The 144,179-nt window shown below is 43.1% G+C and overlaps 1 protein-coding gene across 6 annotated transcripts; it reads left to right on the top strand.

The window, feature by feature from the left end:
- Positions 1-45,603: 45,603 nt before the first annotated feature.
- On the top strand, positions 45,604-137,108 carry FLRT2 (fibronectin leucine rich transmembrane protein 2). 6 transcript variants are annotated; one of them, XM_080974243.1, is made up of 3 exons: positions 45,604-46,235; positions 68,653-68,722; positions 132,526-137,108. In XM_080974243.1, the coding sequence occupies exon 3, from the start codon at positions 132,921-132,923 to the stop codon at positions 134,904-134,906; it is 1,986 nt and encodes a 661-aa protein (XP_080830369.1). In that variant the 5' UTR covers positions 45,604-46,235; positions 68,653-68,722; positions 132,526-132,920; the 3' UTR covers positions 134,907-137,108. The 6 variants fall into 6 exon arrangements, with proteins under 6 accessions (XP_080830369.1, XP_080830367.1, XP_080830368.1 ...); XM_080974241.1 differs by lacking the exon at positions 68,653-68,722; XM_080974242.1 differs by lacking the exons at positions 45,604-46,235; positions 68,653-68,722 and adding an exon at positions 50,471-50,620.
- Positions 137,109-144,179: the final 7,071 nt, after the last annotated feature.

Below are 144,179 nucleotides of genomic sequence, written 5' to 3'. Positions count from 1 at the left end.
AATCTTAATTTCTTAATTTCCAGTCTCTCCAAATATGCAGGTAACGTCAGAAGATAACCACCCCAATATATAGGATGATCAGGGCACAAGAAAAAAACCACACAACAACAACATTAATCTATGAACAAGATTCGTATATAACTAATATGCTATTAATATTTCTGAAATAGGAAAAATCACCATTCTGTCCTATAGCCAAATTATTCTGTCCAAATGCATATACAGTAGTACCTTGGTTTGCATACGTCTTGGTTTGCATACGTTTTGGATTACAAACATGTCAAACCCGGAAGTGTGTGTTCCAGTTTGTGAACTTTTTTGGGATTACAATCCTTTTTCTTTCTTTTTCTTTTTTTGGAATTATGAACAAAAAAAAAAATTTGAGGCCCCATTAGCGAAAGCGTGCCTTGGGTTATAACCTGTTTTGGTTTACAAACGCACCTCCAGAACGCATTATGGTTGTAAACCAAGGTACCACTGCACTTAACCTCTCTGTTGGTCTGCCTGCCTCTCTGTCTGTCTCTCTCTCTCTCTCTCTCTCTCTCTCACACACACACACATACACGTCTTCCTAGGAGTTTTAACTGAGCCACAGCTTCCTGACATAGAGCCACTCTCACTGTAAATATGACGCTGATTTTATATGATGTTGGAGACAATGGCTATTCAAAAGAGAAGACCTTGAGACATCTTAGTCCATTTGACCTTTCCCTCTGTTTGCATTTGATTGCCATGGCCACCATGCCTCTCTTTTGCACAAAAAGCCGAGCTCATGCCCTTTCATGCCATTCGGGGGGGGGGGGAATATGTTGATTTCCAGCTCAAGGAACAGAAAGCTTAAACGCAAATGTTCCCACAGGTCATCCCTCTAAAGCCCAATTTATTTAAACAGCTGTACATCAAAGCTGAAAAAAAAAAGCATTACCAGGATCTTGTCTTGTTAGCAATGAGGCATCTGAAAGAACACACTCTAAAATGTCATAACATTTCACATTTAATCTGCACGAGGACTTGTAAGCTGGCAAAAGTGCCATGTCTTGCAAGGTCTACACTCTACATAAAGAGAAGAAGGACATGACATGAATTGGTGGGTTTTTTTCCTCTAAAAAAAAGGAATGCTAATGCAACAGTGAGCTGGTTCGCAACTAATGCTAAGCCATTACTGGTTTCATGCCAGTTTAACTGTTACTGCTGGTGCTGAGGTGCAAGGCAAGACCCCAGGCAGGTGGGTGGGCAGGCAGGCAGGCCCCTCTCCCTCCTTGCCTCCCACCCTCTCTCCTCTTCTTTTTTTCCCCTTCTTCCTCCTTCGTTGCCACCACCACTACAGCCGCCGCCACTGCTTCCCCTCCTCCTCCCTCACCGAAAATGACCAGTGTCATGGTGAGTACCAGCACCATTTTCCCTAGGGAAAAAAGCACTGCTCCTTGGGATTGTAATTTGCTGAAATGGGAGATGTTGTGATTTATCTCTGGAAAGATCCCTGGCTTTTCCTAATGGTACTACAGATTTCCTGGAAAAGGAATGACTCTTCACCCAGTTTATGTTAAATCTGTAGCTTTTCGAATAGGTAGGCCTGAACTCCGTTAAAGTTTAGCCTTAGACTGAAACAAAAGGTTACCATTTCAATTGTACCCCCTTACTACATATTGGATTATTGGTATCCAAACATGAAGTACTATCTGAAGTCTGTATCAAGATCACTCTCCCCCCCCCACTCACCTCTCTTTACACACACATACTTAATTTTATGTGGTGATATCAAATATTAGTCATAATCAGTGAACTTAAGTAACTTAAAATCTTTTTTTTTTATTTCCACATGTCTACACTGAGTATAACTTTCTTGGATATCACTCATGGTTTCCCAAATCTTCATTAGCCAATATTTTCCTGAAGGATCTAATTTATCTTTCTGGCATTTCTGAAACGGCGCCATGATACTGTTTTGATACATCTTATTTTACATAACTTAGAAGAAATATTGTTGGATCCACTGGCAAGCAAAAGCGTAACATTTCAAAATGGCATTTACAACAGCACAGCAGAAAGGTTTAAGATCAAAATCTGTAGCATGATTATTATCGAAGATATTCTACGTGACCTCAGGGCTAAGCAAATAAATGGTTTCTTAAGCAAAAACTGCTCTGTCCTTTGCTTTTACCCCATATGAATCATGCAGATTAATGGAGGATAATGCTATCAATGGCTGCTAGCCACAATGGCTGTGCTCTACCTCCACTATACAGAGTCAGTGTATACTAGTTGCTGGAAATCACAGGCGGAGGAGTGTAGTTGAATTCAGGTGCCATTTGCAGGTTATCCATGGGCATCTGTTTGGCCAATGCAATAACAGAAAGATGGATTATGATGGGCCATTGGCCTGATCCAGCACGACTCTTCTTATTTTCTTACCACAATGCAATGATGGCAGAAGACACCTAGGGGTTGTGCATGTGTTACTGCTGCTTTCAAGAACCTTATTTTTACTTCAGAGAGTTTACACCCAGTAAATTGCACTGGATATACTATTCACTTTTAAGACCAGTCACTCTCCTACGTTGATTCAAAGGCTGAACTCCTGACTGTGTTTTTACCTGGTCAGTTTTCACCTTTTCTAATGCTGCAAGAGAAATAATGTTCTCAGGTAAGGTCAACTTCCCAAGCCTTAACAAGCAAATACAGGGTTTCTACAAAGTCATTTAAGGTGAGCTTCACAAAACCTGACCTGTTACTACAACTACTACTACTACTACTGCTGCTGCTACTACTAATTTATTATTTGTGCTCTGCCCATCTGACTAGGTTGCCCAGGCACTCTGATCAGCTTCCAACATATATAAAAAACATAATAAAAGATTAAACGTTAAAAACTTCCCTATACAGGGCTGCCTTCAGATGACTTCAGATTATATCGTAACTCATCTCCTTGACATCTGATGGGAGGGCATTCCACAGGGGAGGTGCCACTCCCAAGAAGACCCTCTGCCTGGTTTCCTGTGGCTTCACTTCCACTGTCTATAAAGTTTTAACTCCCCTTGCACACAAATTGAGGAGGCAATGTCTAGATGAGGCTTCCTCAACAGAGCAGAATAGAAAGGAACTATATCTTAACTAATAATGTTAAGTCATGGCAAAGTCCCTGCGTGGCTTTGCTTTCAGGAAACTGCTAGAAAGACATGTCCCTGGTCCTGTGAGGAGCAACCATATGAATAATAAAATCTTCATTCGTGAATCTATTGCTGGTGAATCAGCTGATGAGGTTTTTATCCATATGGTAAAGGATGCATGGAGGGAAGCCAAGTTACTAGCCAACATGAAAAGATGACAAATTGCACTGAAATGGTGGTGCTAAATGTAGGTTGGGGCAAAGGGAGAAGGCTCATTGTGGAAGAGCAAAAAAATACACAGCAGGAGGAGAACGGGCTTTTATAATGAATGCAACTAAACTGAAAACCCTGATCCTGCAGTAAATGGGAAAATGAACAATGATCTCCACGACTTTCCCCATCTTATTCTACACACAGCACACATGCCAATCTCGAGAGGTGGTAAACTTGTTTTATTGCCCTTCTGAGGTGCTACTGTGTCCAATTAGTTTGGTGCTACACTATTCTCTAATTAGCTGTGAAAAACACATCATAGTTAATTATGCTGTATAGCTCGGAAAAGGCTGGAAATAATTAAGAGCATTTTCTTTATTCCGCTGGTGTAGGGAAAAAAGAACATGGATTTCAAGCAGTGTTCCTGAGAGTTTTACAGACCACAAATCAGCTGGATATGAACCATTCTGAAATCCCAGAGCTCTGACATTCCAGGCCTCAGTGTGTTGTGCATTATGTACAGTAATGTTAATCACTTTTGGCTTTCAGATTTATATGTACTTTACAGAGATTCTGTAGAGTCTCCTTCTCATATATATATGTGTGTGTGTGTGTGTGTGTGTGTGTGTGTGTTTTCCAATCCTTCTTCCAAAAGAGCACATGGCAACATACAGGGAGCTTTCCCATTTTATCCTTGCAGCAACTCCAAGGGAAAGGATCTCTTGCCCAAGTCTCAGTTGAGGGGTCCATTCAACATCCTGGTCTAAGTCCAACACTCTCTGTACTACTAGGGCTGAACTGAAAGGGCTGTATTAGAACATGGGCATAGCCAGAGCTTTTTTGCGGGGGGCAGGACTTTTGTTAGGCGAGGCAGAACCAATGTGATCGGTCAGTTAGTTAAGTATTTCCATTGTTTTACTTGATGGGGGGGCAACATCCCCTCCCCCCCTTGGCTACCCCCATGTATCAGAAGGAGGGCATTCCCACCCTCACCCCCCTCCAGAGCACAGCAATCAGTCGTTTGATTGGCTGAGGTCAAATTCACCAATCCAGAAAGCATTATCCTAATACACATTTGGTTTGGTTTGCCCTTAAATGAAATTGTAATGTAGCAAAAACCAATAGGTTATATAGCATCATTGTATTACCATGTTGCTATGTGATCCCTGATTGGCCAGGATGACTCTAGGAAAGTTTTAACTAGGGGGGAAATGGCACAGGAGAGGAAGGAGCAAACAGAGGGGGGTAAACATAGCTTCAGGGGAAATGTTTTCATTTCAAAAGCAATTCTTTCAAAATGAAAAATTGAAATGGGCAAAAATTCATGGTAGCTGTAACCAGGCATTTTAAAGAAATAAGCTGCCATAAATCAGTGATGTCATAAATCAGGGAACCAGGCAGAGGGCCTTCTTGGTGGTGGCGCCCACCCTGTGGAACACCCTCCCATCAGATGTTAAGGAAATAAACAACTATCTGACTTTTGGAAGACATCTGAAGGCAGCCCTGTTTAGGGAAGTTTTTAATGTTTGGTGTTTTATTCTGTTTTAATATTCTGTTGGGAGCCACCCAGAGTGGCTGGAGAAACCCAGCCAGATGGGTGGGGTATAAATAAATTGTTGTTGTTGTTGTTGTTGTTGTTGTTGTTGTTATCCCTCCAGATGATGTTGGACTGCCAATCTCAAAATCCCTGACCATAGACCATTTTGGCTGGGGTTTATGGGTGATGTGGTCCAACATCATCTGGAAGTTCATATTTTCCTCATCCCTTCTGTAAACAGGCCATAATCCACAATGGGTTTCATTAAGAACTCAGGTTTGTCCATGAGTCCATTTGGAATGGAAAGAATATACCTCAGTGGCAGAGCATCTGCTTTGCACACAGAAAATCCCAGGTCCATTCCCTCATATCTCCAAGAAGGACTGGGAGAGACCTGAAAAAGAGCTGCTGCTGACCCTTGGAAAGCTGCTGCTGTTTCCAGTCAGCATAGACAATGCTGAGATAGATGGACCAATCTTCTGACTCAGTATAAGGCAGCTTCCTCCTCTGCACATCCATGTGGATTTCTTAACAGGGGAAATCCTTTGAAAACTGCACACACTGAAAATGCTTAAATTGAGTTAGGAGATGGTCCAAGGGGTTCCTTGGACTGCTTTCTTTTTTTCTTGCTTTAAAATAATTTCTAGCTGCTTGAAGCAGCTGGGAAGGAATATCACTTGTCATGTTTGTTCAAAACATCACATGAAAAAGCCCCTGGAAGCAGTGGTACCTCTTGCTGTGCAGCTGTAAACATGCCCAGGGAACTGAAGAAATGGGTATCTACCAGATTTCTCCAGATTGCTCATATTTTCTGAATTTGTCTTATCATATTGAAGATCTTCTACCATATCTAAGTATAGAATCATAGCATTATAGAGTTGGAAAGGACCCCAAGGTTCATTTAGTCCAATCCCTTGCAAAGGAATATATCCTTTCTACCATTCAATTCCCTCTTGAGTCTTTTTTATGGATGTGAGGGGAAAGCCAGGTTCGCAAAAGCTGCCCACATCAGGACTGGTGAGCAGTCATTCTCCCACATTTCTGGGTTGCTTCAACCTGAATGAAGTTTTGTGAGGTGTCTTTGAATGGTGATGACTGGACATCACCCTTGACATCACAAACACACCTCTGCATACACAGCAGTTTGGGATTTTTTTAAGTGTTTTTTAAAAATAACTAAGGTGAAGGATGAACACATAAACAAATCAAAGTACATGTCAAGGAGAAAGAAGGCCTCTTCAGCTCACTTGCAAAAGAACTACATGGTATTGGGTTGCTGGTGACTTAGAGCATTTCAAATTATCTGTCTTCCTTTGGAGAAATGACAGGCAAGATTTATCAACTAACTTTTTTTCCTATTTAAAACATTCATTTGTTATTTAATCTCATATTTTTTTATTTCATGCTTTGTCAACAGTATTAAACAAAAAGCGAAAACTAAACCTGAAACAAATTGTACATCTGCTTGTGATTCAGACTCCCCCCATGTCATCTGTGATTCAGACTCCACCCCCCCATGTCATCTGTAGCGCTCCCCTCGCTGTCTTGAATTCCATTGTATTCATTCTGTCAACTTCTCTCTCCGCCCCCCTTCAGTGGCTGAAAGACCAATGGAAAGGGTGGGTGCAAGGTTGCTGAGTTATAAGCACACACAAGATGTGAAACTGCAGAATGTTTATAGTGGGGTAAGAGAGCTGAAAATGATGCCAATATAGTTCACATCCAACAACCAATGCGCCCCTTTGGTTTTAGATAGTACATGAGTCAACAAGTCTAAAAAGCCCAGGACACATTTTCACAGCCCTCTAGCGGCTGTGGTGGCTCATTTACCAGAAGTAGTGTATTTAGTGTTAACTCTGGAAGAGTATACAGTGGTACCTCAGGTTACATACACTTCAGGTTACATGCGCTTCAGGTTACAGACTCTGCTAACCCAGAAATAGTGCTTCAGGTTAAGAACTTTGCTTCAGGATGAGAACAGAAATCGTGCTCCGGCGGCGCGGCGGCAGCAGGAGGCCCCATTAGCTAAAGTGGTGCTTCAGGTTAAGAACAGTTTCAGGTTAAGTACGGACCTCCAGAACGAATTAAGTACTTAACCTGAGGTACCACTGTACTCAATTCTGACAAAAATAAGCCTCCTGTGTATATTTTGCTCTAGGAAGCTTATTTTGATCAGAATCGAGTACCCATGAACCTGGAGATGCTTTTCACGCAAAGCAAATTCTCTACCATTTAGCTACAGCCTATCCCTCAGACTCACCTCAAATCTGGAAGCAAAGTGAAACACATCTGACCAAAAATCCATGCAAAGTCAAAAGAGAAAATGGCTGCAATGATAAAGGTCAATATTTGGTTAGACATTTCTAAAGCAGACACGTTATGATCTCTTTGCTTCAACCAATCCAGAAATGTACTATTTTTCAGCTGTTGCATCAGGAACAGATGCCCAAAGAAAATGCTACATTCAATATTTCTCTGGGCATTTCCTGAGTTGTCTCCACATTTCAGGACATGTTGGTAGCATGCTAATTTCTCCTCCTTGCAAATTAATATTAAAATGCATTCTGACCTGTATGGGCACAGGAAAATAAAAAGCCTTAAAACATGAATCCGTTCATTCTAGCAAGATTGTTTTCTACAGTTTTTGCAGCCTTGTTTTTTTGCTGCAAAAACCAGGTGTCTGGTTTCTCAAGGGATTGTTAAAGAGAGATTCATGGTTTTTCCTTATCTAAAACCTAAAGTAAACTCAGACGGACCCAGACATCATCTGTATTGCAAAAGGCCCCACTTGACTAATCACCGCTGTAGACCATTCCCATAAAATTCTGTGTTTTTCTTGCATGCTGCATAGCAAAAGATAGCATGCGTCTAACCTCTGATCCCCCAGCTGTCCGGAGCAAGCTGGACCTACGCTGACCTGCCAATATCATCACTTCCTTTCCAGAGCTGTTACGGAAGGGTATCTCTTCCTAAGCAAATAGTGGAAGATCTGAGCCCTTTCTGAGTCACCCTGCGGTCTCAGGATGCTTCCATCTCTATTTTTACAGCTTGCCAAGGTCCCTTGAATTAAAGGTGATGAAGGTGACATGTGACACATTAATGCTAGCAGGCATGTCATCTGCTAAATTCAGCCCTGTTTATATCATTATCTCAGGCAAGATGCATCCACATTTCGTGAGATGGTTTTGAAAATGTTTACATGCAGGCCAGTGTGAAGGATCTCCCTTGATCCCAGTGGGGGGAAAAGGACTGGGGCCATTAGCATAATGGAACAGGTGCATTCCCAGCTAGCACAAATGGGTACCGCTCTGTTGCAAACAACAAAACCTGGCTGATTTATCTCACCTGTGGATCTGGCAAGAATTTAATCACAATGGGCTGTGGTAGGTAGTCACTGAGATGCTAATGTTCCATCTGGTCATTATTTTTCCCCAAGCAGTGCAAGATGCAGAGAGCAGAGATTTCATGCATTCGTAAGCTGCAGTAAGCTCCTCTCAGCACCCTGCAAGCCCATTGTGCGGTTCTTTCAAGGAAATTTGCCAGAGGCCCAGTATCCAATCCCTTATGCAATGCAAGCATAGGGAGACCCATGCTAGGCAGCCAAGGCATTGGTCCTGATCTCTTCTTTAAATATTGGCAAAAAAAGTGGCATGATCACACAGAGGAAATTGAATGTAATATACCAGTAGGGCATGCAGCCAAATGATCCGCTGTCTAGTTTGATATTAAATCAATGTATGCAAGTTTTACACATACATCTCTTTTACATCTCTTAAGAACTTCATTTCAACACCTAAGATCTATGTCCCCTGATTCATTAAACTTAGAATGATAGCTGTCTGTCTGCTTATGAAATTGCCTTTGAGTCAAGTCCATTTTGCACTCAAAACTGATGTCTACATGATAAAGCCCTACATACTGGTGCAGAATGCCAGAGCATGGCTGGCGCATGGTGCTCCCTATCAGATACATATCATCCCAGTGCTGAGGAGTCTGCACTGGCTGCCTTTTAGCCACCAAGCCAGTTTTAATGTTCTTATGTACCAATCTCAAATACCCCTGGATCAGGTTACCTGAAAAACAACAACCTGTTTTCTCCTCCACTGTCCAGTAGGGCACTATGATCAGCAAATGGAATACTCTTAGTTTTGACTTGACCTGATGATTATTGGCTCATAGGAATACAGAGACGGGCTTTTCTACTGGTGGCACCAGTGTTATGGAATGAATTCCCTGCTGAAATATGAGAGGCCCCATCAGTACTGGCATTCTGCCAGCTTCTGAAGACACACCTGCTTAGGCAAGCTTTCCCCTGAATTTGAACTTCTGATTTTATTGTTTAATTGCCATGCATTTTAACTGGCTTACTTTATTGCATATTTTAATTGAGGATGATTTCAAACTCTGATTGAATTATTGTTGTGTTGAAATACACAGCAATAATTTTGTATGGATTTTATCATGGATTTTGTGGCTGTAAACTGCTTAAAATCTATTTTTGCATAAAAGTGGCATAAATTAAAATATTACTAATAATAGGTTTGGTGGTGGCAGCTTGCAGCAAGGGGTCAAATGCAGCTATCTAGGTCTCTCTATCTGGTCATTATTAGACCATAACCTTCAGCTACCCTGTTTTGTACTCTCCTTAGGTACTTTGCCTGGATGGAAGATATCCTTGAACTCTTACCAATACCTCCTGCTTGCCTGAATGGAAGATGCAGATATATGGGTGGTAATAGAAACCTCTGACTTCTGCATGGCTCAAATGTAGCCTACTGCACAAAGATCACCAGTGTCAAAGCAATGATTTTTCAAGATCAACTTCGTTGGACTGGTCATGTTGTGCTGATGCCTGATTATTGTCTTCCAAATCAACTACTCTATTCCAAACTAAAAAATGGAAAGCATAATGCTGGTGGTCAACAAAAAAGGTTAGAAGACTCTCTCAAGGCAAATCTTAAAAAATGAAGTTAAAACACTGACAACTGGGAAACACTAGCCTGCAAGTGCTCCAGTTGGAGAACAGCCTTTACCAAAGGTGTCATGGGTTTTGAAGATGCTTGAAATCAGGACAAAAGGGAGAAACATGCTAAGAGGAAGTCACACTTGGCAAACCCTCATCATGATCAACTCCTACCCAGAAACCTATGTCCCCACAATGGACGGATGTGTGGATCCAGGACTGGCCTTCACAGTCACAGACTCACTGTTAAAACTGTGTTTGTAGAATCTTACTTGGCTACAAGTAATTGCCAAAGAGACAGACAGACAGACAGACAGACAGACAGACAGACAGACAGGCTGTGCAAATATCCATTCATCTGCCCACTTTCCTCTGGCACCACCAACTAAAAAGTCATCCAAGGGCAATGAAGCCCTTAGTTTGAAAATGGTTCCCCAGTCCCACCCTACTCTCTGGAGGCACACATTTTAATGGAGTGTCTGTCATAGGAATTTCCGCAATTGTTTCAGTTCACTATATTCTTACGTTTCCACATGTCTTCCTTCCCCATGGAAGACCCAGGTAACACATTCTGTTATCCACATAAGAAAAGTCTTCCTGGATCAGGCCAGGGGCCAATCTAGTCCAGCATCCTGTTCTCCCAGTGGCTAACAGGGTGCCAGCTCCTGGGGATCGAGCTGTTTTGAGATTCCTCAATATCTTTGGGGCCCCCCTACGTTGAGAAGTGGAGGAGGCTAAGCACGGATCTGAGCATAGCGCAGCTCCAGTGGCCTGCTCCTCTTCCTGCTGCTGCTGCAGAGGAAGAGGAGGGTGGAAGCAGCTTCCCACTGGTGGAGGCACCAGGAGGAGAAAGTGGAGGAGCCACTGACCATTGAAGCCAGGCAGCCACCACGTTTGGCTCCGCCCCCAACTGCTCCCAATATCCTGACATCACATATGCAGTGTTGCTCCCCACATCACTGTCACAAGCTGCAGCCTCTGGTGGCCAACCAGATGTCTATGGGAAACCCACAAGCAGGATTTGAGCACAGGAGCTTTCTCCCCTGCTGTAGTTTTCAGCAACTGGCATTCAAAAGAATTTCTGCCACTGGTTATGGCGGCAGAGCATAGTCATTGTGGCTAGTAGACTTTATGGCCCCATATATATATACACACACACATTTCAATTAAATAAAATAAAGTGAAGAAGAAAAAGTAGCCTTGATAGCCATATTTGTATCATCAACACAAAATGGTATCTGGTTCTAGCATGATTCTGCACCAAAAGCCACCTACCCTCTCTTTAGCTGGAAAATGACAGATGCATCAGCATTCCTGTTCATCTGAATTGTGTCTGAAGGTAATTATAAATGGCCTTTCTGATTTCGTTTGAGTTATATAGTGGGATGTGGAAAAGAAATCATTCTTTACTTTAAAAAGAAATTGAAATCTGGTTCAGGTGACACTTCAATGTCTCATCAGGCCCCATGATGATCTGTCGAAACTGCAATATTTGTTTTGGGGAAAGAAAAAAAAAGCAAATTCCAAAGCATGTTCATCATTATTATTCTTTATTGCTGCAAAAGAGGTCTGGAGCAAGAGACCGACTGCAGAAGCCCTGGGCTATTGGCATGTGCAGAAAAGCAGCCCCACCCTCCATACATATCATAGACCCCATTTGAAGGAATGCTTTGTAAACCCCATACTGAATATTGAAGAGCTTTTTGTAAGTCAGTGACACAGACCTGGCTTTATTTTTTGTGGGCCCTTAAAGAAAGGCCTTTTGGTACACCCTCTCTCCCCAACAGTGAAAACCTCTTTCCTCATCGGATACATACAGTAAAACTCTATTGAAAGGGCTGCAGCTCAGTGATATAACATCTGATTTGCAGGCAGAAGGTATCAGTTTTGTTCCCAGGCATCTCCAAGTAGGTCTGTGGAAAAACCCCAGTCTGAAAACCTGCAGAACCACTGCCAAGCTGTGCAGTCAATAACAAGCTAGATGGATCAAGAGTGTGGCTCATTATAAGGCAGCTTCATATATTCCTAGCTGCTATGGAAGTGGACTAGCCTGCCCAAGATTCAACCTTCTGTAAAGGGACCCCTGACCATTAGGTCCAGTCGTGACCAACTCTGGGGTTGCGGCGCTCATCTCACTTTATTGGCCGAGGAAGCCGGCGTACAGCTTCTGGGACATGTGGACAGCATGACTAAGCCACTTCTAGTGAACCAGAGCAGTGCACAGAAATGCTGTCTACCTTCCCGCCAGAGCGGTACCTATTTATCTACTTGCACTTTGATTGGCTTTCGAACTGCTAGGTTGGCAGGAGCTGGGACAGAGCAATGGGAGCTCACCCCGTCGTGAAGATTCGAACTGCCGACCTTCTGATCGGCAAGTCCTAGGCTTTGTGGTTTAACCCACAGCACCACCCGTATCTGTATTTATAAGGAGATGGGACAGTGGTTCCTCCTTTCTGCCAATGTCTGCCCAGAAGAAAGGATCGTGTCCCTTCCTGGTGAGACAATGTGCAAAAAAAGGAAAGAACTGGAATGAAGGCTCTTGGACCTCCCTCCCTCATTCTTACATTGTGTGTATTTGTGTGTGTGTGTGTGTTGCCAAGGATGTGTGGGTCTGAACTATCCAACTGATAGAAACTACAGGAATTCAGAATGGCTTCATACAATCATTATTGAGCACGAAATCACCATTAGAAGTTCACACAAACCCACACACATCAGCAAAGGAACTTGTGACATCTTAAAGGTTAACCAACTTATTATGGTACAAGTCTCCATAGATTAATTTCTGCTTCCTCAGATGTATCTATTTGTCCACCCACACAATATTGGCATTGTATAACTATTTATCATTTCCTACAGATTTAAGATAAATAAATAGAGGAAGTTCATGTGATCATTTCTTACATGGTTGTGCGATTATGGGGAGCGGGTGGCACTGTGGTCTAAACCACTGAGCCTCTTGAGCTTGCTGATCGGAAAGTCAGAGGTTCAAATCTGCACAACGGGGTGATCTCCCATTGCTCTGTCCCAGCTCCTGCCAACCTAGCAGTTCGAAAGCACGCCAGTACAAGTAGATAAATAGGTACCGCTGTGGCGGGAAGATAAACAGCATTTCCATGCACAGAAACAGTTTAGTCATGCTGGCCACATGACCCGGAAAGCTGTCTGTGGACAAAAGCTGGCTCCCTCGACCTGAAAAGCAAAATGAGCGCTGCACCCCATAGATGCCTTTACTGGACTTAACTGTCCGGGGGTCCTTTACCTTTCTTACTTATGGCTGTGTAGTTGTTGCAAAGATGTTTGCTGAGGAAAAGCCACAATGTGGAGAAATATACATATGGGGACAGCTTCTGATAACCTCTTGTCCCATACAGTACTGTCTTTGTCAGCCAAACTCTGTGAAGTGTCCTTATCAGGGGTGCCAACTTGAATAAACTATTGTGGGGGTCCAGGTAAACCCTGCCCGGCATAATCACACACAATTTGAATGGGAATGTCCATCAACTTTGTGGGGGTCCCACCCCCTCTAATATTTTATTGTGGGGGTTGAAGCCCCCACGGCCCCTAGGAGTGGGCTCCTATGGTCCTTGGAGCCTAAGTGGAGAAAAGCAATATATTAATGAACTTTTGGGTCGCAGCTGAAGGTTGCATCAGTCCATTTTCTGCTCAGTTGTGCCTGGAAAATTTGGCTAGACTCACTTTGCACTTCAGTCCTGTGGGTTGACAAGACTATCGACACTGTTATCCATGTTAATCCCCTTCCTAACATCATGAAGCCTGCCAGGAAGGGAGGGTTGTTCCCATGAGAGGGTCACTACTCGTAGCTTATCAAGCATGTTGCCACTCTACAGGTATCTGAAGTGTATATGCTCTAAGGAAGAACAGATGTCCATAACAGGGGGAAGGGAATAGAGAGCAAGATTAAGGGTCACACTGGATACTTGCTGGATACATAGGCTGTATCTATTTTTCTAGTTCTGGTCTAAATATTGAAAGTGGGGGTTTTTTTGGTGGGTGGGGAGGTTGTTGTTAGGCATTAAGGTCACAGTCTTGGGGCTACTCTGGGATGTGAATGCATTGAAATTTCTTAACGTACCTATTGGTAAGTATAATGCTCACTTTTTGGTGTGTTTTAAATGATTTGTTAATTGCTGAGTTGTTAGTGTTTTGTTACTGCAATGTTATTATTGTGCAGTCATATGAGAACTTTTATTATGCAGCAAGGGCACGCATTAGTATAACAAGCTGTTAATTTTCTTTGCGCATAAACGTATTTGGGGGAAATGTGGGGTAGGAATAAACTGACTATGACTATATTAAAATAGTGTGATATTACTTCTAACCTGCTTGCTAGAAGAAGAAGAAGAAATCCCCTGATCTATATAATTTGATTTTCTTCACAGGAAAGGAGCTTGATTTGTAGTTCTGGAAAAACCTGTAAATCTGAAAGATGGGAACAGGAAGTGAGGCTAACTGGAACAACACGGTGGAATGTGCCATACTTTCTGTTTAACTAAACTTATTTTACATTACTTAACAGACAATATATGGCACCCAGTTGGTCGCATGGCTGTACATTTGTTTGAAAGGCTATACAGAAAAAAACCGCATAAAGGGATAGCTTAGCATTTTAGACTGCTGCTAGGGTCTGGGGAATGGGGGCTCTTTTAATATTTGAACTATATTCAGCTATGTATTCTCGTTAATAATCAATGGGCCTTCTTGTTTCAATTTCAGAGGTGGCCAACGCATCAAGCACAGTCCATTTAACTTGTTTTTACCTACCTAGTTTCCCTTATAATTTGTTCATTTTATGCAGTTAGATTTATCACTTTGCCCAGCCCCTAAGGGCTCACTATGTGCTACAGCTTCGAAAAAAACAAATTTCACTGCAATAAAATATGGTAGATTAAAAGATAAAAATATATGAAAATGTGCATTTAAATGCTGCTAAAAGTGACTGTTGCACTGGTCCCCATTTAACAAACACAGTTGCTGTGTCTTGACGTTTCCTTAAGGGGAGATCCTGGGGGGACTTTATACATACTTCAGGCTATTCTAATGACTGTGTTGGTTGGAACAATAAATACTGTTCATTAGAAATGCCAGTGAAGCTGCTGAGCTCAAGCTTGGCTAGGAACATAAGAGCTTCATCCAGCTTAGTTGAAAGAAGTGAGGTTTATAAACCCCAAAATTATTCTCACATTCAGATCAAAACAGAGAGCACTGGAGTCCAGAGCACTGTCTAGCCCTGTTGTGTTGGATGAGTTTCCATTAGTAAAGCTCGAGGAAATGGCCTAGGTTTTGGCCCAATTTGGGCAATCATTTGTGCTCTTGTCTCTTCTCCATTATGGTTGAACAAGGAAGGGATAGCCAGAGAGGTTATTAATGCTTTCAAGTAAGAGGGAGTGGTCCCCACCTGCCTGGATTCTGGGAATCCCTCCAGAATTCAGAAAACCAACATGATTTGTTGAGTTACTAATGTTCCCGTCTTGAGTGCATAGTTGTGGGGCCATATCCAGGCTCTCTTTGGTGAAACCAATTTTCTAGATTCATTTCGACTGGGATTTAGACTGGTTTTGGAATGGAAGCTGCCTTGCTCATCTGTACAGTGACCTCTGCTGGAAGAGAGACAGTCAGAGTGTCCCTCCTTGATCTCTCAGTGGCTTTTGATACAGTGGTGCCTCGCAAGACGAAATTAATCCGTTCCGCGAGTCTCTTCGTCTAGCGTTTTTTTCGTCTTGCGAAGCAACCCTATTAGCGGCTTAGCGGATTAGCGCTATTAGCGGTTTAGCGGCTATTAAAGGCTTAGCGGCTTAGCTGCTAAAAGGCTATTAGCGGCTTAGCGGCTTAGAAAAAGGGGGGGGCGAAAAAAAATCTCAAGACTCGCAAGACATTTTCGTCTTGCGAAGCAAGCCCATAGGGAAATTCGTCCTGCGAAGCGCATCGAAAAAAGGAAAACCCTTTCGTCTAGTGGGTTTTCCGTCTTGCGAGGCATTCGTCTTGCGGGGCACCACTGTACCTTCAACCATGGCATTCTTCTTCAGAGTCTGTCTGAATTGGGAGTGGGTGGCACTGATTCATGGTGGTTCCCATTCTACTTGGATGACAATATTTAGAGGCTGGTGCTTGGGGAGTTCTGTTCAGCCCATGCAGCCTTAAGTGTGGAGTTCTACTTTTACACACCCACACCCAATTGCTTAACATCAACATGAAACCTTGGTACTGGTCATCCAAAGTTCTGGAGTGTGTTGTCAGCAATATATTGGTGATACACAGCTCTGTTTCTCCTTTACATCTGCAGCTGCAGCAGTGGATGAGAACCAATAAACTGAAGCTTAACCCAATTAAGACTGTGGCGTTGTTAGTAAGTAGTTCCCTAGACCAAATGGGCAAGAAAGGACCTGAAGGAAGCCATATCAGTCACCTGAACTGATGGTTATTTCTTCAATGTACAATCGTGAAGAAGAAAAATGTTTGTTTATAATCTCCCAATTCATCACTTTGTCTTTTCTACCACTGAGTTTCAAGTCATGTCTGATAAATGTGTACCACTAACACAGATGGCAATTTGAAGGGTGTCACCCATCCAATGTTTTTATTTCTTTATTCTACTGTTTGTGTGAGAAAACTAAAAATCAGTAATAAAAATAATTCTCTGCACAGAACTGGAATAACAGAAACTGTGCCGAAAGCTGACATTGTATTTTATTGTGGACAAAGCAGTAATTTTTCCTGATCATTCCAACGGTGAGCTTTATGGCTGCATGTTCAGTGCAGTCGTTTTTGTTTTACCATAGCACATACAGTAGTAGACTTGATTGACATCTCTCATTCATGCATCTCATTGCAAGTTGCTTTGGAGGTTTGTTTGTTTTCCAATGCATCAGATATTTTAATGACTATATTGGAAGAACATCTATGGCGGGCTTCCTCAACCTCGGCCCTCCAAACGTTTTGAGACTACAATTCCCATCATCCCTGACCACTGGTCCTGGTAGCTAGGGATCATGGGAGTTGTAGGCCAAAAACATCTGGAGGGCCAAGGTTGAGGAAGCCTGATCTGTGGAATACTTTGGAAAAATGAAAGCAATTGACAACTATTCAAAACTGAAATATAGTTTCCAAATCAAGCGGAGTAATAGTACCACTCTATTCTGCCTTGGTCAGACCACACCTGGAATACTGTGTCCAGTTCTGGGTGCCACTCATATGATTCTATGAGTCACACAGGCCAAATTATTTAGGCAATTCTAGAAAGCAGCTGTTGAGTCAAATCTTATACAATCTAAATGAAGACTCTTTCTCTGCAGACATCAGAGAGAGAGAGAGAGAGAGAGAAGATCTGACTCATCCGATGTCAATAATTTTTGACAGTGCACACTCATTTTAATGGCATCATAAATACCAAGCAATAACTGTGTTTAATGCAGAGATTAAGAGGAGATAAACTATTCATGATTCAGAGTAGCTGACTGATGTATCCATGCACCATTTATATCTGATTTTACTCTACATTAAATACCTCTGCATTCTATTTTTAATTCCCGTTTGCTGTCAGAGCTGCTCTCCCAAATGTCAGACTTTCCATATTTGCATGTTGAGATTTATATAACAGAAAATGCAGGCATGCGGATGTCTTAGACAAATATGTGGTGTTAAGATGAAAAGCGACACGGGCAAGTGAAAGTTTACATTCTTCTCATAACATTATAAACCCAAAACAAGATTATTTGGTTCAGGCAGTGGTGTGTTATGTACCATCCTTGTCAGGGATGTAACCTTGTGCCTTATGAAGTACCATTTGCCCTACATTCAGATCTTCAGAGCATAAGCAGAGTCTGCTGGAGCAGGCCAATGACCCACCTGGTCCAGCTTCCTGCTTTCACTGTGGCCAACCAGATGTCTGTGGAAGTCCGCAGGAAGGAGCTAAGTGCAACAGCACTCTCCTGATTTGTGATCAACTGGCATTCAAATGCATGCTGCCTCTGACAGTGGAGGTAGAACACAGTCATTGTGTCTAGCAGTCATTGACAGCCTCTGTGAATTTCTCTAGTCCTCTTTTAAAGGCATCCAAGTTGGTGGCCATCACTATTTCTTGAGCATGAAATGTGCTTTTGCTGTTATTTTAATCAGCTTTGAACAGTGGATTTATTCCTGATCCCTGTGCACAAAGCCATGTGACAAATGAGTGTGATAGAGAAGGTGAGTAGAAGAGGGCATGGAGAAGGGAGCAGCTTGGTCCCACTTTCTTCTTCTTCTTCTTCTTCTTCTTCTTCTTCTTCTTCTTCTTCGTCATAATAAACTATTCCAATTACCATAAGATCCTATGGTAAGTTACAGCAAATGAAAAATAAAATATTAAAATGTGTTTAAAACAAATTATATTCAAGAAAATAGGCGAGAGAGGGGTGGGGAGAGAGAGAGACTAGGTAACTGTTGCTAAGCAGAATGTGAAGGGAGGAGAGGTGGCCCATTACACCACCTCCTAGAGTAAACAAGCACACACACCCCAAGAGGCACACACCATCAGTGACAGTGCCAAAGAGGATACACAGTCACATAAAATGTACTTACAGTAGATTAAACATATTGATGCAAATTTAGAAAGTATCACTCTAATTTATCTAGAAAGACAATACATCTTGCCATAAGGAGGAATGCTGTGACCAGATTATCACCAGATTATGCTAAATTCAGCTGCTAATGGTTGACCTTCCTACTTTCCCATTTTAGGGTTGTTTATCTTTAAACTGGATTAGGACAAGACCTCCAAACAGTGGACTGTTCTTGGTATAGTAGGGCACATGGCCAGCCTAGCTCCCTCTTACTCTCAGTCTACTAACTGCTGGAGGGCCAGTTCCTGGCCCCTTCTTTTTCTCTCAAGTCTGGTTCAAGCAGACTCATCCCATGGTAGTCCCACGACAGGTCCTGAAGAGGAGAAGGCTATATGTGTTGGGTGGGAATGAGTGCCTGGATGGCCTAATGGGTGGAGCAGAAGTCTTGAGTAGGTTTGTCATGGCCCAATGTATTGCTGCATCCAAGGACTGAAAGAGTCTCCATTCCTTGTGCTTTGTATAGCAAGAGCAGGATAATGTCCTGTTATTTTAAATTCCCTTTGGGGTTGACTTTGGGCTGGCATTCCTCTCCAGCAGAGAATCGTGATTAGGACAGCCTTTAGCCATTTGATTCAGAGCCTCAAAGTGTTAGTTATGCCTCCAAGGAGAAGATGGATGCTCTAGCACTAGATTCCTCACCTGGCTGGAACCTTTGTAGATGTTAAGGAATGAACTGCTAAATCCTCTGAAGGTCAAGAGTATCTATGACCAAAGTCCCTTCAGCTTCAGACTCTTCTGCCTAGAGGGAGTCAACAGCTGTGTCAAAGAAGACTGGGCCTTTAACTGGTATGTTGCAGGACTCAGAAGGTGGACCTCTCTTGGTCCTCCAGGCTAGACTGTAATGTCCTGCAAGTTGCAGCAAGACAGCATTATGGCAGCTTGTGCTTTTTGCTCTCAACTGGTAAACTGTTGTCTGTGGGGCTGTCCAGGGTCCTGACCTCACACCAGAACAAAGATGGCTTAAGGAGACCTGAGTCTTCCTCCCACCATCTTGTTTGAGCCATCACCTCTTCTGGAGTATGGAAATTGCATAAAAAATGAGAAGGGGGACACTTTCATAAAATTCAGGCTCCATGCTGAGATCATTTACCTTGGTGAGCCCCAGGATATTGGTTGCAGACTGAAGAAATCATTCCATTTGCAGAACGGTGTTTGATCTAGTAAAAGGCTCTACAGATGGGAGATAAGGCAATGTCCTTATATCCCCCCCCCCCTTTTTCCATGTTGTTCTGGAGTATCCCCAAAACCTCTGGAACAGATTTTTAAGAGGCATAAGAGGGCAGCAGAAGAGTTGGGAATTGATCAACATCTCCCTCCCGCAACAGATTAAAAGCCCTTCAGTTCATGGAATGGCCTTGGGCTTTCAAAGACATGCATTTATGCACTAAATATGCTCTTACAGGGAATATACTTTATGTTAGCAAAATTCTGTATGGTGGATTTAGGAAAACAGTCACCCTGTGCTCTTCATACTTGAGAGCATACAATTTCCCAAGTGCTGTGAGTCCCTGAGCACAGCTGGCACATGAGCTCCTAGGGGAAGAGGGCCTGGATCATCTGCTGTACTTTGTCCAGATTCTTTAATGCCACATTGCTTTGTATAGCACTGTATCCTAAGTGCACTTGGCTAATCATTCAGAAAAAAGGAGAATGTTAATCCATGTGGATTGGACTTCAGCACTTTTCCCTGTTGCGATCAGATTATTTTGGAAAGTTTAGTTGGCGATTTGTGGTGGGAGGCAAGCAGTTAGTAGTATCATGCCAGACCTCTTGGTAAAATTATCTCTTAAATTTTCTGCTGTTTCTCTCCCCTCACCTCTATGATGCCTCCGGGTAAAGACTCATTCACCAGTCCTGTCCACAACCAGTTTAAAATAGCTAGTGGTCTCATTGATTGGGATTCTTCTGGAGCTCTTGAAAGAAGCAACAAAGGTCTTTTGTAATCACCAGTCAACTCTTTGAGGCTTAGTATGCTGCTAGATCTAGTGCAGTTCTACCTTTCTTCCTACTCCATAGAGGGGAGAAGGAGCAAAGGGAACACAGTGGGAAATAAATGTCATTTTTCAGTCTTGTCTGGGATATACAATCAGAAAGCCCATTTCCTAAATAGTTCACCAAGTACAGGTGTTGTTGGATTACAACTTCCATTATTGCTGGCCACTGGCCATGCTGGCTGGGTCTGATGGGAGATGGATTCCTACAAGCTTCTCCTACTGGTCCACTTCTAGGGCATACATTCTGCCAGTACTGTCCCTAAAGGGTGTTGTTTCATGGCCCCAGTCAAACTCAGAGGCAGGGAGGTCTGCCACACACCCAGGTAAACTGATAGGCCCACAGTACTAATATATGCCTCCTACTGCTCTAGGTGTCAACCTGATATCTTGGCTGGGATGGTTGATCAGCCAGAAGTCAGGCTACCTAAGAGCTAGATCCTTGCTATATGCTCTGCCATATGCTGTGGGCTGTAACCCATAAATTGTGATTCTGTGACCCTAGCCTACATGTACCCACCCCCACTTCATGCTGCTGACACAATGTTATGAAGTGGGATAGGCAACATGCTGCCCTCCAGATGTTGCTGGGCTCCATGATCCACAGACAGCATGGTCAATGGTCGAGGAAGATGGGAGCTGTTCTGCAGTCTAACATCTGGAAGGCACCATGTTGGCTACCTCTGCTATGCTTTCCTGAGCAATTAGAAAAATGGGACAGACTGCAAAAAAAGTAAAAAGGTGCACATTTTCACAAATTTCTCTATCAGTTATCTGTTTGTCACACCAAAGTGTTTCTATTTTAATATAATTTATTACTTTCCAATAGCAGGAATAGAGGCATGAACATAAACATTATCAACATTATCCAAACAACTGGTTTCCCCCCTCCCATCCCTTCCCCCAGAACAGAAGATTAATGTGTCAGATTTGACCAGAACCCTTATACGCATAGTTGGTGGGTGCCATCAGGGTGTTCATTTGAGTATTTTATAAAAGAGTGTCATATTTCAACAAAATCACCCAGATCATGTACTCTCTTAGTTTCACAGCACTTGTCCATACATTCTGTTTCTATTGTGTGATGTGTAGATGATCAAATTATTTCCTGTTTTTTTCTATAAGTAATCATGCTGCCACCAGGAAAAAAAGTGGTAAGTTGCTTGTGTAATAATTTAAGATGGGTTTCTTAAAAATTGTTAATAGACGTATGCATGGGTTGCATTGAACATCCTGGTTCATACCAAAGCATTTCTAAACAGCAACCATCATTTTCTGATTTGGGAGCTATGTAGAAAGCTCCTTGTCTAAATGATGGTCATCAATTACACAATGGGCTTTGTATGCTGTTAAGCAAGTTGTTGATGGGGTTAATGGTATAAGGCCTCCAGATTATGAATAGATCTTTGAAGCAAGTAAACAGCAGCTCCCAAACAATAGAATCCACTTTACTGCCAGGTGACTTACTCCTAAGGTCAATTATTCTCATTAAATAGCTGTGTAAATTTGATGAACTCCATAAAAAACAAAAGTTCCTTTCACACACCAAAATGATGAAAAAACAAACATGTTTCAATGCCCATTTAGCTGAAATAATCACAGAGGCTTTGGACTACAATTCCACCAACCCCAACCATCATGCTGTGTTGATGGAAATCATAATTCAAAATATCAAGAGGGCACCAGGTTGGTGAGGCAGCTGTAATGTTTCCTTTTGCAACCCCTAGATGATGTGTCAGATAAAATACTGAGGAATCAAATCCACCACATTGACTGCAGCACAGATTACAGCCCTTAATTCTAATTGGTCAAACAGCACTGAAATGTTCAAAGCTGCTGTGCAAGGTTACCTTGGATAACTTTGTTAAGACATGGAGTAAACTACCAGCATCTTAGTTCCTAATTCCTACCTGTAGCCTATTACTATGGGATAGGAGTGTCTTGTGGCCTTGAGTTTGTTTATTTACTTAGCTCTCTTGCGAGATAGAAAGGTGCTATTACCAACATTAAACAGATGGGAAAATGAGGCACACAAAGACTCAAGTACTTGCCCAAGGTCACACAACAGCAAAGCAGTCCATGTTGATTTTGTTTATTTATTTCTGCAGCTTAGTCTTCTGATAACTAGAGAATGCTCAGTGCTCATGGTGTCATCTGACAATAAAGACTGGATGCCACAGTGACAGAGATGAGCCGTACTTCAATCAAATGATAAAAGGAAAAGAGAGAAAGCCACCTGACTCCACCCCAAATTGTACTATTTGTTTTTATTAATTATTATTTATAAAATAATTTTATTTATTAAAATTGGGACACGGGTGGCACTTTGGTCTAAACTACTGAGTCTCTTGGGCTTGCTGATCAGAAGATCAGTGGTTCGAATCCCCATGACGGGGTGAGCTCCCATTGTTCTGTCCCAGCTCCTGCCAACCTAGCAGTTTGAAAGCATGCCAGTTGTTGTTGTTGTTGTTTAGTCGTTTAGTCGTGTCCGACTCTTCGTGACCCCATGGACCAGAGCACGCCAGGCACTTCTGTCTTCCACTGCCTCCCGCAGTTTGGTCAGACTCATGTTTGTAGCTTCGAAGACACTATCCAACCATCTCGTCCTCTGTCGTCCCCTTCTCCTTGTGCCCTCCATCTTTCCCAACATCAGGGTCTTTTCCAGGGAGTCTTCTCTTCTCATGAGGTGGCCAAAGTATTGGAGCCTCAGCTTCATGATCTGTCCTTCCATTGAGCACTCAGGGCTGATTTCCTTCAGAATTGATAGGTTTGATCTTCTTGCAGTCCATGGGACTCTCAAAAGTCTCCTCCAGCACCATAATTCATAGAATCATAGAATCATAGAATCATAGAGTTGGAAGAGACCACAAGGGCCATCGAGTCCAACCCCCTGCCAAGCAGGAAACACCATCAGAGCACTCCTGACATATGGATAGAATCATAGAATTCAAAAGCATCAATTCTTTGGCGATCAGCCTTATTTATGGTCCGGCTCTCACTTCCATACATCACTACTGGGAAAACCATAGCTTTTACTATACGGACCTTTGTTGGCAAGGTGATGTCTCTACTTTTTAAGATGCTGCCTAGGTTGGTCATTGCTTTCCTCCCAAGAAGCAGGCGCCTGTTAATTTCGTGGCTGCTGTCACCATCTGCAGTGATCATGGAGCCCAAGAAAGTAAAATCTCTCACTGCCTCCATTTCTTCTCCTTCTATTTCCCAGGAGGTGATGGGACCAGTGGCCATGATCTTCGTTTTTTTGATGTTGAGCTTCAGACCATATTTTGTGCTCTCCTCTTTCACCCTCAATAAAAGGTTATTTAATTCCTCCTCACTTTCTGCCATCAAGGTTGTGTCATCTGCATATCTGAGGTTGTTGATATTTCTTCCAGCAATCTTAATTCTGGCTAGGGATTCATCCAGCCCAGCCTTTCGCATGTTGAATTCTGCATATAAGTTAAATAACCAGGGAGACAATATACAGCCTTGTCGTACTCCTTTCCCAATTTTGAACCAATCAGTTGTTCCATATCCAGTTCTAACAGTAGCTTCTTGTCCCACATAGAGATTTCTCAGGAGACAGATGAGGTGATCAGGCACTCCCATTTCTTTAAGAACTTGCCATAGTTTGCTGTGGTCGACACAGTCAAAGGCTTTTGCATAGTCAATGAAGCAGAAGTAGATGTCTTTCTGGAACTCTCTAGCTTTCTCCGTAATCCAGCGTATGTTTGCAATTTGGTCTCTGGTTCCTCTGCCTCTTCTAAATCCAGCTTGCACTTCTGGGAGTTCTCGGTCCACATACTGCTTGAGCCTTCCTTTGTAGAATTTTAAGCATAACCTTGCTAGCGTGTGAAATGATTGCAATTGTGCGGTAGTTGGAGCATTCTTTAGCACTGACCTTCTTTGGGATTGGGATGTAGACTGATCTTCTCCAATCCTCTGGCCACTGCTGAGTTTTCCAAACTTGCTGGCATATTGAGTGTAGCACCTTAACAGCATCATCTTTTAAAATTTTAAATAGTTCAGCTGGAACACCATCACTTCCACTGGCCTTGTTATTTGCAGTGCTTTCTAAGGCCCATTTGACTTCACTCTCCAGGATGTCTGGCTCAAGGTCAGCAACCCCACTACCTGGGGTGTACGAGACATCCATATCTTTCTGGTATAATTCCTCTGTGTATTATTGCCACCTCTTCTTGATGTCTTCTGCTTCTGTTAGGTCCTTACCACTTTTGTCCTTTATTATGGCAATCTTTGAACGAAATGTTCCTTTCATATCTCCAGTTTTCTTGAACAGATCTCTGGTTCTTCCCATTTTGTTGTTTTCCTCTATTTCTTTGCATTGCTCGTTTAAGAAGGCCTTCTTATCTCTCCTTGCTATTTTTTGGAAATCTGCATTCAATTTCCTGTATCTTTCTCTATCTCCCCCACATTTTGCTTGCCTTCTCTCCCCCGCTATTTGTAAGGCCTCATTGGACAGCCACTTTGCTTTCTTGCATTTCCTTTTCATTGGGATGGTTTTCGTTGCTGCCTCCTGTATAATGTTGTGAGCCTCCATCCATAGTTCTTCAGGCACTCTGTCTAGCAAATCTAAATCCTTAAACCTGTTCCTCACTTCCACTGTGTATTCATAAGGGATTTGATTTAGATTGTATCTTACCAGCCCAGTGGTTTTTCCTACTTTCTTCAGTTTAAGCTTGAATTTTGCTATAAGAAGCTGATGATCTGAGCCACAGTCAGCTCCAGGTCTTGTTTTTGCTGACTGTATTGAGCTTCTCCATCTTTGGCTGCAGAGAATATAATCAATCTGATTTCGATGCTGCCCATCTGGTGATGTCCATGTGTAGAGTCATCTCTTGTGTTGTTGGGAAAGCGTGTTTGTGATGACCAGCTTGTTCTCTTGACAGAACTCTATTAGCCTTTGCCCTGCTTCATTTTGCTCTCCAAGGCCAAACTTGCCAGTTGTTCCTTTTATCTCTTGATTCCCTACTTTAGCATTCCAATCCCCTATAATGAGAAGAACATCCTTCTTTGGTGTCACTTCTATAAGGTGTTGTAAGTCTTCATAGAATTGGTCAATTTCAGTTTCTTCAGCACCAGTAGTTGGTGCATAAACTTGGATTACTGTGATGTTAAAAGGTCTGCCTTGGATTCGTATCGAGATCATTCTATCATTTTTGAGATTGCATCCCAGTACTGCTTTCGCCACTCTTTTGTTGACTATGAGGGCCACTCCATTTCTTTTGTGGGTTTCTTGCCCACAGTAGTAGTTATGATGGTCATCCAAACTGAATTCGCCCATTCCCGTCCATTTTAGTTCACTGATGCCCAGGATGTCAATATTTATTCTTGCCATCTCATTTTTGACCACATCCAACTTACCCAGGTTCATGGTTCTTACATTCCAGGTTCCTATGCAATATTTTTCTTTACAGCTTTGGACTTTCCTTTCGCTTCCAGGCATATCCGCAACTGAGCGTCCTTTCGGCTTTGGCCCAGCCGCTTCATCAGCTCTGGATCTACTTGTACTTGTCCTCCGCTCTTCCCCAGTAGCATGTTGGACGCCTTCCGACCTGAGGGGCTCATCTTCCAGCGTCATAACTTTTTTATGCCAGTACATATGCCAGTACATTTTATATAAGCATGCCAGTACAAGTAGATAAATAGGTACTGTTGTGGCAGGAAAGGAAACGGCATTTCCGTGCGATCTGGTTTCTGTCACAGTGTTCCATTGTGCCAGAAGTGGTTTAGTCATGCTGGCCACATGACCCAGAAAGCTGTCTGTGGGCAAGCACAAGCTCCCTTGGCCTGAAAGCAAGATGAACCCCACAACCCCATAGTTGCCTTTGACTGGACTCCAGGGGTCCTTTAACTTTACCTGTAATTAATTTGATTCATTTATATCCCACCTTTCCTCCAGAGAGTTCAAGGTGGGTTATATAGTTCTTCCCCCACTTCTTCCTTTTCTCCTTATAGCAACCGTGTGAGGTAAATTAGGCTGAGAGATTATGACAGGTCCAAGGTCACTCAATGAGCTTCATGGTCAAGTTGGGGCTAGAACTCTGGTCCCTTATGTCCTAGTCTGGCACTGTACAAAAGCACATTGTAATAGACTCTGGGAACCTAACTAGAGATATGTGACATTGTCATTATGCTGACTGTGGTCCCATTCTGAGCCAAGTTTAAAGTGTTGGTTTTAACTTTTCAAGGTTTGGGCCCAAGTTACCTGAAGGACTACCTGAATCCATCCTACTTGCTCATTAAGACCCTGCTCATCTGCCTGCTACCTAGGTAAGTGCAACTGGCAGGCCTTTTCTGTGACAGTCGCACAAAGGGAAAGGGGCTTTTCTGTGGTGGTCCCACAGCTCTGGAACTCATTGCTAGATAATCTCTGGGAGTTCAGCACAGTCCAGTCCTTAAGAAAGGCTTTAAAGGTTCATTTGCTTCAGGTGGCCTACATTTATTTATTTATTTTTAAAAATGGGGTACTGCTCTCTGTAATGGATAGATTGGGATATTGTGTTTTTATATTGGGAGTTGTGTGGATGCTTTATGATTATATCTCATTTAGCATTGGATTTTCATAGAAACTTTTTTTGTATTTACAGGCATCCCGTCTCCCCCACACTTAGGCAGGGGTTAAGTTCCGGGGCCTCACACGCATAAGAGAAACTTCTAAAAGCCTCTCAATGCCAATTTTTTCCTGCTCTCCAGGATTATTTGGGGGAAGTCATGAGCTTCAAAAGTTCCTTGGTGCATGCACAGCTGATAATGAGAATGAGGATACCTCTCAAGAAAGCCTATCAGTCAGTGTATCTGCTTCCCTTTTTCTGGTGTCTTTCCCAGTGAAGAACTTAATCAACAGTGGAAGGAAGCACGTCTCTCTCGATCTCCCTGGATTCAGACCAGGTTACGAGGCTGCTGGGGAATGCAGAATAGGTGGAGCTGAGTTCCCTCAGAGTGGAGCATCCTCTCACAGCCTATCATGAGGCAAGCCAACCTGGATTGTGACATGGGGTGAGTACTTAGCCTGCTCCCACCCATCACCACAAACACAATTCCCCCAGAAGATATAGGCTGCTCTCAGCAAAGCCAAGCTGTGAAAGTTTGACCCTGCTGCCCTGGGACGCTCATCTCAGGATTTCTTATAGTCCAAAAGAGTTGCCTGTGTCCCCTTCTCCTTGGACTTCTTGGAACACACCATCTGATGGTGAGTGAAAACTATATTAATTTATCTTTAATTAAATAAACTAATGAACAGAAGGCAAATGGGCTCATCATTGTTTATGGCTTCCTGACCCTTCTGTGTCTTCCTCATGTTATTTGAAGATGACCCTGTTTTAACAGATCAGACCGCAATCACTCTGAAGTCCTGAAGAATTGAGTGACTGGGTCAAGTGAAAATGCACAGGAAATGTATTTCAGCAATCTTTGTCATAAATATCTACTTGCTCTTGAGCTGTAGAGAGAAATTGTTTAATTTTAGAAAAATCATCTCAGATGAGGAAGACAAGCTTCCTTGTTGCTATTTCTGTTTTGACTCTGTCAGGTTCTCTGTTAGCCTCTTAAAACTATTTCTCATTTGATTTATTTAAATCCCATTCATTTTCTAATATGGGCAAGATGTGTCCACTAGCAAAAAGAAACATGTATGATGCTGACATAGCAATGTGTGTCAAGAGTGGCAGAACTAATGCAATTGAACAGATGAGGAGACAAAATTTGTACTTCAGTGATTTTTACGACACGAAACACCAACATTTGTGCTTTGTTTTATTTTTCTGGTCTGTCTGCTTGGCATAATAACTGGGATAAGAAAAACAACGTCATTGCAAATATATTGCCCTGTTCTTGGACAACAAGGATATATTCTCTTTACTTTATGTGTTACTTTTACTGGACTGGTTACATTCCTGAAACTCAAGTTGTCCACTGTAAGTTATTTCACATATTACGCAAAGGTAAACACAAGTTTGCCAGCGAGTACACTCTCAACAGGGAGCTATAGATAAGCATGACTCCATGGTGAATGTAACTGTGCAATATATGTGTTTTAAAATACTTGCCAAAGTTAAGCATGCAAAATCCCATTGATTTCAGTGGAGGTGCTAAGCACATGCTTAGATCTCTGTCACTGAAATCAATAGGATTGAAAAATATTTAACCTTGCCTCAGTTGTGCCTTTGGTTGACACATTCTCACTTTGCAATTCTAACTGTCAGCCCAAAAGTACAGTATAATGTATGAAATGGCCCCAGAGGTGGTTGATGTAAGAACAAGCATTGTGGCTCAGAAGATGGGTAAAATCTTTTTGGCTATGTTGGGAAATGAAATGAAGGAGTTTATTGTATGTAGGCTGCACCGCATCCATTGCACTAGGGGTGAGACAGAACAGATTTTCAGAACAGTCATGAGTCATAATGAAATTTAAAAGGGAAGTAGGAGGTTGGTGAGGGAGGGTTTGGTGGGTGGGAGAGTTTGGTAAGTAGGTGGATAGATGAGCCAGGAATTATTCTGTGCTTCAGATTTAAATACCCATCTCTGCTTTAAGAAATGCATTATGAAGCCCCAACCCTCATACCTGGGCTTGAGTCCAGCAGACTTTCCTGGCATCTCTGAAAATGATCAACTCTTTGAGATTTGACAAGCTTTATCATACATTCTGTAGCTTCCAAAGTGATTGAACATCGCTAATCATTACGATGCTGCCTGTCTGAGCAATTTGTAGTGTGCGGACCAAATAGAAGGAGAAAAGACAAGCCAGTTATCACACAGTGATGTCATTTTATGATCTGGTGTCTCAGAAGAGCCTAGGAGAGTGGGGATTTTTTGAGGTTTCAACAGGCTAAGACATTTATTACAGGATCTTTAGATAACATATCTTGATGGGGTGTTCCAACAGAGGAAGCTCAAGAGATCATGAGTTTTTATTGGTGGAGTTATCAAAAAATCGTTCCATGGTAGGGTTTGTCAGTTTGCTTTTTTTATTGAGTGGGTGATAACTTCTGATTATGGAACTCCTAGATTTCCTACATTTGACAAAGGGCAGAAACAAGTGCCCTTGGGCCTTGGCCATTAGAGGTGGAGTGTACAAGGGTCCGAAGAACATGTCTCAGTCTTTGCTGAGTTTTGTGGGGGGTGGAATGACAAAGGTACAATTCATTCCACCATGAGGGCAGCTCTTAAGTAGAAGGAAGCTGCCTCCCCTTCGATGCACATGGATTGGTTTCATAGACCACAATTTTCTTTATGGGTCTGTGTTCATGGTTTTAAAGGTGTCTTTGAGTTGAACTAGTCTACCACCACCACCATCCGGCTCAATGGCATTGTTCAAAATGAAAAACTAGCACATGCCTCCCATACTTTGAATTATTTTGTATAAGTTTGTGTTGAACTTCATTAATTGTTTACCCCCTTTCTTTCTTTCTTGATTTGTTTCTGCATATTGTTACATTGATGGAAATGTTATTTAAATGTTATCTTCTAATGTTTTCTTATTGTCATGTCATGAGCCACTGTAAGCTCATCTGCATTGTTGGAGAAGTTACATACAAATATTAAATCACAACAGCGTCAACTATGGCCATTCACACATCCTCAGAGCCTGTCCTGCTAAGCTACTTGTACTCCACACAAGGGACGTGGGTGGAGCTGTGGTCTAAACCACTGAGCCTCTTGGGCTTGCCGATCAAGTGGTTAGCAGTTCAAATCCCCATGACAGGGTGAGTTCCCACTGCTCTGTCCCAGCTTCTGCCAACCTAGCAGTTCAAAAGCACCCCAGTGCAAGTAGATAAAAAGGTACCACTGCCATGGGAAGGTAAATGGCATTTCCGTGCACTCTGGTTTCCGTCATGGTATCCCGTTGCTCCAGAAGCAGTTTAGTCATGCTGGCCACATGACCCGGAACGCTGTCTGTGGACAAACGCCAGCTCCCTCGGCCTAAAAAGCAAGATGAGTGCCACAACCTCATAGTCGCCTTTGACTGGACTTAACCGTCCTTCGGACAATGTGTAGGAGAGGAATGGACAGGTCTGCTCTGATTCTCACACCCCACAGAGGGATATGGAGTTAAGGAAGCCAAATTGAGTAATGTGCCTCTTCCATCCTAAAGGCAGAGCTACATTCTGGGGTATCTCGCAGGTTGTACACTAGCAGGACAATCCAAATGTTCAGTGCTACCTGCTGGTCCTCTCCTGCATCCCATCCCATGTCCCCCAAGTGTGCCTGTAAGGGTGGCAGGACCAAGAGAAAGGCCTCTCTTGAAGATCTCAAAACCCAAACCCAACTACTGTCTTTCAGATAGCTTGGCCTAAGCTGTGCAGGGCTTTATAGGTCATAACCAGCACCTAACAATGCCACCAGAGTTCATAATTTTAAGCAGGTATTCCTAATTCCTGGATGTGTAATTGTGCCTATTCCTGGATCTTGATTATAGCCCTGGTGAATGGCTACACTGCACAGCTGTATAGCCAGAGCCATTTACAGCTTGGCTTTAAAAATCACAGAACCGCAAAGCATTTAAATATAAGAACTTTATGGCACCACAGTCATATGTTGGGTGGGTTGCCCATTTCAATACGTTCTTTCATTTGGCTGGTTTGCAAGGGAAATGAGACGACAACAGCATTTAAATCCCTCCGTTTGTTCTTCTTTGGGTAGGTGGCTGGGTACTAGGCAGCAGCTGAATTGTGTGTGGGTGTTTGAAATAGTAGTTGACAATTTATTGGTAGCCAACAGGGTTTTTCAAAAGTTGCAGTGGGGGGAGCAATCACATACCATAGCATGGAATTAAATATATGTTAGTATTATCTAAAACTCAGCCAGTGTTAAATAGCCTCGCCTACTTTTCTTATCGAAAATCAGACTGGGTGGCCTTGATCATGGGCTTCAGGCACCTACAGAAGAGAAAGGTGTTTGCATTCAGAAGCACCTTAGAATATAGCAAGTAAAGGCATAATGAGATTCCGTGGTTAGAATATTAAACTAAGCATAATTTGGGCTCCAACACAATGTAGGTCTTCTTACAGTTGCCATTATTTACCTTAGACATCTCCTCGAGTGTTATTGGTTGCACTTCCTCTGCCCGTTAGTCCTATAGTGCTGGATCCAGGCTGAATGTCACATCTTGTCTGAATGTTTCCGTATTTGTGGCTGGAGAGTTTAATGCTTATCAGGCAATTCTGTGATATATGAAGAGGAAGCTTTGAAGTTAGGGCTTTATAGGGTGTGGTAAGCTAAGTGGCTTTGGGATCAGCTGGCTGGCTGGATAGGCAGCAGGGGTGCCAATTTGAATAAAATATTGGGGTTGCCCAGGTAAGTCCTGCCCTGCATAATCGATTGCATAATCGATGTGCACATACCACTTGAATGGCAATGGCCATCAGTTTTGGGGGCCCTGGCTTCCTCGGATATTTTATTGGGAGAGCCGAAGGGACTTTGGCCCCTGATAATTGGCTCCTATGATAGGCAGGTAGGTATTGCAGCCTAAGTGGCACCCTTGCCACCCAGAGATCAGTCTACCAGTAGAAATAGAACACTGGTGGAGTTGGAGATAAAGTATCAAACTTCTACTGAGGACTTTAGCTTGAGACAGACGTGCCCCTTGGCACTTTATGAATATAAGGTTCTTGTTGTTTATGTTAGGTGGCAGGGTCCCATGAGAGGCCAGTGACTATCCACAAAGTTTGGATTTGAAGAAAGGAGCTAAATTTCAAAGTCAGGAGGGCTCTGACTTCCCCATCAAGCTTGAGCTGTAGTCCGTCTTACATTTCAAAACTAAGCACCAACTCAGTAGAACACCATTACTGTTGCATAAAACCCCTTAGTTCCCCAATCCCATTCTTGTGGCTTAACCAAACTTCCTCCTGTGTTTTGGCAGGCTGTGCAAGCAGATTGGTTGTGCAGATAAACATTCTCGTTCCTTGTGTAAACAAGGGCATTTTTATAAATTTGCAGAATGAAAATGTTAATAAGCGCCATCAACATTTCTTGCCTGGAACGGCTTGAAGGTTACGAGCAATGTTGATACAAGGCCAGAAAACCAGCGGCAGAGAGGCACGAAAGCAGTTAGCAATCAGTAATGGATGATCGAGGAGGGGTAAATAATTAAAGCGAATTCCGACAAATGCAGAAAGATGTACAGAGAGCATTCAAAATGCTAACAGATGACAGACAGCTGAATGCCGACAAATGAATTGTAATTACGACTTTGACAAGCTTTTATGGCATAAGACTACTCTTTGTTCCTGATAAAATATGATAAGTAAAGAAATTGGGTCCCACCCCCCGAAAAGTCAGGAGGCAAGCCATTCTGTACCATTAATGAATGATGTGAATAGCAGGGGGAAGAATTTGTTTTTAACAAGAAGACTAATGAGTGCATTTAACTTTTTCTCTCTATTTTAAAGGCAAATCAGTACATTTAACAATAGGTCAGTTGTACTGGGTTGTATGCTTCACAAAATATGGGTGTTGAGACTTCGGTATGAAAGAAAAGAGAGTTCTTAAGCTGGAGATTTATTTTGCTTTTTAAACTCATGTTTGCCTAGCTGTTAGCCACAACCAGAAATTGCAGAGTTCAGTTTTGTATGTTATTGCTTGGTTTCTGTAGTAAAAGCATCCTTACACAAAACAGAGCTTCTGCTTTTCATTCTTTGCATTTTTGTATGTTTGAGAAATGATGGTATGTACTTTCCGTTCAAACCAGACCAATTTTATTCAGATTTTACCATACCTTGTAAGTCATTAACTCTGAATAACTATGTTTCAGAAAGGAAACCCCCCCCCCGACTTTTGTGTTCTTTTTCCATTTTATAAACCTCATCAACAGAAAGACCATCGAAAGAGAACCTTCTACCCCTTTTTTTTTAAAAGTGCTTAGTGCCAAGAGTCACATTAGGAAGGGCATGTATAAGAAATGGAAGAAAGGGAAAATCACAGAGAAAGAGTATACACAAGTAACTAACAGTTGCAGGGAGAAGGTTAGGGAGGCCAAAGCTTGGAATGAGCTCAGGCTTGCAAGGGAGGTTAAAAATAATAATAATGGTTTCTTTGCTATGTTTGAAACGAGAAGAACAAGAAAATAGTAGGTCCTCTATATGGCGAAGTGTGATTGGGTGACAAGGAGAGTAAGCTACTTTAAATGAATTCAAATATCCAGAGCATGAGGCACTCTAAGGGTTCTAAAGGATTCTAAAAAACCTAAGGGTTCTAAAGGAGCTTTTGGATTTAATCTCAGAGCCTATGCCTAGAATCTTTAAGAATTACTGGAGAAGAAGTGTGGTCCATGCAGACTGAAGGCAGGCAAATGCTGCCCCCCATCTTCAAAAAAGGGGGGGAGAAGACCCCGGTAATGATTGGCTAGTCAGCTTGATGTTGGTACCAGGAAAAGTCATAGAACAGGCAGCCTGTGAGTAATTAGAAAAGGTTGTCATGATAACAAAGACCCATCATGGGTTTCTCAAAAACAAGTCATGTCTGTCGAATCTTATCCCCCCCCCCTTTTTTGATAGAGTTACAAGCTTGGTGCATCAGGGGAATGCTGTGGATGTAGTGTATCTCAATTTCTGTAAGGCTTTTGACAAAGTCCCCCATGTTGGGAGGGTTAGCTAATGTAGCAGAAGACAGAATCAGGATTGAAGATAATGTTAACAGATTGGAGAACTGTGCCCAAGCTAACAAAATGAATTTCAGTAGGGTTCTACACTTAGGACGAAAGAACCTGTTGCACAAATATAAGATGGAGGACACCTGGCTTACAAGTGAAAAGGGTCTAGGGTTTAACAGCGTGTCAGTGAGTCAACAGTGTGATGCAGCAGCAAAAAAAAAATATCTAGTGCTATTCTAGTCTGAATCAACTGAAGTATTGTATCCAGAACAAGGGAAGTAACAATCCTGCTCTATTCTGCGTTGGTCAGACCATATCTGGAGTACTGTGTCCACTTCTGGGCACCACAATTTAAGAAGAATATTGACAAGCTGAAATGTGTGCAGAGGAGGGTGACCAAGACTTATGAATAATGGTTGAAAGAGGTGGGTATGTTTAGCCTGGAAAAGAAGAATCTGAGAGGAGATATGATAGACATTTTCAAATATCTAAGAGCTGTCACATGGAAGATGGAGCAAGCTTGTTTTCTCCTGCTCTGGAGGGTAGGACTCGAACCAATGGATTCAAGTTACAAAAAAGATTTGACAAAGTCATATCAATGACAATATCTTCAATCCAATTTGGATTCTTAATGCCAAATTGAGCAAAGTCATGCCAAAGTCATGCTTTGGTCCACCATTTTGATTCAGAATGGCAACCAGCATCCATACAAAGAAAAAGATTGATGTCTGCCCTTTGGGAATGCTCATGTCATGTTGGGCAATGGAATCTTCAGAGGCATCTAAATTGGCACAGGTTGGAACTATAACATGAAAAATCAGGCAAAGTCACACTGAAGTCATGTTTCAGTCCACCATCTTGATTCAAAATGGCAGCTGGCATCCCACCATTGATGCAAACTGCTTCCCCCACCTCAGAAACTCTCGTGCCAAGTTTGTAATCCACACAATTTGTACCCATCATGCCAAATATTGGGCAAAGTCACACCAAAGTCACGTTTGGGACTGCCAAATGACATCCAGCTTCCCAACAGCAATGAAAACAGACACCTGCACCTCATGAACCCTCATGCCAAGTTTGATGATGATAACTCAAGTGGTGACTGAACCTGTTGAGTACAAATGAACAACTCATTTCCCAAAATATATAGTAGATTTGGAGTGAGTTGCAGATGGATGTGAGATATCAACACACAGGATATATCACATCAGGGTTTGGGAGAATAATGATATCCAAGAATAGCAGTTTGTGGATTTGCAAATTGCCTGGCTCTTGAAAGCCATCATGCATCAAACACATTGCAGACGTACCCATTAGAGTTATCAGGGATACAGAGCTAATCCTGCTGGTTACGAATAAATTGACAGTGTTTGAAAAAAGCAAAGGTCCTGACTTCCTTTGTCTCCTCAGCCTGGTCCTCGGACCCTTGTTGGCATAAAAGAGTCCACAAGAAGAGTGTCCTTGCAGAGTATTTTCTGCTTTTATTCTTAAAAAGTCTTTATCTGCAAAACGACCGACCAACTGTACACACATCAACACTACCAGCTTTCACCAGCCAACCCACACACACGCACAACACTAACATTGACCACTCTATATATACAGGTACAATTAGGTGAAAGGTTGCATGAGTAATTGTAGGCCGCTGACTCATGCTGACTTAGTTCTTTTAGCATTAAAGAAACAGCGGCCAATTTTTAGCCGTGACATAAATCCTGTGCGGCTACAGACAAAAGTGCAAAGTCCAAACCTAGACTACAGTGACATCAAACAACAAGCACAACATCACCCAAGAGGACTGAGGGACGGAAGACGTTCATGAGTCAGTTGAGTTGGACAGCAGTGCACATCCCTCTGTGCCTGAAGGAAGCGTGAAATGAACTCCATGCGGGTTTTGTAGCTGAAAAGCCTATTTTGCAACAGGCCTAGCTAACAGCCCATCCCTGAGTTGAATAAGTGTTGCCACCATCCACATGATTCAAACTGTTAAATGTGTGAGTCAATTCTAAAGGAAAAAGGGGGGGGGGGCTTCCTTTCTCTCTCATGATTGTAGCCTGACTCAAAGACACATATTAAATGCTCTGAATCCTTGTATCTCTTCAGGGAGGACTTGACAGAATCTTTCAAACCCCCAAAGAAAAAGTGCAGTTAAAACCTCTTCACTGTCTTTCTGCCTGAGGCATAAGAAGGAAAGAGGCATTCGTGGTTTATACAAAAAGGTGCAACTGTCCTAGGGATATGTGACAGATCTTGATGGCCAATCGGCTTGGGACTACAGTGTGTGTGTGTATCCTTCTAAATAAATCCACAGCTAAGAGCTTCAAGGGTTCCCAGCTGGAAGACAGGTACTACAAATTGAAAACAAATAGGAACTTAAGTGATCAGCAAACCCTGGAGATATTGATCTGAAATAGATCCCGGCAAAGGCACCAGCTTCGGAAAAAGATTAAGGGGGCCCAACGCGGCATCCTGATGTCACATGTGTGATGTAGCAATGAACCAGGGGGTGGAGCCAAACACAGTGACAGCATGGTCCCATTGGCCAGTGGCCCCCATCCTCCCCCTGTCATGCAAGGGAAAGACGGGGAAAGCTGCCCCTAGCCAGTCACTGCAGCAGCAGCAGCAGGAGAAGGAGGAGCTACCAACCATTGAGTCATGCCATGCCCCACTCAGCTCCAGTATTGCCTGCTTCTCCTATTCCTCACCCTTGTAGCGGGATGAGAAGCAGCTGCTGGCAACCAAAAGCCATTCTGCGCCCAGCTTCGCATTCACCCTCTCCACCCTCTGAACATTGGGCGGGCAGCTCCTAGGAGTTGGTGCCTATTGATCCTGCCTTTCATTGGTTCAGGTGATTCAGGAAGGGGTGTGGCCTTGGAAAACTTAGATTGACAGCACTGTTCTGAACAAACCATTTAACGCAGCTATCCAGAACAGCAGAAAAGTATAGAATGAATCTTTCTGTTGCAATGAGCTGCTTACCTGACACACATTCTTGAGCCGAGAACGGCAAAGTCTGGACGAAAGGGGGAAAAACTGAAATCTCATTTGCTCTCATCTATCCTAACCTTGCTGAAGCTCGCTCTTAAGATTGCACATCCTTTGGGAAGATTTTTGCAAGTGGGCTTATATACACATCAGATGGGTCTTCTCACTATGCTGAAAGACTAATAAAAATCCAGAGTCTTTCACAATGCTTGTAAAGAATGAGTACAATGATATGAAAAAGGTGACTCCTATCAATGTCAATGTAATCTCTATACAACATCAACATGAAAACTAGCCTCATACCTTTCAAATGTTTTTTTAGAGCTCACACTTCATTAAACTAACTCTTCCCCATCTTTCTGCCATCAGAGATAAGTTTCTTGAATGGATGATGAATGTTTCAGTGACTCAGCATATCTGGACATAGTTTTCCAACACCAAAAGCTCTCCCTGGAGAGAAAGAAATCACAGGCTCTGCTTTATACGAATTAAACCTACAGGAAAATTAAAACAATGGACTAGCTGAGCCCATTTTTCTTCAACTAATTAGAAAAGTTTTATCTGTGTTAATCTCTTCAGTCTACCTTTCATTGCACACAATTCTTACAAAACTAGGTTTACCAACTAACCAGGAAAAATGACTTCTCTCCTAACTTTCAGCAATTAGCAAATGAACCTTTTTGTGGCATTGGGATAAGAAGATTAACACCTGAGCATGTCAGGGCAACAGGATCATGTTTAGGGAAGCTTTTAATGTTTGATGGATTACTGTATTTTAATATTTTGTTGGAAGCTGCCCAGAGTGGCTTGGGGAAGCCCAGCCAGATGGGCGTGGTATAAATAAATAATAACAATTATTATTATTATTTTAAAAGTTGGTGATATTATATACAATCTCCACTTAGGTAAAGGTAAAGGGACCCTTGACCATTAGGTCCAGTCATGACTGACTCTGGGGTTGCGGCGCTCATCTCGCTTTATTGGCCGAGGGAGCCGGTGTTTGTCCGCAGACAGCTTCTGGGTCATGTGGCCAACATGACTAAGCTGTTTCTGGCGAACCAGAGCAGTGCACAGAAATGCCATTTACCTTCCTGTCGGGGCGGTACCTATTTGTTACTTGCACTTGACGTGCTTTTGAACTGCTAGGTTGGCAGGAGCAGGGACCGAGCAACAGGAGCTCACCCCGTCGTGGGGATTCGAACCGCCGACCTTCTGATCGGTAAGTCCTAGGCTCTGTGGTTTAACCCACAGTGCCACCCGCATCCCTTATGTGACACTTATCTCCACTTAAGGTAAAGGTAAAGGGACCCCTGACCATTAGGTCCAGTCGTGGCCGACTCTGGGGTTGCGGAGCTCATCTCACTTTACTGGCCAAGGGAGCCGGCATACAGCTTCCGGGTCATGTGGCCAGCATGACTAAGCCGCTTCTGGCCAACCAGAGCAGCGCACGGAAACACTGTTTACCTTCCCGCCAGAGCGGTACCTATTTATCTACTTGCACTTTGATGTGATTTTGAACACTAAATAATGTGATACGGGTCTGGAACTGAAATCTCAGTTCTCACATTTGCAAAGTTACGATAAAGGTAAGCTTATAACACAAACTTTATTTATGATACTTATATCCCACCTTCCCCTCAAAGAACTCAATGTGGTGTGCATAGTTCTCTGCCACTCAATTTTATCCTCGCAACAAACCTGTGAGGTAGGTTAGACTGAGAGACAGGGACAGGCCCCAGGTCACCTGGTGAGCTTCATAACCAAGTGGGAACTGGAATCCTAGTCTTCCGGTTCTCAGTCCAACACACTAACTGCTACACCACATTGGCTTTGTAGTTTTCATCTAAAATGAAGACTTCCTCTCTTAATTTTTTCTGCTTTCAAAAATTAATTGCTAAGCCCACAGACTATGTTTTCTTACATGTAAACTGGATTTGGTAGAATTGAAGCCAGGGTTTTTTTGTGAATTCGTAGGCAAAACTGAAATAGTTCCAAATGTTTCATAAGCACAAAATTCTCCTGATGTCCCAAAATTGTTGCAGCAATTTATCCATATGCAACATAGGTACCATCTGTTGAGACAACGTTGCTTGTTTTTATTTATTTTTTTACATTTCATTGACCTTTCAAGAAAAGATTTGCGTTGCGCATAATGATACAGCAGAAGTTTAGCAGCACAATCCTGTGACTGTTTCATGAAAGAAGCAAGTTCCACTGTGTCCAGTGGATACACAGTGTTCCCTGACAAGTGTGTTTAGGGTTTTAGCCTAAAAGAATCATAGAACTGCAGAGTTGGAAGGGACCCTGAGGATCATCTAGTCCAGGCACAGGCAAACTCGGCCCTCCAGATGTTTTGGGACTGCAACTCCCATCATCCCTGAGCACTGGTCCTGTTAGCTAGGGATGATGGGAGTTGTAGTCCCAAAACATCTGGAGGGCCAAATTTGCCTATGCCTGATCTAGTCCAACCCCCTGCAATGCAGGAATATGTAGCTATCCCATATAAGGATCAAACCTGCGACCTTGGTGTTATCAGCACCATGCTCTTGCCAACTGAGCTATGCAAATATACACTGGATCTCTCTCCCTTCCATTTGTGGAAGAGACACTCTAGATCCAACTCTTAACTGTCAAAATCTTAGTCTGGATTAATAGGTATCAATGTGTGAGACCCACAGAAATCAATAGACTTAAGTTAAAACTATTGATTTCAGTGTGTCTGAATAATTTGATACATCCACTCAAAAGTAAACTCAGAAATAATTCAATGGGACTTATTCCCAGGTAAATGAATATAGGATTGCAGCCTTCCTTTCCTTTACATCTCCTTTAAGAAACAGCAGCTTGGCTTGATTTTCTTGTTTGCCCATCTGCCTTAGAAGAACCGTTATTTCTATTTTAAAGCCTTTCAAAAATAAAGGCGTTTTCGCACATGACATGCAAAATGCCTTTGAGCCTTTCTTGTGCTATTTGTGTGCATGTGTGAATATTGTTAATACAGGATAGAAAGTGGGAGAGATTCGGGTGTTGTTGTTTTTTTAAATTAAATGTACTGGAACCATTATAGGTTTTGTGTTAATGTTGCAGCTGGTGAAAAGAACTTTTGGTGTCATGTGAAAAAATATCCTTAAAAACAAATAAAAATTAACATTGCCATGCTGAACTCTGTGGATTAAAACCCCTCCACCTTAAAACTGCTTAGCTGGATCAAGCATATTCTACATAGATACAAATGCATCAAATAATCAGTTACTCCAAAGAAGTACTGAGAATTTGAGAGTCTTTTGCATTTGCCTTCCTTTGGTCACCCTGCTCCTCACCAGAGGGATGTGGGGGGGGGGGGGGATTAAATTCTGTTTGCATTTAAAGGTGGAGTTACCTAATTGACTCTTTTCAAAACAATAGATGATCTGAAACACAGTCATTGTTCAAAATTTGCACTTCTCCAAATTTTGCAATGCAGTTCTCCAGCCATGTAGTATCACATGTACAAATATGCATATGCTAGGGTAAAGCGTGCCTAAAAATGCATATATTTGTGAAAAATCATACTGTCCCATAAAGCTTTATAGTAGGAAAACTGCTTTGCGAAAATGTTAGTATTAGAAGTTCACACAAAAATGTTGATGAATGTTCATGCAGACCTTTTTTAAAAAAATCAACAACAATAAATTGCAAACTGATGTGGAAGCATAGAAAACGAAAGTTAAGATTGGCAAAAAGAGAAATGGAGAGAAACGGAAATGGACAGATTTGCTGATCCCTCTGCGCTAGCCAGCATTGAAACCTCCCTTTGTTGCCGCTCACTCCAACTGCTATTGACATGCCTCCAGTAACTTGGTTTCGATACACTCTGACACAGTGTCCCCCAGGTGGTGCATAGGAGCAAACACACCTACACATCTGCAGGACATGTTGACCTCAAAGTTGCTCTCCCCATTTCATGTCATCATTTTATTGGAAGGGCCCAGCTTGCAAAAAACAACAAGGGACAAGTGAAAGCTGGAAGCTGAAAAATCATTGGCACGCATTTGAGGTTTTAAAGATGAAAGGAAATTGGTGAGACTCCCACGATGTCTGCATCCCCTGGGAACAGACACTGAGAAATTGCCAAACATATGACTGGCCATAATTCTATCAAAAGCTATTTATAAAAAATAAAAATAAAAATGAAGGAAAGAAGGAAGAGCCTGTCAAGTGAAATAAATTGCAGCACCTGAAGGCATGGAGTGGACTGTTATTGGGTGATATCTTGGTAACTCTCCAGTTAAAAACATACCAGGCAATAAAAAACAGAAAAGCAAAAAGAAAGGTCTTTCAAGGAAAATCGATATGAGATATCCCATATATTGCAAGGACTGTCTGGTGGCTGCTAGGTGTGCCGTGCACTATACCACTTGATTTTATTTTTTTTAATCCCATAGGAGAAAAATCACTTTCTGGAAAAAGAGGTATACTTTAGAGGATGTAAGATAAACAAGGAGGATGTTTGAAATGCAACTAGAAATATAAAGAAAAAATATTGTATGTACTGGCTCTTTTTCTTCTTTTGCTGTGACACACACGCACACACACACACACACACACACTTTATGCTCTCTCGACAGTTTTTTCTCCTTTAATTCCAGCACCAGTAATTTATAAATATGTACTTTTTCTGCAATGCACACACATTTTATTTCATTTACCAAAATGGCATGAGGAATCTGCCTAATGAAGAATCCATCTAACAAAACGGAATGGGGAAACTTTGCTTCTCTGAAGTTTAACCAGAGCAAAGCACTTAATTTATGACCTAGTCCTATGCATGTTTCTTTAATAGCAAGTACATCTCACAGGTCCACAATCCAAAAGCCTAAAGGCCAGTCCCATTTTGCCCAGTGGACCTTACTCCCAGGTAAAACTGCATAGGACTGACTGCAGTGTATGAGTAATAATGACGATGATGACAATAGTAGCAAAAGTGTGGTGAGGAATATGAGACCTAAATGTTACAGTGTTCTTGTGCAGCATGCTTAAAAACTCTGCATGAATTATTACTATTGTTATAATTAATTTGACATCCATTCAAGTAAGTGCAAAGACTCATTGACTTCATGATATCATTATTTGCAGCCTCAAGAGAAATCCCATTATTTCTTCTTACACTTTGCTGCTTGTTAAGGCAAAAATATTACTACTGCATTTGGTCCAGTTTGGGTGGCAGGCCTCTCTGTTCTCCACTCATGTTATCTCTCCATTTTAGTGCAATAGAAATGCAGCCCTTATCCATTTGTGATTCACGGGCCACTGTTTTCCCTCCTGATCCTTCCATTTATTTACCAAGTTTATATCCTGCCCTTGCTCCACAAAGAGCCCAGGACAGCAAGTGTGTGTGTGTGTGTGTGTGTGTACAATTCAAAAACAACAATAAAGCAAAAACGTTCTAAAGATTAAAGCATTCTAAAAACAATAACAATTAAAAACATTTAAAAGTCAGTTTAAAAAATATTCTAAATGCAATTGCAATTAAAAATCTACTTCCATCCAATGATCCCAGGAACAGTGTTCTTCAGCCACCAAATGCCTGGGTGAACAGGCATGTTTTCAAATTGCTCCTGAAATAATGAGGGAGAAAGACACACCACACTAGGGAGAGCATTCCACAACCAAGGAACCACCAACAGGGCAGCCCCCGGTGTTGGACGACCAACAAGGTCTCACCATAGAGTCTGAGACGGTTGGCACTGGCAAAGTTGCTCAGTTAGGCCCTATAAGCTATGCATCTATTTATTTCTTATTTTGCCTTCTGTGTTTCCTTGGATAGAATTAGGGAGCCACTTACTGCAGTGCTGCGATAGGGAGGGAAAATACGATAGGGAGGGAACAAACACTCCAACACCAGCACTGTAATAGGAACGAAACAGAGAAGTACCGTACTTCTTCCTGCTTTTCTGATCCTCGCTCAGACCTTCTAGCAATGCTGTCTATGTCAGAGGGAGAAGCGGCACTTTTGAAATGTAGGATGCAACATGTGATTTTGGAAGGGGGTGGCAGGCCATTAAAAATGGCTTCATGGGCCAGCATTGGCTGAGTTCACCACCTCTGGTATAGATATAGACTGTTTCCCCCCCCATATACACAGTTGCTTTCTGAATGGTTCTCAATCATATACTAGAAGATCCACCTCAGAGCTACAGTTCCCAGCTCCCAGAATAAACTACAGTTCCCAGAATTCCTCAGGGGAAAGTCATATAAGGGGGCTTTAAATGCATGGTGGTTGATGTGACCTTTGTTCCAGTCCAATGAGACTTTTGAAACTTTTTGGTGGGTCATAACATCCTAAGGCAGCCTTGGCATTTGTTTAAAATAAAAATGGCAGTCTAACTCAGCCATGCCTGCTACTGCAACCTACCTCATTCTCTGCTTTGCTTATTTTTCCAGGGTTGTTTTTTTTTAAGGGGGGGGTGTTGCTTGTTTATTTGGCTGGCAAATAACACCCTAAGAAAAGGCATCATCATTCCCGCTCCACTACACCACAGACTGCCTGCGTTTCTGTGTTCCCCATTCATGCTTGCAATAGAAAAATAAGAATAAAAATATTATGAAAACATTCTACGCTGCTCTCTCTCTCTCTTTTAAAGGCAGCGTTTAAGGGCTAAGCAATCAAACGATACCCAAGATTAATATTTCAGAGGAGGGGGAAATAAATCAACCTAAACGAAAGGAGGAGAGGGGCGGGGCGGGAGTTTGGGGTAGGTGGTTAAACGCTGGCGAGTCCAGACTTGCCGGCTTTCCGGCTCGGCGCTGCAAGATGCGCCGAGCTCCGCCTGTGCTATACTGCCACCTTGTCTAAACGCGGGGATTTGCACGGCAACTGTACAAAGCACGTTACGGGCGCCGCTCGCCTCCTGCACTTCTTCTCGCATAGCGATAGGTAGTTAAATAGAAAATTTTCACAGCCCTTACAACTATGATCCGAATATTCTCAGGCGATCTGCCCGAGATCTCTGCTTTGAAATCAAGGAAGCAGAGATGAGAGCATGTCAGGGACGGGCAACACCTCTCCGCTCCGTCCCAACAGGGTTTGATTATGGAGCTCTTTAGCAGGTCGCTTTGTGCAATCTGAATTGAAATGGGCCGAGGCGCACCAGGTCGTAGCAGCACGCCATCCAACAAAGCGTTTTACTTCGGCGCAGCTTCACTGTAGCTCCTGGTGCTTCCACGGAAGAAAGTGAGTTATTTGCACGCCTCAGTGCCCCCCTCCCCAATATATCTCTGCCATAGTTTTTGAGATACGCGGGGGAGAGAGAAAAGCGACCCCTCCCTCTCCTGCCTTTCCTTCGAGTTAACGCTCTGCGCGCGTCACTTCGGAAAGGCTGGAGGAAGAAATCGGGAGCTGCAGCCTGCGCGGAGGAGCTTACCGCTTGGATCTCTCGTTCTCCCTTTCTCTCTCACACAGTACCTTTTATCTCTTTTTTTTTATTCGGCGTTTGAGAGCAGGGAAGCTTTTAGGCACGAGTTCACGTATCTCTTTAGTGATGTAGCTATCAGTGTGCTGATGTTCCCTATGAACTCTCCGTTGCTCCACCGTAGCAGAGCCAGTACAAACATTAAAAGCGCATTTCCCTTGCCTCCAACAATCCCGGGAACTGTAGTTTGATAAAGGGTGCTGGGAATTGTGTAGCCCCGAGAGGTAAACTACCGTTACCATGGTTCTTGGGGGTGTGTGTGCTTTAAATATATGGTGCGTATGCAGCTCTGATAAATTAATTCTGCATTTTAGGGAGTTGGACTAGATGACCCTTGGGGTGCCTTCCAACTCTACACTTCTATGATTCTATGAACTATTGTGCCAGGAAGAGAGGGAGACCCAAGGCCTAATCCGCATTCAGAGTACATCCGGAGCAGAACTGGTTCTCTCTTCGACTTATTCACCAAAGCCCCAACGCCAGATGAAAGAGGAAGGAGGCTCGTGGGGAGGGAGGAGGTTATCTTTGTATGCCTTCCCCACCCCCGTGCCTCAACAGAATACCTTTCCACAGTTGTAGAAGCGTACACACGTGCACGCTGTTAACGCGCATTCTGCTTCTGCTCGCGGAGCCCCGAAGGCGAGGAAGTTGGAAAGGCTGGTGCCGGTTTGAGGTGTACCGGGGGTTGGGGAAGAACTAAATAACTACAGGTTAAAGTCATGCCACACGCACGAAATCCAAGGATCAGAGGCGAAATCCCTCCGAAGTGGCTCCTAAATCCACGTATTGTTCACGAGAAATATTTTTTTAAAAGGTCTGTAAGTGCAGAGAATAAAGATCCCAAGTAGAAACACTCCCCACCCGCCCCTTTCCTCTCGAGTCCAATGGTGGCTTATGCCTGTTCTTGCTTTTCCAAACCCACTCCTTGAGACTAGAGGAGGCGGCACGTTTGCAAAAGAGGCACGCAGCTGATCTCCCGAAGGATATCTCTCGTGTGTGTGTGTGTGTGTGTGTGTGTGTGTGTAAGTTTCCCCAGGCATGCAAGCCTCTCACTTTCTCGCTCCAGACACTCTGTGCTGGGCCAGCCACAACAGAGCGACCTCTCTCTCTCTCTCTCTCTCTCTCTCTCTCTCTCTCTCTCTCTCCCTCTCGCTCTCACAGGCTCGGCTCTTCTTTCAGCGTCCCGCCCTCAAAGGGTTAAGCGGCCGCTGCCTGCCGCTCTTTGCTAGACGGCTGAGTTTCGAGGAAGGCGCTGTTTGAGGCAGGCGTCGCTGCGCGCTGCTGTTGCCGCTGCTCTTGCAGCCACCCGCTTGTGAAACCCGCCAGGCAGGCTCGCTTTGGGAAGACGGAGGGGCACCCATCTGGTGCATCGAGGATCTGCTTTGGGGAAAGAGGGGAGAAAGAAAGAGAGAGGGAGAGAGATTTGCGGGCCGGAGGCGGAGAAGTACGAGGCATTTGGTTATGCTCGGCTGTCTTTTGCATCTTGGCGCTCTGGGTTGAATGACCGGCTGGACAGCGGCTCCAGAAGATCCCTCCGCTGGGCGCTCTTCGGCGAGAGAAGCCTCTTCGGCGGCGGCGGTGGAAGCCGGAGATTATGAGGACGGCGAGCGTGGCTCTTGCCAGCTATGGAACAAAGCCAGACCTTGGCGGTGATCCTTAAATCAGTACAATGCAGGAATCGAGCGGCTGCCCTCGCCACCTTCCTGACCCAGTGGGGTTTGGGTGAGCTCCAGCGAGAGGAGAAACGCGGCGCACTCTCGTCAGGTAAAGCGAATTCTTTTTCCTCGCTGCCTTCGTGCTGCAGGCGCCACCATCTGAGATGGATGGATGGATGGATGGATGGGGAGAAAGAACTCGGGCCATTTCCTTCGCCCAAGGTTCCAAGTTTCATTGGGGGGGGGGACCAGAGAGGCGTGCAAGGTTAGATTCGGTGTGACTCCGGAGCGAGTGAGGGAGAGAGAGGTGGAGGCTGTGGATTCTCTCTCCATAGGCAGGAGGAGTTGTGTATGCATTGGGTAGGGGCATAATAATGATAATGATAATATATTTGCGATCCTGAAAGTACCTACTCCAGAGTAGTCCCCTTCAAACCAATGACAGTTCGCTTTCTGCATGGCAGATTAAGTTTGGTGGTGCTAGTTCAAGTACACACACGAACACATTTTCTGGGTGAATTAGTGACGGTGTCTCCTTTCCATTGCCCACCACTCTCGCGCAAAAGGTCCACGTGGGTGGATTCTGATGGCTTCTGTAAATCAGGCCGTTCCGTGCCTTCAAGTTCAAGTTCTCAAGCCTTGAGGTAGTGACAATCGTGTGTGTGTGTGTGTGTGTATGTGTGTGTGTGTGAAACGTTTCAAAAAGGTGCCTCTGCTCCGCCGGTTCGTCTTTTGCGTCCGGAACCTGTGCGCCTTTACGCGCAAGGAAGCTCCGGCGAGTTCAACGGGACTTTACGTCCCTGACAAATCTGCACCAGATCGGGCTGCAAGAGGGAGGCGCAAGGGTTTGAGAAGAGCAGCGTCCTCCCTTCTCTCTCTCCCTCCCCGTGCAAAATAAGGATCCAGAATCAATCGATTGGAGAGCTCTGAGTGGCTTATTCCCCCCAGCCCCCGCTGCCTGCACTCCTTCCTTTTAGCGCCCCTCCCCATTTTAATCCAGATCTACTGCTGACGGAAACAAACCTCCTTTCTTCCCCCATCAGTCAATCACTGTCTGGCAAATGTCTTTCCTCCACCACCCCCTTTTCGCCTCCGCAGAAGAGGGGTGCGGGAGCGTTAGGGCTGGGTTAACTCCTTCGAGTCCGGACCCTCATTCATGCCGAGTTACCGGGATACCCTCCCGCACCGTCTTGATTTCGCGGAGACTCCCCCCGCTTTCCTCTCCAGCGGCGATTCTGCTTTTGTGATAACAGTGCCAGCAGCACTGCGTGCCAGGCTCTCGTCAGCGCTTCCGTTTCAGAGCCTGGCTGGATGCTCCCTCTGGCTTTCTTCTCCGGGGTCTGCGCACCAGCATTTTCATTTTTCGAAGGCATGGGGGGGGGGGCTGGACCCCTTCAGCGGGTTTAGGAGTTCCTCTGTCTTGGAAAAGTACATAGATTGCAGGCTGTGAACCCCGCGAGAGCCATGCCAGGAATGAACCATGCCATGATCCCCAAGCTCACAGACGGGCTGCGAGAGAGAGGGACATATTTTTGGTCTGTGCCCAGGCTTTGATAACAGCGTGTCTCGTCAGGAACATGGGAAGTTGCCTTAGTCCAGTAGCGTCTACAGGGACTGGCATCAACTCTCCAGGGTTTTAGGGTTTCAGTCTCCTACAGCCTTGCCTGGAGATGCCGGGGATTGAACTCGAGATCTTCTGCGCGCAAAGCAGGCGCTCTGCCACTGAGCTACAGCCCTTCCCTCCTTGCGCTGATTCCATTTCTCCGTGTAATCTGGGCAATATCAGAGCCCTCTGCTTTGGAACAGCCATGCGTGCTGCCTTCCCTTGCCATATATGTACCCCTTTTCCTGCGTTTGGGGATGTGCCTTCGGAGGTAGCTTAGGCCCGTGTCCAAAATGCCCAATGCGTCTGTATGCCCCGCCAACACATTGCTGGGGATGGGTGGCTGAGGCAAGGAGAGCGAGCGTGTGGCTTGTACGTGTGATCGAAGGGAGAAGGGGGAAACGGAAATACCTCTAACCGGCTCTTAGCGTCAATAGGACGTTTCGCTTAAGGAAATTCTCATTAGTTTGAGTCCAGGCCTTCTTCACTCCAGCGTCTGCACTTGGGTTTATTTAGCTTACACTTGATTGCTGTACACTTGATGGCTCTCTGCGGAGGGTGTGAACTGGCTCCGTGGAAAAGCCTCGCGCTTGAGGCCATGTGGGCTTTCTCTTCGTGGCGTTGGGTCTGTGGTGGCCCACGCACACTTTCAAGGCATCCTTTTGCGTGGCAGTCATCAGATGATGAGAAGGCAGGTGTGAAACCCTCCCTTTCCCTGCAGATGAACCAGGAACGAGTTCGCGACACTAGTGTCAATCCACTGGGCTCTTTAGCTCAGAACCTCGAGTCCAGATGCTCGGAGGAGGGAAAACAAGTCAGCAGGGGGGGAAACAAAATCAGGAGTGGTTTCAAACGCTTCTTAAAAAACTACCCCCTCCTCCAAAAGAAGAATTTGTAGGATCCCTGAAATTGACAAATTTCACCGAGTTCCCTCCCTCCCTGGTGCTAAAAATTAATATCAGAGACATGCAACCCGATAATGTATATTCATTTTTTACCAGCAAAGTATTGCAGGTACAGCCGCCTTTTTTTCTCCCTCCGCTCCATTTGTATCTAGCAAAGCTCTCAAAGAGTATAAAAACGATCAATTTCATTTTAGTCTGGTGAAAATGTGCCCTCCGTGCAGTAGCCGAAAATTTAAATAAAAGGGGTTTACTGGCTGCCCCCCTCGCAAATGTAGCATTTGGGGTTGAAGGTTATTTATTCAGTTATGAGGCAGAGACGTCTAGATTTCTTCTGTCCTTTAGAAAAGTCAAGATAACACAAATACATGGCTGATGTATTTATTGATTTGATTTTGCCAGGTAAAAGTTCAAAGGTGGTGGTGGTAATGGGGATCTCACCGTAGGATGCAGACATGTGAAATAACACCGCTATGGTGAATATTCTGCCTCTTTCCTCCCTTCCCCTTTCCTAATGACTACAATTAATTCATTTTATCCCAGCGAAGGGAGTTCCTTTCCCTGCAAGCGGGGCGCCTGCTCAGCGCAGGATAAAACCAAGTGGCTTTTTATTCTTAATGGTCGGGATCCTTGGGGGGGGGGCAGAAAAACTCAAATCCTGCCTGCCATGGAAGCCCTGCTGATGTTTTTGTCGGGGAGCCTCTATTGGGGCAATTAAAGCAGCTAATGACACGCGCGCCCGCCCGCACGTCCAGAGCAGAGCCGAGAAGTAGATCGGGCTGAGCGCCTAAGATGCCGCTTGGTGCTGTTTCCCGTATTCTATCTGATAGCTGCGCGTAGAGGGGAGGAGGGGGAGAGACTACTAATAAGAATCGAGGCAGAAGCTCCTCTTTGGCTAAAGAACTTGACGGTGAAGGGTGGGTTAAATAATTAAGGGGGGGGAGAACCCGAGCCCGACTTTGCCTTTTGGAAAGCTTTCAGGCTGCAGCCCTGCCTTCCAAGCATTCTTTAAACTCGCCATGTGGGAGGAACTCCAGGAGAGAGAGAGAGAGATGGCTATCAACCCGAATTCATTACTGTAAACATCTCCCTGGGGTGTCAGGCGAGCAAAAGGGAGAGAGAGGAGAGAGGGGTGGGGGAGACAGAAAGGCTCGCCTGCCATTAGAGTCCGATCGGAGATCTCCTGACGCCCAGGAGCAACCTGCCAACGCGGCTGGACTTTCCGAGCCCAGAGGGGAAAGAGGCGCTCGAGCGCACACGCGCTCACGCATGCACGTCTGCATGCGCCCGGCGCCCCCGGAGGCTTCTGGGGTGCTGCTCGCCTGCGCTTCCTCCTCGTGGAATCCTCATTCTCCTGAGCTCTGAGGACCAAGGGGAGAAAGAAAAAAACAAAAAAAAAACCCAACCCCAGGCCAGGGGAAAACACCACCACCAAACTGTTCTCTGCAGGCTGATTAGAGCTCGCTCCTCTCCCGGACGTCTCTGTTGATTTCGAGTTGTTGGCGTCGCTCTCTGCCTGGTGTATCCTCTCTCTCTCTCTCTCCTCGAGAGGTGGGGACCGAGGAGAGAGAGGAAGAGGTGTGCGCCTTTGCGCTTGCCTTCTCGGGGATGCTGGAGCCCCGGGCTGCGCGTTGGAGGCGAAAGGAGGAGGATGTTGCCGCTGCCTCGTAAGCGGGGAAGGCGGAAGAAAGTGCCGCGCTCGCTCCGCAGAGCAGAAGCAGCAGCAGGCGGCGGCCCCGGAGGCGAGCGCCGCCCGCAGCCTGCGGGCGAGGGCAGCAGCAGGAGGCGGAGGACAACGACGGCGAGCCCACCGCGGCGAGGGAGCGATCCCACCGTTGCTGCTCCCTCAGCGCATCGGAGACCAACGTTACTGCTGCTGCTGCTGTGGCGGCGGCCGCCAAAGTTTGGGGGTCTTCGCTGGAGGGGGGGCAGAGACTCCCCGGGGATTATGCGCACCCGAGGACGACGCTTCAGGATCGGAGCCTGCAGGTACCGTCGGGCTCGCGTCCCTCTCTCAGGATTCCGCCCTACCCCGATTCAACGATTCTAATATTCCCCCCTTCCCAGAAGGAGGGAAGCCCCCCTGCCATTACAACCATCGCCCCCATAGTGCCAGATGCAAAAAGTTCGTGGCCTGGGATCCAGGTGTGGACGGGATGAGGGGCAAATGGCCAGTCGCCTGCTTAGACTAGAGGGGTGGTGCGCGAATGACAGGGACACACGCGCAGGCATCCCCACTGGGAAATTTATCAATGGCTGTATGTGACAAGTGGAAAGGGAAAGATGCGATCGCTGTGTAGCAGCTTGTGTATTTCAGCCTGTGTGTGTGAGAGAGAGGATGAGAATCCAGATGAACGTAGAGGGCAGCTTTTTACTTTCTCTCCTTCATCCCCCACCTGACTCTTGACTGTTCCAAATGTGCCCTCTGGCCATTTCCTAGCCTTGAAAGGGACGACCCGCCTCTGTCCCCTCCTCCCATCAGTATCCTCACACCATCGAGCAAAGAGCTACTACTTGGCATTCTGGAAGCAAGTGAGGTTTATATTTTGGAAGAAAGAAGGGAAGAGATTTCCTTTTGTGTGTGTGTTATGGAATGGAGAAGTTGAGCAGATGAAAGACAAGCTGGCAAAGAGAAGATCAGGTTAAGTCAGTGCTGACAAGCATTATGAAATTCAAATGGAGGGGTGCGGGGAGGCAGCGGTAAATTGCATCAGTATTCATCAGATTCCCATCAATAGCTACATAAAGGCGGATCTGATGGCTTGGGGGAGGGAGGAGGAGGCAGAGATGGCATTTCAAGTCCATCAAGTGGACAGCAGCCTTATTTCATGAAGCTGGTCTGAGGGTTACTGACAAGCCAGAGAGAAAAGAGAGGAGGGGGTTGAAGCAAGCAGCTGGGGGGGGGGGGGAGGAAAGCAGCCTGAAAACTGAGGGAGAAGCCATCAACCTTCCTCTCTGGAATGGAGAATCAGTCAACAGGAGCTTTTAATTAATTTTAATGGAGGAAATCTGTTTTAAGGCTTACAATAAGCTAATAAAGTCCAAGGCAGAAATCCATGCAGAAGCCTGGACTTGTGTATAGAAAGTGCTGATTAGATTTTTGCCTTTGTGGGATTTTTCATTTTTTATCTTTGGTTTAGGAGAGAAAAAGAGAGAGATAGAAGGAGAGAGCATTTGCTTAGCATAGGCAAAGCCTATCCTTTAACACCCAAGCTTATTTACCTTCTCTTAGTGCTTACAAACCAATCATGCCAATTGGGATCTGGAAAGTAATCTTCTCCAGGCAGCTTAATCCTGCAGTCCTCATTGAGACAAAACTCCCATGGAGTTCATTCATGGATTTATTTACGTAGCATGTACTAGAGAATTCCTGCTCCAGTGGGACTGGCAAATCCATTCTGGATTCAAGAGGGACAAAAGGACAGTCAGGTCATCCCATCATGGTCTGTGTCACTGAAATGCACTGAAAATGGCATTTTTTTACCATCTTTATATTAACAGAAAGAGTACTATGCTGGCATGCTTTTTTGTTTCTTTGTTTTGCTATCCTAGGAGGCAGGGACTCCTGCAAGCACAGGAGGGGCAAAGCTGGGCAGTAGGCCTTCTGAGATAACGGTGATTCATTTTCCTTCAGAACTGCAGTAACCTATCTGATCTATTGAAAAGAACACAGAATAAAGGCAGGAAAATGTTTTGCAAGCCTTGTGCAACTAGCCTTTTCTGTTTAGATATGATAGGACTGTTTCTTCTGATTCTTTTTGCCTAAATTACTTTTAAGATGGGCATAATCCACACACCCCACTATGCTTATATTTCAGCAAACAAAGACCACCATCACCCGCACCTACTCAGTATCTTTCAAAAATAATTTTCACCCATCACACTTAGAGAATCTCCATTCCCTTCTCCTCCTGCCAGTTTCCCCTGCATTAAGTTGACCCATCAAAATATTGCACTTGGAACACTAGGCAGCCTCAGTACTTTTGACACTGCTCTGAGCTCACAAATGCCTTACCCAAAACTTCCCATGAGTCTCAATAAGTGGTAAAGTACCTCACTTTTTGAGAGGATGTTCTGCTCCTATATAACTGGGATTTCACCTTGGTTTTAAAACAGGCTCAGTTAGTTGCAGGTGGCATTGCAATGGTTAAAAAGAAAACAAAAGAGGATGGTTGTGCTAGACGATGGGGCTGTTGGTTCTTCCAACTTTACAATTCTATTATTCTATGAGATGCCAGCCAAGCACCACTGAAAATTGGACCTCCTTGGCATGGTGATAATGTTCTGTTTGCAAACTGGCCTCTGATCAGAATGTTGGACACGGTGTGCAGAAGTCTAGGACTTGGACAAAAGATAAATTGATGGAATGCAAACAAGCTAAGCTAAGGATTGACTAGTTCATATGTATATGTGATTTTTATCTGCATATGATTTTCAGTCTCTGGATTTAATTTGAGCCATTGCTATAAGTCATGATTATATCCTGGTCTGCTGGAGAGCCTGATACAGAGTTAGGCTTATCTGCTGAAAACAACCCCATCTCCACCCATTTCAAAAAAATGCCTTACATGGGCTGTGGTTTCAGGCGAGAATCGGCAATGCAAACATGTCTGTAAGTGGTTAGAAAGGCAACTCTCAAGTATGTAGAGCCCTGATGATTTGATTTTCCTCTCCATTCCCTGGCATCAGAAAACGTAGGCTTCCTTGTTTGAAAACAAGTAGGAGATCAAGCACATTAAGGGCTGTGGCTTTTATTCTGCTGTGCTTTATAGGTGAGGGAATAGCCCCTCTTAAGAGAAAACTGTTTGTTTCCCAGAAGGACAGCTTCTTAGTCACCCCTACACCCTCTGCTCTTAATCTAAAAGTGAGTTCATTTTTCACTAGATTACTTTCATATAACTTTGTGGTTTCTGCCACAGTGATTCAAATTCAGTCCATTAGTGACCTCTATCTGTGAGAAGTATGCAATCAATGCATGCATGGTCTCTCTCCACTCTCACTCTCTATCTTGCTCCTTTTCTTCTGCAAAGTATATTGTGGCAGCGGGGAAGGGGGGAATGCAACATCTGACTTGCTTGGGTTTTGGATATCTTAAATTACTCAATTTGCTCGTTGGATTAAAAGACGGTGTTCACTCCTAGCTCTTCTCATGTCTGTTGTTCTATAGCAGAACAACATTCAAATGAATATAAGGTAACTCATACCCATTTGCCACTAATGTGAAGAACACCAGGCATTTGGACAGTGTTCTCTTAGTTTGCTGGTGATCATAGGTCGGCTCACTTAACAAAATCAAGAGTCCAAACGCAATTTGGTATGTCCAATAGTTCATGTTTGCTCCAGAATTTCTGTTGATTGCGTGACTTTTATCACCCCATAGTTGTAACTAAAAAAATGCATACTTAGCAAAGATGTATAGTGACGAGCATTTAAGTATAGTAGCAAGATTATCTTTGTAATAAAAAAGGAAATAAAATTCCATCTGTGTCTGTATTTTGAATACCCATCAGAGATCAAGGGAAAAGATTGTTATTAACAGATGGTCCCTTTTTGGGGATTATTAAACCCAGCTTTCAAATATCAATTTGTCTCTTGCTTGTATCCAGATCCATATTTCATGTTTTAGTTAATTATTGTGAATTGTGAATCGAGGGCTCCAACAACAGCATTGCTTTGATGAGGGGGATAGTTTAGTTTGACATTTTCCAGATGATATTTGATGCATTTAGTGCTGGGGTAATATGGTGGCTTTAGATGCTTAATGATTCCTTATTTCCTTTTGGCAAGTCTTTGCCCAGAAGTAATTGTTTGGAGATGTTATTGCTGTTGTTCAGTGACATAATCCAAGAACTGATAGGTGCCCGGGACTAAAACTTTTCTTCTTCTTTTTCTTTTGGAAGCAAATTGTGCTATTTCAAGAAAAAGGAAAAAGGAAACCTCACAAAGCGACTATTCTTATTTTATTTAAAAAACTTACAACCTGCCCAATTTTCCAAGGAAATCAAGATGACTAACCACCAAAACCCACGAATTACACCCAATTACAAAATCCAGATATCAACATAAAAGCAAGAGCCAATTTAACGATTCCAAAAAAAGCCACCAACACAAACCATGTGAAGGAAGAGTGTCAGCTTCAAGCTGATGGCATCAAGCTGAATTCCCTAAAGCCGTGTATGACCTATAGATGCATCTGTCGGCTTGCTTTTAAAGAACAAATAAAGAAATACGTGACCCAAATAATTATTACATCTTTGGAGTTCTTTTAGAAACAACAGTTAAAAAGAAACCCATAAAAAAACTGACGGCTTACCAAAGGCAAATACTTTTGTGGGAGCCAGAGTCCAGTCTTTTCTGAATCTCTTCCAGTTTAGTCCTCTATGAAAATGCTTAGCTAGTACAATGAACTTAGTTATATTCAGCCAGTGGCCCAGACTGTTGCGATCTTCCTGTTCTTTGGTGCTTTACTGGTGATTTACTCAACCAGCAGCCTTTATTTCTCTTTGATTCCTTCTCCTGACATGGCCCTTTGAATTGAATAGGAACTCAGTCTAGTGAGGTCTTAAAACAAATCTGTCATGTTACATTCAGGATTCCAGAAAACTTAATGATCCGTAAAGAAATCTGTAAAACATCTTTAATCTTTTTTTAAAAAAACATTCTGTGCTTTCTGATCTGCTTCTTAAAGGTCCCTTGTCTACTTTGTAACAGGCCTGATACATGTGGCTTGTTTATTTTAAAAAATGGCTCCTTCTGATCCGGTTTAATGGGAATATTTCTTCTTCTCCTGTATATAAATAGGTGAAGGTAGAGTTATAGAAAAACGGATCATACAATTAGGTAAACCAGCCACTGAGATTTAGGTGTCAGCCCCCAAATTGTTAATTCATAGGTAGCCTTAATGAGATTATTCCACAATGTGTGGACTGCAGCATTTGAACGACAGAATTTCGAAAACTTTTGCTGTGCTCATGTCTTCAGGGATTGCAGAACCCATCACCTTTCCTATCAAATCCAATGGGATTTCATGATGGGGATGATCCTATGGATCCCAGTCTTGCAAGTTGCCAGAAAAATGCCATTGGCCAAGGCCTGTACTTGCATCGTTCCTGAGTCCCTATCAGCACATTTTGATCATGCTTTGAAAGGGGTGGGAGATACTCAGCACCTCATAGGATCAGTCCTCCCCTTAGATCAACCCCCCAAAGGTCACAACAAAAATTCCGACATGGCTTTTTGAGTCCTTCATAATTATTAATCACTGGGCAGCTAGTCAACTGATAAATTAACAGAGTAATTCCCTGTGACAGTTTATGGGCTAAGGACCACGGTCATAGAAATTAACATAAAGGAAAATGATTTGCAAACTTATTGGGGGTGATAACCTTTAAATAGTCATGATAATCAATGCGTCAGATCCCAATAAGCTCTCATTCACGTGGAACCAGAGTCTGTGAAAAATGGTTTTCAGTGTTGGGATGTTTCATTTTTGATCCCTTCAAAGTTCTGCCCGTGCAAATTTAAATAGGCTGTATCTGATTTCCCCTCTTATATCTTATCAGTTTGGAAGGAGTGAAATTTAATGTTTATTATTTGTATTTGTTTATCATTCTTTCCTGAATCTGAAAGCTGAAACAATCCTTTAAATTTAATGACAAATGACCCAGTTTATTTGGAAGTTCTTGTGTGTGAGTCTTGCTGAACCATGAAAGCACATTTTTCAGTGGGGCACAGAAATTTTTTCCCCTGTTGCATTGGGCCATATACTCCTCCTGACTTCCAAAGGCTCAGAATTCTAGCCTTGCAGGAATTGCATCAAAGGCCTCTTTAAATCCTTTTGTGCTTGCCTGAAAGACTTATTTCAGACCCCTCGATTTCTGTTGCCCTCTGTCCCCATGGTCAGAGCCGCCCTTGTCATTAGTTAAAGTAAGGCAACCATGTCAAAAAGCCCATGGTTGTGGCCCAAATAGCAGGAGCCCCTTGACTCTTTGTCCTAAACTCCCTCACCATTTGCCTCCATTGTGTGCCACACAGCAAGCCCTGGCCCTCCTAAGCTAGCCAGCTGCCTCAAGCGCCCTGGATCCCAGAATCAGCTGCCATTCCAGTTGGTTTCTGTACATGGAATGCATGGAATGGGGAGAGCATGTTTATTTTTCCCTTTCGCCATGGGCAGCAAAACGTTGTGGGTTGACCCTGCCCTTGGTAAGGAGCCTCCCCTCTTTGGTAGACCTTTCATAAGGAATTATCACTAGCCACCATTTCAGAATGTGAACTTGAGGCTAATACCCACAGTTCAGACAAGGCTCCTGGAACAAAGCATAATGCCAACATAGGAGCTTGCTGGATCAGGCCAGTGGCCCACCTAGTCCAGTATCCTGTTCCCATAGTGGCCAACCAGGTGCCTGTGGGAAGTTTCGGGCCCAATTCAAAGTGCTGGTTTTGACCTATAGAGCCTTAAATGACTCAGGACCACAATACAATACAATACAATACAATACAATACAATACAATACAATACGACTGCCTCTTTCCATATGAACCTACCTGGACCCTGAGATCATCTTCTGAGACCCTTCTTCATGTGCCTCCTTCATGAGAAGTCCAGAGGGTGGCAATACAAGAACGGGCCTTTTCTGCAGTGGCTCCCTCTTTGTGAATTGTTCTCTCTCGAGAGGTTTGTACGCCTGGCACCTTCATTATACACCCTTAGGCGCCAGGCAAAAATGTTCCTCTTTAACCAGTCCTTTGGCCAAGTGACACCCAAAGTCCTTTTAAAATGTGTTGGGCGGGGGGGGGGGGCTATTGGGTTGTTTTTGTATTATGATTGTATGTTGTAACTGCCCTGAGACCTGTGGTATAGGGCGGTATACAGTGGTACCTTGGGTTACATGCGCTTCAGGTTACAGACTCCGCTAACCCAGAAATAGTACCTCGGGTTAAGAACTTTGCTTCAGGGTGAGAACAAAAGTTGCGCAGTGGCAGCGGGAGGCCCTGTTAGCTAAAGTGGTGCTTCAGGTTAAGAACAGTTTCAGGTTAAGAATGGACCTCCAGAACTAATTAAGTTCTTAACCTGAGGTACCACGGTACAAATTTAATAGGTAGAAAGATGATAGATAGATATAGATAGATATAGATAGATAGAGATAGATAGCTAGATAGCTAGATGATAGATAGATAGATAGATAGATAGATAGATAGATAGATGATAGATAAAATAAAGCCCACCAGCAGGACCTGAGTACAACTATGCTGTCCTCCCTTGTGCTATCCAGCAACATATTCCCAGCAAACTGTCTCCAACAGTGGAGGTAGAGCATAGCCAGGAGGAGGAGGGTTTTTGTTGTTGTTGGGTTATTTTTTACAATTTAGCCAGTTTTCTTTTACAAAAAGAAGCTCAAAGTGACTGTTAATGGTTAGTAGCCATTTACAGCTACAGATTTCTCTAATCGCCTTTTAAAGCCATCCAAGATGGTGGCCGTCACAGCCTCTTGTAGAAGGAATGTGGCTGGAAGAGATGAGGTCCACAGACGATGTTCTTTCTTCTTGACAGGGAAGTTTAGGACTAGCACCAGGAGTGGCTGCTAATAGACATATCACGCCTGTGTCCCTGGAGATTTTTGCCCTTCGAATATTTCTGTAACAGTGGGATCCTAGGCATGCCTCTGAAAGTAGCTGCAAACTGTCCACTGGCTATTACATGATACACTGATGAAAAAGGTCAGAGCCCAGAATGGAAACTAAATCCAGGACCTTATTGGGAGAGAAATGGGTTAACGCTGCCAGGAGTTACACTCCCAACAGCAGCTGGTGGTGCATGTCATTCTCATAAGCAGAAACAAATGGGCAATGGTAGTTTGCAGGGAAGGAAATGTTCCATTCCTTAACTGTAGCATTAAAAGGGTTTGTACGCACTGTGTATTTTTGACATAAATGGGATGGGAAAGCATTTCCATTAACAGGACAGCGGCCAATAGTACACATATTGACGATATCTCTCTCAGTATAGCACAGATGCTGCAGAACTCTTGATTCCATCTTCTTAATTGTAGATGTTTACAGTGTGCTACAGTTACAGTTCTCTAATTAAAAGCTAAAGTGTTTGCATTTTTGTTTTGCATTAGAAAGTAACCCAGCACAGTGGCCTGGTTCACCCACATATAAACATTGATGCAGACCCTCTAAGTGTCTCTATTTTCCAGGGACAGTCCTGGATTTATAGAAGTCATCCTGGTTTCTGATTTGATCCTGGAATGTCCTGCTTTTCGTTATGATGTCCCTATTTTCATCAGAGAAATGCTGGAGGGTACGGAGTTATGTGACCCCCGACCCAAGGAGATAAGTAACTATATAACCTTTAGAAGACATCTGAAGGCACCTCTGTATAGGGATTTTTTAAAAACAATATCAATGTTTTACTAGGTTTCTGTATATGTTGGAAGCCACCCAGAGTGACTGGGGCAACCAAGTCAGATGGGCGAGGTATATAATAATAATAACAATAATAAAAAAGAATAGGACATCACTATTTTCATTGGAGAAATGTTGGAGGACATGTTGATGAGGAATCCTCTGTGTAATGGGGCACGTTCATTTGTGCTGCTCCTCTGCTACACACACTATAGGGAAAAAGTTTCTGTGAATTGGGTGTAGTACCCACACCACAAAGTGTGTGAAGCATGCACTGGGAAGGGCACTTGTGTCTGTTGTGTCATGGTGCCTACGGGATTCCTGGTCACTGGGTATGTGCATTGGCACTCGGTGCATTTTTGCCAACTAAGTCCTACTCAAATAGAAGCAGACCCATTGAAATTAATGAGCCTAAGTTAGTCATATCCATTAGTTTCCATAAGTCTACTCTTAAGTTTGGATACAACCCAGTATATACAATTATGTGTAATTGTAGAGCATGCGATATGAATCTATTTCAAGACATTGAATTAAAAAAAACAGAGGCTGGCAACCTAAAGCTCATTCTGTTTTGCATAATGGCATCTGGGAAGTGTAGGCTGCTGGCTCTTTTCTTCCAGCCAAGACATTAAAATACATTTAATTGGAATGCAGTTTAATAATGGAATGATACTCACCAAGGTTGGATTCTTCTTTTCCAATGGCAGGGCCTTCTTCTTACCAGGCTTTCAGGGATCTGTCTCTGAAATTCAGATGAGAGTTAACACAAACAGAAAGGAGATATTTGCAGAGTAAATATATCCAAAAGACTGAAGGAATCAAGTCAGTCCACATGCTTCAGTGAAGGTAACTCCTTTTCCCCAAGTCCCAAGTTATCTGAAATGCAAGCTATTTTGACTTGGTGTATATGATGCATGTGAAGAAAACCCATGATGATCTGAGTCAAATTCCCTTGATGCTCCTGAGGAAACTGAGAACATTTAACAACTGGGAGATGTGGTTGATGGTCCACAATTTCATCAAACAATAATATTTAAAAATTATGTGGAAAGAGATGACATACTTTGATGTCTCATTTCCTTTTAAAGTTAGAAGCAGAGAAAGTTGGTGGCTCTTCTTTTTTAAAAGCTGTTTCAATTGTTTTTTCACTACTTCCCATATATTTTCCAGAATAATCAGAGGTCTGTGGAGAGGTCTTTCCTGCCTAGAACAAAAGGAATACAGTCATGTAAAAACAAAAAGCAACAACAAAAATTCTTCCAATTTTCTGTAATAACATCTCTCTGTTTGGCAGGCTCTTGGGAAGTGAAGCGGCAAACTCCAGAACTGGAAGTGCAAGGTTTTTTTTGTAGTCTTAGCCTGAGCAGCTGAAATCTGAGCATTTCTGGGCATTATAAGGAAAGAGTAAGAACACTGCAAGAGAGAGAGAGAGATGTGCACCCTCTTTTCACACTTCTGGTGTAAATATCTGTGACAGTGACTGGCGCATCTTTTTGGCAGTGAAATGCACTGAGCCGCTATAGATGCACAGGCAAGATGTGCGAGTCACTTCCACGTTCTCTTTGCGAGTTTCTTTGTAACATATGAACTTAGCTACTCTCTTTTAGGGATATAATGCAAAGATGGACATTGACTTTGGCCTGAGGGTGGTAGTGGAACTGTGAGGGGGTTCCTGGAAAAGCTCAGCTTTCCAGAACATGTTTCCACTCTGTTGGAGGCATGACAATCTCTCTCTCTCTCTCTCTCTCTCTCTCTCTCTCTCTCTCACACACCCCCCCCCACTGAATTGCAAATTGTGTGTCCCTGCACAAAGGCAGAGATGTTAACATCACAAGAAAGCTATCAAATCACAAGACTCCACTGTTTGCAATAAGGGTGTGACGAATACATGGATCCTTGACAAATTGACTACATGGAACTGGCCTTTGTAGCACTTTTGTTTCACTCCCTTGAAAAGTAATGCCTGATGATCAGTATCCACCCTATGATAAACATTGGACATATCCCCTTATCTTGGTCTTTTAATGCCTCCCAGTTTATAAGCTCTTATCAGCCTGAATGCCTTTCCTGGGATGCAATCCACGTTGGAGTTAATGTCTGATTTCTATTAAATGATTAGGGTGATGATGAATGAAAAAAGCATATAAAGCATTGCTGTTTGGCCATCTGAAATGACTTTTCTTGATCACACACTTGCAAAGAGCCAAGCACATATATTAATGCTCCAATTTAGTAGTGCAATTTAGTAGTGCTCCAATTTAGTAGAGCCTCCCAATGAAAGCTGCAAAGGGTATCTTGAAACAGATTGTTTTCTAGTGCAGATAACAGGATAGATATGCACAGTGAATTGCTAAATTGTTTGCATCAGATCAGCCTGTGCCCACTGGTACTTCTTGCCGTATCTGTTGCCAGAGTGCTCACTGCAAGTCTGCCCTCTTCTTTTCAATTCACTCCTTTCACTTTCTTTAGGCTGATCTGCAGGTCACCAGTAAACTGTTAAGACATCTCTTTGCTCGTAATAGTCTGTTTTTATTTGAGAAATTACTTTCGCCATTTGATGAAATTAATTTCAGTAACTTCCCCTCGCAGAAGTCGCGTATAACACAATCACAGTCTTTGCTCAGGGTGAAAAGTGTCTACTATTACTGCTTGGAAAATAGCTAAGCAATAAAAGGACACAGAGGACATCTCTCTTCTTAAAAATAACACCCTAGATGCCTTGGAGCAGGCTTGCAAGGATAGATCCCCCACACCATTTGCAGATACTTTTCTCAGCTAGCATTTGCAGTGAAGCCTCAGACAACACTGTTGATTTTAATTGCCACATCCCTGCAACCCTCTAACCAAAATAATTCTGTGTATACAATAGCATCTCTAGAGAAGGAATATATAAATGTCAAAAGCTAAGCTCTACACTCTGCACAGAGGACCTTTATAAATCCGGAATAAATGAGGTGTTTAGAATTGCTGCCAGCAGCCCTGGCAAGGGGGATGGGAAGAGGAAAAAAGAGAGAGAGAAAAGTCTGTTGATCTGCCCAGATTCTGTTTTTCTTGCAGAAATTTCTTATCAGCAGATGCACACGCATCCTACATGATGCAATTGTGGATCTACCGATAAGGGAATAGTTTGACTAAATGTAGATGGATTGGACCAGTTATTTGGCCGAGTGTTACGATGTGAAACAGCTGAGTCCAGAGCGTCTGTGCATTTTCGGCAGCCAGCCGAAGGATAAGTAAGGAGTTGTCTTGCTGGAATTGTTTGGCATGGATTCTTTGCCCTTCATTTGTCCAGCGTTGTAAGTGTATAAATCAGTTTGTATGGGCCATGATGACTCCAAGATTCACAGCCACTCATCTCTCTGTGACATTGATGGAATCTTTATTGGATCAAATGCATTGGAATTCTAATTATGACTCTCTGCTCTTTAGTGTTCCCCTCCAGCCATCAATATCTTGTAAACAATCATATTTTACAAGCTTCAGGAAGATAGTTTAGGCAGATGTGTGCTGACTAGGACAAGGCGCTAACCAAATCACAGCAGAGGGATCATATTCCTCACGTTCAGTGATTGAAGTGAAATCAGAAGGAATTGGAAATGGTACAGTCATCGTCCTCTTTAACAGGGAGGGGGAGATGGAAAGGAAATAAGTAGCCCTTTGGAAACATTTCTGAATTGTCACAAAGTTACATGAACATTGACGTATATTCAATATACATTCAATATACAGCAATTTAAAAAAATGATAACGTTATTCCTTCCAAGGAAAGAACTCCGCATAAATTTATGCAACATTATGGAAGTTGTTGTTCAAAAATTTCTGGAGATCTGTGAGTTAGCCATTCCTGATGTACAGCCATCACAAGGTTGAAGTAAAAGGTAAAGGTACCCCTGCCCATACGGGCCAGTCTTGACAGACTCTAGGGTTGTGTGCTCATCTCACTCTAGAGGCCGGGAGCCAGCGCTGTCCGCAGACACTTCCGGGTCACGTGGCTAGCGTGACGAAGCTGCTCTGGCGAACCAGCACCAGAGCAGCACACGGAAACGCCGTTTACCTTCCCGCTATAAAGCGGTACCTATTTATCTACTTGCACTTAAGAGTGCTTTCGAACTGCTAGGTGGGCAGGAGCTGGGACCGAACGACGGGAGCTCACCCCGCCGCGGGGATTCGAACCGCCGACCATGCGATCGGCAAGTCCTAGGTGCTGAGGTTTTACCCACAGCGCCACCCGCGTTCCATAAGGTTACCTACTGCTAAAAAAACCCCTTTGTTCAGAATCCCATGTACATCTGTCATCATGGTGGCCTGGTGTATTTCAGCATAGTAGGCTATTATGAAGTAAAGCACAGGAGCATTAGAAGCTGCCTGATATCGAGAGTATCAGACCACTGACTAGAACTGGCTCTCTAGGGTTTTGGAACTCCCTTGCCCTACCTGGAGATATCAAGGATTGAACTAGGAACTTTGCATGCAAAGTATCTGCTCTACCACTGAGGTATACCTGTGGCCAAGGGCCAAATAAACCTAGAGCATCCTGAGAGGTGAAGGTAGGAAGACTCAACTCCTGGTAGTCGCCACTGGTCCATCTAGAGAGGGAACTAGTTAATGAGGCTCTGGCCAAGAATATATAACAACAACAACAGCAATTTATTATTTATACCCTGCCCATCTGGCTGGGTTTCCTCAGTTACGACCCAACAGAATATTAAAAACATGATAAAATATCAAACTTTAAAAGTTTCTCTAAACAGGGTAGCCTTCAGATGTCTTCTAAAAGTCAGATAGTTGTTTATTTCCTTGACATCCAATGGGAAGGTGTTTCACAGGTCGGGTGCCACTACCAAGAAGGCCCTCTACCTGGTTCCCTGTAGCTTGACTTCTCGCAGTGAGGGAACTGCCAGAAAGCCCTCGGAGCTGGATCTCAGTGTCTGGGCTGAACGCTGGGGGTGGAGATGCTCCTTCAGGTATACATCTAACTTCTTTTGTCCTATCAGACCGATGCACAATTCTGATGGTATTGGGATTTATTTATTTTTTAGCCAGGGTGTTAATAAAAGGGCCTGACTTACCATAAGAATGTAAGAAAAGCCTGCTGGATCAGGCCACTTATGTAGTCCAGCTGTGGAGACAGAGCACAGCCATTGTGGCTAGTAGTCATTCATAGCCTCTCTTCCACGAATTTGTCCACTGCTCTTTTAAAGAAGGTGAAAAGTGTGAAACCAGATACTTTGTGTGGGCCACTGGAATCTGCTGCCAAAGAATTTTTGAAACATTCACTTCCAAAGCATTTTTCCTGTCAGCCCATAAAAAGAATTATGTTCATGTGTAGATGTCATAAATTTACACATTTTTGTTGTCCCACAACATCTTACTCTGGCAGCCCAAAATATTCTAGGTCCTGATATTTAATACAGACAACAGAAATGTTAAGATCTGAAGTCAATCAGAGTATGGCAGGCTACTTTGATATCAAAACTGATACCAGTTAAGCAAGCAAGCCTAAATATGGGGTGCACGTTCTGTACCTATTAACCACAGGTACATACAGTGAGAAAATATATCCTGTAGCTATTAAAGAGATGCAGTTCCTACATCTTCACGCAGACCATTACCGAGTCGACGTAGCCAATCTGGTACCCTCCAGATGTTCATAGAATCGTGGAATTGTAGGCTTAGAAGGGACCCTGTGAGTCATCTGGTCCAACCCCCTACAATACAGAAACCAGCAACTATGTTGTTGGACTCCAACTCCAATCTGTCCAAGCCAGCATAGCCAATGACCAGGGATGAATGGGGATTGCAGCCCAGCAACATGTGGGATGGACTACCGCTTGGTCTGGGTGTTTTTGCTCTAAGAATCTGAGAATATGTTTTGTACAAGTTTCTGTGTATCCAGGATGGGCATCTGCAGCCCTTGCGGTCTTTTCATAGCGTTGTGTCTTTTACGTGACGTCATGGAGATTTCCACCAAGACAGGAAGAGATTTCGCAAGGGGGACTCATAATGGAAATAACTTGTAATGCGTAATGATTGCTTTCACTTTGTAAGTGATTTTTTTAAAAGGAAGTTAATCATCCTGGTGATGGTGCTGTTAAACACTTCTCTAGAATTCTCTAGTATTCATGAGCATATCTGTGCTGTCATGGTAGATCTAACCTTTTGGCTGGTCTTATGGCATTCTCATTCTGTACGATCCACTTGATTCCTTGGTATGGGGGGATATTCAGTATATTGTATTCTTACATGGCATGCAAGGAAATGATGGTTTTGAGGTTGACAGGGAATGAATCTGAAACGTCTGCAACAATCAATTTTATCCATTGCATTACACAACTTTTTCAGTCCTTTTCTTTTTGTAGAACATAGATTTCATGGGGAATAATAGAAAATTTTCATCTGAAATTGCTGTGAATCACTCAAGGCGGTGCTGTGGTTCTCCCCTCATTCCATCGATCCTTACAAGAATCTTGTAGGTTAGACTAGGCTTTCTCAACCTTGTAGTTCAAGAACATCTGGGAACCCAACTCCCATCATCCCTGACCACTGGGCATGCTGGCCAGGTATGATGGGAGTTGTTGTCTAACAACATCTAGGAACCCAAGGTTGAGACAGGTTGGGTTAGACAAAAATAGCAATGGTCAAAAGCCATCCAGTAAGCTTTGTTGCTGAGTGGAGATTTAAATCGGTGCTTATCCAGTCATAGTCCAACATGCTAAGAATTAAACAACACTATACTATTCTTGTGGCAGTGGGAGGAGAAGCATTATTTTGCTGTACTGCTTGTGTTCTACATGATTTTACAAATATTTTTTGGTGATTGAAACTCACTGTGAGAGAAATGAATTCATTTGAAATATTTGCATATCCCTTTATGGAATTAATCTACAGTCTGTCTGTGTCTTGGAAACAGGGGTGTGTTGTGTAGTTTCACAGGAAATGCTGTAATTCAATGAGAAAGGGTGAGAAAGTGACAGTTCTCAAAAATCTTTACTTGAAAGTTGTTGTAAGTGACTACCTCAGTGTCAGTTTCCAGTCTGATATGTGGAGACTATTATATAGGCTTGGGGGAGCAATTAGATTCAATTCAAATTCAAATTATTATCTTAATAATTTGCAATTTCTGAAACACTGTGCAAACCAAATCACACTCACCCTTAGAAATGTACACCTCTCTGAATTTTGCAGTGCATGTCTCCAACCAAGTAGCACATATAAAATGCATTGCAAAATGCATATACTAGTGAAAATAATTCACCTAAAGGATTGCATTAGGAACATATAAATATTAGGGAAAACATGCTTTGTAAAAACTGCCTACTAAGTGTGTATGTTAGAAGACATTTGCACTAAAACGCTGGTGAATCTTCATGAGGACTTTTTGAAAAATAAAAAATCACAAACTGGTGTGGAAATGTAGAGAGCAGAATTTAAAATTGGGTTAAAAAACGAGAAAGTGGGAGAAACCAAAATCGACAGATTTGCCCATAGAAATTGATGGATTTGCCCATCCCTACTTCTCCCCTGGCTTATAAGAACGTTTTGCAGACTAGTTGTAACTGCCTTTTGCCCCTCTTAACCTGCAACATGGGGAAACTTAACATTGCAGGATGGTTTTCTTAAGCCACTCAGAGATGTAGCTCTCCTTCCTGCATCATGGACATAATATACATACAGTGGTACCGCAGGTTACATACGCTTCAGGTTACAGACTCCACTAACCCAGAAATAGTGCTTCAGGTTAAGAACTTTGCTTCAGGATGAGAACAGAAATCATGCTCCGGCGGCGCGGCGGCAGCAGGAGGCCCCATTAGCTAAAGTGGTGCTTCAAGTTAAGAACAATTTCAGGTTAAGTACAGACCTCCGGAACGAATTAAGTACTTAACCCGAGGTACCACTGTATTTGATATTGTCATATAAAGAGCTTTTTTCTCTGCACACAAAAATAGGAACTGCTTGCGTCACCTGCCATCCCCAAACACAATAAGACCTGTGTTTGAACTTGTGCCAACTCCTGTTTTTGCCTCTACTTTTTTCCCCTTGGTGGCAGGAAGGTGGGGAAGTGGAATGATGACACTCTGCTCCAGAAGCACAGCTATGCTCATGTCTTGCCTTTCCCCACCGCCTCTTACGAGCAGCTGCCACTTTCACTTCTCTGATTGGAATGCAACATGATGTCAAAAGGAACTAGGAAGTCCCATCTCAGACAAAAGAATTGTAAGACTAGAACTTGTTTATGTCTGTGGTTGTGCCATGATGAGTAATGCATTTTCCCCAACCTCAACACTCCGAACATATTTGGAATTTTTATAAAAAAATCAGTGCATGCAGATATGGATATATTTATCCGTTTATTTCCACACACAACACAAAAAGGAGAGGGGCAAAAATGCTCAAGGTCACCTCTGTTGCTTGGCAATGCTCTGTCATGCAACAACTTCCTTTGTATTTGTTTTTAATCTTCTTTCTACACCCTTAGGAGCTAATGCCACTCTAGCAGAAAGAGAGAGATTTCTTAGAGAGCTTCTTGGTGAAATAATTGTACATAAATCAAGGTGCCATTTTTCCTTCATCTGGGGAAAGGGTGGCCGGGAGATGCGCACAAGCTGACCCAGCCATTTCAGGCAACCTTTTCCATTTTAGAGATCAAAAGCAGGTATCACAACAATGGCGGACTTTCAAATTCTCAAATTTCAGTGGAGCCCTCATGCTGAATTTAAGCACCCCTTGCTTCTGGCACTGCACATTATTGTGCTCCCCCACTCACCGCAGTGTGGTGCCCAGTGTGGCCAAACAGGTCACACTGCCCTAAATCTGCTTCTGCTCACAAATGTGAAGGAACTCCTGAAGAAATGAAACAAAGCACAGAACAGTTTTCTGGAGTAGCTCTCCAAATTCCATATATGGTGTTGCTTATTTTGCATATGATTTGATTCAGTTTCCAGGTAAGGATTGACAAGTTCCCCATGTTAGAGAGCCATGTCAGCTTTTGAAGTCGATGACAGGGAGAAGGCAGAGATGATTCGTAATCCACATAGCACATTTGATGCACTAAAAGGGGGGCTTTTTCTGGGCACTTGCAGTTGCTGGCTGTTCCCTCAGGAGACAGTATAGCCTTCTACTGGGGAGGCCAGGGCTGAAATCGTTGCTCATCCATGGATGGGCTTGAGGCCTTGTTATGAGCATTAGGGGAAACATACCTGCCACCTTGATCTTCCTCGTGGAAGGACAGGATTTCTTTAATCTTTTTTGTTTAAAGGGTGCTTGTGGTGAGCAAAACAGAGGAGAAGGAGGAGGAGGAGGAGGAGGAGGAGGAGGAGGAGGAGGAGGAGGAGAAGACAGGGGTGTTGCTTGTTCTCATCAAAGATCCAGCAAAGGAGTCTCTGTCAAATCTCACAAGTTGAGATGGGAATTCTTGGCAGCCAGAGGCCCATGTTCTAACAAGACTCGCTTGCATGGGTACACTTTGCTACTGAAACGCTTAGCTGAGAGCATCTGCTTTGCTGGAGCCGCATGACGACATGTTCAAATATTTGCTTGTGGTTGCCAGCCCATGCTTTTCTAAGCAATCCCACAAAAGATGAAAAGATTTTGTTTTGTTTTCATTTTGTCATTAGGGAATCAGATCTAGACTCTGCGGCAGCATCACACACCCAAGATAATGCAGTGCCTCTGTGGCAGACCCAGGTAATGATGGATTCAAATCTCCTCGATTCCACTTGCGTGCTCTAACCTGAAGACTGTCTGTCATTACAAATTACATTTAATTGTGCAGGTGTGGGAGCATTAAATATCCTGCTGTTTTTACGATGGCCTTGTTCACTGATACTAGTTACTAATCCAGATTTGTTTGAGTTAGTCCATCCAAGTTTATAGGCCAGACAAAGAGCGGTATGGAGTGAAGAACAAGTTTGCTTCTATCCTGTGTGAAGGATGATATTTAAAACTCTACAGTGTCTTGACCTTTGTCCAGACCTTTGTATGGGGTGGAAGCTGTATGGAGTGGAGACTGAAGGCATGTAGTGATTTTCTTAAAGTGTTAGGAAACTGCCTTATACGGAGTCATACAAATACACCATCTAGTTCAGTATTGTCTACACTGACTAGCAGCAGCTCTCTGGAGTTTACAGGCAATATTTTCCCCCAAGCCCTAACTGGAGATGCTGGGCACTGAACTTGAGACCTTCTGCATGCAAAGCAGATGCTCTACCATTTCCCTTCCCTTCCCTTCCAACCTAATCTCCAGCGTAGAATTGTCATTCTGTTTGCCAGTTGCTTTCAAAATAGATTGATTATGCTTGCAATGGTGCCCACCTGTTGGTCACTGTTGCCTGTAGCAAGGGGAAGAAGTGTATGAAGACAAGGCAAACATGTTTGAAAGGAGAAAAGGCTTAAAATGTCCCCACTCTTGAGATTTAACACTTTCCCCTAGAGACCACCCTGAGAAAGAGGCTGAAGCCCTGAGATTCCAGTTCCTGGCAGCCTGGCACGACCCTGGCAGCAGTAAACTGTCCTGTCCACAAAGCTGTCACTCAGAGCATCACTCATATTGCCACTCTGTCCACAGATTGTTCAAGACACTTTGGTTACTGAGGCATATATGATGCCCCTCAGATGCTACAGTTCATGATTATCTGCTGCCCTTTTAGGGTCACCCCAAACCTGCTGACTGAGCAGATCTTTCCCAATGATAAGGCTGGCTCTGCAGTTGTATTGTTCTTTGCTTAGCTGTCCTTTTTAACTTTATTTTATTCAGTTTTGTTGATTTGCTGTTGAAATAATTTTTACTCTTCTGCATCTGTACCTAAAATGGCTTTGAGGCGGTTTACAACATATTTTAAACTATGTGTTAAAAAACCCTGTAAAATGTCAATAAAGCTCAAGCAACCATATGCTGTAGGCAGAGGTATAAACAAATCAATCACCCAATGCCTAGGGGAAGAAAATGGTCTTTTGAAGCCTAAAAGGTAATAAACCAAGTTCCAGTGGAATGTCTCTGGGCAGGAAATTCAATACCTGAGGACTATTGCAGAGAGAGTTTTAGCCTGGCCCAGTCAACACCTGCCTAACTTCCAAATATTTGGTCACCTGGAGCATACTCTCCAACATTTCTCCGGTGTAAATAGGGACATCCCATTCCATAATGATTATACCCCACACATCTTACCGGGTTGCCACATCTACTCTGGGCAGCTTCCAACATATCTAAAAACATAATAAAACATTAAACATTAAAAAACTTCCCTATACAGGATATGCCTTCAGATGGCTCAGGGGTCAGATAACTCCATACCCTCCAACATTTCTCCAATGAAAATAGGGACATCCTAAGGAAAGGTGGGACATTCTAGGATCAAATCAGAAACTGGGTCAGCTTCTCTAGATCAGGGATATCACTGGAAAATAGGGACACTTGGAGGGTCTGCTAGAGCAGGGCATTTGAAGATGATCTTAGCAGCCAGGCAGGCTCAAATGGATTCTTCAGTTATATTGGTCTCAAGTCATTCAGGCTTTATTGGTCAAAACCAGCAATTTGAACTGTGCCTGGAACAAATTTTGCCTGTGAAGAACTTTGATGATGGGTAAGTCCCAGTTAACAGCCTGGATACAATATACTGAATTCATCAAAGTTTCCAGGCAGTCTTCTAGGGCAGCCTTATATCCAACACATTGCAGTAGTCCAACCAGCATTTTGCCAGAGCACAGATACACATGGCAAGGCAATGTCACTTGCTATGTGTTTTTCATAGCATTCTTTTGTGTTGTGTGTTCACTGTCTGAAGGCACATGATGCAGCTGCTTTGCTGGAGCTAAGTAAAACCTGAGCATTGCCAGGGCGTGGATTGTAGAGTGCCTGGATATGCTCTCTTGAATTCCATAGATATAAGCGAAATAAATAAATGTGCTATCAGTAGCTGAATTATTCAACAAAGAGGGGTGTCTATTTAACTCAAGTGTCTCTTGTGATCCTCCCCTTCCTAATCAACCTCAAGAAACTTGGCAACCAAGGTACATTCTGTGACCTTTTCCAGCTGCTCCTCAGATGCATTTGATCATCATGGACATGTAATAAGGCTCTGAAAAAATTACCAGGCTAACCTTCATCTGTGTGTGTCAGAAGATTGCAGGTGTAATGGCTTTTATGGATGCTGCTGTAGACATTTGGCACTCTGCATTAAATTTCAAGTGATGGGTTTTACCGATTTAAATGCTTTCTCCTGCAAGAGGCACATGCCACAGTGCTCAGAAGGTGAAACAGTAGCTGGATCTTCTGTGCGATTCCATTGTAGTCCTTTGGAGGTGTTTGCCTAATGCAGCAGCAGGACTAAGCAATTTGCTTTTGTTGGGGTAGAGAGAATTCAGTAATGCAGAGCAAGTATGCTGTAGTAGCTCTGTTATCAGAGTATATTAAACCTTCACACATAAACAAAGTCTTTATGGAGCTATCATATCAGAAGCTGTAATTCTCAGGATGGTTTAACAATCAATTCCTCTTCTGAAGCAGCTCTGGGAATTGTAGCTCTGTGAGAGAAACAGGAGTCTACCAGCAACTCACAGCAACTTTATCAAACTGGAGCTCCCAGAATTCTTTGGGGGAAGCCATAATTGTTAAAAGTGATATCACAGAGCTTTAAATGTTTGGTGTGAATGTGGCCATAGTGTAGTGGGACTCAAAATCTCACATCTAAGAACTCAAGATGGATTGTTGCGAACTCCCTCTAGTAAAGTTATCTAAGGAGTCATCTTATACTGAGTCTTAACCTGATCCAATAAGCTTTTTACTCTCTATGTTGATAGTAACTAGGCAGAGGGCCTTCTTGGTAGTGGCACCCACCCTGTGGAATGCTCTACTATCAGATGTCTAGGTGATAAAGTATTTATATACCTCCCTCTCACAAAATGCCAGGGAGGTTTACAGCAACTTATAAAAAAATAACATTAAAAAGCAATATAGAACAATCATTGAAACAAGTGGCTGCTCAATGCCAATGTAGTCTTTGGGATGCATTTTGCTGATCTGTATTAGCAGGTATCATAATTCTATAGAGTGATCATAGTTTGCTCTCCTCATAGTAAGTCCACAGAACTGGGCATCCCTTATTTCTTTTGCTGAATACTACAAACAAATATGGGATGTGGCTGGAGCTGTGGTCTAAACCACTGAGCCTTGGGCTTGCCCAGGGCTCTGCAACCTTTAAGACAAAAAGAGCCACTTGGACCCGTTTCTGAAGAAAAAAAAACTGGGAGCCGCAAAACTCGTCATTATAAAAATAACTTTTTTGTCACTTTTTAAAATTATTTCTTTGTTTGACTCCTCAGAATTACTCCTCCTCATAGAAATAAACGTTAAATTAACAAGTTACCTATTTTTGTGTGTGTGTTCTTCACTCCCCTTCAAAACAGTGACCAGCGTACATGCCCCCTTTCAATGCAGTGACCAGCGTACATGCCCCTTACAATGTAGCGGGCGGGCGGGAAGGTGACGTCGGGACGGTGCGTGACTAACACACGCACCGCCCCCATGCGACGTCTCAGCCAGTACAGCGCCCGCCACAGTGGGGAGTGTCGGGACGCACAATGCGCCTCCTCCCCTCGCTAGTATCCGCCCAGGAGCCGCGGCAAAGGTGTAAAAGAGCCACATGTGGCTCCAGACCCTGGGCTTGCAGACCCCTGGGCTTGCTGATCAAAAGGTTGGTGGTTCGAATCCCTGCAACAGGGTGAGTTCCCGTTGCTCGGTCCCAGCTCCTGCCAACCTAGCAGTTTGAAAGCACACCAAAAAGTGCAAGTATATTAATAGGTACCACTCTGGCGGGAAGGTAAATTGTGTTTCCGTGGGCTGCTCTGGTGTCAGTGTTCCATTGCACCAGAAGCGGCTTAGTCATGCTGGCCTCATGACCCGGAAAAACTGTCTGCAGAGTAGACAAACGCCGGCTCCCTCGGCCTGTAAAGCAAGATGAGTGCCGCAACCCCAGAGTCATTCATGACTGGGCTTAACTGTCAGGGGTCCCTTTACCTTTACAAACAAATTACCCAGCCTGTTGATTTCTGTGTCTCTCTCTGCCCCAGGATTTGGCTAACACAGAGAGTTGCACAGAATGTAAATTGCTTTTATATGTGTACTTTCCTTTACAGCTAAATTCTTTGTACTTTCAGAGACCAGGAGTGCATTTCACTGTGCAGGCATGTGGGTTTTTGCATGCGTATATGTGAATGATTATGCGTCACACAGTGGTTTGCTGCAACGGCAAAGTGCTTTTTTTTTTGTATATGCACTTGAAATACACTCTACGCAGTGATGTGGATTAAGCACCTTGCTCATTATCTAATAATGCCTGCCTGACACAGATGGGAATCATTCTTGCGGTATAATTGAAATCCAGAGAGACTTCAGGTCCCAGTGCAGGCAGAGGGGTCACTGAGGACAGCTGCTAAGGTGTAGGAATGAAAATAGATTCATGTGGCTCCCTTGGGACTAACACCCAGAACAACCTTCACTCAGCAGCAGCTTTTCAAACTGCTGGGAGTATCTTGGAGCATATAAATGGAGCACTAGAACTTTAAAGCTTCATGTTATATATGCTTAGATGCAATAGGGGAAGTGCCATAGGTTGCCAAGGGGTGAAAAGCTAGCATTCTCACATAAATCTTCCTTAATAGACTGAATCAGGCCTTGGTTCATTAGCCACACCCACACCAAGCATTTAAAGCACATGAATCCTGGGGTGTGTGGTTAAGCCCTCACAGAGCTACGATTCTCAGCACGCTTCACAAACTACAGTTCCCAGGATCCTTTGGGGGCCTTTTGACAAAGAATGGAATGGGTGAAAGTCACTGTATGAAATTTGAAAGGCAAAACACTCATCTCCCACCATCTCTAAAGGAATGTGGCCTTGAGAGACAAGCAAAATATTTGTCATGAGAATGGTCAACCACGCCTTTTATTTGGAGTGGCGTTGCTGTCACCGCTCACAGATTCACAGTGCCTTATAATAAAAAGTCATAGGAATGGACAAGAGGCTTGCGGGTGTACAATAAGAATCCAGGCACAGGCTGATCTCTCCGGATAAATGTCAATATGCATTATTAAATGAAACAGTGGTTAAAATATGGACTGCTAGATGCGTTTTCCTTCTGAGGACATGGAAGGAATCGAAATGCCTTTTCAAAGCAGATGTCGATGTCTTTGCTTTTTTTGATCAATTCTTTATTGTGTGTGCATATAGTTGTAGATATCTAGTTTGAAGCATTAATTACAACACTGCTCTCTCCCCCCCACCCTCTGCCCCAACTAGCAGAGTGGAGGCAGATCACAGGATTAGAGGAGGACTTAAGACAATTTCCTGAAGTGTTCATCGGAAGGTTTTGGGCCACCTGATATCCTTTTAAATCAGGGATATGTTTCATCTTCTTTAGTGATCCTTGCAGCATCTGACGTGCTGGGTCGCCTTAAGAAATACTTTCAAAGGAGATGGGATTGCAAGATCAGTAGTCACCTTCAAAGTCAGTATTTTTTTTACCTCTGGCATGGAAATATTGCAATCTTTTGAGACCTTTGTGGACTCACAACAGAGGATCCCTGTTATTTCTGTTGTGGATGTACCTATCATTCCTTTTGAAAAGAGAGGTGGAATGTGGACATGAGAATGAAAAACAGTCTAAGTTGCAGCTCAGCTTATTCTGAAATGTAATTTCAAACAAATGTGTAGTGGCATGAGCTGCTTCATAGCTAATGCCATCCCCTGGTTTGAAATTCTGCACACGTACAGATCCAGTCATTAGGCACATATATATCTCCTCCCCTTCTGCATTGAGTTTAATCTTGGTTTGTATGAGAAGGATGGTTTGAACAAATCATAGTTTTCCTGGTTCTAACAAAATTGCAAACCATGGTTTGCTACGAACTCCAAAGTAAGTTAAGAAATTACTGGGGGTTGGGGGAGGATTGAGGGATACATAACCATAGTTTGGTGTACTGCTCGCATAGGCAGTGGTCTGAGACGATGAGAGGTGCACTTTGGAACATCTGGAGGGCATCAGGTTGGGTTGGGGAAGACTGGTGTAATATGTATCTAAACTGGCACTATAAGTGGTTTTTGTGTGTGTAAGAGAGAGAGATTAAATCAAGATAACACAGGAAGCTAGGAAAGTCATTTTTGGTTTTGAAAGAAACTTCGGGGTCATCTATAGTGCTGTTTAATGTGCACAGTAAGTTTCCTGCACTTCTATTAATTCTTCCTTATCCATATGAGATTCTTCTCCAAATCACTACCTTACTACATTTCCCCTTCTTTTTGGAGAATCCCTGGTGTGAGAAAATCTGGAGTGAGGGAGGGGTGAGTATGGAATGCAGTGATTTGGAGGAGAACATCCTATGGGCAGTGAAGCTTACTATCTGCGTGAAACGACAGTATGGCTGAGCCCTCAGGCCTGAGGGTAGTCATGTTTTCAGGAAATCAGAGTTGTGTGGCAGATATTGAGAAGACTCTCCACCTTCTGTTGAGGCTCGCTGGGGCAGATGGGAGTCAAACAACATCTGGGAAGCCACCATTCCCTGCCTGATCCCGGGGCCTTAATGCATCTTATCTTGCAGTGCCCAAGTGATCTCTGTTCTTGTCCTTTCTTTAAAACAGAAAGAGTACAGAACAGCTTAGAGTGCCACTCACGATCTCATTCCTAGTGTTCTGGCTCAGGTGGCCTCAAATGCCACCACAGGGCTGCTCAAGAAGCACGTGCCCCCACGGAGGAGCAGAGGTTTTCAAAATGTCTTCCCTCTCCATAAATTGCCTTTGCTGTTTCATTACACAGTTTTAATTTATGCTTATTGTTTTCAGCAGCATTATGTAACCTGCTCCGTGAGGCTCGCTTGAAAAGCAGTACATAAATACCTTTAAAATAAATAAATAAATAATTGTGGAACAGACGGCAGCTAAAGGGGAAACTTGGCCTAGCTGAGGTGGTAGCATCTTTCTGTTTTAACATCACTTTACACGATCTTGTGCATATACTGGTATTTGCAAGAGTAAGTACATAAAGTTTGAAGGAGCTAGACATGTCCGTAAACATCCACCCTCCCTTCTGAGGGCCTGTATGTAACCTTCAGTGAAGTAAGAATCTCACACTGAACATCACTTGAGGTTATATTTTCTCATCCCAGGCAGGTTAGCTACAGAACAGAGTGATAGTAAGGACATCTTTTCTCTCTGCTGTGTCATTGCTGTCAGCCCTGCGCATGTCTCCTTAGGAACAGAGTTTCTAAGGCAGGGATAATAGCTCCTAGTTAGGTATGTGGTCTGCAGCTCTGAGTTTTGTTTTGTGTGGGCTTTTGGTAGGATATGGTTATATGTCTGGTCACTTTGAAGAGGTGAAATGTTCATCCATGCAGATGCCTAATGCATTCCTACTCTGCAGTTTCTGCTAAGCTAGAGAAAACAACATAACCTGTTATTCTTGTGTGTGTGTGTTTAAAATACTGATTATCTTTTATTCTGATCTCCTGGGAATGGTATGCTTGGCAATGGCTTCTATGGAGAACTATAAACCAAGAAGCATATCCCCCTCCAACTCCTCTCAGCTGTGAAAATTGTACAACTCCAATTACTCTATTACTTTAATTATTCATCCGATTTTAACCATAATCTTGTCACTCTTTGCATAACTCAAGTAATGCACTAAAAAACCAACTATCCAAAGATAGCAACATTTAATAATATTGGCAATCCATTATCAAGGTGAAGCCACTTATTAATGTATCTTTTAGGTTTATCGCTGTCTGCAAAACAGTGCTCCTCTTACAGAAATATAAACCGTAGGGGTCACAGAGAGTTTGAGTGCAGGTCTTAATGGATCTGGTCCCTGGGGGAAAGGTAGCATTCAAACTTCATGCACCTTTGCTTATGTAAAATTGCTACCATGGAGGGTGTCTTGTGAGGAACATAGAGATGGACCGAGACATTCTGAGTCCTGAGATGGAAAAGACAAATAGTACCTACCTACCCACCCATAGTAAAAAAAAAAAACCCACAGCCATCAACTATAGAATATGCTGCTTTTTTTAAAAAACGGGGATCAGTATTGGTAACCTAAGGCAGGTTACCTCATTCCTAATGATGTAGCCAACATTCCACAAATTCTCAAAAGTTTCCTTCAACCCATAATACAGTGGTACCTCAGGTTAAGTACTTAATTCGTTCCAGAGGTCCGTTCTTAACCTGAAACTGTTCTTAACCTGAAGAACCACTTTAGCTAATGGGGCCCCCACTGCTGCCGCGCCGCCGGAGCACGATTTCTGTTCTCATCCTGAAGCAAAGTTCTTAACCTGAAGCACTATTTCTGGGTTAGCAGAGTCTGTAACCTGAAGCGTATGCTCTACTGACTCCATCACCCCATATTACTTAAGTCCTTCTTCACGCAGCACATAGTTAAATTATGGAATTTGCTTCCACCAGAGGCCATGACAGCCAGTGACTTGGATGACTTTAAAACTGGGATTAGATAGATTCATGGAGGATAAGACTATCAATAGTTACTAACCCTGATCGCTATGTTCTGCCTCCATGAAGAGATGGTATTCTTCTGAATGCCAGTTGCTGGAAATTGCAGGAGCAAACTTACTAGGGAGTGGGTCCCATTGAACTCATTGGGACTTCTGAGTAAAGATGCTGTTAAAAAAAAACAGTTTAAAGAACGTTTCCTTGATGCCTCGAAGAAGATTTATATTTCCTGATGATCTCAGTTTATGGGGATTGAACAGAACTCTGCCGACTTCATAGTGTCTCTTGTTTGTTTTACAATTTGCTGGAATGTAGGGCAGAATATGTTAGCATCGTATATTAGTGTGAATCCCTTACAAAGCAAACAAAAAGTTGTCGAAGCTGCTTCTGGGTCACGTATGCCAATGCGGTACATTATCTCTGTGCTATTTGGTGCAAAAAAAGAGGAAAGTGTTTTGGCTTGGCATGCACATTTTTTTATTTATAGCTGTCTTTGATCCTCTTTTGTTTTTTGGCTGTTATGTGTTGCATTCCCTTCATTAAGCTAAAATGAAGCTGAAAACCATCTGAAGGATTATGATCCTCTGGCAAAATGTTAAATTGTGCTGCTGACCAAAGTTAATGTTGCAGTAATGGGGGATGAGCGTCTCTGAGAAATCGCAACAGAATACATAAAAATCTACAGCAGTATCATGAAGAATTTTTAAGTGCCAGATTCCAAAGGCTCTAATTAAAGGGATTGTGCTCCCACAGGCAGAGGAGGAGGAGGAGGAGGAAAACAGAGGGTTAGCATGAAATGCTAAACTGAAGTTCAGCATCAGGAGGTCAAGCCACAGCAAGTTTCAGGCCACTGTACCTCCCTTCCTTTTCCAGTGGTGTTGGGAAGCGGTCATCTTTGGATTAAGCAAAGCACATAGTCTGTTCTTAAACAAGAAAGCAGATTCACTTAAAGGAAATTGATTCAGGCCTTAACTACTAATACAGTGGTACCTTTAGTTGAGTTCCGCTCTTGTTATGGACTTTCAGCTTACAAACGTGGCAAACCCGGAAATGTTTACTTCCGGGTTTGCCACACGGGCATGCACAAAAGCGATCTGCGCACTTCGCCCATGCGCAGAAGTGCTCGATTGCGCCATGCACGTGCACAGAAGAGGCACTCTAGTTGCGGACTTTTCGGGGTGCAAATGGCACCCCGAAATGGGTTAAATCCGCAACTAGAGGCACCACTATATAAACTTTGCACATGCAATCTTGCTTTATAAATTTGAAACTTTTAAGTGAACCACAGGGTTTCTGTAGACCATGCCCACTCCCAAACTGGAGCCCTTTCCAAATTCTTTCCCCGTTTGGACCTTTGTCTGCTACTTAAGCCCCCAAATAATAGATGATTGATAAACCGGTCTCTTGACTATACTATTTCACACTGCAGGTGGGAGCCCTTGTTGGTTCAGTGGAGACACAGGTTTGCCACATCACCTTTTAATTGTGAGAACTAGTCCTAAGCTTAATAAGCATGACATTTGTTCATGCACATTCAAGTTAGAAATGAAGCGAATGTCGAAAATAAAAATGCACCTTTGATTTTCACAGCATACAAATTTAAAATAATTGGTTTATGGATATAAGAAAGAGTGCATTTCACTGGTGAGATTCAAAGTTTTTGTTTTGCATTTTCAGAGATGGAGTTTTGTGCTTTAAAGTAGACATTTGCAGTTATTTCTGAGTAGCTTGAATCTAGATGACAACAAAAGTGGTGACACAAACACACTTCCTGCCAAATAGGCCTGTGCATTTCAAGATTAATCTGAGTTGCACTGAGCTCTTCAGTCCGATTTCCCACAATGAATTTACTTGGGCTAAATTATTTATTATTATCATTATCATCTATTTATGACCTGTCCTTGACCCTAAGGCCCCAGGGCAATCAATGTTGCCTGAACTGTGGACAATGATCTACTTATTTTATTTTTTGAGATGTTTGAGATGTTTGCTCAAATAGCACTTGGCCAGTCCCACTTGTGTGAAATTCACTTCAGCTGGCTGAGGCTGATCCAACATTCTTGACATCTTTGTACCAATGAAACCGTGCAAGGAAGCCTGTTGGGTGCCACTCAAACCTGTAGAAAATACATAATATTTGAGTCACTGAGCAAATAACGTCACCAAAGTCTGTGTTGGCAGCCATCTTACATTTATCAAGTAGCACTTGGGTATCTTATCCATTGGTTATGGAAGCCTTATAATAATCAAGTGTGATGTTAACAGTTCACACCCTTGTGTGCTAGAGGTGCAGCCCAACCACACCAATAAGCAGAATGGACTTTGGTTCGACTTATCTTTTTAAGTTATTTTTAATTATTACACATATAGCCTATTCTTCTTCAAGGGAGCTCAAACCTTCAGTTTGCAAAAGGGTTTCTAGTTGGTTTCCCTTCCTGGCAGTTTATGTCCCTTATCTGTTTAGTTTCAGCAGTAGAACCGCATCAAGGGCCTTCAGACTATTTGGGGTGGGGGTAGATGTGCACATGGATCATTATGATTTCTGTTTTAGGAACTGAGCTGTCACAGGGCATCCAGTATGTAATTCAAACCTCCCAAGCCCCCAGCGAAAAAAGCCACCCACCAGATCATATGTAAATAGTACGTTCCATTTAAGTTCTTTCCATAATCCAGAAGCAAGCCATGCCTTCAAAATTACCAAAATAGAACATAGTTTTAAGTGAGGAAATTTCCAGCCCATGGAAATTTAATATGAGGGCAATCACGAGAGGTTCCCCAACTCCTCCTCTGCACCTCAGATTAATAGAATTGAGTTCAAGAAGGTGATCTGCATCAGGATTGCATCTGGGGGAAATAAGGTTAAACCTCCTTTCCGGAAGTTCTGAGATCATGATGAAAATTAGGACTCCCCACCCCTCATATTAAGATTGTTGTTGTGGTTTTAAATGCAGTCATTGTTGCTTGCTAGCTAATAATACACACACACACACAGAGTGGAACCTCGGTTTTCAAATGCTTCCGTAGTCAAACGTTTCGGCTTTCGAATGTTGAAAACCTGGAAGTAACAGCTCCAGTTTCCGAATGATTTTCAGAAGCCAAATGTGCTACGCAGCTTCCATTTTGAGTTTCCCTATTGTATTGAGGCTTCTGCTTTCGGTTTTCAGTTTTCAAACGTTTCAAACGGATTACGTTCGAAAACCGAGGTTCCACTGTAGCACCATTTCCCCTGATGGGACTCAAGGCAGATTACAGATAAAAACAAGAATCACTAAAAACATGGGGGGGGGGACCCCAATCTTTAAAAACAATTAAACATAAATAAAATTGAAGCTATAAACACATATAAAATCTGCTTAAAACATACAAATAATTACAATAAAAACAGCACAGCTGCGCAACTAATGAAAAATGTACCGTAGTTTGACCCTAATAGAATACCTACAGCTGCCAGTCTATATTTGCACTGAAGCTGTTTTTAGATGTTTTAATTGTCTTATTGTGCTATGCCAACCTGGGCTTCTTGGGGGTAAGAGTGGGATAGAAATTTAACAAATGAATAAACACAAAGTTATAAGAAATGTAGGAAGCTGACATACTGTGTCATACCATTGGCCCAGTTCCATCTACTTTGATTGGCAGTAGCTGGGATGGGGGGAGAAATTTGTTTTAGTTCACATTTTAATGCAATCTTACCTACTTCACAGTTCCTGAAATAATACGCCAAGCGAAGCACAACTGCCCTTTGAAATTCGCATGTCTACGAATTTTGCAATGCAGTTCTCCCACCAAGGGATGTGTACAACAGTGCTTATACCCAGGTAAAGTGGACATGTAAATGCATCTATCACTGAAAATTACATGCAAAATCACATCTAATTAGGCAACATTGCACACAAAAATGTAAATATTAGGTAAAATTGGCACGAGAATGCCGACGAATTTTTAAGACATTGACAGAAAACCGCAAGCTGCTATGGAAAGGTTTGGAAGTAAATTTAAGATCCGAAAAAAATGATAAAAAGAGAGAAACTGAAATGAACATATTCATTCCATTTTTAGATGGAATGAAACTTTCCAAGCTTTTCGGACAGAGGGATTTTCCAGACTTACCTAGAAACTCAAAGGATTGAATTTGGGACCTTTGGCATGCTTGTGCCATGTCCCTTTCTCAAGTTTTTAGATGGTTGCCCAGGGCATACACTTAAGAAGAGATTTCCCCAGTGTGCATTTCTTATATAATACCAGCTCAGTTGCAGCTTGGTGGCCAAATTCATAAAAGCATCTCTCGTGAGCCTCCACTACTCTCAGAACATCGGCACGCCTGGGACAGAATTGTTCCTCTGCACTTATAACAACATTGGAATCTCGGTAAACATTGCACAGTTGAAACTTGTAGGGTGCAGCTGCAGGCTTTTAAACTTTTTATATTAACTTCCTCTGTTATTTTTAGCGCTAATCCTCTCCTTTTGGTCTAGTATCATGGAGCCCCCCCCCCCCGCATCTACTTAACCAGGTTTAGTGCTGATTAAAGCTCCTTTATTTGAGCTGCTTCTTTGTATTACGCACAGTTGCCTCGGGCAAAGATGTTTGTGGAATGCGATGCAAATTAGGCTTCTTCTGTTCCACGCTGGACTGCACCTAGGCCATAATTTCCTAGCGTACACATTTCCTCCTGCTGCCACTGTCAGTCATGAAAGCCGGACAGCAAAACCGGATCTTGCTTTGACTCCCTGCTTGTCGGTAGAAAGTCAAAGCTGCTGCAGTTACAGTACGATCATTTCTTACTTGTGCAGTTTCAACCTTGAAGTCTGGCCCGTTAAATTAAATGCATGGCAAGTTTTCCCTGGTGTGAAGAGAGTTTTTAAGCTTGTTGCCTTGCTTCCTGGGCAAAGCCCTCTTGGCACGCTGGAGAGGATTGCTTGAGATCTTGTGGGAACTTGGATGGCCCTGTGAGATCTTGCGAGTGGATCCCAGAGCTGGTGTGCTGAGCAGGCCTTGCCTCAAAAACAAGGCAGAGAGGCTAACCTTACCAGGCAAGGTCCAGTCAGCACTCCACTTCTGGAAGGCTAGGGATGCATCGGTGGTTCCCAGGATTTGAATATACACGTTTCTGTGTATACACAGAACCCTTGGAACTGAACTCCCACATAAAGTGCATTGCAGTTCCTTTGGAGTGGGACCTGCCTTAGGACTTATGCTTCATGGCCTCTGAGTTCCAGTACTTCCTGTACCTGTTGCAGTGAAGATGGGCAGGGGAATTATGGTCCATTAGCAGTCGCATTAGCAGCGACCATGTAACAGTGGGAAAAACATCCCTTTCCTAAACTGGGCATCTCGCCTTTGTACATTAGCAAGGCTCAAGAACAGAAGGTGACAGGCTTTCACAGAGAATCACGCTGTTATAATAACACTCTCCCCTGTGCCATCGCTTCTGGCATTAGAAGCTGCCGTGGTTTTGAAAATTGCTGTCATAAACAGGCTGTGATGTTAATATTATTTCCTTAACCCCTTTGAAAAGTTGCCTATGTGTCAAATTCTCAGGCAAAGATGGGGTGTAATGTTCCTCCCCCCCCCCCCACTTTCTTTTCAGGAATTGGTGGACAGGCCTTGGATATAATGGTGGTGTAAAGCAATGGGGGGGGGGGTGTTTTACCATAGAAGCCAAGGCTGAATGTTGTACTTAGAAAGGGGCCTCCCTTGCATCCCAGGGACATAAGCTCCCTCCTGTGGAAGCCAAACAGTTATGAATGCAATTTGGCTTCCAAAGAAGGATTGGTACATTTCTGAGTCAATCTCCACAGCCTCTAAAACGCTTTCCACACCTCCATGGGGGATGCTGCACAGCACTTTCTATTCTCAAAAGCCTGAGGTGACTGTTCTTGTGTGTGTTGTGTGTGTGTTCATAGAGCAGGAGTCAGGTCCACTGTCCCTCAGAGCTTGTGGTGGGCCGTCCTATATATATATATATTTGGGGGGGGGGGGAATGAACAAATTCCTCTGCCCCACAAATAACCCAGAGATGCATTTTAAATAAAAGCACACATTCTACTCATGTAAAAACACACTGATTCCCAGACCGCCCACAGGCCGGATTTAGAAGACCAGATCCGGCCCCCAGGCCTTAGTTTGCCTAACCATGTCGCAGAGGATGAACAAACATTCTCCTCTTTACAACCCTCGTCTCAGAATAGCTACATGGATAACACTGGAAACTTGCAACCTTTGGTACCTCCTTTCCTTGAACTAATTGCAACTAAGGACTTGAACCTGAGTTTGCTTATTTCCTCCTCCCTCTCAGTTTATGTTCCTTGAGAATGCTGAAGGGGAGTGAAAGGCGGGATATCAAATCCAAACTCTTCTTCTTCTTCTTTCCTGCTGTATGTTTTTAGAGCGTAAGCAAGGAGGGAGCTTTTCTTTTGGTTGATGAGCAAGCATTAAAAAATACTCTAAAAAAATAAAGTAAAGTAAAATAGGTTTTGGCAGATGCCTTCAAGGTGACATATACAAAAATACAATGCTGGTTTGGAATCCAAAATAAAGGCACAGGAACTGCAAAGAGTACTTCTGGTGTCACATGTGCACCTGCTTTAAAATGTAGATCCCCACTAGGCTCCAATTGATAAATTTCTTCTCTCAGCAATCTGAGCTGAGAAACGCCTAACAACATATACAGGCTAATGTAGTGTTAGCTCTCCTTTCCCCCATAGAAAATCCCTCTAACCCTGACTACTGCAGCTGCCTTTGCTGCCATAATGCTCTTAGAGGGTCACTAAGCAGCTTGACCTCATTGCCCTCTTCGCCAGACAGCTCTCCTGGATCTCCATTCACAAAGTCGCTGCAACTTCATTCATAAACTAGAAAGGTCCACCTGTCTTCAATAAGCTCCAATGCTTAGTTACTGGATTGGGAGACTTGTAATGACCATAAATAAATACTGACAGCATGTGATCACTAATCCTTACAGCAACTATTAAAGCATCAGGAGACTTCAATCCTTAGTAGCAGACTTCTAGACAAGATGTAAGATAGTTTTGAGATGGGGAAAAAAAACATTAATACATACTAAGGGGTGGGGAAAATTCCTTTGTGGTGGTGCCTTTAATATTCATGCTGAAGTGTTGACAATTGCACTACATTTTTGAATACTTCAGCTCTGTGAAAGAGGAGCTAGGATTTAACATTAAACATTTTAATGCCATGAAATTAGAATCCCATCCCTGAAATAAATGGAAACTATGTAGTAATTAGGGGCGCGGGTGGCGCTGTGGTCTAAACCACAGAGCCTACCTTTACCTTTCTTTATGTAGTAATTAGGGACGTCAACAGTTTAGATAACTTTCGATTGTGTTTTAGCTCATTAAGAAATTAAAATGTACATCATAATAGGTAAGAAGGGGGGGAGCGCTGCAGTTAAAGGGATGGGTTAGGAGAGAGATACCCCAGATTCAACCACAACTCAGCTGTGAACCTCATTGGGTCACCATTCAACAGTTACTTGCTTGCAGCCTAGCCTACTTCACAGGGTTGTTTTGGGGATAAAATTGGGGTGAAGAGAGCACCTTGGAGGAATATTTTTTAAAAAATAAAAAATACAATTACGCAAAAATAAAAGCTACTACTCATTCTACCTAACCAAGTTGCACAAATATCTGGTTTCATGCTATACTATGAGGTTCAGGAACTGGGAGAAATGACCCATGGGGAAGGGCAGGGACACACTCAATGCCTGTGCGTTGGAAGGCGCTGTCCCAAGTAAGGAAGCTGCCTACATTCATGGAGAATTTCACATGGTATAGATGCCTGGAAAACCAGGGTTCTACATCAAATGGGGAGCCTACGAAAGTGGAAGGAGACCAGCCCCCCTTCAAACAGTCACTGTCCAACTTATGGAGAGCCATGGAAATGAGACTGGGAATACAGGGTGGAACAAGCTTATCCACGCAGTTCTACCCTAATGTATTGCTTTTCCTAGTTCTTGAATGCCTGAAGAGGGTTTTCGGTGCAGCCCTGCTGTGCTATGCATCCTCCAGTCAATTGCTATTCTTTTATTTGTTTCAATGCTTCCTTCCTTCCTTCCTTTCCTTCCTTGTGTGTAAGCAGGCTATAGAAATGACCCAGGAAAAAATAGGTATGCTTAACTCTTGCTGAAATAGGCATCAGATCAAAGCAGTGCTTTTTGTTTAACAAGCCAGGATTTCAGTGCCGAAGCTGGGCACTCAAAGGGCAGACCCACACAATATCTTTAAGACACATTTAAACCATATTATCACTCCCAAACAATCCCGGGAACTCTAGTTTGCTAAGGGTGCTGGAAATTGTAGCTCTGAGAAGGGTAGCTCTTCTCAGGTTTATTTGAGCAAAGAAATGTGCAGTGAATGTGCTGGAATTGTATGGTGTGAATCTGCCCCATAAATTCCATGTTTACCTCAATCTGTGATTTTTTTAAAGAAAAAATATCTTCTCACATACATATTTTAGCATGTACTTTCTCTCAGGATACATATTTAAATACATATTTTGATACATGCTGAGAAATGTGCTACAACATTCAGAGCAGTGTAAACTCCCACTGGATAGCTGAGTTCTGATCCACACATTAGAGTGAGAGGTTCAGATCAGGTCACATTGCATATGAATTTGCAAAGATTGCTCTCCTTAAGCATCCCTAACTGGGGTTCTGAAAAAGCAGCCTTCCAGATGGTGTGTAGAGTGTCCCCCACGTCTGCAGTTGTGCATCTGGGGGCTCTTTCAAGTCTCATAATAAATGTTTGGAGGATGGAGGCACATGATCTTTCCATGCACATGTTCAAGTGACTTTCATGGCTGAAAAGGATGTCAGACTGTCTATCCCACCAAACTTACAGCACCAAGGCCCATATTGTAGCTGGCAAAGATCTCCACTCTTGAAGCTGCCGGGCAAATCCCAGCAGTTTGCTGTATCCCTCCTTGAAAATAATCTCCTGCTGCCTTGTCAAACTTGTCTGGCTACAGCCAGTCAGGCCGTTTTGACACAGAGAACATGAAGCTGTTGAATTAAGGTGGCAGGGTTCAGAAGGAAATCTTAAATGGCTCAGGCTGCCAAAGAGCTGCTTTGCTGCTGAATTGGTTCCATTTTCTTTTTAACAGCCCATTTACCGAAGGGAAAGGAATTCAGCAGGTAAAATAAAGGAGATGTTAAAAAAAACAAAAAACCTGAGCCATGATTGCTCAGTCAAATCCCACTTAATGTACAGCAAGCTGCAATCCAGCTTTGTCGTTTCCATACCGGTTGTGCTGCTTCTTATCTTGTTTGTCAGAAATGAAAACAGGTGTACGAGGTTCTCCCTCCCCTGATATTCAAGATAGTCATAAAAATGCATACATTTATATAGTTAATGTGTCCTTTTTCTTTTCCTCGGTAAGAGGCAGTTAAGGATAAAGTCAGTGCTGCGATTCACGAAGCCTTTTGTTATTCAGACATGCGGGGACGTGACGTAGCAGTGCTTTGTCACCGGACTATGCTATCACACCATCTTCATTTCAGGGTGATATTTACACGGTGCTTGATCTGAACCTATTCTACAAATCAGCATCAAGGATTTCTGAGGGCAAATGGAGTTTTGCTTTATTTCATTGACGCTATCCCCTTTTAACTCATTTTGGCAGCCAAATGCGCTGCTCTGTATTAAGTTCCACCTTAGCACAGATGCCTATAGAGTCACATATTGGTGGGCCAGCACTGGTCTGCATCAGAAATAGCAATTATCTCCCCCTCTGCTGTATCAATGAATAGTCAAGCAGATGAAGTGACATCATCACTGGAGTCAGAAATGAGGAAGCTCCAAGCCTGATGATGTGACATCATACACTGACTGTCCCTTGATTTTATGTGTTCATTCGTTTATTTCTACATTTATATTCCACCTTTCCTCAAAGAAACTTGGTATCAAAAAGGATATTGCAGAGGTTGGAAAAGGTTCAGGAAATGATCAAGAGAATGGAGCAACTCCTCCGTGTGGAAAGCTTGCAGCATTTGGGGACTTTTTAGTTAGAAATGTATGAAATTAGGATTGACATGAAGAAAGGGAATAGAGAAAAGCTTTCCTCCCTCTCGCAGAACACAAAATGTCATGGACATCCAGTGAAGCTGAATGCTAGAAAATTTGGGGCAGATAAAAGATAAAAGTACTTCTTCATGCAGTGCATAAACTATGGAACTCACTTCTGCAGGGGATGGTGATGGCTACCAATGTAGATAGCTTTGAAAGAGGATTAGACAAGTTCATGGATGAGGTTATCGATGGCTAATAGCCCTGATGACTGTGCTCTGCCTCCATAGAGAGCCAGTGTGGTGTAGTGGTTAAGAGAGGTAGACTCGTAATCTGGTGAACTGGGTTCGCGTCTCCGCTCCTCCACATGCAGCTGCTGGGTGACCTTGGGCTAGTCACACTTCTATGAAGTCTCTCAGCCCCACTCACCTCACAGAGTGTTTGTTGTGGGGGAGGAAGGGAAAGAAGATTGTTAGCCGCTTTGAGACTCCTTTGGGCAGTGATAAAGTGGGATATCAAATCCAAACTCTTCTTCTTCTTCTTCTTCTTCCATAGTAATGGTTTTGAATGACAGTTGCTAGAAGCCACAGGAGGGGAGAGTGTTTATGTGCTCAGATCCTTCCTGCAGGTTTCCCACAGGCATCTGATTTTCTGAAAACAGGTTGCTGCACTCGATGATCCAGAAGACTCTTCTTATCAACTTATATTGTATACATTTCTCATGCTCCCCCTTTTTAATCCTGACCATAACCACATGGTGCAGGTTAGCCTGAGAGACTGTAGCTGGACACAGGTCACATAGAGGGCTTTATGTCAATAGAGATCTGAACCCTAGTCTTCTTCCAGGTCCTAGTGCAACACTTTAGCCTCTACAGTGGTACCTCGGGTTACATATGCTTCAGGTTACATACGCTTCAGGTTACAGACTCCGCTAACCCAGAAATAGTACCTCGGGTTAAGAACTTTGCTTCAGGATGAGAACAGAAATCGTGTTCCGGCGGCGCAGCAGCAGTGGGAGACCTCATTAGCTAAAGTGGTGCTTCAGGTTAAGAACAGTTTCAGGTTAAGTACGGACCTCCGGAATGAATTAAGTACTTAACCCGAGGTACCACTGTACACTGCACTGGCTGATACCATCCCATTGTTGTTACGAGGGAGGGAACAGAAGCAGAGATGAGGCTTGTGGCCAGAGCTGATGTCATGGGTTGGCATAAGTAGGCAACTGCTAAAGCAGAGCCCTCTGGAAAGGCAAAGAATTCCTGCCCTTCTCCCTCACCCTTGACACCTGCTCACACAACACATGCTTTACTTTTTTTGGGGGGGGGGGCAGACAGACGGATGTGCCATCACGTGCTCACCCGCTCAGCCAAAAGTTCTTCCTGGCAAGTGATTAGGCAGTGGTGGGACAGAGGAACAACTACAGCACCTGCAAAGAGGGAAGGATGCTCTAGCGAAGGTGTCTCATCCAAGGGCATCTTATCCAAAACCTAGAGCCAGCATTCTTTCTGTGTTGGTGGCTGCAGTCCTTAGGGGGGACATCCAACTTTCCTCCACCTCTTTGTTCTTTGAGAGAGTGTTTCATTGAAGCTAATCACCCAGGATTTTCTTCTCATGTTGCAATATTGTAGTCATTGTTTAACAAAACTCAGGTATTGTGGGAAGAGGAATGGAAGATGGATGTAGTTTCAGCTGCAGTTGTTAGTGTTCACAAACTTTATCATCACCTTAGAATTATCCCCACTTTGCTAACATCTTTGATTACATCTTTCATTTACAATAGGTGATTGTCTTCTTCTGTTACTCAACCAATGGTGAAAGAACTGCAATGAGATTTCACACCTACTCATCTCACAGAAGGCATTGAGCTGTTGTCAAAACATCACAATGTCTAGATGGTGATTATAAACCTAAACTAGATTACAGGCAGTACTTGAATCTGAAGGTTCCATAAGCCTTTTTACCAGTCATTTGAGCCATCCAATCACTTAATGTTTTCTTATTCTAACATCCTGGTAGTATACATGATATTGCTGCCCTGGACTTCTTTGGGAGGAAGGGTGGGATATAAATTAATTTTAAAAATAAAAATGGGTGGGGTCAATCAATCAATAGATTTTATTGCATTAGCCGTGTGGCCATAGCATGATATACATTGAAATAACAACATGAAATGGGGGTGGGGAGGTAAAGGTAGATATCTTCCTGGGCGAATACTTAAAGAAAGAGGAGGGGGAAAGGGGGGGTTACTAAAGCGACAGGGGATTTAAAACATTGAGCGACAGATAGTACAGAAACAAACAAACAAAAAAAAACTGCTGAAGCTGGAGGAGGACCGTTAAAGGGTCCTTCAGCTCCTCAGATTTATCCTAACTCCATTATCCTTGTACAATAAGACTACTTGGAACTTCGTTCGATTGTGCGGCGTATCGACTGCAGCTGTGGTGTTAAGGAAGAAGTTAGTGCCGCTTTCCTCTTCATCACACTAAGCAGGAAGTTAGCTGTCATCTCGGTAATCCAACAATCAGAATCCTGCAAAAGGAGGGACACTATCCAAGGCTGGATTGGGAGATGAAGCTTATTCACGAGGGGAGTTAAAAACCGAGATCTTTCATCTGTCCAGTTAGGACAGAAGAGCATTACATGTTCCATAGTCTCCAGGGCCGTGTCGTTACAGGTGCATGTTCTATTTGCGATGGGAACTCTGGAATAACGACCCGACAGAACTGCTGTAGGAAAACAGTTGAGACGGGCACAGGTAAAGGCCCTTCGCTTAGCCTCCGAAGAAATTGTGAAGCAGTATAGAGGAATCCCTTCAGGGGGTGGAATAGCTAGGGCTAGGCCTGAACACGGCCCTCTTGCATAGGAAGCTGTGTTAGAGAAGTCAAGTTGCTGTAGTTTCTTTTTAATTGGAGGTAGGGCCGCCGGGCTGATACACTCTAAGTTAAGAACAGTTTTACAATTCAAATTGAGAAGAGAGCGGAATTTGAGGTTAATTGTAGTTTTCCAAGGGGAATTATGAATATCTCTTAGGATCAGATTGGAAAAACCACCTCTAATTCGAGCATCCGATGCTAATAGGTGGAAGCTGGGTGGGGTCTACCTAACGAGCCCCATCAGTTGAAGTCCTGTGCAAGATCTTCCACTTGTGCAATGAGGCATTCCCCTCCCCTCTATGTGCCCATGTGCACCCCAATATTTGCTGGGGGGGGTGGAGGACCCCCCCCCCAAACAGCTTGTGGGAGGAGGAGAGCAGGGATTGTTCTTTCTGGAAAGCTAAAATTCTTGCCTAGGCAGAATGATTGGATGAACTCAGTGTTGAATTTCACACATTGTTCCCAGGTCAGAAATTCAGTTTTAGACAGTGATGTGGAAGCCAATGTGAGGCTTGGTAGAAAAGGCTGGTATTAGATCATTTTGATGTATAATCATTGAGAAGTTGAATGCTTTTCATTCATTGTCCCTCACTTTTCACTCAGTATGATAACAACTGGAAATGGTGGATGCAGATAAGGTGACTCCCGCAGCACTGAAGCCAGTTCATATTTGAAGTTTTTGGAAGTTAAAGGACATGCCCAAGTGGGAGTAGAAGCAGTGGAGAAGCAGGAGCCGCCATATCTTATAAGATGTTGGCTGGCTGGCTGGCTGCAGAATGTTTGTTTCAGGCCCAAGAAATGCAAAAGAGTAAAATGCTGTTCATGTCCATGTGGTAGAATTTTTTCTGTGGCAGGTATGCTTATTCAGCACATCTGAGGCTTCTAAACTACACGGAGGACAGCAGAAATGGAAGGAACAAGGGGGCTCCAGCAGCTATAAAATGTATCAAAGAACAGCACCCACCCCCCAACGCAATAGCTGATCAGAAAGAAGCTGTTTTATTTTTGTATAAGAACTAATATGAAAGAGGCCTCCCAGCATTCTCACAGGCCCATATAAGAACACCGTAAACAGTTGGGCCTGATGAGCATTGACTGTTCCCAACCCTAATCCTGTGGAAAGCCATCTAATTAGATTTTAATTTGACCCTGACTTGTTTTTAGGAGGTAATTTAATTATTGCTTGATTTTATACCAATGTTATATATTTGATGTTAGCCGCCCTGAGCCCGGTTTCAGCCGGGGAGGGCGGGATACAAATTAAAGTTCATTATTATTATTATTATTATTATTATTATTATTATTCCCAGTGTATTAAAATGAACCCAAGAACAGACTCCTAGCTGGCAGCTGCTTTTTAAAAGGTTGCATTAAAAATCCCCAATGAATACAAAGGTCAATAGGTTTTGAACAAATGCAAACTTTACAATCAAATCTAGGCAATTGCATTATTTCATTCATGACTTGAAAGTGGATTTTTCCATCTGAGGGCTTTTTCACATCTCGGGGCACACACACAAACACACACAAAAGGAAGTATTTCACACAGCACAGAGTTAAGCTGTTGAATTTGCTCCCATGAGGATAGTGATAGTCACCAACCTGGACAACTTTACAAGGGGGGGGGGTGAAACAATTTCATGCAGGATAAGCCTATCAGTGATGAGTAGTTGTGATGGGAAAGGCACATGGCTTAGTGGCAAAGCATTGCTTTGCATGCAGAAGGTCCCAGGTCCAACCCCAGGCATCTCCAGGAACAGATGCAAAAAAACCCCCTTCCTGATTAACCATGTCAGCACAAGCCCTGCTCAAGGGCTTCCGTATCTGGCCTTTTCTTCCTCTGCATCCCCCCCCCCCACTGCACATCTGCTCCCCTGCAATTGGTGCAGGGTGTATGTGCCAGGAGAACCCCCAGAATAGTGTACAGAGGGAGGGGCAGAGGATTGTGTTTTTGGACAGCCTGATATGCCTGAGCAGATGGAACGTCTAATAGTGGGACATTGAATTCCACCCAGGGTCTGGAATCCTGGAGATGCGCTGGCAGTCATTGCTGACAGTTCTGTGCTAGATGGCCCTATGACAACACACACCACAATTGCCTCATTACGTAAATCGTGTTTAGAACACCACAACACACACGTATCTGGCTATAAAGTAACATAGCATTATATGCAATGAAACTGTAATTTAATCGTCATATCAAAAAATTGCAAAGCACAGTTCCTGATGGCAGTAACATATCATATTACTATTAACCTTCTGTATGTGTTATTGTCGTAAAGTCCAAGGATTGTCAAATCCAAAGATTACAACATACAGTTTCTGTTGGCAATGCCATTTCATACTGATATTTTCCTTCTGCATCATCCTGTGTCTTAAAAGTGTAACAAACGAAACTTCATTCTGCATCGTCCTATGTCTGGAGAGTGTAACAAATGGAACTACTTAGTAACAACAAGGCAGCTGATGATAGACCAGTTCTCAGGATACACCCTATGAAACAGTTTCCTATGTTCCTATAACTGTGTACTTGAGGCAGTATTGCACTGAATGCCAGTTGCTGGAGAGCACGAGTGAGAAGAGTGCTGATGTGCTCAGGTTCTGCTTAAGGGCTTCCCACGGGCATCAGGTTTGCCACTGTGGGAACAGGATGCTGGACTAAATTGAACTTTTGGTCTGAACCAGCAGGACTCTTCTTACATTGTTATGTTTATTAGGTTTTGAGGTGCATACCTAAACACTTCAGGAATGAGTGTGACCAACAAGTTGGCTGGAAGGCTTTGACTAGATGTCCTCATCAAAGAGATGGACTTGACAGAACCTCCCCATTGGGTGTACTCCCAGTGGGAAACATGGACTTCTTTCTGTGTAGCATATGAACTGGCTCTTGATAAAGAGTAAAACTCAAAAATGTGGTGTCAATTATTTCTAGTCAGAATGGTAGGCTCTGGGTGGTTGGGCAGCAGAATCTACTTGGTCACCCAGTCCAAGGCTGCATTCAAATAGCAGTTTATTCTGTTTTCCTGACATTTCCCTAACTGTTAATTTCCACATTGTATATGCCCTTTTGAACAGCATAGCCAACTTCTAGAAATATGGAGGAATATATCATAAGCTTAGCGTCTGTTTCTGTATCATTTGCTTCTAGAAAATACTTTGCTTACAAATAACAGGGAATGAGCACTAAACCTGTGCTATATTCCACTATATGTCTGGATGAGGCTTATATGTCATGCAAAAGCTCAAATATAATGCAAAAATTGACTGGAAGATGGCAAAAAACCAGAATAAGCTGACATGTGAATGCAGCCTAAATGATAGAGAAATGTTATAGAAATGTTGGGCTCAGTGTTCTGCAAATTCTTTGCTGTTTTTGTTCATGAAGGGTTTCACCACACTTTCATTTTAAGGATTAATTTTGTAAGTAGCTAGACCAGCCTTTTCCAATCTGAAGCCCTCCAGATGTGTTAGACTACAACTTGCACCAGTCCCAGCCAGCATGGCCAATGGTCTGGGTTTATGAGAGTTGTAGTCAAAAATAGCTGGAAGGTTCCAGGTTAGAGAATGTGAGCTTTCCATGGTGGTACTAGAAATCACACTGCTGATCTTCTTCATTTTTAGGTGATGTGTAGAACTTAACTTTTGGCTTAAGATATATATATATATATGAATAAGCAATATTTTACAACTCTTACTGCATGACTGGACTATTTCATAGCTAGACTACTGAGAAAGAGGTATATGTAGAGCTGTAAATACTTTGCATTTATAGAAGTAAGACTTGACTTTCCTGTTTCGGTTTGCTAATTTTCAGAAGGCAGCATAGATACTTTGGCATTCACTCAAATACTCGGTAACATTTCATTCCCTTAGTCACAGATATAGTTATTTGACCTTTTATAAAGCTCTTATTACAATTTTTCAACGGCAAAAGTGGGGGGGGGGGGACTTGTCCTTTGAAACCATATTTCAACATTATTCTGATTCAGAACTTTACCAGGGATAAAGAAACTCTGAACCTCCAGGTGATGTTCTGCATCAATTCTCATCACCCCCAAACATCATGGTCAGTGGTAGCCACTGTAGTCTATCTGCATCCCAAGGGCCACAGATTCCCCCATTTTACCACAATAATGCCCTTTGTCTATTTCCACTATTTCGTTACATAACCTAACAATAGGATTCTGCACCATTCATTATCAAAGTCATAAGATTCCTTGTTGTAGAGTGGTCTTGTGTTGATGTGATAGTTCTGAAGAAATTGGTTTAAGGATTACAGTCATAAGACCATGCCTTCCCCCCTTGCTTCATTTTGTGACTCCAAGGTTCATTCAGCTGTCAAGTTTGCCACCAGGAAAAGAGTCATTATCAATTTGTTGCTAGTCTCTCATTATCAATTTGTTGCTAGTGGATAGGGTATAGCGGAGAACCAGTACATGTGTAGGGAAGTTATTATTTTATATCTGTCCCTCCATTAACCTCAGTATAATTTTGAGGACGCCAGGAATAGGAAACCTTTGGCCAGAGGTGCCCACTTGGGCCCCTGACTGTGAGTGCCCAGTGACATCATGTCATTCACACACTGCTTGGCCGCCACCCTCTGCCGCCATGGCAGGACAGAGTCTCCACCTCCACTGTCTCTGTTGGGGCCTGACATAGTTGCAGATGCAACCCAGAAGCATAGCCACAGCCACAGCGGGCCCCAATAGAGGACTTGTGGTGTATGCAAAGGCCCCGGCCCAGCTGCTGCGGTGGCACCAGAGAGTCAAAGGTAAGGCAGCAGGCAGTGGAGGCCAGGCACCCACAGCAGCGGCGTAGCGTGGGTTGTCAGCACCCGGGGCAAGGCAAGTAATTTGCGCCCCCTAACCCGGGGCAAGGCAAGTAATTTGTGCCCCCTAACCCGGGGCAAGGCAAGTAATTTGTGCCCCCTAACCCCTAACCTGCCGCCGCTGCCAGCTTCTTCTTGCTGCTGCCTGGTCTGGTCTGGTGTGGTTCTCTCCCGCGCTCACCGCTGCGCTGGGCAGCCGCTGCACTGTCCCTCCCCCAGATAGTCCCTCGCTCTCTCTCCGCACCGCACGCCTGGCACCCACCCCCTCCACAGTGGGTGGCGACCCAGCGGCTCGGATCGGATTTGCACAGCCAGCACTGCAGTGAGAGAGAGTGAGTGAGCCAGGTAGGGGCAGAGAGCTGCGAGGGCGATGTTGCGCCCAGATGTTGTGCCCGGTGCGGCCGGCCCCCCCTGCACCCCCCACGCTACGCCACTGACCCACAGTGAACATTTTGTGGGTGCCCAGGCACTTAGAGACCCCTGGAGTTGGCAACTGTGCCTGGTGGGCCTTTCACAATAACATGAAGGGCCAACTCTCATCAGGTCCTGGTAAGATGGCCAAAGGTCAGGAACGATCAGAGTTGTAACCACTGCCATTTTTCTAGAAAAAGAGGTGCTAGAACTTACCTCTTGCATTCTCCTAGAATGGCAATGGTGCCCACCTGACAGGTGCCAGTACCAGTGGCATCGCAACAGGGGTGGTGGTGCACCCCAGGTGCCGTGTCTGGGGGGGTGACAAGAAGGCACTCTGCAGGGGCTCCCGGGGGCGCAAGCATCCATCGCGCCGGTGCAGCCGCATGTGGAGGATCCTCCATTCGCGGCTACAGCTGTGAGCAGAGGATCCCGGTGCCAGAAGCAGACAGCTATGTACAGTGCATGTGCGGCGTCGCACGCATATGCTGTACGTAACAACGCCACACATGTGATGTACATAGTGGTTTGCCACTCGAGCGCCATACGGATGGTGGTGGGATCCCTCCGTCGCAGCTACAGCTGCAAAGCGAGGATCCCGGCACTGTCCGTATGGCGCTGGAGCAGCGCTGCCGGCAAACCACTATGTACAGTGCAGGTGCGGCGTTGCTATGTATGGCGTATGTGCTGTACATAGCTGTTTGCTGCCCCGAGTGTCATGATGACTTCATTTGCCCCTGGCCAGTACAGTGGTACCTTGGTTTAAGAGCAGCTTAGTTTATGAACAACTTGGATTAAGAACGCTGCAAAGCCGGAAGTAGGTGTTTTGGTTTGTGAACTTTGCCTTGGAAGCAGAACATGTTCCGCTTCCTGTTGAGTGTGTTCCATTTGTAAATTGAGTCCCCCACTGCTATGGGAAAGCACACCTTGGTTAAGAACGCTTTGGTTTAAGAAAGGACTTCCAGAATGGATTAAGTTCGTAAACCAAGGTACCACTGTACTGCGTTTCGGTGAGTTCTGGCAGGAAAAAAAGGTCTGGGTTGTAACCACAACTGGAAGGCCATAGGTTCCCTATCCCTGCATTGAGCCAAACTCATTATGGGAATTGCTCTATGTGCTATAGTCCTGACAGCCAAATATAACATATAATTCCCACTGGACTCCACACGCTAATCTCTACTGCTGTCTCAAGCTACTGGTGTCAGGCGACACAAATCCTAAATATTTCAGTGGAGGAGCATCCAAGATGAATGTCAGCCTACAGCTGTTTTTATGTATTTTCTTAGTTTTGCTCTTGTTTTAATTATCCATTGCTTGTTTCCCTACTGGGCTATCAACTCCATGGCTAATGTTTGCAAAGATGCCCGATGTACCGTGGGTGATAAATGCTACTATTATCTTAAGCAGGGAGAGGCTGGCTGCCCTTTTAATTCAGAGGATCTTCTGGAGGGATGGGGTGGAAAAGGATGGGTGGGCGACTGTTTTCTCAGTGCTGTTCCTTTGATACCATCTTGGCAAAATAGCCATATATTAAAGACAACACAAAACGTTGGCTCAGTTCCGAAATCTAAGGGGACCCGACTAAAGTTGCTTGCTTTAATGTTCAAGGGAAAGAAAAATACTTGGAAGTGCTGTTCTGAACCATTATGAATCAAAGGGATACTCTATTTCCAGATGACACATCATGAATGTGTTTCTCTCAGAGACGCAGGGTGCGACTTTGATTTGTGCTAGTCACAGGCGAGGAAAGCACAGTGGCTTTGAGCACAATTCATCTCAAACCAAAGGCTTTTTCTAGTTTTGCACTGTACTACTGCACTGTAAATTGGGGGAAAGGACCACAAGCCAGAGGTTCCAACTTAACACAGGACCATTGCTTAACAGTTTTGAGCAGTGTTGCTTCCTCATACTTTAGTGCATCATATGAACTAGTAAATGTCCAGATACTTGGAGCATCCAAGCCCCATATCTACAGCCAAGAGGAGAGAACAGCAGTTGAGCAATTGACGGGAACCCATTCAAAAGACTGTTTATCTTAAGGGTTTACCATCCTGCTTTCATTACTGCCTGGATCCTCCTGGTTTTCTGGGTCATCAGCAGGAACAAGACTTTCAACACCTCCTAATCTCATAACATATTTTGCAATTCTCATGGATGTTTTAAGTCGACACTGCTCATGTCTTGCAGGTAATAAATTGAAAAACTTAGCAATTCTATAGTTTGTCCAAGTTAAAGCGGGGTCTTTTAAAAACTCAGACTGAGGACCTTGTCTCTAAGGACATCTTAGAACCATTTTTTTTTTCTCCCCTGAGGAGAAAAAGCAATAAAACTTCTCTGAGGCATGGTGCAGATGATTATTTAAATAGATAAATAAATAAATAAACCACTGACTTTCTAAAACAATGAAAGGACAGAAGAAATGTCAGGCAGAGATTTCTGCCAACCAGCCTTGTGAGAAGCTTCTTCCCCACATATAGTCATATTTTATCCTTTCATCAAATTGAAATCAAAAGAGGGCTGTTAGATTTTATAGTGTGTTTGATGGTGCATTGCATCACTAGCTGAATCTTCAGCCTAAATGTTCATTTTGAACAGCGAATTAACTACTTAAGCATCCTTTAGAAGAGGCTGAACCCATTACCTTTGTTTTGTTTTTCAGGTCTTTAAAGAATACCTTGGTGCAGTCATAATTGCCTTCCAGAATTATCTGGGTTTTGGAAGCAAGTTTTAGATGTTTTCATCAAAATATGTTTTCGAGCCTATTACACACAGTGTTCAAAATGGTCCCAAGAAAGGAAGAGGTGATTGTTTCATTCCTTTGCTCTCCAATGTTTAATATGGGTTTTGTTGCAGTTTCATATTTCTTTTATTGTACTGACGGAGAAAATTTATGAACCAAGCCATTTTTAACCATCAAGATCATCATAATCATTGTTGAGTTATATGATATGAATTGCAGAATGGACTCAGGAGATAACGAGATGTGATTGGCTACACTGGCATTGATGCAATTTAACACTAATGAGGGCTGTTGGGTTTTGATGTGAACAGAGGCAAGAGAAATAAAGTGAAGCAAAAGCTTGAATGCAAAGTGAGAATCTAGATGCATAGTCTAGAAGACCGTGGTGACTAGCCTGCACAAAAATGTATCAGATTACAGATTTTGGGGTGGCAAATTATTATGGTAAGAGATCAGTTGGTATCTTGAAAAGAATCACTGTATTTTTCGCTCGATAAGACGCACCAGACCGGAAGATGCACCTAGTTTTTGGAGGAGGAAAACAAGAAAAAAAATATTCTGAATCTCAGAAGCCAGAACAGCAAGAGGGATCGCTGCGCAGTGAAAGCAGCAATCCCTCTTGCTGTTCTGGCTTCTGTGATAGCTGCGCAGCCTGCATTCGCGCCATAAGACGCACACACATTTCCCCTTACTTTTTAGGAGGGAAAAAGTGAGTCTTATAGAGCAAAAAATACGATACCTGATCGTGACTCAGCAAGTCTATGAAATGAATGGCTGTGTTGAGAGTGTTGTGTTTGCGGTTCCTGCCTTTGTCAGATTTAACCTCTGTGTGATAGGGGAATAGAGGAAGGTAACAAAAGTGATGAGGAGCTGTGTACATTTCCAGGACAGGAAAAAGTTGCTAGAAGGTGCTAACCCTGAAGCTTGCTTACAAAAGGAAGGAATATATATATATGCAATGTACAAGATGAGAAACAATGTAGACCGCGGGCATAGGGAACTTTTCTTTGTCAAGAAGAGAGTTGTGCATTGAAAGGAATAAAAGAAATATTTTCTGATGTGTTCTTCCCCTGCTGTGGAAATCTGTGTATGCCATACCCCTGTGTGGCTGATGGGTAAATCAACGGCTATTTGGTGCAGGGGAAAGAGGAAATATGATGCTTTTGTTTTTTCATAACCTTGGAGTTAGCACTGCACTAATCACCCTACTGTGTTGGTCTACAGTATTTCAGATCCCTCTCTGTAAAATTACTTGAATACACACCCTGTGTTAGATTCTCCTTGCACAAGCAAAGCAAACTGAAGATGTGAGCTAGAAGCTCTTGTTTAGTTGGGTGGCTCATTTAATAAGTTCCCGGCTGTTGTACCTTCTCTGTATGCTAGCCATCACACAGGGGAAATTATAAGGGTAAATTACCAGAAGCTTATTAGCAGACTCAAGGTTGCCATTTTAGGATGGTAATGATGAGATAATAATGATGATGATAATACCGAGGAATTATGTTGCACTTTCAGTTATTCAAAGCGCTTCACGTACATTATCTCAATAATCCTTACAACAATCATGTAAAGGTAGATCAGGATTACTATCACCACGTTTCAGATCAGGTGTTGGCATGGGACACATTCCGCTTATGACTACCAAGCAACTTTGAGGGAAAGGTGAGATCTGAATGGGGAACTTAACTGGCTTATAGCTCAGGATCTCAGGCACAATGCTTTGCCAGCTCTCAAAGTCTGCTTGCATTAGCGAGGAACTCCAAAGTATTGTGGCCCTGCTCCTTTGATGGTTATTTTAGATCCATGGAATTCTATACTGTGTAAGCCATGGGAATCAAGAAACCATTTATTATGCTTATGATCGCTATTCCCAGGATTCAAAAAAGGTGAGCTGTGATTCACTGAACTTGTCAGGCTTTACTGACTGCCTTTCATCTCATTTCAAATTCTGATTCATCCATTGAATGAGAAAACAAATCAGAAGTTCTAGTGGAGAGGGAGCCAATGTGATGCTCTCTAGGGGTTGTTGGACTACAACTTCCATCATCCCTGACCACTGGCCATGCTGGCTAGGGCTGATGGGAGTTGGAGTCCAACAACATCTGGGAGAAATCTCATTGGATACCATGGTTCTTGTTCATTCAGTGATTTCTATCTTGTGATAGTGAGAAAAACAGGTCCTATAGAAACAATTTAGCTTTTATTTGTAATTATACAGCAAATACCTCCTGGAGCCCAAGGCATACACTTTAAAAGTTACTTAAAAGTTCCTTTGATTCAGGAGGCACTTTGGAACAGATTTTGATCTGAATTATTCTGTTGTTACTGTACACCTCTGCAACTGAGATCTGAATCTGTTCTTTACATTTCATCCTCATTCCTTAGAAATGGAAAGGTTATAACTTATAAGTGCTTTGGAAATGATAAACAATCCTCCCCTTTGCATAAAATCTGAAACCAATTATCCTTTTGTGGGGAGGGGGGGACTTTGAAAAGCATATGGTTACCCCCACCCACAAACACCCTTGTTTCCCAAGCCAGGATATAGTAAAACACACACACACACACGTCATCTAAGCTCTGCTTCTTAAATTCTGGAGCACAGCCATAAATTTTAATTGGTAATGCCAACCTTTGTAATTCAGACTCTCTGAGTCAATTGCACAGAGCATTCCTTCAAGGAATTTGGCCCTCAGAGTAGAAATTGCAAGGTGCTGTAAAGGAACTGTGGCAAATATTCATTGAATTCCGTACATAAACCCTACATAAAATCCCTTCAGATGTATCCAAACCCCTTTTATCTTTACTGCCCAGACACATTTGCATGACTGGCTTCTGAAGAAGCTTGCAAGATGCACATTTCAGGCTCTCTCAGATAGTTAAATGGCATTTTCTTGAACTTTTGGGATATATACTCAAGACTAGAAATGCTTCTAATCTGTTGGTGGTGGTAGTCTAATCGGTGGTAGCAGCAGCAGCAGCAGCAGTACTACATAGCTATTACTGAATATGGTGCTTTAAAGTGTTTTCAAAAGCAAAAAAGGAGAGGTTCATATCCCATGAAGCTTACAATAAACAATCAACAATAGGTCAAACAACAGATGGATGGGAGGAAAAGGCAAGGACAGCAAAAACTTTCCCCCAAGACTGGCTGTTAAAGGAAATAGAAAAATTCCTTCCTGTAGCACCTTAAAGACCAACTAAGTTAGTTCTTGGTATAAGCTTTCGTGTGCAAGCACACTTCTTCAGATACATCTGTATCTGAAGAAGTGTGCTTGCACACGAAAGCTTATACCAAGAACTAACTTAGTTGGTCTTTAAGGTGCTACAGGAAGGAATTTTTCAATTTCGACTATGGCAGACCAACACGGCTACCCATCTGTAACTGTTAAAGGAAAGTTTCCCTTTCTCTTTCTGAGACCTTAGCTCTGATTTGAAGAGCTACAGCAGTTGTTCTTTGCAGAGCTGACAAGTAAATCAGCTGGATGTGGACGCATTTGGCCCCCAGGTTTAATAATATTGCCATCCCATGATCTAATACATTGTAGAAAATATGAAAAAAAAGACAGGAGAGGAAGAAAAGGGGGAATGGGCGAGTTTGTTTGTTACTCAGCCTTTACGGCCAGAGAACTTGGCACATTTATGGGAATTAACAATAGTTTAATATAATTATAATTATTCATAATTTAATGTTTTGTCTGCAATTTCCGGAAACGGTTGAAGACATTCTTGTTACGACAGGCTTTCCCAGTTGGATGAATGGGTCTTTACCACAAGTGCCCACTTGCAGTGGTTTTAGTCTTGTTTTAAAGGCTCTCACTGTATGTGTCATTTTTGTGTTTTTAATTATCTTGTGCAGATCACCTTAAGATGGTGGTTTAGAAGGCAATTAATAAATCAATTGTAATAGTAGTTGTAATAATTAGGGAGGTGCCAGAAACTGCCCTATAAGGAAATGGCTCCTCTTGTTGCAAGACCTCCCGCCAAGTACAGAGCAAGCTTACCTAAATATTGGAGCAGGCTAAGCTGAATATCGGGTAATTATATGAACAGAACCCAAATTCTTGCCTGCAGGCACTAGCTTAGCAATACCTGTAAATTCACCATCTACCTGAGGCATGTTCTTACTGGAATAAAAATGCATGTCTCAGTGTGTATCTTGCAGTTGTTCATGGCAACTCCAGCTACTCCCAACATTTCTTTTAGCTTTACAGTGATGCAAGCTCAGGCACCACATGAGATTCATTATATGCTGAGAACAGGACTGTGTGTGGACGGTTTCTCGAAATTCTTCATGCTATTTTTGAGCAGGGAAAGAACACGTGCACTAGTTCACTGATTTTCTCTGTCTTCTCCCTGTTAGCTGTGACAATCCCACAGTTTCTTTCTCTCCCCCCCCACCTTCCTTTTCGTTTTTATGCTGCCACTGCAGCGGGTTACAGAAGCAACTATGTCGACAACCCAGACACCATTTTGTTTCATCTGCTTTGCCTCATCATCTGTAGCATCATTTTTATTTTATTTTATTTTATTTTATTTTATTTTATTTTATTTTATTTATACATCACCTGATTTTAGAAACAACCCTCAAAGTGGTTTACAAAAAGGAGAAAGCAATAAAGTTATCAATAAGGAAAATCGACAACAACAGCTTAAGACTTTCAAAAGGTTACAATAAGAATGAACTAAAAACAGATTAAAACTTGCATCAACTTTCCAAACATTTGGGTAGGCTTGCCTAAACAAAAATGTTTTTGGCAGGTGCTGAAAAGAGTACAGCAAAAGCACCTGCCTGAGATCAATAGGCAGGGAGTTCCAAAGTGCAAGTTCTTACAGATACAGAATGGGTATTATGTGGCACCTGTAACAGAGCCAGTTTCACCAGTTGAATCAGTGAAGTGGGACCTTCTGCTTGCTGCCTGGAGTGACTGGGACAATCCAATCAGATTACTATCATCATCATCATCATCATCATCACAAAACCTACGCGTCAGGCTAATGGACTGGTGCCATGCAGGCTGTGCATTGCTTTACAGTGGTACCTCGGGTTACATACGCTTCAGGTTACAGACTCCGCTAACCCAGAAATATTACCGTGGGTTAAGAACTTTGCTTCAGGATGAGAACAGAAATCGTGCTCCGGTGGCGCGGTGGCAGCAGGAGGCTCCATTAGCTAAAGTGGTGCTTCAGATTAAGAACAGTTTCAGGTTAAGAACGGACCTCCAGAACAAATTAAGTTCTTAACCTGAGGTACCACTGTACCTGCCTTTCAAATCAGTGAAATGAATCAAATAAACAATAATTAATAATTGGCAGCAGCAAAGATTGTGGGGCTCTCCTTCTTGAATTGCATGAATTGATTCCCTTTTTCTGTTCCCCAGCATTGCTGTTCCCCAGGGGCAACCATACATTCATTTAATCGTGACCTTCTAAATCACACTCCCCATTTGCACTCTTCCAGTAAACAGAGGAACTTCGGCCAGGGCTTTCATAACAGCGCATTCCCCACCGGGACTCCAGTTCTCTGCCTTCCACTTGCATTGAATTGCCGTGAGGTTGGTACAAGAGGCTGAAGAAAGGAGAGTGGGAATGCAGCTGAGCTACAAGCATTAAGGGCCAAGTTTTTCTAAGTGTAGATTTCTGAGCCTGAAAAGAAGTGTTGCTTAGTGGTTAAATAATAATAATAATAATAAATTTTATTTATATCCCGCCCTCCCCAGCCGAAGCCGGGCTCAGGGCGGCTAACAACAATCAAATAATCAAAAAATCAAATAATCACACAATCTAAAAATATTTCATTATAAAAATTAATTAAATCAAATTGATGGCAACCAATTAAGCAAAGTTCTGTGCAGGTTGCCAGAGGAGGGAGTCAGGCTGCGCCCTGATCAAAGGCCTGGCGGAACAACTCTGTCTTGCAGGCCCTGCGGAAAGATGTCAAGTCCCGCAGGGCCCTAGTCTCTTGTGACAGAGCATTCCACCAGATTGGAGCCGCAGCCGAGAAGGCCCTGGCTCTAGTTGAGGCCAGCCTAACCTCTCTGAGGCCTGGGACCTTGAGGATGTTATTATTTGCAGACCGTAGGTTTCTCTGTGGGGCATACCAGGAGAGGCGGTCCCGTAGGTACGAGGGTCCTAGGCCGTATAGGGCTTTAAAGGTTAAAACCAGCACCTTAAACCTGATCCTGTACTCCACCGGGAGCCAGTGCAGCTGGTATAGTACCGGATGAATGTGATCTCGCAGCGAAGACCCCATAAGGAGTCTCGCCACGGCATTCTGCACCCGCTGGAGTTTCTGGGTCAGTCTCAAGGGCAGCCCCACGTAGAGCGAGTTACAATAATCCAGTCTGGAGGTGACCGTCGCATGGATCACAGTGGCTAGGTCAGGGCGAGAGAGATAAGGGGCCAACTGCTTAGCTTGGCGGAGATGAAAAAATGCCGCCTTTGTTATAGCTGTAATCTGCGCCTCCATAGAAAGGGAGGTATCGAAGATTACACCCAAACTCTTAACGGACGGTGCTGGCACTAATTGCACCCCCGCAAGAGATGGGAGTTGCCCCCTTAATCCCATATCGTCCCGCCCCAGCCAGAGGACCTCTGTCTTCAAAGGATTTAACTTCAACCGGCTCCCACGTAACCATCCAGCCACAGCTTCCAGACATCTGGTCAGTGTGTCTGGGGCCGAGTCAGGATGGCCATCCATCAACAGATAGAGTTGGGTGTCATCAGCATACTGATGGCAACCCAGCCCAAAACTCCGGACAAGCTGGGCGAGGGGGCGCATAAAGCCGGGGGGGGGGGCACAGAGACATGAACTCATGACTTTACAATCTGTGTTACAGATGCATATTTCTCCCTGAGCCTGTCTCTCTTTCCTCTGGCAGACACTTTCCTTTTTTATTTTTATTTTGGTAGAGACTCCAAGAGAAGCAAGGAGAAAAGTTACCACTTCCGTTACAGAAATAGTAGTAGCCTTCCTGCCTACGCCCTGTTTGCGTGCACTAAATAATTTGAAGGCAAGTAAATTTTAAGAGGCTCTTTGGAAGCTGAAGACAAGTGTTCAGGCAGATGGCGAGAGAAGCCTCCTCAAGGAGGATTAGAGCTCATCTCATTGCCTATAGCAGGCCTAACCAGCGTCTGTTTGGGGCAGAGATCTGTATCATAACTCCAATTAGCTGTGTTCAGTTAATTGTTTGTGAACAATTGCAAGCATGTAAAAAAATAAAAAGTAACAGGGTGGGGTGGTAGCAGGATTGAAATCATGGTACATGGAGAAAAGGGTGAGGTTAATATTTCTCCTTTGTCATCACCCTGACAAAATTCCTCATAGCACAAAGCTCATCTTATCTCACGGTGGTGGTGGTTCAGTTTCCATAAAGCTATGCTCTATCTCCTGCTGAGTTTGACTGTGTGAGGCATCAGAAGGAACAGCAAGAATTGTTTTATTTCTCAGAAGCATAAAAAGCTGGGTCAAAGGGCCCTTTCTGGGCCTAGTAAGGATGACATGCTGTTGACTGGGGCCAGTTCTAGGGAGCAACCAGACTGGCTGCCAGCTTGCTTCAAAACACAGGTAGGGATAGACAAACCAGCCAGCTTCAATTTATTTTGGTTTCAATCCCTCCTCACAATCTTAAATTCGGTTTTCGACATTTCCACATCAGTTGTGATTTATTTCTTTATTTTAAAAGCATTTTGTAGGCCGTTTTGCTGAATATACAGATTCTTGCAAGCAATCTCACCTAATATAATGCATATATGTATGCAATTTTGAGAAATATGCCGTAATACACACATTTTTATACATTGAATTTTTGTAGTTGGAGGACTGCATCAGACAATTCTGGCACAATTGCAAATCACGGGAACACACGTTGGACAAAATTATATGTATTATCTGTGGCCATAAAGCATATGGGAGAGTTACCTTGTCTCTGCCACTGTTCTACGGTGGTAATTAAACATTACCTGTCTGAGAACGATGTCCTGAGGATTAGTTAGAAGCCCTACCTGGCAGCAGAGCAGGGTTCCGTTTGTCCTCGATAGGAGACATGAGGTGGCCGTTTCATTTTATTGTGGGTAGAAATCCCCTTACCCATCCAGCTAGTGATGGGATCTCAAATGAACCAGAAAATTAGCCAGTTTCTCCGGTGACAGTTGTCTCGTTAGACAGCACGCTGCAGGCAAAATTTGCCATGCACAAATCCCAAACCTGCCCATGCAAATGGATACTGTATTTACTTAGGCAAATCTGATATTGATACACTAAAACATGGCCACTTGAAAAATGAGATGTGGCAGGGTTTGTGTGCAAATATGAGGGCTTTCTACTTAGGTTCTGCTTCAAACAAATAAGTAGAATTAGATTTAAAAAAAAAAAATAATAGTCTGGATGGAGCGAGAATAAGCAGATATACTACTGAAGCCCTCTTTAGATTATGGTGACAAAATCCTGTATTGCAAGAGTGTTGCTAAGCACATTCCCTTTCAGTCTTGGGCTATGCCTCATTGAACACAAGCCAGCAAAGGATACTCTATCATGTTTGCTTTCATTACTCTTGCAGTAAGATATCTGGGACAGGCTGGCTGCGTAGTTTAATGGAGGATGCTGTTTAGCTTCATTTTACCTTCTGTTGTCCAGGGAGTGGGTGGGATCGTATTACTGTAAATATTTCACTGGAGGGCCAAGTGGGGCAGTTGGATTGATGATCAGTCATATTTACTTAATGCTTACCTTCAGCAACAGAAGCTCTCAGCTGCTGGTTGTCCCCCACCCCCACCCCGTTTTTCACTGGTGTATTCTTAGGATATCTTCTGCCCTTTGGCTTTTCTCGTGACATTATTTTTCAAAGCTTATGCTCTTATTGAGCTTCAGCCTAGCTAAAATAGGCAACAAACAAACAAACAACCTAGCGCACTATGTGCACATGTGGTAGCAATTATATAAATCAATAGGCTGTATATATATGGTAGCAACTAGGTGGAGTAGCAAATAAAAGATGAGGCTATAATGGGAATGGGAGAGAAAGAATGGTAACAGAGAGATATGTTGCCATGTTGTTCAAATGGTACCAGTTAGAATATAATGTTGAGGCTGGGTAAGATTAGCAGGTAAATTAAAGGTAAAGGTAAAGGGACCCCTGACCATTAGGTCCAGTCGTGGCCGACTCTGGGGTTGCGGCGCTCATCTTGCTTTATTGGCCAAGGGAGCCGGCAAACAGCTTCCAGGTCATGTGGCCAGCATGACTGAGTCGTTTCTGGCGAACCAGAGCAGCGCACGGAAACGCAGTTTACCTTCCCGCCGGAGCGGTACCTATTTATCTACTTGCACTTTGATGTACTTTTGAACTGCTAGGTTGGCAGGAGAGCAGGTAAATTATCAAGTCCTAAATGTATTGATCATCCAGCATTAATCTATCCCATAAAAATAGATGGTTGAACCCTGGATGGACACTCAATAGGCCTCTGGGATGGCAGAGAATTAAGCACAGCTTATTCGTGCAAGATGCTTTGTTCGGTAATGCACATTGTGATCAGTCTGTTGCCAAACAAAGGCTGCACAAGTATCTTTGATGGGAATATATTGCTTGCAAGTGTAATATTTGCTTTTCACGGTATGTGAATGTGCAACTTTGAAATTCACTTTCTCAAAAGATTAATGTCATCAGGAAAATGGGACAGCTCAAGCTGACAGGGGAATTGTCATGAGACATAACAAAAATGGAAAGTGAATGCCAAGCAGTGCATTGTCAGGATTAATTTCTGAGCTGGCGGTGGGGAGGGGGTATTATTATTATTATTATTATTATTATTATTATTATTATTATTATTTTCCAGCAATCATTTGCACCTATAACAACTATTATCATTATCAGGAAAAAAATTTTCCAGCATTCATCTGTTTCTAACAGAAACTATTTGGTTATGTATAATAACAACCCCAGACTGTTAAATCAACATTGATTTAACCTGTGGGATCTCTCCAGTAGTGGATTCAAACAATATCCATAGGTAATTGCATTGACTGGGAATTTCTTTCTCCCTCTCTTGTATACAAGAGTGTTGTGTGTGTGTGTGTGTGTGTGTGTGTGTGTTGCAGCACTTCTCCAAGTGTCCAAAAGGTCACCATGGGATGGGGCATGTACTGGCATTTGCTTGCATTTGGAACAGACCATGTGATAGTCCCTCTGAGGAAGCACAGAGCAAGGAAATAAGATTTGTTTTGCTTCCAGCTTGCAAAAGAAAGTGTATGTGTGCATGCAGACACCTGCCTCCTCCCCATCATGCACTAGACAGGACTAACTGAGGATGGCTTGAGGCAGGAAGTTTGAGCATTGCCTTTTAAAATTCCTTTGTTGTATTTTAGCCACTTGCGTTTAAAAAATGTGTAAGAGTTAACCTGTGGAAGTAGCAGGGTGATTCCACACAATCTCCTGGTGCTGGATTGACCGAAACAGGCTTCAGAAGTTGAGGTGGAAGAGTTTAATGCAGACTTGGCTCCATAGTTCTTTAGGCCCTCATCAATGAGCTTTCTACACTAGTGCAACTGGGCTGAAGTGGCATTGTCCTATGGCTGGTAAAAGAAAAAGCCTCTATGCTCTGACCCTGCTGGACTTGAAAGATCCAAAGTTGTAACAGTTTGTTTCCTAGGCTTCAGTTTAACCTGGCAGAGTTGTATCATAGCTGATAACTCTGAAGGGAAGAGGGCCCCGCCCAGCTAAACACATCAGCACAATCAGAGTGCTGATAATTTACCTTTTTCTTACTTAAGTTCACTATTTAAACAAAAGTGTGGAAAAAGAGCATGTTAATTCTTTGGGCTGGGGTAGGAAATACCAGATTCAGTCCAAGTACCGTTTCCCTCTCTGCTTAACAAGCGCTCTACATCCACCTGTATCAGGTGAGCCTGTGAAGATGCTGAACTAGTGACTAGAGGCAGTAAGGGGCCAGATGAAGGTCAACAAAGCAAACTTAAATTGTGGCAGCACAGAGGCATTGTGGATAAATGGTGTGCAGTAAGTTTTGAAGCTGGAGGAATGAAGGAAGCTCGATTGTATCATGTCCTTCAGTTTGCAAAAGGTCTAAAATTTCTGTCTTTTGAGCCGCATGCATAGATTAGGAAGGGCATTTAATTTTTTTGCTGTTTTCTCTATTCTTGAAGGAGGAGGGTTGAATCAATCATGGGATATAATGGTAGCAGTAGAAAGGTTTTATGCCTTTGTAGTATGTGGACACCTAAGGCATACTGAGGAGAAACCACTGTGCTTGTTCATAGTGGGTGGTCTATTGGGGTTAAGGAAACACAGCACATATGTCAAAACTCCTGTTACCCCGTTCTTCGTGGCGAGATTGTATATGGATAACTCTGGCCTTTCCAATAGAACTCAGGTCTTGGTGGTAGGCCAGGCAGCAAATCACATTAATACAACGTCAGAGACCTGGAAAGAGATAGGGAAATTTAGGGGGGAGGGCTGTCAAGTTCTTTTTTCTGTTTCTTTGTCAGCCTGACAGTTTGGTTCAGTACAAAGACCTTGGATTTGAGTGCAAGAGAATTGCAGAACTTGAACTACACAAACAGAATGGCAATTTAATAGCCTATATCTGTAGAAGTTGGCTTTGCTGGTGAGCATGCATGAATAAGGGAGTTAATTTTGCCAGTGTATATAAACCAGAATCCTTACGGGAGAGGTTAGGCATTTGCTGTCTTATCACCGATTCAGTTCTTGGCTGGGCTCTGTCTATGTCCTGCCAAATATGCTATAAAGTGAACATGACACTTTGGCTTCACTGAAGTCTAAAAACAAACCTGCATTGATTCAGTAATGCCAGGTAGAGGAAAAATTGTACACTGGGCAGTCCATACACACCCAGTTTGGTGATGACTTCTTTTTGATTTGATTTATTATTTAAACGCAATTTCTGTGCTAGGTACTTCCCCTAGGTAACAACACACAAAATCAACTTCAATCAAAGAAGGGGGCATTTAAAGCAATATAGAGCCATGCTTTGTGTAGGTCTCTGACTTTGTATCTGGTCCAGAAGCTGCAACTAGTCCAGAATGCAATGACCAGCCTGCTCACATGCTACTCCATTGCTGAGAGAGCTGCACTGATTGCCAATTTGCTACTGAGTTAAGTTCATGGCTTTTGTGTTAACAAAGTCCTGAACAACTTGGGCTGAAAGTACCTTAAGGGCCACCTGATTCATTATGTGCCACCTTGATCATTGAGATCTTCTGGTGGGGCAAAGTTGGCCATCCCCCATGCCCGAAGGTTAGCCAGTCTTTACCATTGGCAAAACACTAGTGTTGCAGGCCCTGCTCCACGGAACTGGCTTGAGTCATCTCCACTTACTTTAGATGTCTTCTGAAAACTCTATGGTTCAGACAGGACTTTGGAATTTGACTTTTTTAAAAAAATTGCATCATTTTTTATGGACATGTTACTTTTACTGATAGTGCCTTGTTATATTTCTTATGAGAAGGTGGTTTATAAATATAAACAAATCAGAAAGCCGAAAGTATCGGTTTGTCAAAAAAAATTACGGCTTATGTATTGGTTAGCCATAATGCACAGTTTTGATAGTGGTAGTGGGCTCTCCAGACTGCTTGGCCCCTTTTCTTTTTTTGCAAATGTATTCTACAACAGTTCAGTAACATGGGCCATATTCACCCTACATTTAAACAAGGTTTCCCCAAAGAATTCTGGGAACTGTAGTTTGTTGATGACATTGGGAGTTGTCATGGGACAGGAAGTTGTTATGAGACAGGAAGTGAAGCAATTTGTCTGCCCCAAAACTTTTTCAGGTACAAACGGGAGTGAAAGCGGGATTGTGCATAATCAGCCTGATACCATCATGAGCACAAATCATCGTCAATGCAACAGTAAAAACAGACATCTGGAGGGACCAAAAGAGATAGAGAGGGAGAGAGGTGATAAAATGCACAGTGTTGATGTGGGTCAGAATAATAATAATAATAATAATAATAATGACTGCTCCCTGCTTAAAACGGGGGGCGCCCTTTGTGTGGACGCGTGCAGCCCTGGATCTGGAGCGGCCCCATCACCATAGGCTTGGCTTTGCCTTCCCTCAGGTGGGATACCTGGAGGTCTCCACCTACCTCAGTCAGTTGTCCAATCCCACCTGGGGGAAGCGTTTCCAAGGAGACCAGGCCAGGTAGGGGAGGGATTACCTGCCCACACAATAGAGGGAGGATCTTACCTGGGAATCCTCACTTGGCTCCAGAGCTTCTCCCACCCTACCCACCCTCAGCTAATGTCTTCTTTTGCAGGTTAACTTTTCTTCATAGGTTTTGCAGGTTAACTTTTCTTCACAGGTATGCAGGCGCTGCTACGTTAAGGTCGCTGTTAAAGAGCCGGAAAGGAGGGAGAACGCCCAATGCCTGAGCCAAGGTCTACCCACATTTGAAATTTAATAAAGTTGTGGCCAATTTAATCCCATAGCACGTTGTCTTGAGTCGTTATTCCACATGACGGGGGGGGGGGGACTGCTCGGGATTTGGGGACTCCGCCTGTCCACGCAATAATAATAATGCTGGGCTTCATAAAATTCAAAATTTTAACAGCCAGCCTTTCAAGACTGTGGAAAAACTACTAGTACTTTAACTGTTTAATGCCACAAGGGCATTCAGGCCATAATGTACCACACATATGTGTAAAGAAGAGAATGAGGTAGTAAATCTCAACATGGTCACCAGGGCTCAATGATTAAGAGCAATAAAACATGTGCTGAACTATATAAGACTTAAAACCCCGAACACCAGAAAGTACATTTTATTTTATTTTTTAGTTTAAAATAGCAGTTGAAAAACCATTGTAATTGAGAAATGGCAGCAACAGGAATATGAGTGTGTATTATTTTATCATAATGGATTATATTATATTCATCTCCCCTTACCTAACAATATTTTGTTTTTTGTGTAGTGACTAATAACATTCTCTCCTGCTGCAATTTCTCTAACTCTTTGTGATGTTAGGAAAAGCCAAGAGATAATTAATAACCGTCCTGTGATGATAAGAGGATGGCTCGTAAGGAAATGAAAATGAATCACTAATGCGGTTCAGATATTGTAAAATAGGGGGTAAGATGCAAAAAAGGGGTTGCAGTCATAGCATACCATATGGGTAAAAGTGTTTGGCATGTCCTGAGGAGTTACACTCTGTAGGTATATATCTTAGTTCCATATCTCTATCTCAGTTGTTTTTCGAAACAGATTTACAAATAAGCTGCTGGAATATGCTAATCTCTGACACATCTTTATTTTAAGCGGTGTGGTTTTTGAGGTCGGTAGTGATCTATCAAGCAGGTAAACCTATTGAACCTCAGCAGGAGTCGCGTATCCCCTTTCACCACTTGAGGTAATACGTGAACTGGCGCTTTGCCCTGCTGCTGCCACCCTGACCTGCCACCATGGCCTGTTCTGCCACAGCCACACACCTTGCTGCATCTCCATGGTGGTGGAGAAGCAGCACTGCCCAGGGCACAAATTTCATGCAAGATCACGCCAATTTGGGGGCAAGATCTCATCCAAAATTGTCTGAGAGTTTGCATGCTCCACAGGATCTCACATGATTTCGGGTAAAATCTCACCCAAAATGAATGCCATCTTGCCCCAAATCAACGCTGATGGCAGCAGTGCATGTGCACCACTGGCAGAGGCAGGGGCCAAGCGGGGCACCCATAGGTGTGTCTCCTCAGAGGCTTCTGCCACCTGAGGCAGTGGCCTCATCCTGCCTAATGGCTGGGCTATCTCTGTGCCTTAGAAAACATTCACCATATAAGCTTTGTGGAGGGTACCGTTCTGTCACCTCATTTTTTTTATTTAAACTTTTATATCTGTTAAAAAATATTTTCTGTATATATAAATTAGCAAAACCCTGTTACAGTGCAATGCTTTTTTTTTTTAAAGGGAGGTGAATGCTTTCTCACCACCACCATTTTAACAAGTTTCTTCCCCCACCAATTAAATACTTTCATTCCACAATAAATGTTAGAAACTGTGGGTTTGTGGGCATTTCCTGGTTAGCAACAGGTGATCTCACTTAAAGGAATAAGCAGTTAGAACTAAACAAATCATTTATTTAAAGGTCACTTTGATTTTTCTCTAAGTGACCACTCAGATGAATTGGACTTTCTCCCCCTCCCACAGCAACTATATGTCATGGCTACTAAAGTGGAGCGAACTTACTAGGAGGAATATGCAAAAATATCCTCGATTGTGTGGGAAGTCGGATGCAATTCTGTTTGTAGTGTACAGCAGAAGAGCAGTAGTAATTAGTGCTAGGAACATCAGCCTTGAAGCTGGATAGGTGTGGGTGTTAAGGACATGCAGCAGTCATTGGAAAGTGGCAACCTTTCTGCTTGAAGGTGGTGCATTGGGGCCCACAGGCATTTCATTTTCCTCATTTCGTGATTCTGCCTCCCACAAATAGTTGAGCCAACAGGAGATCCAGCAGGTGTGTCCACAAGAAGAAAATGTGGCCTGTAGGGAAAAGCTGCAGATATTCAGCAGTAAATCATGCCACAAATTAGGCTTGCTCTGGGCAATGCTTCCAGTCAGAATTATTGCAGCCCTGCTGGAAAGGTGATTGACCCCTCCTCTCAATCCCACCAAGAGCTACTATGAGTGCAGGTGATATTTCAGTTATTAAGAAGGTTAAAATACCATACATATGTATTTCAACAGTCTCCTTTTTGTTCCAAAACATCACTGCTGATTATCAAATCAAGATATTATTCTTATTCTTATTCTTATTCTTATTCTTATTAAAATCAGTTTCTTTTCCCTTTCCCCCCTGTAGTGTCAAACATGTATTGTTGTTACTTCAGTCCCTGGGTCAGTTGAGTCACATCACTATCACTAAAGCTAATATATAGAGCATAGATGGGCAATTTGTGACCCAAAGGCTACCTTTTCTGCAGCCCTCACAGGCTCCTGAAACTCTGCTATTCTTCCATTCTATCACATATCTGTCCTTTCTTCTTGTTCATTCCTTCCCTTTTTTTCTGTGGTGTTGTCAAACAACTGGAAAGGGGCAGTACTTTACTCAGTGAAAAAGTTTACCAAAATGGTTGTATCACTTTGGGAAAAGACATCATCTCCAACTGCCTGTGCACAAATTGCCATCTCTCTCTCTCTCTCTCTCTCTCTCTCTCTCTCTCTCTCTCTCCCTCCCTCCCTCTCCCTCCCTCCCTCCCTCCCTCTCTCTCCCACACCCCCCACACCCCCACAGAAAGGAATAACTTCCAGAAGAGTTGCTATATTGGTCTCTTATACTTTAAAAAAACATAAATCCTTGGTGCACTAATTTTAGAGTAACTGCATCAAACCTAGTGGGACTTACTTCTGAATAGACTTGCATAAGGTTGGGGATTTATATTTGAGGCAGCCATGTTGAACATTGAAGCTGAGTAGCCTTCATACTGAATTAGTTAACAATTTTGTATATGGCACCTCCACTATTGCCCAGCAGAAAAAGAAATTGTATGTGATTCCTGACAGATTATCCCTTGACAGAAAAGAAAAGTTTGCCTGCTGCTGATTAAGAGTTTCTCTGAGGAAAACCTAAGGAACCAGTAGTGGTCTCTTTTCAGTAGCCTCAAGTAGTGTCAGTGGGAATGCAAATATAATCTCACAAGAGTACTCTATCAAGAATAATTTTAAGAATAAACACTGCACAGGAGGAGCATTTAATCAAGTGATGCTCAAAACCCACAAATTAGCTCCTTGTGAAGGAACACTGGAAAAGTCATGGTCTTTATACGGCTGAGGTGGAAAAGCTTTCGGTGTGCAGTATGTAACACTTGTCATTTTTAGTAAGCCAAGCATCTCAGACAGGAGCTCGACAAGTGCCAAAGGAAGCCTTCCAAAACTCAAAAGAGAAAAAGAGAAAAAGCTCAATCCTCTCCTTCCTTCCAAAGTTATGATTAAATAACATCCCCACCAGCAGAGCTCACTCGTGTCCCAAGCTAGAGTGTTGGGGGGTGAAAGGAAGATCTCTGTGAAATCTTCTGAAAACACAAGCTGGTGGCTCCATTAGACTCCTTCAGCTGGGGGGCGCAAAGCCTTTGCTCCCCAGCTGAGCAGCCTGTGTCTTGCCACTGCACCCCCAGTAGGAATGCAGCGCCACGCGACATGATACGCAAGTGTCAAGATTATGTCTCTGCAGATACAAAGTTGAGTCGCTTAGGCCAGCGAAAGCAGCTTTTTCGAATTATCTCCAGACATTTTTGCTAGGCTGCCTGCCTCTCTCTAGATAAAAGCAAACAGGGTAGAATAATTTATAGGTAGAGGCCAATTTGCTTGCAAAGACACAAAAGATTGCTCCCTCTCTCCCCCTCCCCTTTTTTCAAAACAAGATGCATTGTGCCACATGTGAAATGGATAATTTAGGTTAAAAAAAGGCACCCCTTGCAATTTACTTTGGCCCTATTACCACATAGGCAGGACCACATCTATTTTTTTTTTTAATCACATAGAAAAAACTGATAAAGGAATAAACAGAAACGGAATCTCTCCTTTTTATTGTCAGATCTTGTAGAATTATTTCCTTCTGCAACATTGACTTCTGTTGACACAGTGCAGAGGTATGTAGCCATGAGTACTGATACCAGCCTGAAGGTACTCGTGGATTGTCAGTGGAGGCGCAGGTGGCCTCCCTGGCTAGCAGTGCTTGTTTCCAGTTCCAGCTGTGTCACAATCTGCAGCCCCTTTTGGACAGAAATGACTTGGCGGCTTTATTCCGTGCTCTGGCAACTCCCAGAATGGTTTATTGCAAAGAGGTGTACATGGGGCTGCCCTTGAAACGGACTCTTACACTTTCACTGGTCCAAAACCCAGCAGCTGGCTTGCTGGCCAGGATTCCATTCAGGAGAGCTCATATAACCCCAAATTTCAAAGAACTGGACTCATTTCCAGTTCATTACTGGGCTCAATTCAAGGTACTCACATTGGTCTTTAATGCTCGTAATAACTTAGGCTGAAAATAACCAGAATACCACCTCCTTCCCAGTTTGCGTGAAGACTGACAGATGAGACCTCTTGGGAGATCTGCCACCCTCAGAAGTGTGGGGAATGATGGCTTGGGAGAGGGCTGTCTCTGTTGCAGCCCCTAAATTGTGAAAATCCCATCCCACAGATGTATGTCTAGAATCATCGTTCTATATCTTCCACATGTGCAGAAGACATACCATATATATTAGAACACAGCCTGTTCTTCTGATTGTAAAATGTTTTAACTGATTTCAATATTGTATTTTTGCAACCCAACCCATCCCATGAGCTTATTTTGAAGGGTGACTAAGAAATCCAATAAAATAATTCTAAAAGATGTTTCTAATAATAATCATAAAGGGGCAAATACCATACTGATTTTATCCCTTCCCAAATTTTCACCAGTATTTTACCTGTGTTCAGGTTGGATAGAGAGTGTGACTGTTTCAAAGCATGCATTTCTTGTGTGCTCTGGATTCCATCACAGTGTTCCGTTGCGCCAGAAGTGGTTTAGTCATGCTGGCCACATGACCCAGAAAGCTGCCTCTGGACAAATGCCAGCTCCCTCAGCCTGAAGTGAGATGAGGACTGAACCCCATAGTCACCTTTGACTGGACTTAACCGTCCAAGGGCCTTTTACCTTTTTTACCTTACTCCCAGGCCCAAAGTCTTGTCCACGGGTCCTTTACTCCTTTTTGTGTGTGTGAAGTGGGCATTTAACTCTCTATATCTCTATATAGAGCTACAGCTGATGCTTCTGCAAAAATATGCTCTTGTATGTTTATTTCTTATGAATTTATTTTACATAAATACATACATATTTTTCACCTCAGAGCAGCTTGCACAGATCATTGCAAGCAAGATAGCTCCTGGCTCAGACATACAGTCTAAAAGACAGGGCACAAAAGAAAAAGGGGTTGGGGAGGGAGAAGGGGAAAACAAAAGCAAACTCAGGTACTAGTTCCAAATGTTTATTATTTATTTGTTTATTTAGTTCTACGCCTCCCCATTTTACCCTGGGATAGAAACCATTTAGGTAGCTACTGCTAGGTGACAGTTAAGGAAGATGCACAGACAGTAGTTCTCTCAGCAGAGACAATGGAATCACTTGGCTTCCTTTCTCTTCTTCTGTTCTGTAGCCTGATTTCTGGGCTCCTCGTAAATAGAAAATCTCCATGTATTCCTTTTTGCCTATTAGTTGGTGACAAGGCACACCTGATGGACCCGTATCTCTTGAGCTGGGAAATAATACCAGCTCTGTGTGTAACAGGTACGTGCAGCGCACTTTCTTGAGAAATGAGTTGTCACGCTTGTCTCCTTAGCCCACACCATTAAAAAAAGAAGAAGTTTCAATTTTACAAGGTTTAAACTGAAACCACCTTGAGAAATGTGGCCTTGAGGGAAGGTGAATCAAGACACCAACTGCTCTGTTCCGTAGCAGTCTCCTCTTCGAGAGGGAACACAGTTTAATATGAGTCCTGGAGCTGATCATCTGTTCCTTTCAGCCCAGTGGAGTGAAAATGGCATAGTGGTGGCCATCTGGAGGGAGATTATCTGGAATAGCAGCGCTCACAGTTTTCTATATTAGAGGAAGCCGAGATCCACTCATTCACAGGTGAACACTTCATCATTACGGACTCAGGGTTGACACCAGAGAACTCTCTAAAGCGTCAAGCTCAAGCAGGACACTGGAACACATTTGCTTAGCGGCACTGAGCAAATTACACCTGTGTTTCGCATGCTGCCCTGCTCTGCCATCTGCTTCCGAATGTAGTCAAAAGTATTTGCTTTATTTTGAAAAAGAGGAGCCCTTTGCAGTCTGTGCTCGATGTCATATCACTTGCAGTTTTGCAAATGAGATTGCGTGAGCTAATTCAGCCCACAGACATTTACATTCAAGGTCACTGCACAGGCCAAGTTGAGAAGTGGCCTGAGCCTTAACAAGTGTGGTGTGTGCAAGTGTTGTGAAATAAGGTGACCCACTGGCAAAAATGACTATACCTTTAGGAACATCTTGTTTGACCCAGTCTTGAAGCTTGACTTCTTTAGTCTGCATATTACAAGTTTATGACACAATGTGTTGAATTAGGTGTCATTTGTGATGAAGGATGGGATATCAGTTTAATAAAAGAAATAAATTTGCATGTGGGGGGGGGATAATGAAATACCAAATAAAGGTGATAGATGTGTATAAAATTATTCATGGTGTGGAGAAATTGGATAGAGAAAACTTTTTATCTCTCTCTCTCATAAAGCTAGAGCCTAGGGCTATCCACTGAAGATGAATGCTGGAAGATTCAGGTCAAAAGAACGTACTTCTTAGTTAAACTATGGAATTGGTCTCACAAGAGGCAGCGATGACCACCAAGCTGGGTGGCTTTAATGGAGTATTAGCTTTATCCCCCATGAATTTTGTCTATCACTGGCTTTTAGCCATGAGGAGTATATTCTAACTGTGGGAGATAGAAACACAAGTGGGGAGAGTGTTGTACTTGGGATCCGCTTGAGGGCTTCTATAAGAATAGAATGTGCCACTAGATGGGCCACTGGCCCAACCCAGGGGATTATTCTTATGGAACATCTATCAATACTTTTTTTTTGGTCTTTCTATTTATAAAAGGAGCTGTACTTATTAGCAATGTGCAATATTTTTCACGGACTTTGTACCATATTAAATGGTACAAAGAAATGCAGTAAAAAGAAAAGGCAGAGCCTGAAGTGGACTCTGGTCCACAAAAAACTAAATAGATTTTTTTAGCCTTTAAGGGGGGAGGCATTGTTAGGAGGTGGAGCCCAGGAACATGTCCCAGCTCTGTGCTCCTATGTCTTTTGGGCTAAGCTATATCTTGCCCCCTATTGCCCTCTTTTATTTTATTTTTTAGATTGCTTACAGGGCAGCTGGGTCCACTGCAAAGTGAACCCAATGTCTTAATCTGCCAGAGGCACTCTGTACATTTCTGTGAATTGGTGTTGAAGGCCTATACTTTGAATCCTTTACATGGTAGAAGTGTGCCCTTAGCAACCAGTCAAAATAGTATGAGGAATTACTCGCTGAGGTAATTTGTGCCCTGATTTGCTGTTCTGTTCTGAAGGAGTTTTCCCCTATATGTTTAGTGGTTAACGATTTCTGCTATAGATGAAGCCTAAGCTAAGAAAGGCAAAAGCTCTCTGTTTATTTCTCTTCATATTATATTATGTTTTTGTAGAGATTATCCTGCAAAATATTATCCACTCCTTTTCTCCCTGGACTCCATCCATGTTATTCAAATGACTCAGCTGACAATTGTCACTTATTCAATGGCATTTGATAAATAGCAGAGACAAACATTTTGTTTTTGTTTTTTATAATATTTTATTGGTTTTCATTATAACAAACATCTTATAACATTAAAAAATAAAAATTTGAATAACTGTATCATTTTGCATAATGTTTGTACATTCAATACAGCATCGAAATATGGAATTTCTCTAATCCCCCAACTTCCCCCTACCCCCTCCATGGTTCCATTATTTCATTGTTAAATCGTTCATGTCCAAATCATATTTCCATCCATCCATATCTATTTTTATCTATTATGCTAGTATTGCAAGTGTTTTTTTAGAACCCTGCTGATGTATTTACTTGTATACAATGCTTTGTCATATATGCAATAAAAGTTTCCCATTCATTTTTAAATTTGTTATCATCCTGATTTCTAAGTCTACCAGTTACTTTGGCCATCTCTGCATATTCCATTAACTTAATTTGCCGATCTTTTTTGAGGGCATTTTTCCTCTTTCCAGCATTGGGCTATTAATATTTGTGTGGCTGGTCTGATGGTCTCCCTCACTACCTCCAGAAGCAAACATTTTGGAGGTAGCACTGGTGAGGGAGACCATCAGTCATGATGTAACTAAGGTGCACATCAGAGTTTCATTGTTGTTTTAAAAATGTTCCTTCTTTGATCCCAATACCACCACTTAAAGAGAGCCCATCTTGCAGACCTGGGGAAATGGTAGGAATAGATGACTTTGTTGTTTATCTCATCAAATACTGTAGCAATGCTGGAAACATGTTTGGGTTTTGAAGAAGTAACAAAGGGAGGGTGGATGAGACATTTGCAGCTGTATGAGAGCTCCCCCTACTGCTGGTCAGAAATAAACTCTTGTGGGCTCCTCTTGGATGGTGAATTCAAGGCATCAAGGTGGCTCTTGCTTCAAAATGTGAAGGTGCTGTAAATAGGTTTTAGTTAGCGGGTGTTGTGTTAAGCACAAGTTTTCGGTAGTTTGCATCACTCCAGCAAATGTTTCTCAGTTTGGAATGGTTGAAGCTGAACTAAAAATGAGAAGAGTAAAGGGAATGCAAAGCAAGCAAAGGGACAGCATCTGTGCTCTGTGCTTTAACAGAAGAAATAATGGTTGACTTCAATGCTTTTCAGGCAGTGCTCCTTTCTAGCATGTCTCAGACAGCATACTACAATTCCCAGAATTCCCTGGAAAGAGTGGTCAATGGTTAAACCACTCTGGGAACGGACGCTGCTTCAAATGTATAGTGTAGATGGAGCCCATGACTAACTCAGACCCATTCGTTTCAGTGTGCCTTCTCCAAGTAAAAGTTAGTTGAATACAACTCACTGTGGTTGAGAAACCAGTGTGAGTATAATGAATGAATAATCAGTCTAATATGATTTTAATGAATGATTTGATTAACAATGTATCTGAGATCTTTAATAATGGAAACACATGGGATTGAGAATGGAAAAAAAAACACACCACCAGATTTATGCACCGCTATCAAATATGATGTACGGGATAGGCATATTAAATCTAGATGCTCCTTACTACAATGGTGGCTTGTGAAAAGACATTTGGATGTCATGGCTGACCAGGATTTGAATTTTGGTTTCCCAGTAATCTATTCACTCTGGTACTTGAGAGCTGAATTCAGGGTCCCTGAGCTAGTCAGGTTTGAGACAAATAAGCTATGCCAGCAATGTAGTGTAATGCTCTAAAGCAGATACTCAAATATGCCATATTTTGTTCCAGAATTATTACTCATTATCGGACAGACAGACAGCTGAGCCTGGGAGGATACTGGGGCCCTTGTGTGCAAGTGGTTGTCATGATTAAGATGGAAGAATTCAAGTGAAATTAATTATAGGAACCTTTTCTTTTCTTTTTTTGTCCTTTTGTTATGCAGTTCCATGCATAGTTTTCTCATGCAGCATGTGGCCTATTTTCACTCTCCAAAGCTTTAATTAGAAAGCCTGGTTAAAAGCAAATTAATCTTACTGCGATGTCATACTCTCCTACATCTTCACATGCAGGGTACAGAATATAAGGAGAGATCTCATGTGCACTCAAGCATCCAGCACATGTAGATCATCTTTGGAAAATCAGATAAACATGCAATGAGTTTTAAGTGGGGTTAAGCAGATGTGATCCCCACATATTTACGGAAGATCTGAAAAGTGATATGAAAAATGCTTGCTTTAAAATTACCTCCATCTACTTGCCCGTCCACCAAATAAGAGGTAGAAATGTGTAAAAAGATTGAGATTGTTTTAAGCTTTAAAGTTTTTGTGTTGGTTCATAAGTTTGTTCCAATTGTATGATCCCATGGCTACCATACGGGGAAAATACAATTAAAAAGTTTATCAGTTACCAACAGGAGATAATATTAAAGGAAGCTTATGAAAGTGAAAGCTCCCCTCCCTTAACTTTTTTCTTAATTACTTCCATTTTTTTAACCACTTCCCATAAAATATCTTGATGTGGTTTCATATCAACAATAAAAACAATGCAAAAGAATTCCATATTAAAATGTCCATATTTGCAAACAATTAAAACATCTCTCTGTGTGTAAATATCTCCACTTTAAAGGATTATTGAAAAAGGAAGTTCTTCAGTAAGTGCCAAAAAGACAACAGAGGACCTCTCTGATATGTAATAAGGAGTTCCAAAGGGGAGATCCAACCATGCTAAAGGCCCGATTCACATTTTACTGTATCTGCAGGAGACCCTGTCCTACAAAGTACAGTGATCAGTTAGCTAGCTATATATGGCATGAAACAAACCTTTTAAATACGTTTTAAAAGGAATAAGAAAGGAAAGTTTGTTCATTCTTGCAGCTTACTTTTAGCAAAATAAGATTATATGATAGCAAAACAGTTTGAAATTGTGCAATAAAAGGAGCAGGAGTAGATTTAACTCGGACTCAAAGAATCTGACACAATAACAACTGCCTTTAGAAAAGGAACCCCGGTGTAGGGGAAACAGCTTTTGACCGCTAAAGGAAGAGAATATGATGGTACCTTTTCATGACTATAATTACCTAGCTCTAAACTTCTGTGTATGAGAGATTTAAGCAATTTGCAGCAAAAGAGCAGCATGGCAAAAACATTGTTGCCACAGTGGGCAGAAAAGTAAGCAAAGATACGGTATAATTCCTCTCTGTTTAATTCCTCTGCACCCTGGACATTTATTATTAAACTTAATGATGGGAGGGAGAGACTTCTCAGCCTTATTAATGTAATTACCGTAATCTATTATCAGCTTGTGAGAATAAGGAGGTATTTAGTCTGAAATCTGACGTTGCTTCCAGATGACCTGTTTATTGAGCATTCATCCATTTGTTGGGGATGCTATACCAGCCACATTCACAGCATATATTTAAAGCACTATAATGCCACTACAAATGGTCATAGCTTCCCACAAAGAATTATGGAAACGGTAGTTTATTATGGATGTTTAGAGTTATCAGGAGGCCCCTATCCCTGCTCCCAGAGCTACAGTTCCCGAGTGGTTTAACAATCAGGCCCTCTTCACAGAGAACACTAGAAATGGCAATTCTGGGTGGGAACAGGCAGCTCCTAAACAACTCTCAGCACATTTAGCAAACCACAGCTCCCAGAATTCGTTGGGGGGGGGGACTCTTATTTTCAACTGCTTTCATAGTGTTTTCATTGTGTGCTGTGAATGCAGCTATTTATTGAACATTCATCTGACTTGTTTGTGGGGAGGTTCTATGACATTATGTCATGCAATTGTTATCCCACAATTTCCTGTGCACTTTATTGTCACTTTTCTTGCCAGAAAGTCTGATTTCTTTTTTTTTCTTCTTTTGGGTGGGGGAGGGCAGATTCGTTCCACAAGAGCACCAAATCCATCTTAATAGTGAAACCTGAATTTGCCAATATGAGAGTGAGGCTGTGTGCATACACGTGTATATTCAAAGCACATTTCCCACCCAAAGAATCCTGGAACAATAGTTCACCCCCCCCAAGCAACAGTTCCTGGGACCCTTAACAGAATTCACAGACTTCTCTTTGGGAGGGGGGTTGCTTTAAATGTATGCTGTCTATGCAGCCTGAATCCCACCTGCAAAATGGGAAGTTCCCAGAGAAAATAATATTCAAACCAAATTTTGGCATGCAAAGCCCGTGAGAGTAAAAGCAACAGTGCACAAGTCCTCATTTCCCCAGCCCTCCTCCTTTTACTTTTAAATGTGTTCGCATTGTATTCTGTACTTTGAAAGCCCAGGTTGGTTCTTTCTTCTGACACATAACGAGACTTCCCCTTGTATGTATTTACTGTCGGTCATTAAAAATGGAGCTAAGCAGTTTGCGGCTCAATTTTACAAGGTAGATCTAACTTTCTTCTCACATCTGCGAAGACGTGCTAGCAGCCAATAACACTTTTATACAATACTCCCCCCCCCACACACCTCCCTGCTCTTGATTACATAAAGATTGTGCTAATCACTTCGAAAAGCCAAAACACATTTTAAACAGTCTCAGGGGGATGACTATTTTCAAAGCTAATCCTTCTCTACAATTAAACAGTTATATGCTAAGCCTGTGAGAAATTAAAGGAAGCCTCGTTTTCCTTCCATCTTCTGCACCTTGAGTCAATAGGAGAGTGGTAGGTCAGTAGACAGAGAATCTGTGGCGCTCTGGATGTCGCTCAACTCCAACTCTCATTGGCTGCACCCAGGGCAGTGGGATTCACAGTCCAACTGAATGGCCCCTGGACCCCCAACCCTGTTATAAGACACCAGGACAGCACTGAATGAATCAAAGCAATGCAAACAGAGCTTAGTTCCTAGGCATCAGGCAAGGCATATTTCAACATAAAAAAAAAGGCTAGACAGAAAACCCTTGCTGCTCTGCAGCCAGAGCCCTCATGCTGATGCTTAAGTATGAAGAAGGGAAAGGATTCAGCAGAGCACATGGTTTGCATGCAAAAGGTCCCAGGTTCTCTCCCCAACATCTCCAGGTAGGGCTAGGAGGGAAACTCTGAAGAGCTACAGCCTGTCAGTGTAGACAGGACTGAATTAGAAGGACTGATGGTCTGACTTTGTATACAGCACCTTTTATGTTTCTACCACTATGCTGGTATCAGGGGTTTTACACCACCAGGGCTCCCAATCCGAAGAAGTGTTCTAAGTGCATTCAGTGAACATGCTCAGAATCCCCCTTGAAGATCAGAAATGAAGCCGGCAGGGTCTGGCATGTTAGGGGGAGCACTTTGCTCCCCCTCGGCATGTTCTTTAAACATCTAAATACTGGCTCCAGCCCTTTGGCCCTTCAGCTTTCCTGCAAAACCATTACTCACACATATCAGGGGAAGCTGCCCCCCTCACCCAGATTTTTGATTAATGGTTTTAATGTAAGCTTCAGGAAGAGAACCCTGGTGAAGATTATGTGTGATGTAAATAAGTCAGTTTTAAGTTTTGATTCGAATGACTGAATGGATCAATTAAATCAGTACATGGAAGCAGCATCCTTAAGCTGTGCCTTGTACATAGTTTACAATACATTTTGACACAGAAAAGCAATCAAGGCTTTGAAAGGCTGGAAAAAGGATACAGTTGAATAATGATCCTGTCTCCACTATTAAATGGAACAAATTTATTTAAAATATACATTTGTACAAGAGTATTGGCACACTGGAATAGATTTGCGTCTTAAGGTTTCACACAATCGTGTTTTTGAGTCAGAAGTACAGATCCTTCAGGATTTGATTGATCCTGTAAGATTTGATTGGTTGTTTTGCTACATCACTTGAGCTGCAGTCCTAAACAAGAAGGCATACTTTGCTGCCTCCATTGCATCCTCATTATACTATTCAGCAGCACTTTTCCTGGTAGTATGAAGCCTTTTTCAGTCTGGAGATAGCAGAAACAATAGCTGACTGTGACTTGCTTGCAAAGCATTTTGAGGATAACATTGCTTGCATCCACTACAATCTTTATTCTGCTGTTACAGCATATGAATCTCAAGGGGTGTCCAGAACACTATCCTGTTGTGTTGGTCGAGTTTCAATCAGTAAGGCTGGGGTAAAAGGACCCCTGGACGGTTAAGTCCAGTCAAAGGTGACTATGGGGTTGTGGTGTTCATCTTGCTTTCAGGCCAAGGGAGCCGGCATTTGTCCACAGACAGCTTCCCAGGTCATGTGGCTAGCATGACTAAACTGCTTCTGGTGCAATGGAACACCGTGACAGAAACCAGAGCGCACAGAAACACTGTTTACCTTCCCGCCGTAGTGGTGTCTATTTATCTACTTGCACTGGCATGCTTTCGAACTGCTATGGGAGCAATGGGAGTTCACCCTGTCACGGGGATTCAAACTGCCGACCTTCAGACCACAGCGCCACCCACGTGGTCAAGGTGCTTGGATCAGTCAGAGTGACTGCTTGCTCTCTGAATCCTTGCCCCTCTTGGTTGATAAAAACTAGCAGGCAGGGGACAGCTGGCTGGGCCAGGGAGGTGATTAGTGACTCCTTGTGAAAGGGGGTTGTCCCTGCCTGCTTGAAGGAGGAAGTGGTATGATCACTCCTTAATAAACCCTCCTTCGATTCTACAGCTTCCAATCACCCCTACTTGGGCAAGGTTCTTGAACTGGTGGTTGTGGACCAGATCCAGGTACTCTTGGAGGAAACGGATGTTCTGGATCCATTTCAATTGAGATTTAAGCCCAGTTTGGGCACAGAAACTGCTCTAGTCACCCTCTATGATGACCTCTGTCTGGAGAGAGACAAGGAAATGTGTCTCTGTTAACTCTACTTGACCTTTCAGTGGCTTTTGACCATGGTATATTTCTGGAGCAGCTGTCCAAGTTGGGGGTGGGTGGCATGGCTTCCAGTCCTACTTGGATGGTCTTTTCCAGAGTGTGATGTTTGGGAAGTGCTAGTCAGCTTTGTGGAACCTTCATTGTGGGATTCCTCAGGGTTTGTCTTTATCTCCCATGCTGTTCAACATCTACATGAAACCACTGAGTGGGGTCATCCAGAGTTTTAGAGTACGCTGTCTGCAATAAGCTGATGACACGCCGCTCTACTTCTCCTTTACATCTGCGGGTGTAGCAGTGGATGTGTTGGACTGCTGCATAGACTGGATTAGAGCCAATTAACTGAAGCTCAATCCAGATAAGTTTGACACACTGTTAGTGGGTGGTTCCCTAGACCAGATGGATGGGAGGTAGCTGAAGAAGAAGAAGAGTTTGGATTTGATATCCCGCTTTATCACTACCCAAAGGAGTCCCAAAACGGCTAACACTCTCCTTTCCCTTCCTCCCCCACCTCAAACACTCTGTGAGGTGAGTGGGGCTGGGAGAATTCAAAGAAGTGTGACTAGCCCAAGGTCACTCAGCAGCTGCATGTGGAGGAGCGGAGACATGAACCCGGTTTTCCAGATTACGAGTCTACCGCTCTTAACCACTACACCACAGCTGACCCTACACTTCCTCAGAACGTAGCTTGGGAATACTCCTTTTGTCTATGCTCTAGGGTAGATTACTGCAATGTGTTTTATGTGGGGCCGCCTCTGATGACGGTTCAGAAACTTCGGCAGGTGCAGAATTCAGCAGCCAGGTTGCTCACTGAGGAAAGACGATTTGAGCATATAACACCGATCCTGGCCTGACTTTACTGCCAGTTATTTTCCTGGCTTGTAGCATTGGGAGTAAACCCCTTTGGATCCGGCATTTCTGAGCTGATTTGCATAGGATTGCTACTGTGGGTTAAGTCATGGTAAAAAAGCCCCCGGCTATCATTAGTTTCAAGCTACTTTTCTCCCAGCACTTTTCCCCTGGCATCAAATCACTGCATCTCTCTGCTGCTAACGACTTGCTTTATAAACATAGTGGGTGATACAGCTTCTGCCCTGAGGAATGTACAGTTGACAAAGGTAATTGCAGAGGGAAACAAAGCAGCATCGATCGGGCTGACAATGGACACATGCACACTGAAGCCATATGCGCTGGTTATTGGTTCCATTTCCACTCCACACACTTCGCCCTGCCTTCACCCCTCCTCTTTCCTTCCTCATTCATCACGTTTGTCTTCTCTGCCTCATGCCTGTGGCTTTGGCTTGTTCCCTTTCTAATTCTAAATTCCATTAGTAATGAGGCAGAAAGGCAGGTGTAATTAAACTTGTGTCAAGAGGGATATGAACAAGGAGAATGCAATATTCTGGTGAACAGGCTTTATAGGGTTGTTTCCTATTAATGTACTAAAATGTGGGTGAAGCTAACCCAGACTTTAGCTAGAGACATAATATTTCTTGAAAAGCTTTGTTGTTGGGGAGATACATTGGGGGGGGAATGAAATATATAAAATACTGGATTTCTAATCATACTTACTTTACTACTTTAAGAATATGGAATGTACTGTGTATGACATAGGACATAAAACTGCATTTTTGGAGGGGTATATTTGGATCCATTTAAAAGTATAAATGCCTTTGAACCATAGAGATCCAAAATAGATATATCTTAGTCTCTGCTTATTAGGAAAAATAGAAGTGTCAAATTTGTGAGAGAAAGGATAGCCATAGAATGAAGCAAAGACAAATATCAGAGACTGAAAGGAGAAAACTGACATTCATAGGACAGGCAACAAACCATAAGGAAGAATGGGGAAGGGGAATCATGTGATTGGAAAAGAAAGATATAATGCACAATTGTTAAAAACGAGGAAGTTGGAACATTTTTCTATCTAAAGAAAATGGAAAATCAAGAGAAATAAAGTCCTGATAGACAGAAAAACTTGGATAAGGTGTGTAGGTTAGAAGAGCAGTAAACAATAAGTGCTTCAAAGTACATTGTGTGAGCTTCAGTAACAATAAATTAATTATTGTAATGATATATACATAAAAGTATAGAAACCCTGTGATGGGGATGGGATAGTAGTACACAGGAGAAACAATAAATTAGAAAGTAAATAGAAAATGCTAAAAGAAAGAATGGAATAAGTATAGAAAATGGGAGAAATGGAGGCATTATAACAGTTTGAAAAGGGAAATATATGAAAATGAATGACAGCCATCCATATGTTCCATGAAATGAGCACCAAGCCAAGTTACAAAGTTAATAGAATGAACTCAGTGAGCGGAAGAATTGTATAAGTAAGTAACTGAAAGAAAACCAGAGGCATTTAAAAAGCATTAAAGCATTTTGACATTTCACCCTGAAAAAGCAGTAACAATAGAGGAAAGACATCAATAAGAAAAAGAACAGTATTCGTTTCAAGCTAGGTCACCAAGTATTTGAAAACAGTTCAGAGCAGAGTAGCATATATAGTGTAGAAAAGAAAAGAAATGAAGGGGGAGGAATCACAAGCGTTGAAAAATACGCTGAAAAATATTATAAAATATTTAAAACACTAGGGATGGTGGAAGCATTTCAAGTGAGAGGGTCAAAGTTGTGCAAGAGAAACTAGTTGAATGGGGTGGGGGATTTTAAATGGGACCCAGTCCACTTTCAAGCTGGGCTAAATTCATAATAGAGCTTTCCTCGTATTTCATCTGCTCCTTTCCCCCTCCCTCTTAGTTACTTTTCATGCCCATTCCTTAACAGACTACAAGGACAAAAATAAAAATAGCAAAATATAAAACCCCACCCCATATCCCCTTGTTTTAAATAATTATTTAATGTAATTATTTAATGTGATTTGATTTTTATCTCACTACATCTGAGTAAAGGGCAAATCCTTACAAATAGTACTGATATTGCATAGAGAACATAATATCAGAAAGATCCATAACTTCTTATTCTTTGACCACGAAGTTCATGGGCTTCAGAAAACAGATTTGCATGAATTGAAAGGGTAATAATAATAATAATAATTTATACTCCGCCCATCTGGGTGGCTCCCAACAGAATATTAAAAGCACGATAAAACATGTTTAGACAGCCAGGTTTTACCCTAATTTACTCAGTGCCTATTTGTATCATTAGCTGGACTTGACTCCTACCTTTCTTAAAGTAGCATGTGCCTCTCTGAGGGGATTCTCATTTTATTTGGAATGATTGAACGGAAGGCAAATGGATAGACCAGTGTAATGTGGGTAGATTATCACTCTGGGAAACCTGAGCTCATGGCCCCATTCTTGTGCCCATCGCTATCTCTTAACATAACCAACCTCACTTGGCTTTTGAGGGAGTAAAATGAGGCGGTGAGGTAACTATGTGTGCCACTTTGTGATCCTTGGAGGGAGGGAGGGGTGAAAATGAACATAGTTTAATTGGGTTTGCTTTTTTAAGGGAGAAGGCAATTGGGAGACGTGTCGTTGCACACACAAATGTAAGGTTGTGGTCATCCAGCAGGAGCATTGTTGCAAAAGTGGGTTTAAAGGTAAGGGGACCCCTGACCATTAGGTCCAATCGTTACCGACTCTGGGATTGCGGCACTCATCTCGCTTTATTGGACGAGGGAGCTGGTGTACAGCTTCTGGGTCATGTGGCCAGCATGACTAAGCCGCTTCTGGTGAACCAGAAACGCCATTTACCTTCCCGCCGGAGCGGTACCTAGTTATCTATTTGCACTTTGATGTGCTTTCGAACTGCTAGGTTGGCAGGAGCAGGGACCGAGCAACGGGAGCTCACCCGTCGCAGGGATTCGAACCGCTGACCTTCTGATTGGCAAGCCCGAGGCTCTGTGGTTTAACCCACAGCGCCACCCACGTCCCTAAAAGTGGGTTTACGTGGCTGTAATCTGAAGACTCTGAAAACCTTCCTTTAGTTTATTTGTGTGTGTTTTTAAAGGGGGGGGGGGTCATGATGGCCAGTCTGGTTGGTATGATTTAGAAGGGAGCCCAGGCACGTTAAAGAATGATAAACTGTCACAGAAGATGTGTGTTAGAATGTAATCCTGTTAAAAATGTCTCTGCAGTATCACAGCATCTTACATAATTGAAAAGGAACTGGTCCTCTATGACAGAGGCGGCTTGTAAGAGATCAAAGCCTCAAACAGTGCATTAGGTAATCTGTCCATTTCCACAGGAGCACAGGGCACACCAGTGAGGCAAAAATTGAATGTTCTGCCTTAACCAGGTGTGAGGCTATGATTTGGATTGTGCTGTGAAAAACAAAATAGATCAGTTTATTTAGCTAGCTAATGTCGGCATCTCCCCCCTCCATGCGCACACGAACACTAACACACACACACACACACACACACACACTTGATACAGTTTGGGTAAAATCCTGGCAGCTGTTAATTACCTACAATTCAATTAACAGTGGGAGCTTAATGTGTGCCATACTTCTCTCTGTACTTTACTCTATTATATAAGTTACTGTAAGATCAACTAATGCCATCAGTTCAAACAAATGTATTGAAATGTAAGTAATGGAAGCATTGCCCCCTTATTAGAAAATACAAATTAATCATCAAGCGTGAGATCTTTCATAACCAGCATTATCCCAGCATGCTTTAAGGAACTAAATATTTCAGCTTTAAATTTAAATAATGAATAATGCCAGAGGGAGAAAGCAAAATTAGGACTGCTTTGAACATTACTGGCTGAACTGCATGGTAAAACCTTTCCAAATGGAACAGAACACTCTCTCATTTATCATCCCCAGCATCAGGTCATCAAAGATACTAGAGGTAGTATTGTCATTGTAACTACTAGCCGTTGATAGCTTCGTTCTCCATGAATCGGTCTGAGCCACTTGTAAAGCCAGTCAAGTTGGCGGCCATCCCTACATAATGTGGGACGAAGTTCCACAGTTACATTGTACTACGAGAACAATATTCTCAGGGCTGGTACTACCATTAGGCAGAGTAAGGAAGCTGCCTCAGGTAGCAGTCTCTGGGGGGCAGCAGGGGCAGCCCCAGCCATTTCTCTTTGCATGATATCAGAGCTGCATGTTCTACAGAGCCTGTCACTGTAGGTAGGTAGGTAGGTAGGTGTACATATTGCATAACATTTATACACAGCTTGATTGTACAAAACTTCAAAGCGGTTTACATTAAAATAAAGAAAAATTCACAACCATACTTTAAAACATGCATGCACCCTCTAAACTAGCCTGCTGCTCTCAAAGTCAGTGGAGGATGCTATCCTATTGCCAGTATTAAAGTAAGATCCAATCAGCTTCTTGCATGCAAAATGGGGAGGTGCCATCTTGTCCTCTGCTTCAGGTGGCAAATAGTCTTGGGCCAACCTTGTATGTGTGGTGTCACTGGAAAAGCTTTGTATGCAGAAGGTCCCAGGTTCCATCCTCAGCATTTTCAGGCAAGACTGAGAGAAGACTCTCAGTCAGAAATCCTGTCAAAAACCCTGGAGAGCCAGTGCCAGTCAGTGTTAACAATACTGAGCTAGACGGACCATTGGTCTGACTCGCTATAGAACGGTTTGCTATGTATTGGATGGGGCGGTTGGGGAATGTTTGTCCTGAATCTCCCAAACACCCAACCTCATTAGATGACTCCACTTTCTGGCGTTTTGAGAGGAGAAGAAAAACACCACTCCCATTTTCTCCACACAGTGCATGGCTTTATTATGCACCTTGGTTGTATTGGGGTAGCAAGCAGTACCTAACTTTGAGGTGCACCACAGTCACTGCTGCCCCCAAAATCCTACCAGGAACTCTGTGCAGCCTAAAACTCTAACCTGAGCTTGCTGCCCACTGTTATGTCATTAGCCTGGGAACCAATTATCCTTCTTGCTTCCCCAGCTGATTTTTCCACTTGGCTTTAGAAGCCGGAGGAGAGGGAGAGGGAGAGAAGCCGCCTAGATTATTTATGTTACCATTTCACAAAGTTAATGAATTTCTGTGCACAGGATGTTTGTCAGTTAACAATGCCACATTATTTATTTTCCCTTCTCTCCCTTTCTTAACAGATTTCTCAAATCCAGCCTCAAGCTAAAATGAATGCCTTGCCGACTGAAGGAAGCTGAGGACCCTGTCACCGCAGCCAACAGAAGTACTAATCCAGCCGTCCTGTCCGTCTCTGGTTGACGTTTGGCACCTTGCTCTGGGTTACCTGTACGGGACACAGTTACCTTAGCATTCAGCATACATGGCGAGAGGCAACAACATGTGTAAGCCTGGCTAGCAGGACAGCGACTTTCCAAGTGAAAGGCCATCCAATTATAAACGGATTATTTTGCATTTCGCCTCTGGGACGTTACCTCTTACCTGCATAGAAACACAGCATCTCTTTCCATATTTTTTTTTTACTTCTTTTTGCTAGCATTTCCCCCCTTTTTTCAGTATTTTGTTTCTTCATTTAGAAATGGGCCCGTGGACTAGAATGTGGCCTGTGGACAGGGTTGTTTTCTTTAAATCATGGCTTGTCTTTTCTCTGGGCCTCTCCATGCAGTTCTCCAAAGCTCTGGCCTGTCCAAGTGTGTGCCGCTGTGACCGGAACTTTGTCTATTGTAACGAGCGAAGTTTGACCTCAGTGCCTCTTGGGATACCGGAGGGTGTAACTGTACTCTACCTCCACAATAACCAAATTAATAATGCTGGATTTCCTGCAGAGTTGCACAATGTCCAGTCTGTGCACACAGTCTACCTGTATGGCAACCAGCTGGATGAATTCCCCATGAATTTGCCCAAGAATGTCAGGGTTCTCCACCTGCAGGAAAACAACATCCAGACCATTTCTCGGGCTGCTCTAGCACAGCTCTTGAAACTGGAAGAGCTGCACCTGGATGACAATTCCATCTCTACCGTAGGGGTTGAGGATGGGGCATTCCGGGAAGCTGTTAGCCTCAAGCTTCTATTCTTGTCCAAGAACCACTTAAGCAGTGTGCCTGTTGGCCTTCCAGTGGACTTACAAGAACTACGAGTCGACGAAAACCGCATTGCCATCATATCAGACATGGCCTTCCAGAATCTCACAAGCTTGGAACGTCTCATAGTAGATGGCAACCTCCTTAACAATAAAGGCATTGCAGATGGCACCTTCAGCCACCTATCCAAACTCAAGGAATTCTCTATAGTACGGAATTCACTAACATACCCTCCCCCTGAACTCCCAGGTACAAACCTGCTTAGGCTTTCTCTCCAGGACAACCAGATTTCACACATACCACTTTCAGCCTTTTCAAACCTCCACCAGCTGGAGAGACTCGATATTTCCAACAATCAGCTCCGGATGCTGTCCAGAGGTGTCTTTGACAACCTTCGCAACTTGAAACAACTCACAGCAAGGAATAATCCCTGGCTATGTGATTGTAGTATTAAGTGGGTCACCGAATGGCTCAAGTTAATCCCTTCCTCTATCAATGTGCGAGGGTTCATGTGTCAAGGACCAGAGCACGTCCGAGGCATGGCTGTCAGGGAACTCAACATGAATATGTTGTCATGCCCCACAACCACCCCTGATCTGACGCTGGTTACCCAAGCTCCCTCTACATCCCTGCCAACCACAGTAACCCCTACGTCACCGGTCTTTACACCAAGTAACAAACACACTCCTCTTCCCCACACTGTAGCCACACTCCCCACTGTGCCTGAGAGGGACGATGAAGAAAAAGTGACCCCTCCCATTACTGAACAGTTCCAACTCTTCATCCACATTGTGAATGACACTTGCATCCAAGTCAGCTGGCATTCCCTTTTCAACGTGATGGCCTACAAACTGACCTGGGTTAAAATGGGCCACAGTCTGGAAGGCGGCATCATTCAGGAACGGATAGTTAGTGACAAGAGGCAGAACGTTAGCTTGGCGAGCCTAGAGCCCAAATCCACGTATCGGATTTGCTTGGTCCCCTTGGATGATTTTAATAATTACCGAGTTGGCGAGGACACCGTCTGCTCTGAAGGCACCACCAAGGCTTCCCTGCTGAGCAATGGAAGCAACACGGCTTCCAGCCACGAACAGACCACTTCTCATAACATTGGGTCCCCGTTTCTCTTGGCAGGCTTGATCGGGGGGGCCGTGGTGTTTGTACTGGTGGTCCTGCTCAGCATCTTCTGCTGGCACATGCACAAAAAGGGACGCTACACCTCTCAGAAATGGAAATACAACCGGGGCCGGCGGAAAGATGACTACTGCGAAGCAGGGACCAAGAAGGACAACTCCATCCTGGAGATGACGGAAACCAGCTTTCAGATTGTCTCCTTAAATAATGATCAGCTCCTTAAAGGAGATTTCAGACTGCAGCCCATTTATACCCCAAATGGGGGCATTAACTACACAGACTGCCACATCCCCAACAACATGCGCTATTGCAACAGCAGTGTCTCAGACCTGGAGCACTGCCACACGTGATAGTTGAGGGGGTTGTGTGGCGAGACACCTGACGCTGAGAGCAAAAACTCAGAGGGAGGAAAACAAAACAAACCTACTCACACAAAACAAACAAAACAAAACAAAAATTACATTTGATAAATGTTACACAGATGCATTTGTGCATTTGAATAATCTGTAATTTATATGGTGTACTATATAATGGGATTTAAAAAAAAGTGCTATCTTTTCTATTTCAAGTTAATTGCAAACAGTTTTGTAACTCTTTGCTTTTTAAATCTTAAAAGAAAAATATATTGCTGAAGTACTGTACAGGGTTGTACAATAAGAACCCAATGCCATGGCAAAGGAAAGAACACCTCATTCTTCAAACATTAACCACTTTGCTTTCTTGGAGCTGTTTGGGGGATAGCAGCTCGTACATTTTCCAGTAGTTTTAGGAGATAAGTTTGTATTAAATGAGGAATCATGTGGAATGTCTAAGGTAGAGCAAATGACAGGAGAAATACAAATTAACCTCCTCTTTTGGTTCATAAAATCGGAGTAACTCATGTTAAACTTAGTTCATCACTTCTACCTGCCTCTGTACCTTTTAATTCCCCCCCTCCAGCCAGAGAAGAAATTAGGGCCTTTTTGGTATCAAACACTATGAATCTCCACCATTGTTTATGTTGATAGCTTTTCTTCCCCCCACAGGATGCTCATAATGCATCTGTCCCTCCTCGCAAAAGCTGATGTGAAAATATTCAAGGCAAAATCTTAGTTTGTTTTTAAGTTCTCATAAAAATCAGGACATTATTTTAAAAAAGAAAATCCTGACCAGTCTTGTCAGAACTTTTAGTCTACATTCAGATTTTTATATTCTTATTCCCTCCACCCCACCCCAAAAGCACATTTCTTTAGTTCTGGCCAAGACCAGAACTAAAGTTTGCCTTGAACTTATTGAAGAGTATTCATTCCAGCAATCCAAACAGATGTGGTTAATTGGCCAGGGCAGCAAGCAATACCGATTCTTATCACTAGAAGTATAATCCAAAATGCTCTTAACTCAACAGAGGAATTCATGTTGCTATTTCTCAGCTTCACATCTATCCCTGGCTAACTCAGACTGAAATCTGATATACATGTAGCTGGGAGTAAGGCCCATTGATCTCAATGGGGCTTAATTCTGGGCAGACATGTTTCAGATTGTGCTCTAAAAATTTTTTTTTTAATTCTTTTTTACTTCACTCACTGAAGTTCGCCTGCTCCATGAGGAGGAAAGTGAATATTGCAAGGCATTTAAAGCATATAAACAATTCAGTGAGGAGTGTTCCACAGTTCTCCAGAGAGATAAAATCATCAGCCCTAAGTTCAGTTTTAGCCGGGCAGAAGATAATGTGTCAAGAAAAAGATCAAGTTAAATATGTTTTAAAGGATTTGTGAGGCGCATGTCACCTTAAATGCATTCCTCATCCTTTGACAATCCCACTTTGATAGAACGTGTTTGGTCCTTGAGGCTACAGCAGTGCTCCCAATTTTGTCTGATTTCCACCAATATTATTTTGAGAATGTTGTACCTCTGCAAATGACACCCTGGGAATGTATGCTGTACAGTCCCTATTAAAATGAAACAGAAATTGACTCAACCACTCCTCCCTTTAAAGCTTGAACACACCCACATAATCCCAAAATATGTGATATCAGAGCACAAAAAAAATCATAAAAACAAATTCTATTACTTGCTTTCCTTGACTTACATTGATTTGGGAGGTAGAGCTTTTATCGAAACCCTTTCCTAACATCAGAAAGACCAGACACAAGTTGTCATCTCAATAAAATATGTTTTAATTGAAAAGTTAACCACAATTACTTTTGAGAAACTGGAATTACTTAAGGGGTTGAGCTGAGGGGGCAGTTAGTACTTGCTCTACTCTGTCTCTTGTTCATCACCAAACTGAATTCTGCACACAGCTTCTTCAGTTCCTTGACAATCTTCACCCGCCACTCCAAGGAGATTGATCAGCACTTTGGCGTACAAAGGCAGAGTACAATCACTTCCCGAGGAATTTTGTCCTTTCCCACCCAACACCTTTTATAACCACATTTTGGATTTCCATTCTATATTCTGTATATTTGCTATTTTCTCCAGCTATAACAGGTATTTTAGGCAACCTGTGTGGCTACTGTAATAGTGAAGTCACTGAACCTTTGCTAAATAAAAGGCTGCCGTATGGTTTGAAATGGTGTAATTTTAGCTAGAAACCTTTATGCAAAGTGTTTTCTTTTTCTTCCGGCTATATAAGCTGTTTGGCTGTTGACAAAAGGAAAGTCTTTTTAAACATAAATAGTGGTATGACTCTCCACAGTAAAAAAGTACTTGTGTGTGTGTGTGCATAAGGAATCAGAGAACTGTAGAGTTGGAAGGGACCCCAAGGGTCATCTAGTCCAACCCCCTGCAATGCAGGAATCTCAGCTAAAGCATCCATGAGACATGGCCATCCAACCTCTGTTTGAAACCTCCAAGGAAGAAGAGTCCAGTACCTCTCATGGGAGACCGTTCCACAGCTTTTACTGTCAGGAAATCCTTCCTGATGCTTAGTCGACTGGTGCTTGTTGCAAACATGCTCAACAGGGGTTACATTTAATCTACCCCGATTTAATATATAGATTTCATTTCAGCAGAGAGATGAATGAGAACTGGTTGGTACTAAAGGTGTCACAGCGCTACTGGCTGAATAGTCTAGGAACCAGTTTTCTTTTTCTTTTAAAGGCTACAAAGGGTAAATGTATGCCTGAAAGACTAAAAGTTAAGTGTAGAAAACATCAGCTGCATGTTAGTCCTCATTGCTCAATAATGCAGGCACGCACAAAATTCAACCACAGATGTGCTGTTCCTTCTCACAGATCAATAATGTGGTCATGGTGATGGATAAGCTCAGCCTTCGGAATTAAAGTGAAGTGTCTAGACAGGAAGGCTGTTTCAAGGCCCACATAATCTCAGAGGCCATGCAGAAAGGGATCCATAATCTAAACTAGTGCTGCGCTGAAATCCAATTACTCAAAAGTTTTATGCTCCTGGAAAAGAGGCTTCCATTTTCCACCCACATTATCAGGGCACTATAGACTTTCTTTGGAATGTCTCTGGAAGTTCAGTAGGTATAGAGTTCTCAGTTTAACTTATTTCTGTGAGGTGGTGGTGTGCGTGTCTTCCTTCCTGGTAAACATTTTGCAAGCACTTTGCAGCCTCCCTGGCTGTCTCAGCTTCCTAATATCAAAGAAGCCCAAATGGGAAGTTTATGACACAACATTTCCCCCTTAATAAAAGTGTAGACATTCAGGGAAGTTGCAGAGGTCTGTTACTAGAACTCATTTCATTTATTACCCATCCTTCACCCTAACATCACAAGGTAGGTCATGACAATTTAAAATACAACATTAAAAGCACATTACAATCACAAAAGTAGGGTGGATCCATATATCTCAGGTATCAATGGCCCTGGTGTCAATGGCCCAGTTCACCAAAAACTGGTAGAGGTGACAGGTACACCTTTGTGAGGAGGGAATTCCACGACTTAGGGACTTCTACAGAGAATGCCCTCTCATGTGCCATCACCACCCTGAGCTTCTGAAGACAGTGAAACTACGTGATTATTGCAAGATTGAAAAGGTCTCACAAACATCCCCAGCCACCAAAATAGCGAGTTGACCATGGAAAACCGCTGCACCCCACCCATGATAATTTCACTGATTTTTTCTTTCCCCTTTGGTAATTTTTAATGCAATTTAAATGGGTGAAATCTTCTGAACTGAAGACATAATGCTGTAACAAGTCAGGAGTCACATGAATGTGATGTTTCAGAGCTGTTTTAATTCCAGATCAGCCTCCTGTCCATAGTGGCTGGCATGCCTCATAATATAAGCTCTCTTCAGAAGAAGCCTAAAGAATTTAGTAAATGTGGGAACACCTACAGACCCTGCCCACAACATCAATGTGTCCCACTGACTCTTCATGTGTTCAGAGTAATGTCTGAAGCAGGCATAGCATATGTCTACATTATGCATGTCAATACTCTGTGTGCCCGGGCCCATAGGCACACCCTTCAGACCGTTGCCAAATGCATAAAGCCAAGGTGTATGCAGAGCTGGTGGATACAGAGATGAGATGCAGGCTCCATCCCATTTTCTGAAGAGGCCCTTTCCAAGCCAAGCCAAATTCAGCCAGCCTTCCCACCCACATGACTACCTTCCTCACTACTCATCTTCGGTCCTCATCCTCCTTTGTTTTTTAAACTCACGTATCTGCCTTAGGTGGCTAGCAGTCAATCATCCTCAGAGAGATAGAAGCTGGAGTGGAGCTTGCATAGACTATTTTAAAAGCATAAGAGAATTCCTTATAGATCAGGCCAAAGCATAGCTGTCAACTTTTCCCTTTTCTTGCGAGGAATCCTATTTGGATTAAGGGAATTTCCCTTTAAAAAAGGGAAATGTTGACAGCTATAGGTCAAAGCCCATCACTGCATTTTCATGGTGGCCAATCAAATGTCCATGGGAAGCCCTCCAGCAGAACCTGAGGGTAACAGCACTCTTACCATATTGGATTAAAATTCAAGCCATCAAATAATTGGGACTCTGAATACATGCCTTGTGCATGACAATCTCTTGAAACTCATATCCAGGCACTGGAAATACATGTTCTGGTTGCATCTCTAAAGTCAGGTAGTATAAACTATTTCAATTAGAGAACAAGTTCAAGCCTTCCTGCATCAGGATATGGAGGGCCTCGGCCAGCCTTGAGTCCCCAGATGTTGTAGGACTACAACATCATCCCTGAGCACTGGTCCTGCTTGCTGAGGATGATGAGAGTTTTAGCCCTACAACATCTGAGGTCCCGGATTTGATAAAAGGCTGGTCTAGACTATTACTCCAATTGCAGCTTTCAGATTTTTTTTAGTTCTCCCCCTGTGGGACCAAGAATTATCCAAGGCACACAATAAGAGCAAAAATGCTGCAATCCCCATAGGTTCTGAAGTCTCAGACATAACCCTAAGGGAAACATGAGCTTCCAGAGCTCTCTTGGGAGCAAGGGAAAAGTGTATAGCCATCTACCTAAAAGCCATCAAATGTTATCCTCAAAAAACTCTGAGGACTGACTTCCCTAGCCAAATGATTTCCGATACGCAATTCTGTAGGTACATTGTGGAACAGCTGAAATCTCTGCAAGGGCCTCATCAAGGATAAATCAAGATTGATACAGGATTTAAATTGATGCAGGATCTAAATTTGCAGGATTGGGAGTTCTGTTATCACCACTTTCAATCAGACTGCATGAAAACACAGAGAAGAAACAAAATTAGTCCCTTGGGACAAATATATCCTTCTTAAGTTCTATATGTGCGACAGAAGGCGTGTCATCTCCTGTTTCCACTCCATTTGTCTTGCCAAGCTAACAATAGAGAATGTTTGTTTGTTTAAGTATTTTTTTATACCACTTTTCATTTACAGAAAATACCAAAGTGGTTCACATTATAAAACACACAAAGTTCAATAAAAACAATAAATGTGAGTCTCAGCATCACAGAAACCAAAGTGAACAAGAAATGGCACCAGCAGTAAAGCTTTGGTGAACAGACGAGTTTTTAATTCATAGAGGAGATAACCCACCAATGTTATCCACAGAATCTCAAAGGGAGAGTATTCCACAATATTGTGGGCACCACAACAGAAAAGGCCCTTCTCTGGATCCCCACCCAATGGACACCTGCAAGCTGAGGAAGGACACACCTGCAGGCTTTAGTGATCTGGGCAGTCTGTAGAGGAGAAGATAGTTCCTCTATAGGACTGCATGGACTGCAAGACAAACCCATGAACCTCCATTCAAAGATACATGATACATGACACAATATGTTTGCCATGGTTTGATAGTTTGGGGTGGAAAACGTTGCTGGCATGCTGGCCGTATAGCCTTTGATAAGTTGATCTATTGGTCTGGTTGTGAGGCAAATATTGATTTGGGATTGTTCATACCTTAAAACAGGGGATTTCAGTCTTTCAGCCATCAGGGAACCCTTTCCACTGACTCTCCTGCTGAAGAATCCTATCCTCTGTCATGGAGCCATGTGCCTTGTCTGTTATTCTGATATGTGCTCTAGAGCTCACACTTAGTTTATGAGCCTCATTGGCCAGATTTATGAGATTTCAGTATCACCCTGGGTAAGCTAAAGTGCAAACAACACTGCCTGTGCGAGGTCAAGCTGTCTCTCAGGGATGCTCAGAGCTGGACCAAGACATTTTGCTGCCTGAAGCAAATATGGCATCCCCACCCCCCAATTCCATGTACAAAAGCTCATTGCACTGGAAGTTGGATGTTACTTCAACCCTGGCAATGAGACAGTGCCCTCCACTACATCTGAGGAAAACAGGCTTGCTAAGGGGGCCCTGGGTAGGCTGGGATGGTGGGGCACCCACAGCTCTGCTCTCCAACACCTCACTACCACTCTAGTACCTTTTGCCTGTGGTTCCCTCTGTCTAACGGCAGGGCTGGTGCTGGGGATGCTGACTGTGATTGCTGTTTTGACATAGCTATAGGGATGTGACTACAGCCCTGGAAATTCTCTCAATCCCGGCACAACCCATGGTTGGTGTGGAGGGGGAAAACCATACCCACTCCTTAATAGCAACAACATGTGACCAAAAGTGCAGACAGTCAACTCCAAAGTCACTCTTAAAAACATTGGTTCAAATGTCAGCTATGCCTTTATGAAAGGTAAGTGCAGAAAGGTCCCAGCATTTTGAATATACTCCCATTTAACAAAACACGACGTCTTTCATTATGTGTAAATGTATTTGGCCTTCAGGAAAACAAAACAGCACCCCACAGAATGGACCCCCTGCTCTCAGTCAGCAGCAGGGCAGAGAAAGGAGAGCAACACCACAGCTGTATGTTTTGTTAGAGAGTAGTTATTTTAAACTCCTAATTAAACATAATCCCCTATAAGCTAGTCTAGGACTGCATCCAAGGCAGGACAGGCAGGTTGGACCAGATTCCAGGCTCCTAGGTCAAGGCCATGTTGCAGCCAGGGGGCTGTGCAAAGCTCAAATTAGGAGAGGCACAATGCCTTATATTTAAGCCCTATGAAACATATGTTGCTTAACTTTAGCCTAATCGTGCCTTGTGTGTTCTTTAAAAGTGGAGCCATACCTAAAGAGAATGTTAGAATGCCAGATGCAAATGTAACCTTCATTTTCAAAAACCCAGCAGCTGCGCTTCCACTGAATGAGCAGGTGCCACTTATATAGGTGGCTATAATTGCCATGGGATAAGCTGCACAAATAAATGTGCTTACTTGGTAGTTTTTGTTTTAATCCATCACATGCCTTTTGCCCTGCAATCTAATTCTCCAAAATTCACTTTAGCATTCCCAATGAGGGAATTGCATGTGGCTGAGCATAAAGCAACAAAGTTGCTTCTGCCGTAATCCATTGCAGCAGAGTCGCGCTGAATGCTGAAATCAATACTAGTTTTACTTATTTATTTCTAAAACATATAGATTGCCTTTTCACAATCCAGTGCACAATTGTGATAAACAAAGCAAAACAAAACAGAAACTACATATGTAAAGGGGTTGCCTTGTAAGGCAACTATAAAATAGTAATAATAATAAAACCAGTCAGCTCTTCTGTCATAAATCCAGAGAAAAGAGATCAATCAAGTAAATAGTAGCATGGTTAATTCAAATTTGATTCCCTGGAAGTCTTGTGGAAAATAAAGGTTTCCACTAGGGCTGCGCTGAGAAGTGTGTCAGTTTGATATTTACTTCAAAAAGAGAGTGTTATATCCTATAGCCTGGAGAACTTCTCTGGGGAAGTGAATTCTATAATGTAGAACCACCACCATGTTACCTTGCAGGTAGTGGCTGTGTTCTGATGATCATTTGTCAGGTTAATAAGGTGAGATGCAACTGAGCCTCTGGGTGCAGTCGAGGATCCGTAACAGCTGTCTACCTGGAGAAAGTGGTAAGCATCCATTTCAGAGCAGGAGTAACAGCAGCATCATATACCAGACTTTCCTTAGGAGTGTGTCTAAGGACTCTCCTAAGAGACATCTCAATGAGGTTTATTGCAACGACCTCATCCACTTCAAAATTTACTACTATCTCAGGTGTAGGGAATGGAATTTTGGTGGCAGGCAGATCCTGACTTCTGTCATGCCCTGCTGGCCCCTTTTTATAGGTGGGAAGGGCTGCCCAACTGCCAGTCACCTGATGCCACTGTCAAGTGGCAGCTTCAAAGGGGCTCACTGTCGGTGCCAACCAGCAGATTGGTGCTGATAGCAAATCCCACCTGCAAAGCTCTCTCCAGAGGAGTCTTCAGGCATGATTTGAATTTGAACCATGCCTGAATGTGGACAGCTTCAAAGGGGTTTGCTGTTAGCACTACTGTTAATGTAAGAAGGCCTTATTCTGACATATTTAGCCAAACTATGATCATCTGGAGACACGGGTGGCACTGTGGTCTAAACCACTGAGCCTCTTGGGCTTGCCGATCAGAAGGTTGGTGGATTGAATCCCTGCAGTGGGGTGAGCTCCCGTTGCTCGGTCCCAGCTCCTGCCAACCTAGCAGTTTGAAAGCACACCAAAAGTGCAAGTAGATAAATAGGTACCGCTCCAGTAGGAAGGTAAACAGCATTTCCATGTGCTGCTCTGGTTTCGGTGTTCCATTGCGCCAGAAGCACTTAGTCATGCTGGCCACATGACCCGGAAAAATTGTCTGCAGACAAATGCCGGCTCTCTCGGCCTGTAAAGCAAGATGAGCTCCGCAACCCCAGAGTCGTATGCGAATGGACTTAACTGTCAGGGGTCCTTTACCTTTACCTTTATGATCATCTGATTGCAGTCACAGAGTGAAATTCCATGCCAGTGAAATGCTTATGGGGGGGGGGGGGAAATCTGGATCATTTGTCTCATATACTTGGAATATGCAAAACTGCTCAGGTAGTTTCTTCTGTGCACTTAATTTTTAGTTTAGCCAGTGTGTTAGAGCATTGAAAGTGAAAGATTTGCATCCCCCCAGTGATATAACATGGCCCTATTCCCAGCACAGGCAGGCTTGGAGATGTCAGACTTTACAGCTATGACATTTTTTTATGTCAATAAAAAGGTCATTTGTGAAAGCCTCCTGCACGGCATAGTACTTCCATTCTCTATAAGCTCCGTACAAGTCAAATCACGGAGAAAGGAAGCATGCATAACTTATGCATGTGTAAATGTCACCTTTTCCCACCAAGGTTACTTTTAACCCCCCCTAAGTTATTAG

The sequence above is a fragment of the Podarcis pityusensis genome (genome assembly GCF_964106645.2).
Source record: "Podarcis pityusensis genome assembly, chromosome: 1".
Taxonomy (NCBI): domain Eukaryota; kingdom Metazoa; phylum Chordata; class Lepidosauria; order Squamata; family Lacertidae; genus Podarcis; species Podarcis pityusensis.
The sequence above is the reverse complement of the archived record's forward strand: the minus strand, read 5'-3'. Positions and strand labels throughout refer to the sequence as shown.

Coding starts and splice junctions, on each gene's coding strand:
- FLRT2 (XM_080974241.1), top strand. CDS start 132,921: ATGGGCCCGTGGACTAGAATGTGGCCTGTGGACAGGGTTGTTTTCTTT.